The sequence below is a fragment of the Gopherus evgoodei genome, chromosome 13 (assembly GCF_007399415.2).
Source record: "Gopherus evgoodei ecotype Sinaloan lineage chromosome 13, rGopEvg1_v1.p, whole genome shotgun sequence".
Lineage (NCBI taxonomy): Eukaryota > Metazoa > Chordata > Testudines > Testudinidae > Gopherus > Gopherus evgoodei.
In genome coordinates this window covers 30,878,865-31,006,174 of record NC_044334.1, presented here as the reverse complement: position 1 = coordinate 31,006,174, position 127,310 = coordinate 30,878,865, and the positions used below count along the sequence as shown (strand labels likewise).

The window sequence follows — 127,310 nt, the reverse complement described above, 5'->3', positions numbered from 1 at the left end:
CTTCAGCTCCTTTGACTCCAGAGCCATTTCCCTCATTTGCTGTGAGCCGCTGGCAATGGCAGGTGGAATGGGTGTACGTGTTAGCCCACAGCTGCAGGAGTGAGGCTGGGTAAGAGCAAGTGGCATGTCTGCAGCTAGTTCGGGGTTTGCTCTGAAACCTGGCAGCAAATCTGCTGTCTCACAAGGGGGGCTCCTGGTATTCGCTGCCCCTTGCTTGGCTCTGTCGATTCTCCCCCTCTTGAAATGCCGCTGATTCCCCCAGCCTGTCTCGACTGCTGCTCTGTTTGTTTCGCTCTGTTCTTCCTGGCTCCCTCTCCCCACCCTGTGCTGAATAAGAGTGAGACAGAGGATAAAAATAGCCCATTACGAGAACCTGAACCACAGCCTGGACGCTTGCCCTCCTGTGCTGGCAGCGCGCCAGCTGACGAGCCAGAAAAAGCACTTTTCGCAGACGGGGAAATGGCTTTGGGGAAGAGAGGGTGGACATGCTCCTGCCTGCCCCTGATGGCACTGCCGTTTAATCACCTGCAAAGCTCGCACCGGAGCTCTGCACAGGTGGGCTAATCCCACTCTAGGTTCAGCTCTGCTCTCCTCCGAAGCAGCCCATGGAGTCCCGTGCTGCTTACTGTGATGAGAGCCTCTGCCATGTTCCCACTCAGCTCCTGTCTGCACTGCACAGATGTTCAAGATCCCCTGGTGCTGCCTATTTCCCTTCTGTCCTTGGCCAGATGTACATCCTCTCCTCAGCCTCCTGACTCTGTCTTGGGGCTGACCCCTTGCATCCTACAGGAGGCAGCAGTCCAGTGCCAAAGCAATCCCTGTGAGTTTACAGTTTGTGAAGAGGGGTTGGGAGCTCGGGTAACCAAGTCTCAGGCTTTAGGATTCCATGAAGAGCTATTCAGCTGGCTCAGCCTGTTAGCCAGAGCAGGGGAGTCTCATTAGCTCCATCTCTGAAGTCTTTAGAGGACTTTCCCTCTGTACTGGCTGCCTTCCCACTTCATGTGTGCAGAAATCTGCCCTTCTACACCTCTCCGAGCTTTCCTCTATCCCAGGGTAGAGGTGGGCAAACTACGGCCTGGAGGCCGCATCCGGCCTTTCAAACGTTTTAATCCAGCCCTCGAGTTCCCAGAGGAGAGCAGGTCTGGGGCTTGCCCTGCTCCAGTGATGCAGCTGGGCAGTGGGGTCAGGGGCTTGCCCTACTTTGCATGGCTCCCGGAAGCAGTGATGTAGGGACAGCCAGGGGACTGCATGCTGCCCCTGCCCCAAGAGCATGGCCAATGGGAGCTGCAGGGGTGGTGCCTGCAGACAGGGCAGCAGTCTGGAGGCGCCTCCACATAGGAGCCAGAGAGGTGACATGCTGCTGCTTCCAGGAGCTGCTTGAGGTAAGCACTGCTCAGAGCCTGCACCCCTGACCCCCTCCTGCACCCCAACCCCCTCCCCCAGCCCTGATCTCCCTCCCATCCTCTGAACCCCTCGGTCCCAGCACAGAGCACCTGCCCACAACTTGAACTCATTTCTGGCCACACCCCAGAGCCTGCACCCCTAGCTGGAGCCCTCACCTTCTCCTGCATCCCATCCTCTAATTTTATGAGCAATCAGCCAGCCATACAATTTCCATACCCAGATGTGGCCTTTGGGCCAATAAGTATGCCCACCTCTGCAATAGGATATAGTGGACAAACCACTGGACTGGAAGGCAGGAGACCTGCATTCTGTTGCTGACTGCCACTGGCTTGCTTAATCTGTTTCCCCAATCTGTCAAATGGAGATGATGCTACTTTACCCACCAGTGCAAAGTGCTTTGAGAGTTGTGGAGGGAAAGTGCCCTAGAGGTGGTTAGTGTTAATCACTCGTTAGCTCTCCTCTGCCCCCTTTTCCCAAGTGGCATGGGGAGGGGTCCTGATCACCCAGCAGCTGGCCCTGTTCCTCCAGCCACCCCCCATTCTTCACTGCTTCCTCCTCTACCCGGTGTGTTTTCTGAGTGCCAATCAGAGCAAGTACCCACCCCAGAGGCTGAGGCCCAGCACGCCAGTCTCAGCCCCATCCAGGAAGAGGGAGGTTGCTGAGCCTCGGCCCCAGAATGAAGGCTGCTGTTGTCACTGGAGGGAAGGTTGAGGACAGTGTCTGAAGCAGGGAAGGCTGGATTGAAGCTTCTGGCACAGTGAGGCAAGGGTAATCGTAATTTGCCTTCAGCTCTGGTGCAGGTGTCAGGGCTGTTCTCACCAGCTGTCTGCAAGGGGACAACATGTGCTGAGACAGGCCATGGTCACACACTTCATCCACACAAATCTCTGAGACACTCGGCTCAGTTGGGGGTTTTGCTACCATAACACATTGTTCTGGCCGCTCAACAGAAATTTTTCCCTAGATGCCAGAACAGAGGTTATTGCTTCTGCTGCTGTCAGGGAATGTAGCCACAAACCGCAAGCCCTGCGCCACAGCGTGGAACCTGCCTTGGTCCTGGGCTTGCTCTGCACACGTTTTGTCCCAGCAGAATTCTGTTGGTTTGGGGCTCAGTTTGATACTGCTATTACCAGTACTGCCCCTAGTATGGCTGCAGTTGTACCAGTGCAAACGTGCTGGCTCAGGGTGACTAAACCTTGTTAGGGAAGAGGGGCCTGAGCCAGAGAGCCAACGCCAGGAGGCTGCAAAGGGCTGAGTGGCTGGATTGTGTTTTGAGTTGTAGCTGCGGTTGGGGTGGGGGGTCAATGGGCTGTACTGGGGGCGTCCAAGGACCAGTTTGCACTGGGCTAGACAATAAGCTGCCCCAGGTAAGGGTAATGGTGGATGTGGCATTTTTAGGGAATCTAAGCGTATGCCTACACTAATAGGTCGATTTTATAGAAGTCGATTTTTAGAAATTGATTTTATACAGTTGATTGCGTCTGTCCACAGTAAGCGCATTAAATTGGCGGAGTGAGTCCTCGCTATTGTGGCTAACATCGACTCCTGGAGCGGTGCCCTGTGGGAAGCTATCCCACAGTTCCCACAGTCTCCGCCGCCCACTGGAATTCTGGGGTTAAGCTTCCAGTGCCTGATGGGGCAAAAACATTGTTGCGAGTGGTTCTGGATACATGTCATCAGTCACCCCTCCCTCTGTGAAAGCAATGGCAGACAATTATTTAGTGCCTTTGTTCCTGGGTTACTTGTGCAGACGCCATAGCATGGCAAGCGTGGAGTCTGCTCAGCTCGCTGTCACCACTGCTGTTGTGGGCAAGTCTATTGTGGGGGCTGCTGTGAGCCAAGTAGCCAATGCAATCATTGACGTTCTGTTATCAAGGGTAGTGATTCTGGGAGATTTAGTTGCATCATATTCTTGTCCTTTGTTGCTGGTGAAGAAGTCTTGGCAGCCGTACATTCCAGTCTGGTCGGCGCTGTGTCACCCCATAGCATTTCTGTGGTTGACACATGCAACAGCTCCAGGGCTCTTACTCTTCTCCTTGGTTGAGGTACCTTACCCTACCCGGCCCTCCAAGCATTTGACACAGAAGCACCTGCAGCAGCTGGCATTGCTACACAGCAGCAGCTCCTTGCCTTCACAGCAGATGGTGCAATAGGACTGTCGTCATCCACTGCTTCTGCTGGAACTCTGCTCTCCTGGTCCCCAGCAACAAGCTTGGGGGATCCGTTCTGATCCTCCTGGGTGCTGCTGGCAGCAGACAGTGCAGTAGGACCGGTAACCGTCCTCATCGGACATGTAGCTTGGCCAGGGATTCTGGGAACGTCTTCCCTGCCCGGCTCCTAGCAACCTTCAGGGCATGGTGTACGGCTCCATCACTTCCCCTGCAACTCTGCTCTCCTGCTCCCCAGCGACGAGCTCAGGGGATCCGTTCATGAAGCCTAGTAAGGAGCAGTTCAACTATAGGCTGAGCAAGTGCAGAATGGTGGTAGAATGTGCATTTGGACGTTTAAAAGCTCGGTGGCGCTGTTGGTCAGACCTCAGCACAACCAACATTCCTATTGTTATTGCTGCTTGCTGTGTGCTCCATAATATCTGTGAGTAAGGGGGAGATGTTTATGGCGGGGTGGGAGGTTGAGGCAAATTGGCTGGCAGCCAATTTTGAGCAGCCAGACACTAGGGCGATTAGAAGAGCACAGCAGGGTGCGCTACACATAAGAGAGGCTTTGAAAACCAGTTTCATGACTGGCCAGGGTTTGGTGTGACAGTTGTGTGTGTTTCTCCTTGATGCAAACCTGCCTCCTTTGTTTATTTTAATTCCCTGTAAGCCAACCAGCCTCCCCCCTTTGAAATAAAGTAACAATTATTTTGAAACCATGCTTTTTTTCTTAATTAAAAAATTAGATAACGGACAAGGTAGGGGGGGGTGGGGAAGGAGGGAAGGACAAGGCCACATTGCTTATTGTAGCCACACTAAAAATCAAACTGTTTGAACGACAGCCGCCTGTTGCTTGGGCCATCCTCTGGAGTGGAGTGGCTGGGAGCCCGGAGCCTCCTTCCCACCACCCCCATTCTTGGGCATCTGGGTGAAGAGGCTATGGAACATGGGGAGGAGGGTAGGCAGCTATACAGTGGATGCAGTGGGGGGTTTGTGCTCTTGTTGGCTTTCCTGCAGCTCCAGCAGACACGTCATCGTGTCTGTTTGCTCCCCCATTAGCCTCAGCATTGCATCCTGCCTCCGCTCTTCGTGCTCACTTAATTCTTTCCTGGCCTCTGCCACTGAATGCCTCCATGCATTACGCTGTGCCCCGTCAGTGCGGGAGGACTGCATGAGCTCGGAAAACATGTCCTCGCGAGCATGTTTCTTCCACCTTCTAATCTGCGATAACCTCAGGGATGGAGACGATTGTAGCCTGATTTAGGGTGTACTGATATTAATTTGGATAATATGGGAATTAAATGTATTTAATTAATTTCAATTTGATTTTGATTTAATTTAAGTAACAATATTAATAGTAATTAATTATTAATATGAATAGTATGGGTTTTAGGCTCACCAATATGTTTGATCAGAAGATCAAGGTTCTTGTCCCAAATCAGGCTCCACAGAATTTACAAAGGACCCTCGGGGATATGACAGGAACCTCACACTGAGCCCACGTCCAGACTAACCCGCGGCATCGGCGGGTTAAAATCGATTGCTCGGGGATCGATATATCGCGTCTAGTCTGGACGCGATGTATCGATCCCCGAGCGCGCTTACATCGATTCCGGAACTCCATCAACCCGAACGGAGTTCCGGAATCGACACGGAGAGCCACGGACATCGATGCCGCGCCGTCTAGACTGGTGAGTACCTCAATTTTAGAAATTCGACTTCAGCTACGTTATTCACGTAGCTGAAGTTGCGTATCTAAAATTGATTTTAATACCCTAGTCTGGACGTGGCCTGAGACAGATATAGCCATAAAGACTTTTTGTTAAAATCAATAATAGTAAGTAAATGGTAAAATAACCAGAGTTACAAAGTTATAGTTGCATTACTGCTATTCAAAGATGCATATGATAATATAGTATTATAGCAACAAAGCTTTGGTTAATGTACTCGCACCCTTCCTGGATAACCTGGTGGTAAGGGACACAGGAACAGCCTTGTGATTCAGGTTTCTCAATTCTTGAGTGAGGGATCCAGTGCTTAGAAGAAACTAAAGCTACGAGCTATTAAAGTGAACTTAGGGTTTACTTGACTAACTTAAACTTAAAATCAAAACCTAATAAACAAAGAATAAAACTTAGGGAAACCGAGCTTGGCCTAGTTCCTTGGAAACTTAAAGTTTAAGAAGAACAAGTCTCGCCTACTGAGAGCAGCAGTCACTGTAGATAGATAGAATAGAGCGAGGATAAGTAAGAATAGAAATGGAGTAAGTAAGAATGGAGTAAAGTGAGAAATGGAGTCTCTTTTATAGGGCAAATGCTGGAAATCCTTCCTCTTATGCCCAAATTTCCTCGCCCAGAGAAACGTTAGGGTGCACTTACCCAGTAGGCTAGTGTGTATGTGCGTATCAATGACAGGTATGTATGCACATCAGTCTCTTGTGGTGTGCCTGTTAAATCTGTGGGTACAACACTGAAAACCCCCCTGTGTCATTGTCTAGTGGACGTAGGTGTAGATACTTTATTTGGGTATAGGAAAAACAAGATAAAAGTCAACTTTGCTTTTCTGGGTACAAAGGGCACAGGACATAGCTATGCTAACTTTGCTTTAGCTTAACATACAGGATATGGCCTGTAGGTCTCTTGCATTACAGTCAAACTTACTTTAATATAAATCTATAAACCTATTACAATAAACCAAATACATAAACTATAAGAACACACACACAAGCAAGCAGGTTAGTCCTATAGGCTACATGATAGGGGGAGCGTAGAAATATTCTGCGTTCTACGATTCTGGGGGGACTGCATGGTCACCTGTGCTGCTGAGTTTGCCACACTGACCAAACAGGAAATGAAATTCAAAAGTTCCTGGGGCTTTTCCTGTGTACCTGGCTAGTGCACTGGAGTTCAAAGTGCTGTCCAGAATGGTCACAATGGAGAGCTCTGGGATAGCTCCCGGAGGCCAATACCATCGAGTTGCATCTCCACTACCCCAAATTTGACCCAGCAAAGTGGATCTTAGCACTACTCTCCTTGTTGGGGAGGAGTACAGAAGTCAATTTTAAGAGCCCTTTACGTTGCCGGAACGGGGTTGGTTGTGTGGACACATTCCTTTTTAAATCGACCTAATGCGGCTAAATTCAACCCAATCCCATAGTGAAGACCAGGCCTGAGAGGGGAAATGGAGGGGTAACCCTGGCATTGTTGCCCCCTGGCTGCAAGAGGGGATTTGGGATGAGGTGGAATTGTGACAGGCACCTCAACCTAGTACGGTGCATTCCCCTTCCTGTCTGGGAATAGCTGTAATAGTGTGGTCCCCTGGAGAACTGTGCCCAGCCTAGGGCCCTCGTCCTTCTTCTTCCCAGCGTAGTTAAAGGTCTGATGTGTGTAGATGAGCCCTGCTGGTGCGTGTGGTGGTGCTGCAGCCCCAGCGAGAGAATCCCAGAGATAGTTTGAGTCTCCAGAAATCTCAAAATTAAAAAATTGGGATAATTTGTCATTCAGCTCAGGGCTCAGCCAGTGCCAATGGAGAGACTGGCTGCCTTAGGGCATATCTACACTGGCAGAGTTACAGCGCCGGCACTTCCAGCACCACTCAGAGAGCGCTGAAGGGAAACGGCTGTTGTGTGTTCACACTGACAGGTGCCTGAGCAATAGCGTGTTCACACTTGCGGCACTTGCAGTGGTATTCAGAGCGGTGCACTCTGGGCAGCTTTCCCACAGAGCACCTCTTCCTCTTCTGCCACTAAGAGTTGTGGGAAGACAGAAGGGGGTCATGGAGCATCCTGGGTCCTGTCCCAATGCCCCATGATGCATCACTTCACATCCCAGCAATCTCTGTGCTTCTGTCTGCATTTGGCACTATCTTTCAATGGTTTGTGTACTGTGTGTCCTGCCTCTTCAGGCTGCAGGAATGGATCCCGAACGGCTGACCAGTATGCTGGTCGCTCTGACCAACACATCACGACGGCAGTGGAGTTATTCCTTAAACTACAAAGGCAAGAGGAGGTCAATATTGATCTCGCCACGTGTAATAGCTACGACAGGAGATTGCTTGTGGCATTCACGGAGGTGCTGACCACAATGGAACACGGCTTTTGGGCTTGGGAAACAAGCACTGGGTGGTGGGATCACATCGTGATGCACATCTGGGATGACGAACAGTGGCTGCAGAACTTTCACATGAGGAAAGCCACATTCATGGGACTGTGTGATGAGCTTGCACCACTCCTATGGCGCAAGGACACGAGAATGAGCGCTGCCGTGCTGTTGGAGAAGCATGTAGTGCTTGCACTGTGGGAGCTGGCTACTCCAGACGGCTATCAATCGGTTGTTAACCAGTTTGGAGTGGGAAAGTTGACTATTGGATTTATGTTGACAGACATTTGCAGGGCCATTAATCGCATCCTGCTCCGAAAGACCATGACTCTGGGCAACATACATGATATTGTGGATGGCTTTGCACAAATGGGCTTCCCTAACTTTGGAAGGGTGATAGAGAGCAAGACCATTCCAATTCTGGCACCAGACCACCTAGCCACTGAGTACATTAATTGGAAGGGGTATATCTCTATGGTTCTCCAGGCGCTTGTGGATCACCGTGGGTGTTTCACAGACATTAACACAGGCTGGTCCAGAAAGGTGCATGATGCACGCATCTTTCAGAACACTGGCCTGTTCAGAAAACTGCAAGCAGGGACTTTCTTCCCGAACCAGAAGATCATGGTAGGGGAAATCAAAATGCCCACTGTGATCCTGGGAGACCTGCTGTTATAACCTTATTCCCAGATTCTGGACCTTAGCGTCCAAAATATGGGGGTTAGCATGAAAACCTCCAAGCTTAGTTACCAGCTTGGACCTGGTACTTGCTGCCACCACCCAAAAAATTAGTGTTTTGGGGCACTCTGGTCCCCCTGGAAAACCTTCCCTGGGGACCCCAAGACCCAAATCCCTTGAGTCTCACAACAAAGGGAAATAATCCTTTTTCCCTTCCCCCCTCCAGGTGCTCCTGGAGAGATACACAGACACAAACTCTGTGAATCCAAACAGAGGGACTTGCCCTCTCCGTTTCCAATCCTGGAAACAAAAGCACTTTCCTCTTCACCCAGAGGAAATGCAAAATCAAGCTAGCCAATTCAACACACACAGATCTCCCTTGATTTCTTCCTCCCACCAATTCCCTGGTGAGTACAGACTCAATTTTCCTGAAGTAAAGAAAAACTCCAACAGGTCTTAAAAGAAAGCTTTATATAAAAAGAAAGAAAAAATACAAATAGTCTCTCTGTATACAGATGACACAATACAGGGCAATTTCTTAAAAGAATATTGAATAAACAGCCTTATTCAACAAGAATACAAATCAAAGCACTCCAGCACTTATATTCATGCAAATACCAAAGAAAAGAAACCATATAACTTACTATCTGATCTCTTTGTCCTTACACTTAGAAACAAAAGATTAGAAAACAGAACTACTTCTCCAAAGCTCAGAGAAAGCAGGCAGACAGAAACAAAAGACCTCTTACACAAACTTCCCTCCACCCAAAGTTGAAAAAATCCGGTTTCCTGATTGGTTCTCTGGTCAGGTGTTTCAGGTGAAAGAGACATTAACCCTTAGCTATCTGTTTATGACACGCCCCCCAAATTGCAGACAGTGGGGAAGCTCACTGGCGGCAATTTCCTTCTAGAACTTGAAAATAAACAGATTAATACAACACATGCACCTTTACATATACTACTAAGTATATAACTAACAGACTTCTACATTTTAAGAACACTTTTTAACTACTGAATTCTGGGAAACTCTCACGGGAGAGTGCATCAGCAACTTTGTTCGAAGCTCCTGTGATGTGTTGAATTTCAAAATCAAAATCTTGGAGAGCTAAACTCCAACGAAGAAGTTTCTTGTTGTTCCCCTTGGCAGTATGAAGCCACTTTAGTGCAGCATGGTCAGTTTGTAGTTGGAACCGCCGTCTCCAAACATATGGGCGTAGCTTTTCCAGGGCGTATACAATGGCAAAGCATTCCTTTTCACTGACTGACCAGTGACTTTCCCTCTCAGACAGTTTCTTGCTGAGAAACACGACAGGATGGAAGTTGTGATCTGTTGCTTCCTGCATGAGCACTGCTCCTATACCACGCTCAGATGCATCTGTGGTTACTAGGAATGGCTTGTCAAAATCCGGGGCCCTGAGTACAGGGTCAGACATGAGTATTGCCTTAAGCTGGGTAAAGGCTTTTTGATACTCATTAGTCCACTTAACGGCATTTGGCTGGGTCTTTTTGGTTAGGTCGGTTAATGGGGCAGCGATTTGGCTGTAGTGTGGTACAAATCGCCTGTAGTATCCGGCCAAGCCTAAGAAGGATTGGACCTGTTTCTTTGACCTTGGGACAGGCCACTTTTGGATAGCATCCACCTTGGCCTGTAGGGGGTTTATGGTTCCTCGACCCACCTGGTGCCCCAGGTAAGTCACTCTGTTTTGGCCTATTTGACACTTTTTGGCCTTAACAGTTAGTCCTGCCTGCCTGATGCGCTCAAAGACCTTTTCCAGGTGGAGTAGGTGTTCGGGCCAGGAGTCTGAAAAAATGGCCACATCATCGAGGTAGGCAACTGCAAATTCTCCCAGTCCAGCTAGTAGACATCTACCAGCCTCTGGAAGGTGGCGGGTGCATTTCGAAGGCCGAAAGGAAGGACATTGAATTCATACACCCCCGCATGGGTGACGAATGCTGATCTCTCCTTGGCAGGTTCATCTAGCGGTACTTGCCAGTACCCCTTGGTTAAGTCTATTGTAGAGATGAACTGGGCACGTCCCAACTTTTCCAATAGCTCATCAGTGCGTGGCATTGGATAGTTGTCCGGACGAATTACAGCATTTAGCTTACAGTAGTCCACGCAAAAGCGTATTTCCCCATCTGGTTTGGGTACCAGAACCACTGGAGATGCCCATGCACTGGTAGATGAGCGGATTATACCCATCTGTAGCATGTTCTGGATCTCCCGTTCTATAGCAGCTTGGGCATGAGGAGACACCCGGTAGGGTGGGGTTCTGATTGGGTGAGCATTACCTGTATCAATGGAGTGGTATGCCCGTTCAGTCTGTCCTGGGGTGGCTGAGAACAATGGGGCGAAGCTAGTGCACAGCTCCTTAATTTGTTGCCGCTGCAGATGTTCCAGGGTGGTTGAGAGGTTCACCTCTTCCACGCCACCGTCTTTTTTCCCGTCGTAGTAGACACCATCAGGCCACTCAGCATCATCTCCCTGGACTGTAAACTGACAAACCTGTAAATCTCTGGAATAGAAAGGCTTGAGAGAATTAACATGGTACACTTTAGGCTTTAGTGAGGAATTGGGAAATGCTATTAGGTAGTTTACAGCTCCCAGGCGCTCTTGGACCGTGAATGGCCCTTCCCATGATGCTTCCATCTTATGGGCCTGTTGCGCCTTCAAGACCATAACCTGGTCTCCTACCTTGAAGGACCGATCTCTGGCATGTCTGTCATACCAGGCCTTTTGCTCTTCCTGAGCATCCTTTAGATTCTCTCTAGCAAGGGCTAAAGAGTGTCGGAGGGTGCTTTGTAGGTTGCTTACAAAGTCCAGAATGTTAGTTCCTGGAGAAGGCGTAAACCCCTCCCATTGCTGCTTCACCAACTGTAATGGCCCCTTAACCTCGTGACCATACACAAGTTCAAATGGTGAAAACCCTAAACTGGGATGTGGTACAGCCCTGTAGGCAAACAGCAACTGCTGCAACACTAGGTCCCAATTATTGGAGAATTCGTTGATGAATTTTCGTATCATGGCCCCCAAAGTTCCATTGAACCTTTCCACCAGGCCATTGGTTTGATGGTGGTACGGGGTGGCAACCAAGTGATTCACCCCATGAGTTTCCCACAGTTTTTCCATGGTCCCTGCCAGGAAATTAGACCCTGAATCTGTAAGGATGTCAGAGGGCCAACCTACCCTGGCAAAGATGTCTGTTAGGGCCAGGCACACAGTGTTAGCCCTGGTGTTGCCTAGAGCGACTGCTTCTGGCCATCGGGTAGCAAAGTCCACTAAAGTCAGTACGTACTGCTTTCCTCTGGGCGTCTTTTTTGGGAAAGGGCCCAGAATATCCACAGCTACTCGCTGAAATGGGACCTCAATTATGGGGAGTGGCTGGAGAGGGGCCTTGACCTGGTCTTGAGGCTTTCCCACTCTTTGGCATACCTCACAAGACCGGACATACTTGGCAACGTCGTTGCCCATCCCCTCCCAGTGGAAGGACTTCCCCAACCGGTCCTTGGTTCTGTTCACCCCAGCATGGCCACTGGGATGATCATGGGCTAAGCTTAAGAGCTTCCCCCGGTACTTAGTTGGAACCACCAACTGTTTTTGCGGCTGCCATTCTTCCCGGTGTCCACCAGAAAGAATTTCCTTGTATAAAAGTCCTTGGTGTATAACAAACCGGGATCGATTAGAAGAGCTGAGAGGCGGTGGGGCGCTCCGTGCCGCTGCCCACGCTTTCTGAAGGCTGTCATCTGCTTCCTGCTCAGTCTGGAACTGTTGCCTTGAGGCTGGGGTCACCAGTTCTTCCTCAGACTGTGGACTTGGGCTTGGTCCCTCTGGAAGCGATGTAGGTGATGGGGTTGTTTCCAGTGCTGGTGAACCGCTCTCCGCTGGTGCACCTGAGGGTATTTCAGGCTCTGGCTGAGCCTTTTGGGTATGGCTGTCTTGTGCTTCTGCCAGTTCTGGCTCGCTGGCGCCCTCTGGCGTTGAGGTTGAAGATGTGGTTGCACTTGCTGGTGCTGGTTGCTGTTCCAGTTCCGGGCCTGGGACTGGAGATGCTGTGGCTGTTTCAGTGGTAGGCATGGAATCCGGGTCCACTACCTCTGTCTGGGTCTCTGGTAACAAAGACGGGGCCTCTGTGGACGGTTCAGGAACAGGAATGGGTCTGGAAGCTTGCCTGGTTTGGCTACGGGTAACCATTCCCACTCTCTTGGCCCGCCTCACCTGGTTGGCCAAGTCTTCCCCCAGTAGCATGGGGATAGGATAATTGTCATAGACTGCAAAAGTCCACATTCCTGACCAGCCTTTGTACTGGACAGGCAGTTGAGCTGTAGGCAAGTCTACAGCTTGTGACATGAAGGGGTAAATTGTAACTTTGGCCTTTGGGTTGATGAATTTGGGGTCAACGAAGGATTGGTGGATAGCTGACACTTGTGCCCCCGTGTCTCTCCACGCAGTAACCATCTTTCCGCCCACTCTCAAATTTTCCCTTCGCTCCAAGGGTATTTGAGAGGCATCTGGGCCTGGGGATCTTTGGGGTGATGGTGGTGTAATGAATTGCACTCGCATGGTGTTCTTGGGACAGTTGGCCTTGATATGTCCCAGTTCATTACACTTAAAGCATCTTCCATCTGATGGGTCACTGGGCCGAGGTGAGTTACTGGAGACTGGTGAGGTGGAAGGGTAGGGTGTCTGTGGCTTTACTTGGGTGGTATGTGGGGTCTTTGGCTGTCCTCGGTTGTAGGGTTTATGGTCTGTGTGCCCCCTGGGGTAATCGTTCCCCTTGACAGTAGCTTTCTTGCTTTCTGCCAGTTCCATCCATTTGGCTCCAATCTCCCCCGCCTCAGCGATATCTTTGGGATTTCTATCTTGTATGTACCGTGTGATGTCTTCAGGAACACCATCCAAGAACTGCTCCATTTGTATGAGGAGGTTCAGTTCTTCCAGGGTTTGAATGTTGTTTCCTGTTAGCCAGGCCTCATAGTTTTTTGCAATGTAGTAGGCGTGTTTGGGAAATGACACCTCTGGTTTCCACTTTTGGGTTCTGAAGCGCCGACGGGCATGATCTGGGGTTATCCCCATTCTGTATCTGGCCTTGGTTTGAAAAAGTTTATAGTCATTCATTTGCCGCTTAGGCATTTCAGCTGCCACCTCTGCTAAAGGTCCACTGAGGTGTGGCCTTAATTCTACCATGTACTGGTCTTCGGGGATGCTGTACCCAAGACAGGCTCTTTCAAAATTTTCCAAGAAGGCCTCGGTGTCATCACCTGCCTTGTAGGTGGGAAATTTTCTGTGCTGTGGAGCAATAATTGGCGCCGGGTTGTTAGGGGTGGCTGGCACATGCAGCCCAGCTTTTGCCAAGTCCAGTTCATGTTTTCTCTGTTTTTCCTTCTCTTCATTCTCTTTTTGTTGTTTTTCCATTTCTTTTTGTTGTTTTTCCATTTCTCGGCGGTGGTCCGCCTCTTTGGCTGCCTGTTCTCTTTGGTAGGCTACCTCTTCTTCTTCTAGTTTTCTTTTGTAGGCTGCCTCTCTTTCTCTTTCTCTTATTTCCATCTCTGCTTGTTTTATTTCCAGTTGTCGCCTGTGTTCAGCTTCTCTGAATTGGTCTTCAGCCTCCATTTTTGCCTTAGAAGTCATGATTCCTGTTTTCTTGTGTTGGGGTGCCCTCCGGTGTTTATCCTCTGAACTGCAGGTTCTCTGTTGCCTCCTGAAGTCAGCCTAGCAACAGTGCTTTTTTCCTTTTCTCTCTCTAGCTAATGTTCAATGAAGGGAAACCAGAAAAACCACTTTATTTGCATGCATATAAGTGCTGGTACTTGCCTCCTAATGAGAGGGCTATTGCATGACAAAAGACCCTTAACATGCAAGCCACAAACTGCCAGAGAGAGCAGAAAAAAAAATTCTCTCTGGTTCCCTTTTAAAACCAAACTGTTTCTCTCTGCTAAAAAGCCCTTAGCAGAGAAAAGAAAAATATAATATTCCTACTGGCTTCTGGATTCTGTCTATCTCCCACCAGCTGCCACTCATGTTATAACCTTATTCCCAGATTCTGGACCTTAGCGTCCAAAATATGGGGGTTAGCATGAAAACCTCCAAGCTTAGTTACCAGCTTGGACCTGGTACTTGCTGCCACCACCCAAAAAATTAGAGTGTTTTGGGGCACTCTGGTCCCCCTGGAAAACCTTCCCTGGGGACCCCAAGACCCAAATCCCTTGAGTCTCACAACAAAGGGAAATAATCCTTTTTCCCTTCCCCCCTCCAGGTGCTCCTGGAGAGATACACAGACACAAGCTCTGTGAATCCAAACAGAGGGACTTGCCCTCTCCGTTTCCAATCCTGGAAACAAAAGCACTTTCCTCTTCACCCAGAGGAAATGCAAAATCAAGCTAGCCAATTCAACATACACAGATCTCCCTTGATTTCTTCCTCCCACCAATTCCCTGGTGAGTACAGACTCAATTTTCCTGAAGTAAAGAAAAACTCCAACAGGTCTTAAAAGAAAGCTTTATATAAAAAGAAAGAAAAAATACAAATAGTCTCTCTGTATACAGATGACACAATACAGGGCAATTTCTTAAAAGAATATTGAATAAACAGCCTTATTCAACAAGAATACAAATCAAAGCACTCCAGCACTTATATTCATGCAAATACCAAAGAAAAGAAACCATATAACTTACTATCTGATCTCTTTGTCCTTACACTTAGAAACAAAAGATTAGAAAACAGAACTACTTCTCCAAAGCTCAGAGAAAGCAGGCAGAAAGAAACAAAAGACCTCTTACACAAACTTCCCACCACCCAAAGTTGAAAAAATCCGGTTTCCTGATTGGTTCTCTGGTCAGGTGTTTCAGGTGAAAGAGACATTAACCCTTAGCTATCTGTTTATGACACCTGCCTACCCCTTAATGCCGTGGCTTATGAAGCCATACATGAGGCACCTTGACAGCAGTAAGGAGTGGTTCAATAACAGGCTGAGCAAGAGCAGAATGACTGCTGAATGTGCTTTTGGTCATTTAAAGGCCCGCTGGTGCTGCCTATATGGCAGACTGGACCTGGCCGATGACAATATTCCTATGCTTATAGCCACATGCTGTACACTCCATAATATTTGTGAAGGGAAGGGTGAAAGCTTCACTTAGGGGTAGACTGCTGAGGCTCAGCACCTGGAGGCTGAATATGACCAGCCAGAGACCAGGGTTATTAGAGGGGTTCAGTGTGGGGCCATAAGGATCAGGGATGCCTTGAGGCAGCAATTTGAAGCTGAAAGTCATTAATATTTGTTGCTATGCTTGTGCAGTGCTTGTAATGCTAGGAGGTGATTGTGATTGGTGCAGACAATGCACTATGAAGGTTTAAGAAAATGGTCTGTTGCTTTGCAGGGCTCTGTTTGCTTTCAATTAATAGAATAAGCATTGTTTTCAAACCCACACAATTCTTTTATTAAAAAACAACAACCGGAGGAGAGAGAGAAACAAAAAAACCCATCAGCACTGAGAGGGAAAGGAAGGTCCCAAGAGGAGGTGGGGTCCCGGGACAGTAAAGGAGTTGTGTATGTCCAGGGATCATATCTAACCTTCTAAACTGCAGAGGGATGGGTGTTGAGTGCAGTGGGACTGGGAGTCTGCAGGCCTGGACTGTGATGGAGCAGGAGTGGAATGCAGTGGGTAGAGAGTAGAGCCAGGAGGTCGATAACAGTGTGTTGCAGTGTCTGGGGGCGGGGGCATGTTTTGTAACAGTGGCTGAGGGGAGAGCGGGCACAGACCTGCTTGGTTTGAAGAGCTAGTATCTCCTGGAGCATATCCGCTTGGTGCTCCATAACATTTAAGAGCCGCTCTGTGGCTCCATTCTAGCATGCCATGTTCTCCTTTCAGTCCCTCTTCTTGCTGTCCACTCCTTCAATTCCTGTTTCTCGGCAGCGGAGAGCATCATAACCTCACGCAGAAAGTCCTCCTTAGTTTTTCTTGGCTGCTTTCTAATTCTGCGCAGCCGTTCAGCTGCCGATAACAAAGTGGGAGGCTGGGCTCCCAAGGGCATCTCTGTGAAGTTTATACGCAGCATTTTACAGAAGCAGGATTGTTTGCAACACAGACAACACTGTTTCAGTGCTTTAAAACACAGCCAGTGCTCACACACCTGTCACTAACTGGCTGGCCCCAGGCAAGCACACATGAGCCACAAGCCCCCCAAAATGGTGAGTAGCCGCAGGGGCTGTACACTGGGCACATTGCTCTTGGGGAGAGCCAGCACTGTAGTGGGGGGCCTGATAATCATTCCTGTCCCCACACTTTCCACAGGCCGTGTTCATTATGGAAGATCTCGCTGCTGAGAGTGAACAGGGAACCAAAACTGCGACTTCTGCCCTGGCCCCTGTGCAGCTCACCTGTGTGCATCAATGGTCCCCACCCCACCCCCTGTGATGGCACAGTGGCACCAGAAAGTTACCTTTAATGGGGCAAGAAACAAAGCAGCTCTGCCAAAGAATCTGCGGCGGCGGATTGCCCAGTATCTCCAGGAGCATTTCCTGGAGATCTCTGAGGTAGATTCCCGTGAAGTGAGAGAGTCAATCAACACCTTGTTCCGCCGCTCAGACTAGGCATGTGGTGGTACACACATCATACAGACAAAAGCCTGCTTTCTGCTACCCTCCTCTCCTGTTTGCACTTCGCCAAGATCTGACAGCTGTAATTTGTTAGCCTCCTCCAGGGTAGAGAATTGCTCCTGGCTGCATGCATCTCTGGCCTCCAAGTTGTCTTCTGCCTCTGGGTCCCCCTCCACATCCTCGTCCAAGATTTCCTCCTCCTGGCTTGGTCCATTCTTGACTAGCATGCGAACTACCAAGGTATCCACTGTGGCCTTCGCAGTGGTGGTGGAGTTGCCACCAAGTATCACATCCAGCTCTTTGTAGAACTCGCAGCTCGTGGACACAGCACCGGGGTGGCAGTTTGCCTCCCGCGCATTGTGGTAGGCCTTCCGCAGCTCCTTCACTTTGACCCTGCACTGCAGCGTGTTCCGGTCATGGCCCCTTTCTGTCATGCATCATGAAATCTGTCCATAGGTATCATAATTCCTATGGCTGGGGCGCAGCTGGGACTGGACAGGCTCCTCTCCCCAAATGCTGATGAGGTCCAGCAGCTCAGCATTGCTCCAAGCGGGGAATCGGCTGGTGCATGGAGCAGGCATGGCCACCTGGGAAGATGCGCTGAGACCACTGCACGCATCACCGAGCAAACAGGAAGGGGACTTTCAAAATTCCAAAGGAATTTACAGGGTGGGGCTGACGGTTGGTCATTGTGAGCAGGGCAGTAGAGTTCAAACCAATGACCAGGGAGGCAAGAACAGGCATTGTGGGACACCTCCTGGAGGCCAATCGCAATGTTGTAATTGACCAGTGTGGCCCCAGTGCAGGAAGCTGCACGCCTCTCATTGGGGTGTTTTTTTCACAGCCCTACAACTGTGCAGTTTCTGCGCGCTAAGTGGCTTGGCAGTGTGTAACCTCGGCGTTACAGCGCAGAAAGCTGCTTTACTGCGCAGAAACTGCCAGTGTCGCCAAGGCCTTAGGCAAGGCTGCTGTAGGGCTAGTCCATGCTCCATAGGCAATCTCGTGGCATCCCTGCAGCAATTGCTAATGAGGGCAGACAGCAGGGCAGAGTGTGGCTTTGGAGCTGTCTGTCGCACTAGGTGTGTTGCCTTGGGAACTTTGGCTGGCTCCTTTTAGTCTCCAGCACGCTGAGTTTTGCCCCATCTACTCTCCCGCTGCATATGCTCTGATTGCCTCATCGTCTTCTGCCCCGGCGCTCGTTGCCCAGGCACATTCATTTTCAATGGGACATGCACTTCTAAATCACTTAGGTGCTATTGAAAATCCTTCCCATAGTCCTCTTCTCCGCTGGACATGCCTCATTTCCCTTCTGCTCTGGGTATTCCACTCCTCCTGCTCGGGACAGCAAAGGCAGCTAGGTTCCCTCTTGTTGTCCACCTGGGATCAGGTTCTGCTTTGCAACCAGGAGCCTGCAGCTTGAAAGGAGGAGGGGAGCTGGTTCCCTCTGTATCACAAGCATGTGGTCCATGGACCGCCTCGAGGAGCACCACTAAGATCTGTAAGTACCTTCAGAGAGAAAGCAGCTACTGCAAGTGTCGTGTGCCAAATGGTGCAGCGCCCTGCACCACAGAGTGATACTGCTGCAGTGAACGCTCAGATCCCCACCTGCCCTCTCAGCTTGTATTTCCAGAGAACCGTGACTGCCCCATGGTCCCAACATGCTTTACAAACTGAGCCATGCTGCCCTCTTACATGCAAGAGGCAGACTAACCCCCACCACAGGCAATGGGACCGCTCGATCTATTCCTCTGTGGCTAGGGTCCAACCCCAGGGTGATGCAGCCACTCCTAGACCTACCCCATTCGTAGAATGTTGCATGACTAGGGGAGTAAGGATGGGGGTGGTAACATATTTGGGAAGGAAACTGGGTAATCGTCGAGCCTTAGGGAAGAAAGCAGCATGGGAGTTGTAGTGTCAAAGCTCTGTTTGAACATAAGTTTATTAGGCTAGGGGTTAGGAGCCAGCTGAGATCTGGTTGTGTACATTCATGTAGTAAGAGACAATCTCTGCCCCCAAAGAGCTTGTAATCTAAATAGGCAAGACAGACAACGGAAGTGCCATTATCCCTATTTTTACATTTGGGGAAACTGAGGCTCGGAGTTTAAGTGACTTGACCAAGATCACACAGGAAATCTAGGGCAGACTCAGGAATTGAGCCCACTACCCCTGAGTCCCCATCTGCACTACCAGCCTTCTCGCCTCCTTCCTTGTCTGAAGGAGTCCCACACAGTTCAGCTGCCTGCAACTTAATTTGTCTACCAGTGTGGAGAGAATTAGCCAGCTCACCAATTAATAGTTAACCAATCATGTACCTTTAATTTGTCCTGGCTCTCCATCATGAAATTGCTGCTTTGTTTCCTCTTTGATGTGAGGCGGGTGATTCCCCTGAATGACCCTTTCCCCAGAGAACAGCCGAGCCTGTGGTATGTAGGATTGACACATTTCCCTGCTCTAAAGCAACTGATGTTTTTTTGAAGCAAATTTAGGAGCTCCGCAATGTGACTGTGCGATCCATGGGCACAGCTCGGTGCCAGGCTAGGCCAGCATGCAGCAGATGGCTGGGATGTCTAAAGGGGGCTGGAGGTTATGAAGAAATGTTAAAAATAATGAGTACATCTTCCCTCCAGTCTGACAATCAAAGCTTTGCTTCCTGGAATTCTTCCCACTTCATCTGAGAGATTAGGAAAGTGACTTTATTATAGAATGATTCATTAAAAACTCATTAAGATCCCAGATCAGTAACAGAAAATGGGCCTCAACTTCAATTTCAGCTGACCCAAGGGGCTGATTTAGTCCCATAAACATCAGGTTCCAAGTGTCTAGACTTCCTGGAACTGCTGATTCACAGCGCTCGGCATCACTGAGTCAGCCCTTCACAGCAGATGAATTGAATTGCAAGGGATGAATACTCAAAATCAGGTTCCCTTTGCTCTGTGTGACTGTGAGAACCCGGGGCACCTAGGAGAACACCAGCCTTCATGGTGTGGCATCGGTAGCTGTGGAAATTGAAATGTTTTTGCTTTTCTGTGCACTGCTGTTTAAATTGCTGAGAGCCCTGCTTGTCTGCAGAGACAGCTGTCTTTAGTTCTGAGTCGCTGCAGCCTGGTACAGGGGCATCACGCACCCTTTGCTCTCCTGCAAAGACTTTTGTTCTTTCTTGCTCTTTTTACTTAGTATGAAAAGTCAGTGTAGCCTGAAAGAGCCTGGTTGCTCATGGGGTTGAAGAGGAAGGAGGCTGTGGGATGAATGCACCGGCCTGGGATTCAGGAAAGCTGGACTCAGAGATTCCAAGGCCAGGAGGGACCCTTGTGATTGTCTAGTCTGCCCTCCTGGATCACACAGGCCAGAGACCAGTCCCACAATAACTCCCAGAGCAGAGCGTTTAGAAAAATACCCAATCCTGATTTACAAATTGCCAGTGAGGGAGAATCCACCATGACCCTTGGTAAATTGTTCCAGTTGTTAATAACCCACATTGTTAAAAATTGCCAAAATTTGGGTTCAATTCCAAATGTTGCCACAGACCCCCCATGTGACCTTGGCCAACGGCTATCACGGGGTGGGGCAGCAAGTAGACTAGCTGAGCTAGCCCTAGTCTAGCTAACATGGGTACCAGATCAGCAGTGTGGGCCAGATCTTGAGGAATCATCCAGCTTTGCAGTGCCGGGACCTGCCTAGCTAAATTATGTCCATGTGAGCTGCAGTCACACCTCTGATTGCGGTGTACTCTTCATCCCTCTGTGCCTCAATTCCCCCTCTGTAACATGGGGGTGTGGATAATATTTATTTTTGTCTGTCTGGTCTCTTTAGCCTGTCAGCTCTTAGACTGTCTCTCCGCAGTGCCCAGCACAATGGGGCCTCTAGCTGCTACTGGACTATAAATATAAACAGTAGCAAGGGACTGGGCCACAGAAGATCTAGCGTTAGTTCCCTGCTGTGCTACAGACTGTGAGACCTTGACACCTCTGTGCCTCAGTTTCCCATCAGTGAGGATAACAGACCTGACTTACCTCAGAGGTGGGTGGCGAGGATCAATGCATTCATGTGCGAGTGGCACTCAGGGATAGATGGTGTAGGGAAATCCAACATGCAGTTAGAAGCTTTTCTGGTGGCCGCGGTGAAACTGTCTTCTCTGTGATTTGGAACCCAAGGTTCACTGGGCTGATCCCCAGGTGACGTCTCTCAGGGAGCTCAGGAAGTGTCTAGTACTAGATGCTGGAGGGATGGAGAAAAGGCAGATCTTGTGCTTCTCTCCTTGATGGTGCAGCCCTGCCCAGGGCCGTGTGTCCTGAAGCTGGTGTTCTTGGACAGGCAGATCCAAACTGGCATCGCAGTGTGGGAGAGGAAAGAGCTCTGAGCCTGATTTTCAGAGCTGTTGAGCAGCCGGTCTGCAGATAAAGTCAATGCAAGATGTCAGTGCTCAGCTTGGTCACCAACCAGCCAACCCAGGGCCCTGGCCAGGAGGTTGGGCTGATTTGACAGGGAAGCGTTGCTCTTCTGCAAACATAGGACAGCCAGGATCTGATCTGCTGGGGCTACCCAGGATGCTGGGTGCTAATAGCACCTCTGGTAGCGATGCTGTGGTCACAGGAGGACATCAGCCTGTTGGCATGGTGATGTGACGACGCCAGTCCCAGACCTCTCCCTGATCACACATCACAAGGGCTGTTCTTAACAGTGAGTGCAAGGGGGCAAAAAAGTGTTTCTTTGGCCTTTCCTGCCACTGTCTATGAGCTAAAGGTGGGAGAATGGCCATGGGGACTGGGCAGAAGAAAATATAGTGTGTCTGTCAGCATGTTCCTTCACCCCTTAGGGCTCAGCTGCAAAGGGACTGGAAATGAACAAACTACACACGGGAGGAGGAAACAAAAGGCTTGGCCTCAGCCCAGTTCTGTGAGTTTGGGCGTAGTACCTGACCTCACCACCCCCTGCTGCTCGCTGCTCCTTCTGCCAGCAGCCACGCATTGTGCTTCCCTCCAGCCCGCGGTGGCTAGTCACTGCAGCACTGGGAATGCTCTGTGGGGTCGGTCTGACTCTATGGGATCCATGGGCTTGGGGGAGCTGGCCCGATGCTCACAGCCTTCCCAGCCACAGCCCTCCCTGCTGCGAGGACCCCATGGAGAGTTCCTCCCTCCAAGTGCTGTCCCCTGGGTGTGCCTGCAGGAGGGGGCACTCCGGCCCCAAGTGAGGCTGAGAGAGGCGGTCTGTCCCCTGGGACCAGGAGGAGCAAGGCCTGGGAGACCATGGGGTTGTACAATGGAAAGAGGGGTCCTTCCAAGAGAATGGGGGCAGCAGGAGCCTGGTGGGCAGGGACAGGGTAGCTTGCACCTTGGGTCAGGCATGTAGTCTCTGTCTTTCCCAAGAGATGCGATTGTCTCCTGTAGCGCGAACTCCACAGCAGCCCCAGCTCGCTCTGCCAGGCTCCGACCTATCAGCCAATGCTCTCAGAAGCAAAGGGGCGACAGCTTCTCTCACCTCGGCCTTCCTGCTGATGATCCGGCCTGCAGCGGAAACACCAGTTGGCTGCTACCCCGCTGTCTCTGGGCTTCTGAGCTACAGCACGGTATGGCTGCAGCTCAGAGCCTGGATGGCTGGAGCTTAGCGGGTGAGGTCACCCCTTCAGCAGTGCTTAACTGGTGCCTGGGCTTGCCAGGGCAGAGCCCCAGCACCCACAGGCTTGGTGCATGAATGTAAAAAATTGCTTGAGCCCTGTCACCTCTTTCATTAGAAATTGAGCACGGCCCATCTGACCTGTGCCTGGGGTAGGGTAGGGAGCAAGTCCTCTGCAAGCCCAGCCCCAGCCTTGGGAATGGGTTCCGGAACGTGGCTGATTTTCCAGATCGATGGCCTGAACCCATCAAGAGCTGCCAAGGCTTGGCACCACCTCAATCCACTTAAAATTAGGTGAGGCGTTTAACCTCGTCAGGGACAAGCTGTCGCCTGGCAAACTCTCACCACCTGGCCACAGTGCTGCCCTGGGAAGAAAAGTTGGGCTATAGGGAACAGATCACCTCAGAAATTGATCATTGCCATCTATCACCAGCACCTCCAGGTTTTCATCACCTGTCCTGTGTGGGTGGAGCTGTCACTCCAGGCTGACTCGCCACCTTGTAATCTGAGGTCATGACTCCAGGATTCTGCCTATTCTGGTTATGCCAGCTTGCTCTCAGTTCTGTCCTGCGCCCTTTCATTTAATAACAAAGTGCTTGTGTTACTGCCACCATACGGGGTTTGGGGGTTCACTGCTGGTTTATGAGACGTGCAAGGACTCCTATTGTGAGATGCACCGGTGGCAGCAGATTGGGGTCTGGGGTCAGATTATAGAACTGAGAGTCAGGAGTCCTGGGTTTTGTTCCTCACACTGCCAAGTGAGACATGGGGCAAGTGGGGGGAGGGCTAGCTCATTGGTCTGCTAAACCCACAGTTGTGAGTTCAATCTTTGAGGGGGCCATTTGGGGAACTGGGGTAAAAATCTGGGGATTGGTCCTGCTTTGAGCAGGGGGTTGGACTAGAGGGCCTCCTGAGATCCCTTCCAACCTAATATTCTGTGATTCCAAGTGATTTTATTGTTCTGTGCCTTGGTTTCCCCATACATAAAATGCACAGAGGAAGAGGGTTTAATGGTGCTGACCAACCTTTGGAAAGTGCTTTGAGATCTTTAGTGGGGCACGGTGCTAACGTCCAGTGCTGCTCTGTGCAGTGGGCCCCATCAGACCTTGGGGAGGGAGGGGGAGAATGGCCCTCCCTGTGGGTTGCCTGTAAGGAGGGTCTTATTAATCCCTCAGGGACTAACTCCCCTCTCACTGAGGCAGCTGATGACCTGCAGAGGGGCAATGAGTTCCCAGGGTCTCTGTGAGGCCTAGCCCCTCCATTTCACCCCATCATGCCTAGCATTCCAGGTTCCCAGTTCTCTGGTGCCTCCTCTGCAAAAACAGCAGCACCAGCTTCTCTCTGATCCACTCCAAGCTGGCCTGTGCAGCAGATGGCACAGGATTCCCACCCCTGCACACATAGGCAGCATTTCCTGAGTTCATCCCATATCCTCTTGCTCCTGGCCTTTGCTGGTCCCTCTCTCTGTTCTGCACTCCCACATCTCCTCTGGGCAGGTAAGAACAGGGGCCAGGCAGCCAGCTCTGCATTGCAGTGTGGGACTGTGTTGATGCTGTAATAAACCAGTCTCTGGAGACCCCTGGGATTCACACTATTAAAAACCCCTCTCTCTCCTTGCTGCTGGAACACATCCTTGTTGCCACAGCAGCCCCTGCCCATGCTGCAGTTATGCATGCACAAGCCATATCTCTGAGTCCTGCACACAGTCCCACAGCAGCAGTTCTGGCTTGTCCTTTTGTTATCTGAACCTCTTCAGTTAGTTTCCTCTCTCCTGGTGGTAGCTTTGAACCCATGGTTTGTGGAGCCGTATAGGCTCCTGCAGGCACTCCCCTCACACAGCTGGCTGCCTTGCCGGGGCACCTTCTCCAGTGCCAGCAGCCTGGGGCACAGACTGAATCCATTACCTCTCCCCCTCTCCACAGTCTATGCAAGTTGGGCTCCCCAAACTCTAAAGGAGGGCTTGCCAGAGCCGCAGACCCCAAAACCATTGCTAATACTACTGGTGAATACTTAAGAGCGCTGGACCGCACTGTGGAAGGGAACAGATCTATCCCATCTGTTTTTCATGGCCAGCCTTTAATGCAACAGCAGAACCTCCTTCTTTAGAGACCAAGGCCTAGAGTCTCACAGGTACCTAATTCCCATTGATTCCAACCTAAGTTTGGAGCCTAAATTCCTTTGAGCATCTGGGTCCAAGTCCTGTCATAAGGACCAATGTCTAAGGGTGACTGAATGGGAACCACAGCTGTTTGCACCAAATCCTTTCTACAGTGGTGAACTGTGGTCCTGTTCTCCTAGGGAAGGAACTGGCAGAGAGGAGACAGAGTAGTTAGTCTGTAAGCATTTTATTTCTTATTGCACAGAAGCAATTGAAAGTGGACTTGAGTTTGTATAGTGCACTTATTTCTTTGTGTGTTTCTGCAACTAGTATCAGAGGGGTAGCCGTGTTAGTCTGGATCTGTAAAAGCAGCAAAGAATCCTGTGGCACCTTATAGACTAACAGACGGTTTGGAGCATGAGCTTTCGTGGGTGAATACCCACTTCGTCGGATGCATGCAGCTAGTGTCTATCCTGCTTTTCTTTAAGTCAACCACAGATAGTGCCGTCTACAAAAGGAGGATTTCAATAATATCCATTTGTAAAATGAAAAGGCATTGACAACTCTGAGTTTCCTACCTTATTGTACTTCTCCGCAGTGTAACAGAGCTCTAACTGTTACATTCTTTATTGCATTTGTCCATCTATTGCACATATAGTAAATAAATGCACTTATTTGGAAAAGGGGCAGGGGTTTTTTTATAATTCAAGTGTTTAAATGTGGCATTCTGCGTGTATCACATTCTGCTATTGAAGCTATCATAACATAACATCATTGGTGGAGGCTCGGGTACTGGGTTTTGATTTCTTGCACATAAACCTATTGCTAACGTGAGCTCCAGCTCAGAGGCAGGAGGGCACCCACCATCTAAGCAAAATCTCCCCTTGTGAAAACAAAAATATAACTGACCACCTGGCAGGAAGAGCCTCCGAGTTCTCTTTGGTGGCCCATCTCCTCGCACGTCCCAGCTCCGCTCTTCACTTCTCGTTCTTTTCGCCTTTGTCGTCGGCAGCAGCAGCTTTCCCTGTGGGTTTGCCCTCTTTTGGGTCTGTGCTGGAGGACTTCTCCACTTTCTCTGCCTTGGGCTTGGTAGCCTTTGGCGCGTCTTTGGGTGCTTCTGCCTTGGGGGTCTCCTTGGTGTCTTTGCTGGGTTCTGTCTTGGCAGCCTCTGACTCTTCTTTGGGTTTAGCTTCAGCTTTGGGTTTCTCCTCTTGGTCCGTTTTGGGCTCAGCCTTCTCCTTTTTAGGTTCTTCCTTTTTTTCTTCAGCCTTTGGTTTCTCAGGCTCCTTCTCTGCTGGTTTGCTGGGCTCCTTGGCCTTGGCTTCCTTTTCCTGAGGTTTAGGCTCAGGCTTCTGCTTTGCAGCTTTCTCCTCCATCTTCTCTTCTTTGGGTTTTGGTGCTGGTTTGGCAGGCTCCTTCTCTTTCTCTTCAGCCTTTACAGCTTCCTTTTTCTTCTCCTCGGGGGCAGGGGGCTCAGGCTCGGCAGCTTTTTTCTTGTCATCTTCTTTGGGCTTCTCCTCCTCTTTCTTCTCTTCTACCTTAGGCTCAGGTTTGTGAATCTCCTTGGCTGGGATTTCCTTTTTTGGCCCCTCCTCTTTCTTGCTGTCTTCCTTCTCCTCTACTTTAGGTTTGGCTGGGGCTTTCTCCTCTTTCTCTTTCGGCGTCTCTTCTTTTACAGGCACCTTGGTTTCTTTCTGGGGTGATTTGACCAATTCTTTTTGGGGGGTTGCTTCTTTCTCTGGAGGCTTGGCCTCACCCTTCACAGGAAGCTTGACCTTCTCTGGTGACTTGGCTTCTGGGGACTTGGCTTCCTCCTTGGTGGGGGATGCAGGCTTCTCTGGAGACTTGGCTTCTGGGGACTTGGCTTCCTCCTTGGTGGGGGATGCAGGCTTCTCTGGAGATTTGGCTTCTGGGGATTTGGCTTCCTCCTTCATTGGGGACCTGGCCTTCTTTGGAGACTTTGCCTCCTCCTTTTCTGGGGACTTGGGCTTTTCTTCTTCACCTTCCACTTCTTCCTTGGGTTCTTCCTTCTCTTCCTCCTTTGCCTCAGCTTCTTCCCCACCCTCCTCTCCAGCTTCTTCTTTCTTCTCGGCCTCCTCTTCCTCCGTTACCTCTTCAGTCACCTGGATTTCCTCTGTCTGCTTCTCCACAATCACAGTTTCCTTATCAGGCTTCTCCACCACTTTGACTTTCTCCTCACGTTTCACCTTTATGTGGGTGGAAATGCTGGGGAGTTTAGGGGGTGTCTCAGGGAAGGGGAAAGGTCCGAGTCCAAACCCGATGCGACATTCCTCTCCTTCCAACAGCTTTCTGTTGTGAGTGAGAGAGACAGAGAACGGAAGTCAGAGTCCACTTGGCAGCTCTGAAAATGTTACTGGTAAATCTTAACTTTGCTTTTGTGAACCCCTGGGTCTGACCCAAGCCCACTGAACTCAATGGAAGTCTTTCAGTCAAGCACAATGGGTTTTGCATCAGGCCCTAAGGACTCCCTTGGGGTTCTGGTTTGACATTCACCCTCCAGCTCCTTGGAGAGGGGGTGTATTTTCCCCAGTGGCGCTGGGGAAACGAGCCTGCAGTAAGATTTCAACCCCTTGCCTCCATGTGTACACTGTAGCTGGGGATGCACAACCTGGGGGCCTGAGCAGCTTGATATTTAAGATATTGGTTCCCCTCCTGCCTTAGGGTAGGGCCATCTGTGTACCCAAGTCTATGTCTACACTGCAGCTGGGAGGTGTAATTCTGAGTTCGGGTAGACACAGGGGCGGCTCCAGGCACCAGCACGCCAAGCGTATGTCTGGAGCGGCAAGCCACGAGAGGCACTCTGCTGGTCGCTGTGAGGGTGGCAGGCAGGTTGCCTTCGGCGGCATGCCTGCGGAGGGTCCGCTGGTCCCGCGGCTTCGGTGGACCTCCCACAGGCATGTCGCCAAATCTGTGGGACCAGGGACCTCCCGCAGGCAAGCCGCCAAAGGCAGCCTGCCTGCCGTGCTTGGGGCGGTAAAATACCTAGAGTTGCCCCTGGGTAGATATCATATATACTAACTGTGCTCATGCTAGCAAGCTAAAACAGCAGAATGGCTGCAGTGGCACAGGCAGGGGCTTGAGCCAGTCGTCCAAATACAACCCCAGTCGGAGATCCCGGCAGCAAGCCTGTCCTGCTACCTGCGTCACCAGAGCCTCCCTGCTCTTTTTCGAGCACTAGTTGAAGCAAAGCTCGCACATGTCTGTCTTCTTGAGCTGGGAGTTCCAGCTCCAGTGGAGACAGAGTCTCAGTGAGATGAAGATGGTAGCTTGGCAGAACTGCCCAGGAGAGGCTGGTCTTAGGGTGGCCTGTGACTTAGGGTGGCCTGTGAAAGGAAGTTGGGGTGATGATACTGATTAGTGAAAAGCCCCCAGTGCTGGTGTCTATTGTGTACGCTTAGCTTTGGGTAGTTCTAAGGAACTTGCTGAGACCTGCCTCCATGAGCTCACCTCTACCCCTGCTTGTGGCTCTGTACCTGTAAGCAGCAATTTCTATATCCAGGGCCATCTTGACATTCAGCAGGTCCTGGTACTCGCGGAGCTGAGCTGCCATCTCCCACTTGGTATTCCTCAGCTCGTTGTCCAGCTGCTGGATGGTTTCCTGGGCAGAAAGACAATTGGGGCTGTGTTCAAGGCTGACTGCCCCAGTTCCCAATTTCCACTCTTCACAAGCAAAGTGGTGACTGAGCTGCCACTGTGCACCTTGGGACACCATGGCGTCCAGTGTTCATCTCTCACTGCCTTCAGATACTGCAGTGCTAGCTAGATGTGGCTGAGCAATTCACTGGGCTCATTCTCGCCTGGGTAACCCCTGCACTCAGATAGGTCACAGTTATCTTCAGATTAGCCAGGGACTGTTCTCTCTAATTTTTTACATCCACGTGCAGAATGAATTGTGTTATGTGCACCAGTAAGGGGATGATGTGTGGCAGGGTGGGGCCAAAAGGTTCAAAGTGTTGGAAGGGGCTCAGGGCTGGGGCAGAGGGTTGGAGTGCAGAGGAGTGAGGGCTGAGGGTGCGGGCTCTGGGATGGGGCCAGGGATGAGGGGTTCAGAGGGCAAGGGGGGCTCAGGGTAGGGCAGGGGATTGGAGCCCGGGGGGGATGAGGGTTCCAGCGGCGGATGAAGGCTCTGGGATGGAGCTGTAATGAAGGGTTCAGGATGCGGGAGGGGGCTCACGCCTAGGTAGAGGATTGGTGTGCCGTGGGTGAGGGCTCCGGCTGGGGGTGCAGTCTGTGGGATGGGGCCAGGGATGAAGGGTTTGGGGTTCAGGCTGCCTCAGGCTGTGGCAGGGAGAAAGGACTCCCCCCCAGCCCTCTCTCCCTGTGGGCAGCAGCTCTGGGGGAGAGGTGCCACTCCCTGCAGCAGCCCTGCATGCCCCAAATTGCTCCCCTCCCACCCCCTACCTCTCTCCTCTCCAGGCCTCTGTGAATGCATGGCCCTTCACAGCCTGTTTAGAGAGAACTATCCACCCCATCTCCCCCACATGGTGATAGTCTAATGAAAACATCAGGAGTCATATCCCATCTCACCAGCGAGTGGTGACTGAGTCTCCCCACCTCCCACAGAGAAGCAGTTCCCCTTTGGTGATAACTTGAGGTGCAACTATCCCCAGTAGATCACAGCATGGTCCTAAATTCCCCAAGCCAGGACAGCCTGTTCTCATTCTTAGTGAGTGCAATGGCAGGGCATATTCTAGGACACAGCTGGTGATTCAGGGCTCCTCCCTTGAGCCATTCCACCATCAGGTGCTTAAATCCTGTTTAGGGATGCAGAGGGATTGTTTGATCAGTCGCTCTGGGGGTAGATCAGACTGGTCAAAACCTAAGAGGGTCTGGAGTGTCTCTCTGAGGCAGGAGGAGGCAGAGACTGCGACAGAGGCTGTTCTGCAGGGGAAATCCTAGAAAAGCCAAGCCTGGGGAGAAAGCTTAGGCTGAAGTTTACACTTTGGTGGTGTTTGAAGTACCAGCAAAGCCAAGTCCCAGGAAAGGGGTGGGGTTGGAGTCTACCCAGTGCACGTGACTCTGCTCAAAGCCTGGAAGCTACAGCTAGGCTGCCATCAGGGCCGGCTCCAGGCACCAGCTGAGCAAGCTCGTGCTTGGGGTGGCAGATTCTACGGGGCAGCTTCCGCTCAAACCTAGGGCGGTAGGGCTGCGCTTTTGTTTTGTTTTGTTTGCTGCTCCAGCCGCCTTGTAGGGGGCGGCAGTGCAGAGGAGGGGAGCGCCCTGCAGCAAACTCGGCAGACCAGCCCGCATCCTTCCCTCCCCGCTGACCGGAGCAGAGCGGAGCCCTCCCACCAGGCGGCCCGGCGGTCGGGGCCGAGTGGTGAGTGCCCCGCTAAAGCGCCGGCCGCCCCCCTTCTCTCTCCCCCCACTCCCTCCCCTTCCCCTCACTAGACCGGGCGCACATTCTGCAGCACAGGGAGTTCCCTGGCTCCAGCCGCCCTGTGGGGTTTTTTTGTTTTGTTTTTCCCCTGCTTTGCCGGCCGCACCGTTATTTCTCCCTCTGCCTCCCCACTTTGCAGCTCCAGCCGCACCGTTTTTGTGTTGTTCCCCCCCTCCCGCTTTGCCACTCCAGCTGCGCCGTGTTCCCCCACCCCCCGCTTTGCCGCTCCAGCCGCACCGTGTTCCCCCACCCCCCACTTTGCCGCTCCAGCCGCTCCGTGTTCCCCCACCCCCCGCTTTGCCGCTCCAGCCACTCCGTGTTCCCCCACCCCCCGCTTTGCCGCTCCAGCCGTGCTGTTTTTTTCCCCCTGCTTTGCTGCTCCAGTGGCCCCGCCCCCTTTCTTTTTTGCTTGGGGCGGCAAAAAAGCCAGAGCCAGCCCTGGCTGCCATCCTTTAGCTGTGCCACTTCCCGCCCCCTGCACTTCTGGGGACAGGGTTATACAGGCCTTGGCTGCCATGAGACACGGCAGCTGGGTGCTGTCTTACTCCTTTGACAGAACAAGGAGTTGCAGTGGGGGAGGTTTAGGTTGGATATTAGGAAACACGTTTTCACTAGGAGGCTGGTGAAGCACTGGAATGGGTTACCTAGGGAGGTGGTGGAATCTCCTTCCTTAGAGGTTTTAAGGTCAGGCTTGACAAAGCCCTGGCTGGGATGATTTAGTTGGGGTTGGTCCTGCTTTGAGCAGGGGGTTGGACTAGATACCTCCTGAGGTCCCTTCCAGCCCTTAGATTCTATGTCCTCTGCCGCATGTTACCTGATAGGACAAGACATTAGCATGATGACGGTCTTCTATGTCCGCTCTCTGCCTTTCTAAGGATTCCTTGGTCCCCTTGAGGGCTTCAAATTCGGTGACCTTGGACTGGAGCTGCCGGCGGTATTCCGAAATCTCCTCCTGAGCAGAGCGGATTGCATCCGTGTTCACCTTGGCAGCTTCTGACAACTTGTCCAGCCTCACTACAGTGGTAGATGGAAAGAGAGAGCTGGAGAGAGGAAAGAAGAGAGAGAATCTCCTCCTTGGTTAGATAAATCATACGTTCTTCTATGGCACCCTTCACTGTAGTGTCAGAGTGTCAGCCATTCGGTCCCACCTCCCTCCCCGCTGAGGTTCTCAGAGGGAGGAGGTATCCTGCAGAAACCTCCTGCAGCCCTGAATTTGCTCACGTACCCAGCACTAATTTATTTTGTGCAATGCTTCTTTTCATTGCAAAGAGCTGTGTCCTCATCCCTGAAAGACTAAGAGAAGCTAAGGCTGTCAGAAGAGGGCAATCTGCTGAGGTAGTTACCCATGATGCAAAGAAATTCTCCAATGCATAGGATGACCATACATCCCATTTAGGCCAGGACAGTCCCTTTTTATGCCCTGTCCCCACTGTCCCAACTTTTTTTGACAAAACTGGGCATTTGTCCAGTTTGCTTTTGCCAACTGATCATCAGCTTTGTCAAAAAGTAGGGTGGCACCACTAGCGGGGCATGGAGGAGCATGCAGGGGGGCAAGCGGCAATGCCAGACCAGTGCTGTAGGGAGGGCTAGGAAGAGTAGCTCATGCCAGCCAGCCTGCCCCACATGCAGGGGAAAGAGGGGGGCCTCAGGTGGCCCCATGCACAGGCAGTGGTGGTGGGGGTTCATAGGGCCAGCCCCCTGTGCAGAGGGGAGGGGGGTCTGGGTAGGCAGCAGGGGGCTCGGGTCAGCTTCAGGCACCATTGAGGAGGGGGACCTCAGGCTGGCCAGCACAGGCTGGAGGCAGGGAGGGCTTGGGCAGCCCCACATGCAGGGGTGCAGCGGGGGCGGGGGGAATCTCCAGGGTGAGAGGGACCTCAGCCTGGCCCCATGCCAGTGGGAGGCAGAGAGGGCTTGGGCCAGCCCTGCACAGAGGGAGGACCCTCAGGCCAGCCTGGGGGTGTCACCCTACCAATGCAAACCTAACATTCAATCCATTCCTTTCTCTTGCAACATTGTCACAAAACTGACTGCTTTAGAAAGCTGCAAGAGCTCCATTGTCACAGAAGATGGAAGAGACCAGTTTGATCAGAAAATCCATCTCCCCGAAAGCACAAGTTACAGTCCTTCTCCTTCACGTGTTAAGTGACTATTGTACTTGAAATTAACCAAAAGGCCATGGAGAACCTTCCTGAGAGGAATCATGGGGCTGAAGATCTCAGAACTGGATTAGCCCTATTAACATTCTTCTTGGAAACTTTTCCATCTTACCCTGCACCACAATTTTGCAAAACAGGTGAGGAAAGCCAGCATGAATCATAGAATCAGAGAATATCAGGGTTGGAAGGGACCTCAGGAGATATCTAGTCCAACCCCCCCTGCTCAAAGCAGGACCAATCCCCAACAAAATCATCCCAGCCAGGACTTTGTCAAGCCGGGCCTTAAAACCTCTAAGGATGGAGATTCCACAACCTCTCTAGGTAACCCATTCCGATGCTTTACCACTCTACTAGTGAAAAAGTTTTTCCTAATATCCAACCTAGACCTCCCCCACTGCAACTTGAGACCATTACTCCTTGTTCTGTCATCTGCCACCACTGAGAACAGCTGAGCTCAATCCTCTTTGAACCCTGCTCTTTGGGTAGTTGAAGGCTGCTATTAAATCCCCCCTCACCCTTCTCTTCTGCAGAAGAATCACCCTCAGCTGACGTGCAATCCCAGGCTGTCACAGAAGAAAAATGCTGCAATGACACAGCATGTTTTCAGGGGCAGTTTTCTGCTGTTCTAGGTAGCTGGTGGGTCCTCTTCACTACAAGGACCTTCCAAGAAGGATGTTGATGCAGAGGGGCAGCAAATTCCCCAGAGGCAACTCCTCCCTAATAGCATCAGAAAGTAAAAGGTGTGCACTCTGGCTGGCAGATCCGCCCTGGCAGGTTAAACTCCACCAGTGTGAGCTAGCAGGCCGAACAGTGGGGAAAGGGGCAGCCATGACAGGGCAGCTGATTCTGACTCCAGTGGTGCTGCTGCCTGGCAAAGGCCAGGAGGGCTGCACAAGGCTCCCCCTAGTCTGGATAAGAGGGTTGGGAGAGGTCAGGTCAGTCTGTTGCAATCTCCTGGCACTCAGGAGTGGCAGGGGTCTGAAGGAAGCTGCACCCAGCCCACGTCTGGTGGGAAGAGATGATGATCGTGACACAGGGGCTCCAGAGTGGGGTAGTGGAATGAAATCCCTTCCTCGCGCGCCCCATGTACAGGGCCATGCCCGGAGCTAGGAAGGGACATGCCCTGGCCGCTGGCTGGAGTCAGGCTAACAGGGCTCTGCCACCAGGAGAGCAGCACTGCTCTGCCCGGGTACCACCCCTCGTGTGGCTCTGTCGGCTCAGACTGCGGCCCCGTGGCTGTACCGCGCTGCGCACCAGGCTGTACGTGTCCAAGCCCTGCCGGTACCTAGCCGGGCTCTGCAAGAGTATCCGCGGCGGGGAGCCTGGCGGGCCCATCCCCTCCGGAGACAGCGAGCCTGTGCTAGGGCTGCAGGAGCCCGGGCAGACGGGCTAGGAGAGCCTGGGCGATGGTCCAGCCCAGGCAGAGCTCGGACCAGCTTGCGGCTAGTTCCTGGGCACCGACTGCGGGGCCGGACAGCAGGGGGCGGGGCCCGGGCCTGCAGCTGCTCCTCTCCCGGGGCGGGCAGCGCTGCGTTACAGCCCGGGGGTAGGGGCAGGGCTAACCCGTCCCGTCTCCGCCGGAGCTGTCTGGACAGCTGCGCAGAAGCAACAGCCCCGGGGCCGAGGCTCCCCAAGCTGTCTGGTCTCCCGGCAGCCCGGGCCGGGGCTCCCCGCCGGCCGAGACGCTGTCCAGGGTGCTGATCCGCGCCGTGCCCGCCCAGCGGCGCTTTCCATCGACTCCAATAGCGACAGGAGCGCAGCTCGGCTCCGCAGCCGCCAGAGCCCCGCCCGCCCCAGCCCGGGGTGATCTGACCAGCGGGGCGGGAGCTACCCACCTCGCAAACCAGGGCCTGGCTTTGGGAGCCCAAGGGCACAACGCCACCCGCCCGCCCCGTTCTCCACGCGCCGGTTCCTGCATCCAGCCCCGGATCAGCGCTCCGTCCAGGGAGCGGCGCGGGCGCGCTAACCCCCCTCCTCGGTGCAGAGCTGACCGGGGCGTTGGGAGCCAGGCAGGTCGGCAGCTCCAGCGTCCCAGGTCCGCATGGCCAGTGCTGGGCGACTGATTGCGCAGCTCCAGCCCAGCCCTTCCCGAGGCGCTGGGTGGGTCTTAGCCTTGCTGGGTTGTTGACTCACCTTGTAGGAATTCGGGTTGTTGTGGCCTGATCCTCGGGAACCTCGACCCCCTGCAGCGCCACCGGGGAGTGCTTGGTGTGTGGGGGGGACTAGAGGGTGTGAAATGGGGGTCTGCAGACTGCAGAGCTGGTATTTGGGGAGCTGGGCCTGGGGAACAGCCATTGGCCTCAGGCCAGTGACGACTCAGGAAGGCTCCGCTGCAAAAGGCGGCGGTGTTTGTGTGTGTGTGTGTGTGTGTGTGTGTGTGTGTGTGTGTGGACGGGACCAGATGGTCCGTGCAGGGTCGGCGCGTGCCGTCCTTACTCCCGGCATTGGACCCCTCCTGGGAGCTGGGGCCGGGCTGGCGGCCCAGCGGCTCCAGGAGCCAACCGGGGTGCGGTGCCATGGCTGACTCCTCGCCACATGTCGCAGTCCAAGCAGCCGGCTTCGCTGTTTGCAGCATCCCTGGGGCGGGGCTGTGGGAGGAGAGCGAAGCCCCCGCGGGACAAGCCGGGCAGACCATGGAGTTCCGGGCGGCTCTGAAAGACCAGACTATAGACTGCGACGTCGGCTGCTCCCACCTCCTGCACGGCCCTCCCGGCCAAGGGAGAGCCCCCCTGGCCCCCCATACACACACAGGGCCTCTCCGCGCTCTGCTGCAGGGAATGGAGCGCCCAGCCTCCTGCAAACTATCGGGGCGAGGTTCCGCAACACCCCATCCCTGCAGAGCACTCCCCACTAGCTGCCTGCCCCCCCCCGCCCCAAGTCCCCCTCCAGGCAGTACGAAGGGGGTGCCTGGGCCCCACATTCCTCCTTCCTGGACAGCTACGGGGGTTGGAGGTACCGTAACACCTCCCCGCAGCGCAAAGGGTCTGCCCAGCCCCCTCCTCCCTGCCGGCTATGGGGGTGGGGGGTACCGTAACCCCCTCCGCTGTCCACAGCGCAATAGGGTCTGCCCAGCCCCCTCTTCCCTGCCGGCTACGGAGGTGGGGGGTACCGTAACCCCCTCCCCTCCCCGCAGCCCCCTGCACTGGGGCGAACCCCTCACCTCGGAACCACTCCTCGGACTGCAGCGCGTTCTGCACCGCGTGCCCCTCCAGCTGGGCTCGGATCTCCCTGAGGGCCGAGGTGACGTCGGGCTTGGCGCTGTCGCGGAACTCGAGCGAGGCCTGGCTGCCCTGGATCTGCAGCAGCAGCTCGCTCACCTCCTCCTCGTGCGTGCGGCGGAGGAAGAGCGCCTCGTCCTGCAGCGCCTGCGCCTTCTTCTCCAGCTCGCCCTTGGCCAGGCTCGACTCCTCCGTGTAGCGGCCCAGGGCCCGGGCGGCCGCCTCGGTCTCCTCCCGCTGCCGGGCCTCGTCGTCCAGCCGCTGTCGGAGGTGCTGGATGTCCTCCTCCAGCCGCTCCAGCTCCAGCTGCAGCTGCCCCTTCTCGCTGCCCAGCCGCACCACGGCGCCCCGCATCTCACCGATCTCCCGCTCGTAGAGCTCGCCCAGCGCCGAGCGCCCGGCCTGCTGCTGCCGCAGCGCCGCCGCCTCGCCCTCCAGCTGCCGGTTGCGCCCCTCCAGCTGCCGCACCTTGTCGATGTAGCCGGCGAAGCGCTCGTTGAGCGCCTGCAGCACCTCCTTCTCGGAGCGGGCGCGCAGCTCGCCGTTCAGCGACTCCAGGCTCTCGGCCGACGAGCCCAGCTGGCTGTAGCCGCCCGCACCGCGCCGGAGCGGGGAGGCGGCGGTGGAGCCGCGGGACCAGGACTGCGAGTGGAAGCCGCTGGAGGCCAGCGAGCGGGAGCCGCTCCGGGCGCTCTCCTTGCGGAGCGGGCTGGCCCCGAAGAGCGCGTCTACGCTGTAGCTCAGCATGGTGCGGGCGAGGCAGGCCGGGACTGCGGCAGGCGCGGGGAGCCGCCGCTTATATAGGGCTCCGGCACACGCCCCCTTCTTCCAGACAGCGAGCCGGCGGGGGGGGGGGTGTCTCCTCCTCCCTCGCCCCCTCCTACCTCGCCCCTTCGCCGCCCGTTCCTGGGGGGGAGCCGCAAAGGCAAGAGCCAAGTGCCAGGTGTAGCGGGGAGGCGAGAGCCCCCGAGGGATCCGGAGTTAGGAGACCCCCTGACCCCTTCCCACCAGCGGGCTTCCCCACCGCGCCCCCAAAGGAGCAGGCGAGGCCCAGGAGAAGAGAAGATCGGGAGTTAGAAAGACCCCCCGCCCCCTCCCTTTCCTCGCTGGGGAGATGGGGCGGGCAGCCCCCCAAGAGCAAGGCCCCTCTCCTCTTGACCCCTCCGCCAACTAGAGTCCCTTTGCGCTGCGTCTGGAGACGCCCAGGTGACGGGAGGGCGGCAGGTCCCCGGCGCTCGGCCGCTCCGCTCCATCCCCCGCGCTCTGCAGGGGTCACCCCGCCGGGCTTTGCCGCTGTGGGCTAGAGGACAGGCTGGTCACTGGCCCGTCCCCAGCAGGGGCCGGGGCAGGGAGCTGTGCTAGGAGCTCTTCCCAGGCCTGCGCTCCTCTCCGTGGCGGGCTCGCTGGCCTGCTCTGGCCTCCAGCTCACTGGCAAACGCTTAGAAAGAAACCCGGGAGCCTCACTTTAACTCCACAAGGCTAGAGCCTCCGGAGGGAGGGTGGGGACAGGCGAGACACTTCCCCGGCGGCGATCGCTGCTGCACGGGGCCCTGTTCCTGGAGGCAAGGGAACAGCACAGGCTGATGACTTGCAAACTCGAATCACCCATGAGCCACCTGGCGCTGCCGCAGCCCGGCCCCGCTGCGGGAAGCAGGGGCTGCTGCAGAACCAGCGGAGAGGCGCTCAGAGGACGCACCAGGTCCCGAGAATGACACCGGCCTGGCCTGAACCAGGGGTTCTTGCTCTCCCATTTCACTGGTGCTGCCGGCCGGTCCGATCTGTGCGGGGAGGAGGGAGGTGTGTGCTTGCCGGCGTGCCCTGTCCTGGGGGAGAGGCCGCCTCCTCAGGAGAATTTGGGAGGGTGAAGCCCCCGGTGGCACCCCGAAGCGATCTCTTTCTCTGCGTGTCTAACCCATCCACCCGCCCAGCACCAGGCTACACGTGCAGACAACATCCCTCTTTCAGAGGAGGAGCCCCGAGGAAAGCAACTGCAGGTGAGCTAGGGTGGCTCTGGGCTGGGGGGGTCCTTTCCCTTGTGCTGCATGGGGAGGGAGTTTCTTTAAATAAGGGGGGAGCTGGGAGTGGGATTTTACTTGTAAGAATGTCACTGCTGAGCTGTTTGACCTGGCGGGGAGGGGGAGACCTCCGTCTATGGAACAGGTGTAACCCTGCTAGCCACAAGTGTGCCTCAACCCTGGCCCATCTGGGAAAAGAGTGGCTCTCAGCTGGCAGAACCAGGCCTCACTGCTGAGATGCCAACAACAGGGGACATTGTCTACAGCTCATTTCCCTCGGATGGTGGCATCTTTCCAACTCCACCCACTTGGACAAGGGCCTACAAGTGCCAGTCTTCCTTTACCACCTCTCTGAGCCATTCAGACCCTGCATTGCTCAGCTGTTTGCTTTTCAGTGACCTAGCAAACACCCTTCCACTGTCTGGATGTAGCTGAGCTGAACTTGCTTTACTGTTCAGTATTAGCCTCATTTCACAGATGCAGGAACTGAGACACAGAAAGGTTGAAGCCACCATTTTCAAACCTGGGTTGCTAAAGGTAGATGCTACAACCTAATTTAGGTGGCTAAAGAAGTGGCCTGATTTTCAGAGGCAAGGAGCAAATAGATTTGATTCCAATGGTGCTGCAGGAGAATTTGGTCCTAGGAATTTTACATTTTCCTAGCAACTCCAGTACAATTCCTGGTATGATGTTGCCAGCTTGACATTTCCTAGTGAAAAGGAGTTTGCCCATCACTTCTAAAGGCACTCTGCCCCCTGTGACACAGACCTGCAGCTCCTTGGCCAGTAAAACGGCAATTTAACAACGCATTCAACATACACAGCAAAAGTATGTCGTGCCTGATCAAAGCCACAAGAGGGAGGCAGAATGAAATTACTTGGCCAAGATGCTGAACTTAGCACCCAGACTCTTGCAGATTATTTGCAGATCAGAAATGGGCAGGCACTTGGTTTTCTCTCTCACCTGCCTGGGACACAGGTTTACTGATACAGAGAGAAGAGCACCAAATCCCAGAGTACAACTTCCCTCACAGCCAGGGGTCCAGGAGGTCTCCTCTGAAACTACTCGCCTGACTAGAACCTGCTTCATGGCTCAGAGCTGAGGAAATCGCAGCATGAAGGGGTCTGGCTGCTCTAGTGGGCAGCCTGGCTCTGTAGCTCATTTTCGTCCTCTTCTCCCTAAGAGTCAAGCATCTCTTCCTCCAGCAACCAGTTGCTCAGAGCAGGCGTGACCCAACTTACATCACCATCTGATGCTGAACTGCTGCAGCAGCCCAAGCAGACCTGCCAGCAGCAGGACTGTTTCCAAGTGGCAGTCTAGGCAGTAACTTCATTGGAGGTTGGTTGTCCCTTTTCCAGGGGCGGCTGCAGGCCCTAGCACACCAAGCGTGTGCTTGGGACGGCATGCCACAGGGAGCGCTCTGCCAGTCGCCAGGAGGGCGGTAGGCAGGTTGCCTTCGGCAGCATGCCTGCGGAGGGTCCGCTGGTCCCGCGGCTTTGGTGGACCTCCCGCATAAGGTCCACCGGAGCCGCGGGACCAGCGAGTGGCAGAGCGCCCCCGCGGCATGACCCCGTACTTGGGGCGGCAAAATGTCTAGAGCCGCCCCTGCCCTTTTCTAGTCACAACTGGCCTGCCCTTTTCTAGTCACAACAGAGCAAGGAGGCCACATAATGGCCTGGGAGTCAGGGGACCTGGATTCTATTCCTGCTTCTGCCTTTAACTCACACTTTGATCTTATGTGTGTCACTCCCTCTTCCTGTGCCTCAGTTTTCTCATTTGTGAAATAAGAATTATCAAGTGCTTTGCGAGCAACCAGTGACAAGGGTTCTCTAGGTTAACTATGTGCAATGAACCAGCAGGGCTCACTGCCTCCTTACAGAGCTTGCACCACAGCAAAGCCAAAGTACCTTTGAAAGTCAGAAGTGAAACAGATGGACAAGTCCCTGCTAGCCAGAGGCCTGGTTAGGCCACCTCAGCATCCAGGCCTGCTGCTGTTGACATTGATGAACATTGCTCATATGCATTCAGAGTGTCATGAGGCCCCAGGGTTTCGATGCACTGTGCAGGCAGGACCTAGCAGCCATCCCCTTCCCTAACCCCCACCCCCTGCACCCACACATCTCTGCAAGTGCTCTGCAGTGAAACAAACCAAGCAGCCCCTCGGTCTCCTGGTGTCTTTTTGCCAGATGTTGTTGGAGGCCATGTTCTGGTAGCCCCTGCCTGATTGCCCCTCTCCTTATCAAAGCAGTGCACCCCCCCCCCCGCCCCCGTCATGGGTGAAGCTTCCTCTGCAGTCTGTCCATGTCTCTCTGAGCATTCTCTCAAAAAGTGGTTGCTTGAGAATAAGGTGGCATTTTCCCAGCCCCCTGGGCCTTGTGGAGTCGAGGCTGAAGCTCAGATCCCTTATGGCAGAAGATGGTGACACTGGTCTGCCCTAGGAATCGTCCTATGTGACAGATCCAGATCTCATGAGGAGACTGTGGCGGATCCCACGCCCTTTACAATAAGCTGAGCCAACTTCCCCAGCCGCTCTCCTCCCCCACCTTACATCATTGGTCAATTTAGGCTTGAAAAGACATGAATGCCCACCAGACCTCCTGGTCACTGCACGAGTATCAGGTTCGCTGGTAGCACTGAAGTGGGAAGTACTGGCCCTTTAACTGTAATACACTGAAAGCATCTTCTGCACTCCCCAGAGCCCCGGGATGCTCCTGTTTTACCACAGACCAGCTGAACATGAGCTAGCATTTTTCTTAAAGCCACAGAAACAGCCTGGTTAGACCTGGCTCAGAGGCCTTCCCAGCTGGGTCTGCAGCATAAGTGTGCGAACGGAGTGTGCCGGGTGTGCCCAGGCACACTCTAATGTCTCAAAAAAAGTGGCTTTGCATTTTAATTTTATGGCATGATACGCTCTTTTAGTTTTAAAGTATGGATTGTTGTATCATGCAATAAACACCGAATTGCATAATATAGATGTAGAAATAATGTCCTTTATGATTGAGTATTCAATAAATGTTGACCTTTAAAAAATTCCCTGGGTGCACACCCTAATGAAATGTGCTGCGCATGCCTATGGTCTGCAGAAGTGCTGAGTACCACAACTCCAACAGAAGCCAATGAGAGCTGCACTTGCTCAGCACGTCTGAGAGTCAGGCCTTCGAGAGAAGCTGCTGAGGAGTGTCCTGACCCCTGCCACAACCACTGGGGAGCTGCTGGAGGATGCTGCTGGCTGTCATAAAGCAAAGTACCTTGGCAGGTACCACCAGGCTGGAACCATCAGGAGACCTGAACTTAGGGCTCAGTGTGACATCAGGGGGAGGGAGTGAGGGTGTAGCTGGAAGGTTCCTTCACCCGCAACAGTTTGGAATTAAACTGAAACCCAGTTTTACAGAGGAAATACACTGGGGAGCCAATGCCAGCCAGGGCTTAGAGCAATAGCTTGGGGGTCAGGACTCCTGGGTTCTATTTCTGGCTTTGGGTGATTGGAGCAGTCAGAACTGATGGGTTTTAATTCACATTCTGACTCACTGTTTGACTGTTTCCCCATCTGTCAAATGCTTGGAGGTCCTTGTGTGAAAGGCATTTCCCAAGTACAAAACAGTCTTCAGCTGAGGGTTAGCCCCAGGACATGTTTGGCCAGGGGTCTCATCAGCCTTTGCAATAATCTCTGAATGCTTTGCTGCAGGGCCTGAGATTTTTCTGGAAACATGGAGGGCAAAGGGGGCCCCCTTGGTAACCGTGGAGGAGTGGAAGGAGAAAGGAGGGTTTGTCTTGTCTGATCCAGTCCCACTTGGGCAGTGGGAGTGAGTGAACTCAGAGGGAAGGTGGCCCTGCCCGGCTCTGCCTCTGGAGCATGGGGTGCTCTTTCTGGAACTGCACTTGTCTTTGGCCAGGCTGAGAATGGGAAATAGCCCAGCAGATGATCTTATTTGCCAGGCATTAGGAGGGAACAATTTGATTTCCTCTCCAAATGGAATTAGCTCGGTTAGAATGAGAGGTGAGCTCTAAGCAGCATCTGGAGGAGGTTCTCTCTCTGAGTGTGTGTGGCTGAGGCTCAGTTGCCGAGGGCTAGATCCCAAGTTCAACACTGAGGTCCTGTCTTGATCTGCAGGTACCCACGTTTCTGTTCCGTTTGAGCAGCTCGGCCCCCCAGCTCATACCTGAGCCCAGGTGCATTCCCAAACCAGGCGTTCCCCTGCCTAGCTCGCCTGCGGGGCCTGACTGAGCGGAGACATGTACACTGAGCAGGACTATCACACACGACAGGGTGGGTGGCCAGAGGAGGATTTTTTTATTATCTCCCCATACACCCCAGGAGATTGACTCTCTAGCCCAGTGGTTAGGGCACTCAGCTGGGCTGTGGCTGTGGGAGACCCAAGTTCCAGTCCCTGCTCAAATGAGTATTTAATGATTTCTACAAAGTGGAGCTGCTTCAGCAGGAGAGATTAAGAGAGAGCCCCTGCCCACTGACCTCAATGGGCATTTTGCATGAATAAGCAGTGCAGGATCAGGCCCACAGACATGACAGTTGGAAAATACCTTTTGGATTCTCTCTAGTTCATCTTCCCACCACCTTCCCCCCCGCCCCATTCCCACAGCAAGGGAGGATGCAATGGCAGTTACTGGCGTCCTGTGGGAGGAGAAGCAGGCTCCTGGACAGCTCCTTACAGCATATCCTCCAGTGCTTCTCTGCTCCAGTTTGCAAGTGATGGGGCTGAAACAGACAGCATGTTAAGAGCCTGCATTCCCTGCCATTTGGCTGCTTCAGCCAGTGTGGGGCTAGGGAGCTGGGCTAGTGTGTCCTGCCTAGTGAATGGTGTGACCTTGACAGAGGGAGAGCCTGAGATAGGGACCCAAAGAGAGAGATGCAGAGCTGCTATCAGATCCATTGACCAGACCTCCACCTAGGTCTTGGGAGGAAGCACTGCCAGGTCTCAGGAACAGGCTGGGGGGGCAGGGGGTCATCTCGGGATGGCCTCCCATGGAGCCCTGGTGGGGTGGGCGGGGAGAGGAAAGCCTGTGATCGCAGCTGTAATTTATGTGAGGCAGCCCTGGGATTTCTGCTATCCCAGCTCTAGTTACTGAGAGGGGATGAGCTGTGACGGGGGATGGTGGTGGGATCGGATCCAGAAACATTATTACCAGGTGTAAGCAGATTTCCAGTAGCTGGAGACTCCATCAGTCTCATCAGGGCGAGCCCCAGAGGGAATATGCATTGGGCAGCCCTGGCTCGTCTTACTCCAGAGAAAAGGGACCCAGTCCAGCGCAGGAAATAGAGCCAGAGGTTGGTCTGGACTGGGTTGGGGGATCTGTGTAGTGTGATCCAGGGGAAGCCATGGAAGAGGTGAGGTCTGCACAGACTCTGTCCCATGCACCCGCACATGGGAGGGGCTTGGTACCACATAATATTCACCCTTGCTTTCCCTATGCATATAGTGGCTCAGTGCCACAGGGATAGGCAATAGGCCTCTGATGGGGTGTGCAACCCCACTCCTGTCCGGAAAGGGTTAACCAGTGGCTTGAGGCTCATGCATCATGCCCTGCTACACCTGGGTTGTCTGGGAAGCTTGAGAAGGGAGTTTAAAAGGGAGAAGCCCAACAATTGGAGACTGTCCTGGCTGTGCCATGAGCTGCTTTAGGGTGGCAAGGAGCCTGGCTCAGTATGGGTACTGACCAGGCACTTCAGACTGCGTGAGATCTTGAGTGGTGAGATGGATGCCCATGGATGGGGCTGGCATTAGGATATTTTATAGCAACTGGGGTGGACCTGCAAGGCAGGGGTCACTACCTGAGCCTGGCTGGGCTGAAGACTTGGTTGTGTTGCTATTTTATATCAGACATTAAATGGACTCTGAGGCCTCAGAAAGGTAGGACTCTGAAAGGAGGCTGGGCTAGAAGGTCAAGACACTCTGACCAGAGTATGTCAGAGAAGAGCCAGGGGAAATAGGGCAGAGGTGCTGCAATAACACTTCTGGCCATGAGGGGGTGTGCTGGGCAGAACCTTTGCAACAGGGCCCCAAACTTGTCCTGGGGGGAATCCCCTCTTGGACCAATCTCTGTTCAGTCCTTGGCCAGCCTGTAGAGACTTGTGATGGTGTTGTTTTTGGCATGGACTGACTGGGGACTAGACTCATGGCACAGAGACAGAAAACATTTGTCAGATGGTAGCAATATTTAGTCACAACCTCGTCTCGGGATACAACTTGGGAACTTGAAATATTTTGTGTGATCAGTACGCTCATGCTTGAGTTCTCTTACCTTCCCTATGAAAACAAGGATTTAATACTTGAGAACATAAGAATGGCTGTCCTGGGTCAGACCAAAGGTCCATCCAGCCCAGTATCCTGTCTACTGACAGTGGCCAATGCCAGGTGCCCCAGAGGGAGTGAACCTAACAGGTAATGATCAAGTGATCTCTCTCCTGCCATTCATCTCCACCTTCTGACAAACAGAGGCTAGGGACACCATTCCTTACCCATCCTGGCTAATAGCCATTAATGGACTTAACCTCCATGGATTTATCCAGTTCTCTTTTAAACCTTGTTAGAGTCCTAGCCTTCACAACCTCCTCAGGCCAGGAGTTCCAAAAGTTGACTGTGCACTGCGTGAAGAAGAACTTCCTTTTACTTGTTTTAAACCTGCTGCCTGTTAATTTCATTTGGTGACCCCTAGTTCTTATATTATGGGAACAAGTAAATAACTTTTCCTTATTCACTTTCTCCACATCACTCCTGATTTTATATACCTCTATCATATCCCCCCTTAGTCTCCTCTTTTCCAAGCTGAAAAGTCCTGGCATCTTTAATCTCTCCTCATATGGGACCCATTCCAATTCCCTAATCATTTTAGTTGCCCTTCTATAAACCTTTTCTAGTGCCAGTATATCTTTTTTGAGATGAGGAGACCACATCTGTACACAGTATTCGAGATGTGGGCGTACCATGGATTTATATAAGGGCAATAAAATATTCTCTGACTTATTCTCTCTTTTTTAATGATTCCTAACATCCTGTTTGCTTTTTTGACCGCCTCTGCACACGGCGTGGACGTCTTCAGAGAACTGTCCATGATGACTCCAAGATCTCTTTCCTGATTAGTTGTAGCTAAATTATCCCCCATCATATTATATGTAGAGTTGGGGTTATTTTTTCCAATGTGCATTACTTTACATTTATCCACATTAAATTTCATTTGCCATTTTGTTGCCCAATCACTTAGTTTTGTGAGATCTTTTTGAAGTTCTTCACAGTCTGCTTTGGTCTTAACTATCTTGAACAGTTTAGAATCATCTGCAAACTGTGCCACCTCACTTTTTACCCCTTTCTCCAGACCATTTATGAATACATTTAATAGGATTGGTCCTAGAACTGACCCTTGAGGAACACTACTAGTTATCCCTCTCCATTCTGAAAATTTACCATTAATTCCTACCCTTTGTTCCCTGTCTTTTAACCAGTTCTCAATCCATGAAAGGATCTTCCCTCTTATCCCATGACAACTTAATTTATGTAAGAGCCTTTGGTGAGGGACCTTGTCAAAGGCTTTCTGCAAATCTAAGTACACTAAGTCCACTGGATCCTTCCTTGTCCACATGTTGACCCCTTCAAAGAACCCTAATAAATTAGTAAGACATTATTTCCCTTTACAGAAACCATGTTGACTTTTGCCCACCAATTTATGTTCTACATGTCTGACAATTTTATTCTTTACAATTGTTTCGACTAATTTGCCCGGTACTGACATTAGACTCACCGGTCTGTAATTGCTGGGATCACCTCTAGAGCCCTTTTTAAATATTGGCATTACATTAGCTAACTTCCAGTCATTGAACACAGAAGCTGATTTAAAGGACAGGTTACAAACCATAGTTAATAGTTACGCAATTTCACATTTGAGTTTTTTCAGAACTTTTGGGTGAATGCCATCAATTACAGTCCTGGTGACTTGTTACTGTTCAGTTTATCAATTAATTCCAAAACCTCCTCTAATGACACTTCAATCTGTCACAATTCCTCAGATTTGTCACCTACAAAGGACGCCTCAGGTTTGGGAATCTCCCTAACATCCTCAGCTGTGAAGACTGAAGCAAAGAATTAATGTAGTTTCTCCGCAATGACTTTATCATCTTTGAGTGCTCCTTTTGTCTCTCGATCGTCCAGGGGCCCCACTGGTTGTTTAGCAGGCTTCCTGCTTCTGATCTACTTAAAAAACATTTTGTTATTACCTTTTGAGGTTTTGACTAGCTGTTCTTCAAACTCCTTTTTGGCTTTTCCTATTACATTTTTACACTTAATTTGGCAGTTTATGCTCCCTTCTATTTACCTCACTAGGAATTGACTTCCACTTTTTAAAATATGCCTTTTTATCTCTCATTGTTTCTCACATGGTTGATAAGCCATGGTGGCTCTTCTTTAGTTCTTTTACTGTGTTTTTTAATTTTGGGTATACACTGAAGTTGGGCCTCTATTATGGTGTCTTTGAAAAGTGTCCATGCAGCTTGCAGGGATTCACTCTCGTCACTGTACCTTTTAATTTCTGTTTAACTAATCTCCTCATTTTTGCATAGTCCCCACTCAGCCAGAGTGTTGGGCTGTTGAGGTGTTCTTCCCACCACAGAAATGTTAAATGTTATTATATTATAGTCACTATTTCCCAGCGGTCCTGTTATAGTTACCTTTTGGACCAGATCCTGCGCTCCACTCAGGACTAAATCAAGAATTGCCTCTCCCCTTGGGGGTTCCTGTACCAGCTGCTCCAAGAAGCAGTCATTTAAAATATCAAATATCAGAGGGGTAGCTGTGTTCATCTGGATCTGTAAAAGCAGCAAAGAGTCCTGTGGCACCTTATAGACTAACAAACGTTTTGGAGCATGAGCTTTTGTGGGTGAATACCCACTTCGTTGGATGTGTGCTCATGCTCCAATACGTCTGTTAGTCTATAAGGTGCCACAGGACTCTTTGTTGCCTTTTAAAGTATCAAGAAGTTTTGTCTCTGCATTTCGTCCTGAGGTGACAAGTACCCAGTCAATATGGGGATAATTGAAATCTCCCACTATTATTGAGTTCTTTATTTTGATAGCCTCTCTAATCTCCGTTAGCATTTCATCGTCACTATCACTGTCCTGGTCAGGTGGTCGATAATAGATCCCTAATGTTATATTCTCATTAGAGCATGGAATTCCTATCCATACAGATTCTATGGAACATGTGGATTCATTTAAGACTTTTACTTCATTTGATACTGGAAACTCCTCCTGAGTTTGATTCAGGGGCTTAATCTGATTAAATGTCAATTGGCTGTTGATAAACCCTCACCGTTGAGTTGTAAGGCTCGAAGTACAGGCCCAATGGCATGGAAACAGCAGGATTGCACATTCTTAGGGTTACCAGAAGCCAGGGGCGGCTCTAGGTATTTTGCCGCCCCAAGCATGGCAGGCAGGCTGCCTTCGGCGGCTTGCCTGCAGGAAGTCCCCGGTCCGCGGATTCGGCGGCACGCCTGCGGGAGGTCCGCCGAAGCTGCGGGACCAGCGGACCCTCTGCAGGCAAGCCACTGAAGTCAATCTGCCTACTGCCCTCTCAGCGACCGTTAGAGAGCCCCCCTGTGCCTTGCCGCCCCAAGCACGCGCTTGGCATGCTGGTGCCTGGAGCTGCCCCTGCCAGAAGCTGTGATATTGAGATTCTTCAAGTAGGAGCTTGTGGAATTTTTTTGAAGGAGGATCATTAGCTTCCCTGGACTGTGCAGGGTAGTGATAAATGATGCGATGAGAGTCCTGAGCCATGATACTGGTTGTGGAGAAGTGTCTACTAACCAAAGTCAGCAGTGGCCTCCGAGAGTTCCCCTTGGCCATTAAGAACCCTATTAATTGGCTCAGCAAATATGAAAATGATAAATAAATAAACTCAGGGACTTGGGCATTTTAGAAAAAGAACAGGAGTGTTGCAAATTTCTGTGTCTGGCTCTGCCACTGTCTTGCTGGGTGACCTTGGGCAAATCATAGAATATCAGGGTTGGAAGGGACCTCAGGCGGTATCTAGTCCAGCCCCCTGCTCAAAGAGGGACCAATTCCCAACTAAATCATCCCAGCCAGGGCTTTGTCAAGCCTGGCCTTAAAATCCTCTAAGGAAGGAGATTCCACCACCTTCCTAGGTAACCCATTCGGGTGCTTCACCACCCTCCTAGTGAAATAGTGTTTCCTAATATCCAACCTAGACCTCCCCCACTGCAACTTGAGACCATTACTCCTTGTTCTGAGAACAGTCTAGCTCCATCCTCTTTGGAGCCCCCTTTCAGGTAGCTGAAAGCAGCTATCAAATCCCCCCTTATTCTTCTCTTCTGCAGACTAAACAATCCCAGTTCCCTCAGCCTCTCCTCATAAATCATGTGCTCCAGCCCCCTAATAATTTTTGTTGCCCTCCACTGGACTCTTTCCAATTTTTCCACATCCTTGTAGTGTGGGGCCCAAAACTGGACGCAGTACTCCAGATGAGACCTCACCAATGTCGAATAGAGGGGAATGATCACGTCCTTCGATCTGCTGCCAATGCCTCTACTTATACAGCCCAAAATGCCGTTAGCCTTCTTGGCAACAAGGACACTGTTGACTCATATCCAGCTTCTCGTCTACTGTAACCCCTAGGTCCTTTTCTGCAGAACTGCTTCCTAGCCACTCGGTCCCTAGTCTGTAACAGTGAATGGGATACTTCCGTCCTAAGTGCAGGACTTTGCACTTGTCCTTGTTGAATCTCATCAGATTTCTTTTGGCCCGGTCCTCTAATTTGTCTAGGTCTCTCTGTATCCTATCCCTGCTCTCCACCGTATGTACCACACCTCCCAGTTTAGTGTCATCTGCAAACTTGCTGAGGGTGCGGTCCATGCCATCCTCCAGATCATTAATGATCACTCACCCTGTCTGTGCCTTGGTTTTCCGAGCAGTGAAACGGGATAATAATCTGGGCCCACCTCAGAGGTGATGAGTCATTAGTGTTTGTCAAGTGTTTGGAGATTCTCAGTCTGAAGGGATTAGTGAAAGACAAAGTGTCATTATTACAGCTGAGATCCAGCAGGGTTGGGCTCCAGGAGGCCCTGGAGACCTAGAGGAGTGTCCTTGAATTTGAATAGCAAAGACAATTTTTGTAGCATTTCTCCCTCCCCACCCCTGCTCCAGTAATCCGAAAGCTGCTACACTGTTTTGGCTGTCGGGGACCTGCCTCCCTCAGTCATGCCTGAGAGCCCCCCCAGACCCACCCCCACAGTGACTCAAGGTCATGGAGGGAGATGCAAGGTCCCTATGGGTCTGTCTCTGCTATGCCAAGAGTTTATATTTGGTTTCATCTGTTTTAAAAATTATTTTATTTCACTTTTTAACATTACGGTTTAAAACAAACTGCCCTGGTTTCGCCCGAGTGTCCCCCCATCCTATAATTATCAGGGACCTCCGTTTTTTAGATTCAAATTGACTTTCATGCCCTTGTAAGTCTTGTGTTATTTGGCTGCTTGGCTATCACCTACCATCCTCAGAAATGCTGACTCAGGAAACTGAAGTTAGAGCGAAAGAACCAGGAAAAACGATCCCTCCCCCACCTCTTATGTCCCTCACTGTACATTGTTTTGTCATGCACATTTTAAAGCCCAGGATGCCACATCTGGGCAGCACCAGGAAAGCTCTGCTTGCTCCTACTGAAGTGTGTGATGCAGAGATACGTCCCAGCCCTCCTCCTGTATAGAAATTAATTGAGAGAAAGTAGCTCCCAATTAATCCCTCAGCTCTGGTTTTGGGCTCAGCCAAAGTCATAGTTTAACCCGTCCCTGTTGGGTTAATTCAGGTTTACATGGGGATTTTAAATCTTCATGCATTGACGTGCTCAGAGCTGGGCGGTTGGATCATCCCATCAGAAAGCTATGGAACTGGGAATGGTTTGGTTTCAGACCTGTGACAGAGTGCTGCGAGCGAGCAGGTGAGCCAGGACTCTGATCACTTAGGCATCAGTCAACTCACCTGGAGAAGGCTGACTGGGGATGTGCAACCTAATTGGCTTATCAGGCTGGATGAGCCAGTTAATCCATTGGCAGCAAAGTATAAGGACAGAGGATGCAGTTATTAAGGGGGAGAATCTAGGCCCAGTGATGCCTATGTGGTGACATCTGTCAACATGCTGGCCCTGTGGGAATAAAGGTAGAGAAGCATAGTATAGCATATTGCTGCTTGGGATAGTCCTGGTGTTGGTGATGGGAATGTGAATAAATCACACAAAGCTGCCATTTGACAGACAGAAATTCTGAGGTTAGTGGAGCATGTGAGGATAGTGCCTCTTTACAGGGCCCCTTGGATCCTGTGTGAATATCTGCTTCTAAAACTTGGTGTAAGAAATAGCCCAACATAAGCTAAACTCAGCAAAGTCCTGAGAAGCTCTGAGGTGAGAGAAGCATTAAGATATGAAACCTCAGAAGCCCGTCTGTAGTTTAACTGAGGTGATACAAAGCAGTGTGTGGGATGCAGCGTCAGATAGCTTCCAGCAGCACTGTGGAAGGGTGGATAATGGGGCAGGTGTGCCTGGGAAAAGTGTGGTGATGGATGGGTAAAGGGTTAGTTCAGTGTTTGGGCCAGAGCCCTGATGTGGGTCAGGGTATGATGGAAAGCTCTTTTTGACTGTAAGCTTTGGTGCAAGGCCTGTCTTTTTTTTTTTTTTTTTTTTTGCCATTTCTTATGTAGGTTGACAGACCTAGCATGACAGGTCTGCCCAGGTCTGTCAATCTATATAATAAGATTCCAGCTTTGTCACACTGAAGCCTAGAATGCCTGTGAAGGCAGCATGAACTGATGGAAACAGCTACAAGCGTGGCTGAGAGCTCCTCTTGTTTAGAATATCGCCAGGTGGAATCATCATGAGGATTGGTGGTTTGTTACCATCCAGTTTTTAAGTTCTCAGACATTTTTGGCTTTTTTACATATGGCATTTCAGCTATTAGGGTAACAAATAGTGTAGCAGATTACTAGGAAACAGTGAGTATTAAAAGGTTTGGATGCTTTGAAGAACCTCTTCAGCCTGGAAATTGGACTGGAAATTCTGTCTCTCTTGCAAACACTTCCTGGTTTGGGGCAAACAAGAAATAGTGATCAGCCTTCACCACCTGAGATCTGAGTGCACCCAACTTCCATCTGCCTCCGGAGGAGCTCACCTCACTTTGAGGAATCGGACCCTGTTTTAGTGCTTTGTGCTGCAGAAACTTACAAAACTAGACAAAAAGCAAATGGAACTTTCTCTTTAAAAGGCCCAGGTCTGGTCTGCCTCAAAACTTGAATGGAGGAGGAGGAGGATTGAAGTCAATCCATATTTTATCCAAAGCAACTGACTTGGGCAAACTTCCTAATTTTGAACAAGTCCCCAAACCAGCATGAATCTGTTTAACCCTCAGTGGCAGCAATGACCACTATATAAATCTGCCAGCCAAACCCAGCCCAGAGGTGTAACTGGATGACCCTTGGCAACAGTGAAGGCTGTAGGTGGACAACACACTGGGTGACTAAATATTTTGTTTGTGCTAAATGTACTGGTTATTAATTTCTGAGTCCAATAATGTCTGATTTGGGAATAGGTACAGCAGAGGGTTATGAATGACATTCCAGGCAGAATGAAATGTATCCAGCTGGCTCTCTCGTACATTAAGAAAAACTTTCAAACTGTAAGTGTAGTTAAAGGAAGAGGCTTCCCAGGGAGGTTGTGGAATCCCTGCCATTGGTGGTTTAAAAACAGGCTGGACAAACACCTGTCAGGGATGGTCTAAGTTGATTTGGTCCTGCCTCAGTGAAGGGGCTGCACTTGATGACTTCTCAAGATCCCTTCCAGCCTGACAGTTCTCTGATTCTAAGGACTCAATGAAAACAAGAAAAGGATATCCAGCTTTCTAATGGTATGAATATGCATGAAGTTAAGAAAATCCATGTGTGGCCTAGAAGCTAAAACATTGGACTAGGACTGGGGAAACCTGGGTTTAAATCCAGTCTCTACCACTGGTCTGCTCATAGCCTCGGGCAGGTCACTCCTTCCCCTGTGCCTCAGTTTCCCCATCTGTAAAACAAGGCTAATGCTACTGACCTCCTTTGTAAAGTGCTTGGAGATGTGCTGATACAAAGTGCTATATAAGAGCTAGGCATTATTATTAGGGGTTTATGTGGGGATATATTTTAATAGCATTGAATATACCTGTTACTTACAATGGGTCAAACAACTCCATTATACTGACAATGCAATGAAATGGGCTGCTGTTTCCATGGATGTGCCTGTGATGTGGAACCTGAAGTTAGCTCTGTTTGCTTCCCAAGGAAGGGCTACCAAGAAGACAATGATATTTTAGTGCCTGAGAGGCACAGTGTGTCAAAATACAGCTCACCCTGTACAACAACGCCACAGTATTCTACAGCAACAGTCCCAACCACTGCCTGAGGGCTTGTGGAATGGGCAGTGGTTTGGGATCAGTAATGCAGACAGTGGTAGCCTTTTATTACAATAAGGGATGGAGCCTTTGGGCTCTCAGCTGCCTGCAGCTGTCACTGAGAGAGAGATCACAGTTCCCAGAGTCCAGTGTGCTCTGGCCACGCGGATCCAGCTGGAACACTTGGCTGCTGGTCTTGCAGCATGCACAGGGGCGGCGCCAGGCCCCAGCACGCCAAGCGCGTGCTTGGGGCGGCATGCCGTGGGGTGCTCTGCCGGTTGCCGGGAGGGCAGCAGGCGGCTCCGGCGGACCTCCCACAGGCGTGCCTGCAGAGGGTCCACTGGTCCTGCGGCTCCGGTGGAGCATCCCCAGGCACGCTTGCGGGAGTCCACTGGAGACCGCAGAACCAGCCGACCCTCCGCAGGCACGTCTGCGGGAGGTCCACCAGAGCCACGGGACTGGCGACTGGCAGAGCTTTGGGCAGCAAAATGGCTAGAACCGCCCCTGAGTATGCAGGCCACATCTCCAGACTGAAGATGGAGCTGGCTGCCCTAGCCTCTGTTATGGTGCTCAGGCTGCCCACAGAGCCCTGAGCGGGGCAGCCCTGGTGTAAATTTACTCCTGGGGGAAATACTCTCTCCCACCGCATGGGTTGGGATTTGGGAACGGTATTCTGTAGCCACCTGGGTTTGATGCTCCCATTGAGTCCTGAGGCTTCCCCACAGGAAAAGAGCAGGAGTACATGGGAGAGACAGGAGGAGCAGGGGGAGTTCTGCACAGCCCTGACCCCCCTCCTAGCCTCTGCTCCTTTTTTCTCTTCTGTGCACTTACCTTGGGCTGAGATTTTCAAAGGAAAAGGAGTTGAGTGCTCAACTACTTTGAAAATCCCCCCTTCATTTCCACCCCCTACAGCAGCCGGAATCAGTCTGGGCAGTCCCCAGACAGATCACTAAGAGCTGGCAAACGCTGGTCACAGACAGTAGGGAGGGGATGAGATGAGGAAGGAGGAAATACTCTAGAACACAGTCAAGCATTTACTCCGTTTTGCATGTGCAGCACTTGACAGTACAATTCAGTCGGTGATGACCCTGTTATGCTGAGAGGGATTGGTGACTTCAGAGCCCGAACACCCTTCATTTAATAAAAGGGGTCTGTGAACCCACCCAGGAGTTTTGGTCTAGCTCAGAGGTGGGCAAACTACAGCCTGTAGGCCACATCCATCCTGCGGGACCGTCCTGCCTGGCTCTTGAGCTCTTGGCCAGGGAGGCTGGCCCCCGGCTCCTCCCCTGCTGTTCTCCCTCCCCTGCAGCCTTAGCTCACTGTTCTGCCAGCGCTCTGGGCAGTGGGGCTGCTAGCTCCTGCCAGGCAGTGTGGCTGTGAGAGCCGCCGGCCTGTCCCAGTGCTCTAGGCTATGCAGGGGCATGGCTGGCTCTGGCCGGGCGGTGCAGCACGGCTGCCAGTCCTGGTGCTCTGAGTGGCATGGTAAGGGGGCGGAGGTCCCAGGGGGCAGACCAGGAACAGGGGGCGGTTGGATAGGGCGTGGAAGTCCCAGGGGGCTTGTCAGGGTGTGGGGGTGTGGATAGGGGGCAGGTCAGGCAGGGGACAGGGAGCAGGGGGGTTAGATGTGTCAGGGGTTCTGAGGGAGGCAGTCAGGGGGTGGGAAGTGGGAGAGGGTGGATAAGGGGTGGGGGCCAGGCTGTTTAGGGAGGCACAGTCTTCCTTACCTGACTCCCTCCACAGTTTTGGAACCCCAGTGTGGCCCTCAGGCCAAAAAGTTTGCCCACCCCTGGTCTAGCTGGAAAGAGGGGCAATGGGGGTTGAGAACTAGAGCGTGACACAGCCAGTCTGGAGGAGCAGCTGAAAGCATAGCGAATGCCTCTGGAAGAAGCCTGAAGAGCTGGTTTTGGGTCAGGAGTGCATGCAGAACAGAGTGGTTTTGGTGCTGTTTCCTGCTAGTCAGTTCATTCTACGTTCAGGGACAGAGGACTGTGTGCATTCTTTGTAAGTGTGCAAAGCTGCATTCAAGAAATACCTGACTATCGCCGATGGTTCTGGTTAGGAGGAGAAATCTACTAGCCTTTGAATTTTTAGCTAGCCGTTGGGTTCAAAAAGGGTAACAACAACAAAAAAAACATGAATACATGCCCCACCTCTAAAACCTGGGCAAATGCAGCACCATTTTGTAAACAGTGTTTTGCTTTCTCAGCTACGAGGCTGATCTACACAAGATTTTCCCTTTATGAAATTCCTGTTAAGAACTAGGTTTGATGGCTGAAGGGCTTTTATTGCATGGTTTATTTTTTTTAACCTGAAATCCTGTTTATTTTCATTCAGTCGAGGAGCCACCCTGGGGACTCTACACACCTATACATTCTCAAAGCTGCTCATGAGAGACAGCAGAGCCCAGCAGCTGCATCATTTAAATGTTTCTATTCTCCTGCAAGAGCATGACTTAGCATTTTTATTAACATTTTAAACCCCCTATCCCCCAACCACTGATCAGGTTTTTTTAAGTTTTATTTAAATTTTAACACAAAGAAAAAGAAAACAACGACTCAGACCTGCATTATCTCATCAGTCAAGGCAAAGGGGACAGTTGGGTATGAATTCTTACTGCCTTTTTACCATGCCAAAAAAAGGGGGTGGGGGGATGATCTCTGAGCATAATCAACTGTCTTTGAATAAAAGCGTTTCTGGGGGACTTCAGATACAAAACACCCTGCAGCCCAATAACGATTACAGCGGCTTTGCTCTTGGCATGCTACATGCCTGGGGTGAAACTGGAGAGCAGCTGTTTTAAAGCAGCCAGTATTTTTTCCAGGCGATGGAAGACAGCTGAGTGCAGGGCAGAAGGAATGGAACAGGGCAGGAGAAGGGATGGGGGGTAGGAGCTGGGGAGGAAGCATTTATTAGAAAAGCAAAGCTAAGGAACAAAATACAGCTCAGCCCCAACAAGAGCTGAAATGAGTTGGGTGGGTCTCAGTCCAGGCTGTGGTTTGCAGATAGGTAACCTCAGACAGGCCAGAGTTTGGATGGGCCAAGGGGAGGGAACTCCTCTCTCACTCTAGTCAAGTCCTTGGGCCAAGCTGAGGCTCACTGGCCAGGAAGCTTTCCCACCTCACCGCTCAAGCCACATGTGCTCTCCACAGCCCACTGGAGTAGAGTACCCCCAGCCACCACGCTCTGCAGCCGAACGGATGGGGCTGTGGACTGGCAGCTGAGGCCTGTGGCTGGGTGTGGGACACTGAGACTGGAGTTTTGGGGTTGAGTAGGGAGGGCTGGGGCTAGGTAGGGGGGCTGGGAGTGTGGGGTTCTAGGATTTTGGGATTGGGTCTGGTGTAACTCGCACAATTTAGGGCACCTCGGTAGGGTATAGGCGAGGTGCCCTAAATTGTGCAGAAAATACTGGTGAAGAATGCAGCAACCTAGGTCATTTGGACTGAACTGATTAAGCCTGATACAGAAGGGCACAAATATTTTGTTCAACTGCTGTATAAGGCTTAATCAGTTCGGTCCAAACAACCAAAGTTGCCACCTGCCATCTTCTTCACCAGTGTTATCGGCACAATTTATAGGTATGTCTGTCATGGAGGTGATGGATTCTGTGACCCCCATGACTTCTACAGCGGCCAGTGCTGCTGGCTCCAGGGCTGCCCGAGCAGATCAGGGCAGCCCCTGGGCCAGCAGCACCAGCTGCTGCTGGGGAAGTTTGGGTGTGGGAGGGGGCTCAGGAGGAGGTTGGGGTGTGGGGCAGCAAAGCAGCTGGCATGTCCCTGCAGCTTCTAGGTGGAGGGGCCAGGGAGCTCCATGCGGCACCCCTGCAGCTCATGGTGGGGGCAATGTGGGGACTCCAGGGAGGCCCCTGGCCTTCCCTCCCTGTAGGACTTGGAGCTGCAGAGAGACACAGAGAGCTGGGTAGGGAGCCTGGCAGCCCCACCAACCCTTCTCTCCCCCCCCAGCACCAGTGGGGGTCCAGGCTGCGTGCCACTGCCTGCCCCCCACCCCTGCACCCGCAGCGTCTCTGGATCGCCCCCACCAGAATATCCATGGCCCCTGTTTTAGTTAGGGGTATATAGTACAAGTCATGGACAGGTCACAGGCTGTGAATTTTTGTTTACTGCCTGTGACCTGTCCAGAACTTTTACCAAAAATATCTGGCCATGACTAAGACGTAGCCTTAATTATAGGAAATAGTGGGGGAGCTGTGGCTTTGGGAGGCTGGGTCTCTGGCTGAGTTGGGGGGTTCGGGAGTGGGGGCCTGTGGCTCTGGTTGAGTGTGGGGGTGGGGAAGCGCAGTGGTAACTTCTGCCTGGGTCTTTACAAACTTTAGAAACCGACAAATCTCTTCACCCGGGGCCTGACCCTGCCGGGCGGCCCCAACCCCTCATGGACAGGCCTCGACCAGCTTGGGCCGCCCCAGGCCCCCAACACGTCCCATGAGCAAGTCCCAGCTGTAGCAGCCGGACTGCCCCGAGTGGAGCCGGAACTGCCCGAACGCTCCAGAGCCCTGCCACGGCTCCGAGTATTACCGAAGCTCCCCGAGCGGAGAGAGGCGGAAAGGCCCGAGTGTTGTCGAAGCTCCCCGAGCGGAGAGAGGCGGAAAGGCCCGAGTGTTGCCGAAGTTGCCCGAGCGTGCTCGGATGCCGGTACCGTCCGGTCCTGGGCGGTGGTTTCCGTGAGTAGCCGCCCGGCGCAGCGGCCGGCCCGGACATGGCCTCCTTCATCGTGAGTACGGGGGCTCGGGACTGAGGAGACAGGACCTGGGAGAGGCGGCCTCACGACCCCTTCGCCCATTGCATGATGGGAAACCAGACGCAGTGCATGCCGGGACATCAGGCCCCCTGCAGCCCTGCCCCACTGCATGATGGGGCACCGTTCCCGTCCTTGCCGCCCTCTTCCACGCAGTGCATGCCGGGACATCGCACCCCTCCGCCTCCGGCCTCGTGCGGGCGGGGACTGGCTGCCAGCCGTGCCCGCTGGGCCTCGGCGGCCTTGGGAGGGGGCCTGCTGCCTAGGCCCTGCCTCTGCTGGGCAGGTTGGGACCCTTGTGTCACAGCACCGTGCGCCGAGCCAGCCTCGAGTCTCCCCGAGCATCCCTGCCAGGGGTTGGCCAGCCTGGCCTCAGAGCTCCAGTGATGGGGACTCCACACCCCCAGGAGCCTGCTCCCAGGTGAACTGCCCTTCCAGTGAGACTGGTTTTCCGAATATCTAACCTCAGTCTCCCTTGCTGCAGGTTAAGTGCATTGCTTCATGTCCTGCTTTCAGTATCCTTTGTCCCCACTCCTCTAATGCACACTGGGGCACAGCAGCTGTGGACGTGACTCCCTGCGCCTGCTTCCCGGAGCATATCTGTGGCCGTCTCTAGAGTCACTATGCATCATGGGGTTTTAAGGAGAAGAGATTAGTATGGGCAATCCCAACAAAACATCTAGGTGGTGGGGCATGGATCTCCATCCATATCTTGTGTTTCTGTAACCAGTTGAGCTCTTGCTGTCCTACTCTACTTAGAACCACTGGGGCTCCTGCAAAGCCTTCCTTTGTTGGACTCATGCTCACTGTCCTATGGAGGCAAGAAATACCGTACTTGCAGTTCAGTGTTTTGTAACCTCTCTGTATTGTGAGGCACTGGCAGTCCACAAGGCAGAATGGAGCTCATATCTCCCTGCACAGTTCTAGAGCCCAGCCCCTCGTGAACAAACCCGAGTCCTGTTTCCACCCCTAACAACTATCCAGTAATGCCTGGACTGAAAGAGCCATTGAGACCCCACAAACTCCATCATGGTCAGTCCTCTGATTTCTCTCTCTCACACACACATACGATCTCATACATGGAGTAACCTTAGAATCACTCTTTAGGTTCACGTGCTTTGCTTAGGAAGGATAAAAGTTGCAAAGGCCTAAGGACTTAATGAGAAACTGGGAAATGGAACCTGCCTATCTAGTAGTTGAGCAGCCCTCCTCACTGCAGTATCTGAGTGCCTAATGCAAATTCGAGAGGGTACGTTCAAAGTACATAAAATGTGGGCTTCGTGGGAGTGTTATTTAATGAGGGAGTTATTCAAAATGCCACTGATGGCAAAAAGAAAACCAAGCAATGGATGAACTGCAGCATACAGAAAATAGCATGCATGCAAACCAAATACTGCTTAGTCACAATCTGAGGATCTGGCGAATCAATTTCCGCTGTAATCAGGCCAAAGGGACTCAACAGCAGCAACAGAGCTTCTTAGAAATGTTTGTAGTATTAATTAAAACCTGAAGCTTATTTCCTTGCATTTATTCAATAGTGGTTCTCATTTTGTGTGTGTCTTTTAGTCACCTTGCTGGAGATGCACACACAAAGGGGTGTATGTGCATGCCCTTCAGTTGAAAAAGCTGTGCCCACAATTTTCCAAGAGCCACCACAAACGTGCATGAACTGAAACAAATTGCAGTTGCTTGTCATCTCTAATATGGAGGTGTGATGGATGGAGACTACTGATTTCAGTATGCAATGCTCTTATTTTGACCTGAGGAGGCTGTCCGGATTGAGAGGGAGCATCGGTCTATCTCAGGTTTTTGTATAGTGGCCGTCTCCTGATGAAAGACCACTTGTAGCAACATGTGCTGGGAGCTGCAGTCTCTTGTGGCCACAGCTCATAGTAAAGGGGGTTTCTAAAGGAAAAAAATATTGGGTTCCCCATTTTTTCTTTTAAAGAAGGCATGAAAGATTTTTTTTACCTCAGAAAAAAAAGTTTATTTTTCCCCTGACTTGTTTTTACCTTAGAAATTCAGGCCTTGTCAGGGAACTTTATGGATAAGTGGAGGACTGGCAGATTTATGACAGCATAGATACCAAAGATATGAAAGGAAGTGGAAGAGGAAGGGATTTTTATTCAGACTGAGATATTCTGAGTCATCCATGGAGTCCTTTAGCAAAATCAATGAAGATGAAACTTGATATTCCTGATATTTTTAAGGTATAAGATACTTAAGATATTTGTATTTTCTAAAAGATAAGCAGAACAAGACACGTGTACAGAAACTCCTTTCAAGCTTTCTTTAAACATTTTTAGAAGCAAAAAATGAGGTACATACCCCATTTTCCCTCTTTTGTTGGTCACCTTTATAAAAATAGGGTTTGAAAATGACAGATATCTGTGCTGCTCTCCACCTGCTCAACCCTTTCAATTGAAAGGAATAGAACGATTGTGCATTGTGTTTAATCATAGCATATTTTCAAGGGCCTACGATTCCACAGCTGCAGAATTTGGAATGGGTCACCTAGGGAGGTAGTGGACTCTCCATCCTTAGTGGTTTTTAAGGTCAGGCTTGACCTGGCTGGGATGATTTAGTTGGGGATTGGTCCTGCTTTCAGCAGGGAGTTGGACTGGATGACCTGAGGTCTCTTCCAAACCTAATCTTCTATCATTCTATGATTCTAAGAGCTTTGACAGATGTGAGCGACCACCATTCATCTCACTGTGGTATTGATTCTGAAATATAACAATAGTAACATAAATGGCAAACTTGTTAACTATTTCACTGCTAATATTTTTGCGGAAACATCAGCTAATGTGCTTATCCCACCGTGCCAAACTGCCTCCCACTCCTCCGCAGGTATTAGAATTCCGAATAGCCTCATAAAAGTACTCCAGCCTCACTTCTGCCAGTTCTATGATTGTGACGTTCCCCTCTCTTGTTATGTGGACCGCTGATCTGCTAGGTCACTCCAATCCTTGACTCCAGGAACCAGCCTTCCCCTGCTCTGCTGTAAGAACCCCACTCCTGGGCTTTTTATGCACAGCCTCTGGCATGTAAGCTGCTTCTTAAATTATGCAACCAAATGACACTAGCCAATATCTCAGGTACCAGACACAACCCTAGGAACCTCTGTCTTGGGGTGTCCAGTTATGCCCACTGGACGCTGCAAACTTATATGAATTGATCAATTTAACAAAGAAATTGATATGCACCAAGCTTGTTATCTGAAGGGGACTCTCTGACATGCTTCAAACCAAATGCACTGCTTCAGGTAGAATAAACAAACAGACTTATTAACTATAAAGATAGATTTTAAGTGATTATATGTCAAAGCATAGTAAGTCAGATTTGGTCAAATGAAATAAAAGCAAAACGCATTCTACGCTCATCTTAACACTTTCAGTGTCCTTACGAACTTAGATGTGTCTCACCACAGGCTGGCTGGTTGCTCTTCAGCCAGGCTCTCCCCTTTGGTCAGCGCTTCAGTTGCTTGGTGTGGTGTCTGTAGATGTAGATGGAAGAGAGAGGAAGATCATGGTAAACATCTCTCCCTTTTATCATGTTCTTTCCTCTGGACTTTGCCCCCCCTCCCTTCAGAGTCACTTGAGCATTACCTCATTGCAGTCCTAAACTGGCCAAATGAAGAGGGCTGACTCACTGGAGAGTCCAACAGATCCTTTTGTTGCTGCCAGCGTCCTTGTTTCTGTGAGGCTGGGCTAGGTTTGTCCCATACATACCTTGATGAGGTGTGAACTCTGCCCTTGGAGAGCTTTTTCCTGGGCTTATTTTAAGCCATGAAGACAAATTTTCAGCCTCATAACTATATACATGAAATTATAACCTATAACATCATTATAGCAACAATGCTAAGTGCATCATGAGCCTTCCGAAGACACCCAACATGACAAACTGCATTGGATACCACACAATTGTTTTACAAGGATGAACAAGGGTGCTGGTGTTCCCCCGAGGTTCAGAGCATCACAGTTATGTAGTCATGGGTTGTCAGTACAAATTTCTGCAGTTCATCAGAAATTGCAAATGTGTGGACTGGTGCATTGATTGGATTATTCATTGTCATAAATGTATTTAAAACCTCAAGTTTTAAATTCAGATGAAGCTGCTACGAATACAGGATCCTGCCTGCAAAATTTAGGCCCAGCTTATTGCAAAGCACACAGTGCCTTGCATATTGTCAATACCTTTCTAGTTAACGCAGAGTAGCCCTTCCTCATTCAAGCCATTTAGCATCCTTACAGCAGTTAATTTGAGGAAAAAGACAGACACTCAAGAGAGGAAAAGGAAACAAAATCCAGGAAGGAAGCATGAATAGGCAAGTCTCATGTTCCTTTATCTTCAGTCCTTCTCTTCTTCCCCTTGGGCATCTATCTATCTAAGCAGTGGCTCTCATCAGTGTTGACAGGACTGGCAAATCAAATTAGCCTGTTGCTTTCCGTTCTTTTTCAGCAACAATACCAGGCAGATATAAATGATTCTAAAGTTCTTTACTTGCAGAAAGCTCCTGAAGACTATTAGCTGAAGTCCGGGCTCCCAGTTTAAGTCACCTCATACTGCAGCATGTGTTTGTTGTCCATAGGTTCAAGAGAATAATGCAAAATCTCCCGGTCACATGCCTGGTTTCTTTCATTCAGAAAAACACAGATCAGATTTGCTTAGTTCACATGTACAAAAATATCAGGCCAGATTCTGTTCTTACACCAATGTAAATAAGGAATGACTGGACTGAAGCCAATTTGAGAGAAGAATCAGGCCTCTTATTTTTAAATGTCAGCTCTGCAAACTCCTGTTGATTGAGAAGTCACTTTTCCTGGCAGAACCACATTTTAAGGCTCATTCCAGACTGCTTTGCTGTAGCACCAGGGTGATCAGTGCCCTGTAAAAATGACTGTAACAGTTATTTCAGCCCTGTACTTTTACAATGGGGACTCAGTGATTTGAGCATTGGCCTGCTAAACCCAAGGTTGTGAGTTCAATCCTTGAGGGGGCCACTTAGGGATCTGGGGCAAAATCAGTACTTGGTTCTGCTAATGAAGGGAGGGGGCTTGACTGGATGACCTTTCAGGATCCCTTCCAGTTCTAGGAGATAGGGATATCTCCATATATGTTTATGTTTAGCTCGTCTTGCTCCAGACCCATATCTTCCTGCTTAGCATAGCTTTACTGTGGCATCGTGACTGACATGTTTTCTTTCATTACAACAGCTGCACTTTGAGCACCCTTGCCATGATGTCTCGCTGTGGTGAGGGTTGGAATACACCATTATTAGTATATTTTTTCCTCCTTCCTTATGTTCAGGGGCAGTTTGATAAGGGGAGGTATTTGGTTTGGTTACTCCTATCCTTTCTTTGGAGTCTGTAGATTTAAGACCAGTGGGTTATTTCCGAGTCTTTTCCTCTTCCCCTTCCCCTGCAGTGAAAAAAGTAGCTTCTTAAAATCTTGGAAGGAATTATTCCCAGACATAAAGACACAGTTAAGGTGGTAAAGATGTCTCAATTACTTCTGCTGAAAACCTTATTAGAATGCTATTGCTCTCAAAAGGAACAAGCACTCGAAAGACAACAAATTGTAAATCAAGATTACATTTGTGGGGAAGAAAAGAGCACCAAGCTGTTTAGAAGCCTAGAAATTTAGATTATGCTTTCACAAACCACCTTAACTCCTCCTCATTCCTTACTAGATCTTGCAGCCCTCTGGCATAGATGTCAACTGTGCTAGGTATTTCAGGTACCTTTGAAATTCTCATGAGCTCCTCTTTGTGTGGAACTGGCAAGGTCCAGAACCTGTTTTGGAGAATAAGGTACAGTGCTCTGTTGTCTGCAGCTAGCATTAGATATTAGATAAAGTACAAGTGTTCAACGCTGAGAGTAGTTAACCACTGGAACAACTTACATAGGGATGTTGTGGATTCTCCATCACTTGAAGTCTTTCGGTCAAATCTGGATGACTTTTTAAAAGCTATGTTATCGCTCAAACAGGAGTTATGGGCTTTACACAGAAATCATTGGGCGAGGTTTTCTGGTTGGTGTTATTCAGGAGGTCAGACTATGAAAGGTGTGAATCTGTGGAAATTGATTGGTACCCTGTGGAGATGTTAGGTAAAGATGTGTACAGTCGAGGCCATAGTGGCTGTATGAGGGTAGTTGTTTCTCAGCCCCCCAACGGAAGGAGAATCGGATGAGTATAGCACTGTTTGCACTCTCCTTAGAGAGGATGGTGGAATGGTACAAAGTGGTAGGTGTTTGGGGGTTGTGGGTAGATGGTAAAATGTGAAAATATTGCAGTCTTTTGACTCTAGTGGGAAGGTGAGGTGAGAGGGAAGGTCTTTGAGCTGTACTTGGGGGCTAGGACTTGAGACACTGCCTGCTCATTCTGGGACAGTGCATTCGAGGAGCATCTTGGGCTGGGTGGATGGGCCCTTTATAGGGAATGTCATTTGTATACTTAGGGGATATGTGTTTCACAATGGGAATGTATGGAAAGGTACAATGTGGTGGTAGAAAACCCGGATCTAGAAAGGCATTTAGCTGCCTGACTCCCACTGGAGTTAGGCACCAAAATATGTTAGAGAATCTGGCCTAAGTGTCTTTGGGAGTCAGAGTAGGGTGTTCTGGGGCATGGGGAAGGGGCAGAACTTAGAGGGTTTGCGGAACCTTAACTCTGAATTTCCAGATTTTTTGAAGATTTTGTCCATACACTTAGCCTTGTCTTAGCAGGCCAGATTCTGGGCTAGCGTAAATCCAGTGACAGTGCCAGCGGAGAATGTGTGCAGAATTTCCTGCTTTCAAGACATGGTAGGTTTATAACTGTACTATTCTAATAAGGTTTATAGAAGAAGTAACTGCGATGCCTTTGCAACTTAACGATATCTAAGTGGAGCTTTAAGTCAATTATTTTTGCTTTCAAAGCAAGTATTGAAAAACCTAGATGTGAAAACTTATTGTAGATTGTTACTGTGTCTTCAGATAGTGAGGCTATTCTTTTGCCGTCATTACAGATTAGCTGTAAACAATACAGGTACTTTGATTAAACACTGGCCAGTATAGACTTAGAGCTTGATTCTCCTGTCATTCAAGCTGGGGTGAATCAAGAGTGACTCCATTTCACTGAGATCAGAAGCAGGCACTTTGAATTACTGTAGTAAAGCGAAGGCAGAGTTGCCTAGTGGTTAGGGGTTGGGTCAGGGACTCAGAAGACGAGTTCTATTCCTGGCGGTATCAGTGGTCTTGGACAAGTCACTTCACCTCTTTGTCAAGTGTTTTGAGATCTACTGATGGAAAGCACAGTGCATGGGCATCTCCCGTGGTTCTAGTTCCCGAACCAGATGGGGAAATACGCTTTTGCGTGGACTACCATAAGATAAATGCTGTAAGTCGTCTCGACAACTATCCAATGCCACGCACCGATGAGCTATTGGAGAAATTGGGACGTGTCCAGTTCATCTCTACATTAGACTTAACCAAGGGGTACTGGCAAGTACTGCTAGATGAACCCGCCAAGGAAAGGTCAGCCTTCATCACCCATGCAGGGGTGTATGAATTTAATGTGCTTCCCTTCGGCTGCTATTATTATTATTATTATTATTATTATTATTATTATTATTATTATTATTTTATTATTTTATTATTTTATTTTATAATGCTTTTAACCTGTTTGAACTTGTTCAGCCCATAGATTTATAAACTCTTCTTGATCGGATGTGTGCCAGGGTTCTTCATAAGATCCAGGAAACACTTGGCCTTTCTTTTGCTCTGTGAGAAACTGCAACATTGATCAGCTCTGCAGAAATCAGAATAACTGGCTTCTATTCCCAGCTTTGCTGCTCTGTGCCTCAGTTTCCTTATCTGAAAAATGGGGTTCTTACTTACCAATCTTATAGTCGTGCGGTAAGGATTAATTCATGTTTGTACAATGCTTTGAGGTCATCTTTTGGACTATGCTATTATTACTAAGCCCAGGCTGTGCAGCTGGGATAATTACAGCATCTTTCTGACTGAGCCCGTAGAAGGCAGGGAGAGGGTCAGTGCCTCTGCATCCCACACTGGAATTTTTAACCATTCTGCAGAAGACGATAAACTGGCCCATGCCGCGATGAGGCTTTGTGAGTGAGTACTACTGACATCCAGGCTGCATTCCTGAACCCAGGACTTCCTGTTGCATAGTCTCCTCCTCTCTGGACTGGCCTTACTGACTACACTTTCCAAATATCTTGAGGGTGCCAGTGGCAATTGATAATTGGCAAGATTTCTTGGTAGGTTCCTTGCCAGCCCTGTTGTGCTTCTGGCTACCACAGATTCCTCAGAGGATGAGAGCAGTGTCCATTTTCAAAGCTACCTGGAGTTTGGGACTAAGCACATTCAGCATCTGCTGTTCTTTGTGTTAAAGAGACAGAGGCAGAGTTTGAGTCCAGAAGGGACCATCAGATCATCTCATTTCTCCTCCTGCACATCACAGGATACCAACACTCCCCAGCACCTGCACATGAAACTCAACAACCAGAATTAGACCAAAGTATCACAGCTGTGAGGAGACTAAACTGTTGTGTGCCACAAGCAGAAAACAGGAGGGATGAAGGCTTACCAATGCACAATGCCTTTGCAGTGGCAGGGAACTGATTAAAGAAGATATGCCCCATGAACCTAGCATGATCTTTGCAAATACACTTGTCAAGGTTCCTTCCCCACTCTGAATTTTAGGGTACAGATTTGGGGACCTGCATTGACACTTCTAAGCTTAATTACTAGCTTAGATCTAGTATCACTTCCACCATCCAGAATTTTCAGTGTCTGGATCACTCAATGTCCCCCCAAAACTTATCCCTCCCTGGGTAGCCTTGAGGGACTTCACCAATTCCCTGGTGAGCACTGATCCAAAACCTTTGGATCTTAAAACAAGGAGAAATTAATCATCCCCCCTCGCTTCTCCCCACCAATCCCTGGTGAGTCCAGATCCAATCCCCTTGGATCTAAAAACAAGGAAAAATCAATCAGGTATGAAGGAAAAAAGGCTTTTAATTAAAGAAAAGAAATGTAAAAATCATCTCTGTAAAATCAGGATGGAAAATACTTTACAGGGTAATCAGATTCATATAGCCCAGAGCAACCCCCTCTAGCCTTAGGTTGAAAGTTACAGCAAATAGAGGTAAAATCCTCTCAGCAAAAAGGAACGTTTACAAGTTGAGAAAACAAAAATAAGACTAACATGCCTTGCCTGGCTGTTACTTACAAGTTTGAAACATGAGAGACTGGTTCAGAAAGATTTGGAGAGCTTGGGTGTACGTCTGGTCCCTCTTAGTCCCAAGAGCGAACAACCCCCAAAACAAAGAGCACAAACAAAAGACTTCCCCACACCAAGATTTGAAAGTATCTTGTCACCTTATTGGTCCTCTGGTCAGGTGTCAGCCAGGATTACTGAGCTTCTTAACTGTTTACAGGTAAAAGAGGCATTAACCCTTAACTATCTGTTTATGACAACACTGCTGGGTGTTTCCCATCCCATTGGAAGGGTTCCTACTTGGTAGAGTGCACACCTCTCAGGCCGTTGATTGCTAAGCAGCCGCCCTGAAGCAGCTGTGACTCTTTTGCTAGACCGTGCCCCTGCAAAGCACACTCTGCTCCCATTAGTGTCAATGGGAGTTTGTCGTCTACCTCAGTGGGATCAGGATCAGGTCCTGTGGCTACAACTGAGTTCAGCTGAGGTGATCTTGAGGACTGGAAGCAGGGCGTTTGGGTGGAGGTCTCTGTTGGGTAATTCCCTCCTCCTTGTTCTCCTTTGGTGCTCAAGAGAGTTTGCCTTTCAGAGCACGGTGCGAGGGGATCTTCTGCTCAGGCATTTCTCTCTAATCTGTTGGTTTAGGGGTTCTTAGATGGCTCCCATCACTGTAGTAACTGAGCATCTAGGAGGGTGCTGGGGAGGTGAGTGATTTATCTTTGCTGTCCATTGTGGGCAGGCTGTATTAATAAGCTATTTTTAAGTGTGTACTAAGCACTATGATGCTAGCTGCCTCAGAAACCATTAAATACACTAATAGTAGATCCTGCTCTGGCTAGTAATGTAAAGAATCTTTAATACAAACTGTATCCTAAAGCTCTTTATATGTCTAACTACAGTTACCGGTATAAATAATACACAGCAGAGTGGGGGAGAAAATGGAGAGGTTCAGGTAAGAGAGAAAGGATGGTTTCAGGAGAGAACTTAAGAAAGATGTCAATGAGTGCAGCTAGGAAACAGCAGGAGGCTGCGGAGAAGAAGGCGCCTGTCCGAACAGTGGCTCAGTTGGGTGACCTACTAACATGGAAGGGGGATGTTTGATGGATGTACCATATACGTTGGGACAGGACAGGAAGCTCAGATAAACTGGATGTGCTTCACTAGTGTAGCAGGCAGCTAACTGGGATCTGAAAGGGGAGCTTTGTCATGGCAATGTGAGGCCTGTATGCAGGAAGCTACCGATATGTGCACATGAGAGAGACAAAGAAATAGGTCTTGGTTCAGATCTCATCTTGGCATAGGTGCTGAATTTCCTGTGTCAGCCAGTGTTCCCTGCCTAGTGTGGCATGCACCAAGGGGAGAGAGCAGACATTGGTTGTGTAGTTCTATGGTTCTTCATCAGCCTATTTGGTCTTGGCTGACTCCGTTTGTCACAAGCCCCATATACAGGCTGATGTCAAAACCTCCATCCCAATGCCCATGTGACGGGTACAGCTTGCCCTAAATGTGCAGGACAACCTGAGTGGTTTGTAGTGGTACTTCCATAATGCTGCAGGAGACTGTCTGTATCATAATCATACAGCCGGCACACCAGCATGGCATTACCTGCTTTTTAAACTCACTGTGGCATTCTGTTTGCCCATCGTGTCCCCTAAGCCCTGTCTGACCCACTCTGACATTCCATGCACATGAACAGATGCTCCCTACGACACCAGTCCCGGGGCCCTACTGAACAGCTGGGGCTGCGATACTGAGCACCCACTATTTTTTTCTGTGGGTGCTTCATCCCTGGAGCACCCACGGAGTCGGCAACTATGCATAATAGGATACGGAGCCTTCCTTCTGCAGATCACCTTTTCAAATCCAGCTTGGGTAGGTTGGGACCAAGGTTGTTACCATCAGTTTGGCTTTTCTGTGGGTTGGGTGAACTGAGTTTGGTGGATCTCAATCCAGCTCCCTCTAGAGGGATGTCCATGTCATAAAAAATCCCTATTGGCAGTCCCTTGTGTTAGCTGTTGTATATATGATTAAGGGCTTCAGTCTCAGGTTTGTCAGTCCAAAGCACCTTTCAAAAGCACTGGACAGAAATGGAGCAAACTGCTTCCCAGGTACATATTTAGCTCCTCAGCAGACGGGGTTAACAGTGCCATTGAACATTTTTTGATTAGAGGTTTGAGGGGACCCCCTTGGCTCTCATTCTGAGGTCACCGCAGCTGCCTTCTCATTGATTCTCCCCTGTCCCAATCTGTAGGCAGAGCTGTTGTCGCTGCTTCTCAGTGCAGTCAGTAATCATGCATCTCACTGGGTGGTGGTGGTGGGAGGTGTCATTGTTGCTGATGCAGGAGAAGTTTTCTGCAAGTCTGTGCTAGTTTGCCGCTGCCAGGAAGGGAGCAGGCCATGCCTACTGATCTGCAGCAGGGAGAGATGTGCTGGGAATCAGCACTTAAGCAGTGGTCCAGGATGAGATTTTATCATTTTACAGTAGGCTTTCAGGACAGATATGCTGCACATACTTTATACTGGCACTAGAAAAGGTTCAGAGAAGGGCAACTAAAATGATTAGGGGTTTGGAACGGGTCCCATATGAGGAGAGATTAAAGAGGCTAGGACTTTTCAGCTTGGAAAAGAGGAGACTAAGGGGGGATATGATAGAGGTATATAAAATCATGAGTGACGTGGAGAAAGTAGATAAGGAAAAGTTATTTACTTATTCCCATAATACAAGAACTAGGAGTTACCAAATGAAATGAATGGGCAGCAGGTTTAAAACAAATAAAAATAAGTTCTTCTTCACACAGTGCACAGTCAACTTGTGGAACTCCTTACCTGAGGAGGTTGTGAAGGCTAGGACTATAACAAGGCTTTAAAAAGAACTGGATAAATTCATGGAGGTTAAGTCCATTAATGCTGTTAGCCAGAATGGGTAAGGAATAGTGTCCCTAGCTTCTGTTCGTCAGAGGATGGAGATGGATGGCAGGAGAGAGATCACTTGATCATTACCTGTTAGGTTCACTCCCTCTGGGGCACTTGGCATTGGCCACTGTCGGTAGACAGGATTCTGGGCTGGATGGACCTTTGGTCTGACCCAGTACGGCCGTTCTTATGTTCTTACAGCCTGCTTCTATGCCGTTTTTTCACAGCCTTTCATAGACTCTAGGACTGGAAGGGACCTCAAGAGGTCATCGAGTCCAGTTCCCTGCCCTCATGGCAGGACCAAATACTGTCTAGACCATCCCTGATAGACATTTATCTAACCTACTCTTAAATGTCTCCAGAGATGGAGATTCCACAACCTCCCTAGGCAATTTATTCCAGTGTTTAACCACCCTGATAGTTAGGAACCTTTTCCTAATGTCCAACCTAAATCTCCCTTGCTGCAGTTTAAGCCCATTGCTTCTTGTTCTATCCTTAGAGGCTAAGGTGAACAAGTTTTCTCCCTCCTCCTGATGACACCCTTTTAGATACCTGAAAACTGCTATCATGTCCCCTCTCAGTCTTCTCTTTTCCAAACTAAACAAACCCAATTCCTTCAGCCTTCCTTCATAGGTCATGTTCTCAAGACCTTTAATCATTCTTATTGCTCTTCTCTGGACCCTCTCCAGTTTCTCCACATCTTTCTTGAAATGCGGTGCCCAGAACTGGACACAATACTCCAGTTGAGGCCTAACCAGCGCAGAGTAGAGCGGAAGAATGACTTCTCGTGTCTTGCTCACATTTCATTCTGAGAGAATGTATTTTTCATGCAGCAGGACACATTCTTTGTGATGCAACATGACGGCCTAGTCAAAACACTGATTGAGAAGATACAACAGCACAACTGTGATCAGGGAATGCCAGAGACCCAGTTCAGACTCACAGCTGTCACAGATCCCTATTCTGCTGGTTCACAACCAATTTGTCAGGGCTGGCACTGGGGCCATTAGTAAATGTGCTGGTTTCCCACTGCATTCAGTTCACTTTCCCCCTACAGATGCTTCTTGTTTCTCTGCTCCTTAACAGCCACAGGAGATTATAGGGAGTCAAGTATCAGAGGGGTAGCCTTGTTAGTCTGGATCTGTAAAAGCAGCAAAGAATCCTGTGGCACCTTATAGACTAACAGACGTTTTGGAGCATGAGCTTTCGTGGGTGAATACCCACTTCGTCAGATGCATATAGTGGAAATTTCCAGGGGCAGGTATATATATGCAGGCAAGCTAGAGATAATGAGGTAGTTCAATCAGGGAGGATGAGGCCCTGTTCTAGCAGTTGAGGTGTGAAAACCAAGGGAGGAGAAACTGGTTCTGTAATTGGCAAGTCTTTGTTTAATCCTGAGCTGATGGTGTCAAATTTGCAGAATAACTGAAGCTCAGCAGTTTCTCTTTGAAGTTTGGTCCTGAAGCTTTTTTGGTGCAGGATGGCCACCTTAAGGTCTGCTATAGTGTGGCCAGGGAGGTTGAAGTGTTCTCCTACAGGTTTTTGTATATTGCCATTCCTAATATCTGATTTGTGTCCGTTTATCCTTTTTCGTAGTGACTGTCCAGTTTGGCCGATGTACATAGCAGAGGGGCATTGCTGGCATATGATGGCGTATATTACATTGGTGGACGTGCAGGTGAATGAACCGGTGATGGTGTGGCTGATCTGGTTAGGTCCTGTGATGGTGTCGCTGGTGTAGATATGTGGGCAGAGTTGGCATCGAGTTTTGTTGCATGGATTGGTTCCTGAGCTAGAGTTATTATGGCGTGGTGTGCAGTTACTGGTGAGAATATGTTTCAGGTTGGCATGTTGCCTGTGGGCGAGGACTGGCCTGCCACCCAAGGCCTGTGAAAGTGTGGGATCATTGTCCAGGATGGGTTGTAGGTCCCTGATGATGCGTTGGAGGGGTTTTAGCTGGGGACTGTACATGATGGCAGTGGAGTCCTGTTGGTTTCTTTCTTGGGTTTGTCTTGCAGTAGGAGGCTTCTGGGTACACGTCTGGCTCTGTTGATCTGTTTCCTTATTTCCTCGTGCGGGTATTGTAGTTTAGAGAATGCTTGGTGGAGATTTTGTAGGTATTGGTCTCTGTCTGAGGGGTTAGAGCAGATGCAGTTGTACCTCAGTGCTTGGTGTAGACAATGGATCGTGTGATGTCACGATGTCACTATAGGGAGTCAGAGTCCCAGGGCACCAAAATCAAACCACATTTCAGGCCTGATTGTCCTCTCCCTTATACTGGTTTTACACTAGTTTACATTCACTGGGTTCAAATGGAGTTATTCCTGATATACTCCCAGGCAAGAGGAGAATCTGAACTTTTATGTTTTATTAGTAAATGTTCGGGAGACATGAGCAATATTAGTCCTTTGCACATGGACTGGAAAAAAATCCAATAAAGAAAAACACAGAGAAAGAGCCTTCTCATTGAAAGTTTTGGTGTGAAACTGATCCTGCAAAGTTCTTTAACTAGGGAGTCTCACGCTGTCTGGCACATACATTTCTCTCTGTCACGTTTTTCAGGGCAGGAAGGTTTCCTTCTGCAAAGGATAAATTCTCAGATGTGTTGGATCTACCTCTTGCAATAAAATACCCAAGAAGTCATGGTGTGAAACAACACATGAACTGCTACCAGTAATGGTGTTAAATAGAATAACACTCAGACACACCCCTCTGTGCCGTGACATACTGATGCTGGATTTTGCTGGGGATGAGCGGACGTGTTGTAGTTGTTGCATTATGTTGCTTTGCATTGTCTGATCAGTTCTTATTGCATAGGCCAATTGACATAAATAAAATGCTGATGCCACTGTGTAATGATTTCTGACCCCGCATCTTATCGGGATAATCTAAGAGAGACACACACATCCTGCAAGAGGCTAAATTCAGTGAGTCTTATAGCACTTTGCAGGCTCAGTTTCACATCAAAACTTTTTACAAGGAGGCTTTTTCACCATGTTTTTCTTTATTGGATTTTTTTTCAGTCCATATGCAAGGGGCTAATATTGCTCATGTCTCCTAAACACTTAATAATAAAACATAAAGGTTCTGATTCTGCTCTTGCCTGGGTATATATCAGGAATAACTTCATTTGAACCCACTGGATGTGAACTAGTGTAAAGCCAGTGTAAGGGAGGGAAGAATCAGACCTAAAATATGGTTGATTTGGTTTAATCAGAGTACGGAACTGTGGAACTTATTTGGGCCCATCATGTTTACACAGTGTGTGCTACATTTGTACAGCATCGTAGATCTGGGCTATAAAAACCACCGTAGCACAGAATGACACTTCTCCATCAGGGACTAGCAAACCATGATAGGGCAATGTATGGCCTGTAGAGAAAAGATGCATCCTGATCCGGATCTTCAGAGGAAGGAGAGTCACCTTGGTGAGAAGCAGTAACAGGGAAGCTTACAATGCCTGACCTGTATTTATTCTGTGGATATGCCTTGATCCTGAGAGGTACTGAGCAGCCACATTGACTTCAGCATGCCTCTGGATCAGGCTCCACCCAGGGCCAGCTCCAGGTATTTTGCTGTCCCAAGCAAAAAAAACCAAAAAACCCCCAGAGTGCTGCCGAAACGGAAAAAAATCAAAAACAAAACAAAAGGACTGCCGCCCCTTGAAAAGAGCCGCCCCCCAAGGGCCGGAAGGCCGCCCCTTGAGAGGTGCTGCCCAAAGCACATGCTTGGAATGCTGGAGCCTAGAGCCGGCCCTGCTCCACCCTCTCCTGCTAGCCAATCAAACCCTGTCACTGGTACCACAGCCACACTCAGTAGCTCCGGTCCCAGCTTACTAGGTTGCAGTATTTCCCCGCTGAGTGTCTTAGTTCCAGGCTCAATCAATATATTTTCCGGACATGATCCTTTACCAAGGACATGATGGTGAGGGGAAAGGGAAAGCCTGGTACAGCTGGTATTCCTTGGAGGTGTCCATCAGTTGGAGAGCAGACCATTGTTCTAAGCCGCTGGGAAGCTGCTCCTGCTCAGCATATTTGCAGCTGCGGATTGATGTTAGTAGGGACTGGAATATCACTGCATATTTATGATTTTTTGTAACTCCTCCTTGGTGTAACAGGCTGGGAGATGGTGATGGAGATGGTGTAACAGGCTGGGAGACAGGAGACCTGGATTCTGTACCCTGTTCTGCTCTTGACTCAATGTGGCCTTCAGGAAGTCATTTTGCCCCTCTGTGCCTCAGTTTCTCCAGATGTAACAGTGTCATGATAGTTACCTCTTTTGTAAAGTGCTCTGAGCTCTGTGGCTCTCCCCCATCTGTCAGTCTCTACCCATCAGTTGTCTCTTGTCTTGTACTTAGATTGTAAGCTCTGTGAGGCAGGGACTGTCTTTTTGTTCTGGCACAACTGCTGAAAATTAATGGCTGAAAAATGCTCTCTAAGCAATATGATGATGCTTTAATAATACGAGTGCAGTTATTGTAGTGCAGGATACTCAACCTCTGTGATAGCGGGAACCTCTTTGGCAATGTACCAGGGCTGCAGCTAATTTACATAGCCCTAAATGTTTCACTGAGGAGTGAATGCACACTGCCATACTGCTTGCCCGTACTTGGGTCTTCCCTCAAGAGCAGGGCAGAAATTGCTGCTTGTTTGAGTCCACAGGCAATACAGATCTGCTGTGATCCTATCTGAGCTTGATTGATATTTCCATAAACAGAGCATTTTGGGCTGCACCGAGCAAACCATTTCGCTACCACTAATGGCATGGCATTTTCTAACCCCAGGACTTGAACCGGGGGGCGGGGGGGGAATGTACTCCCTCCAAAGAATGATTGTTGCACTCCAACTCTCTCATTACTCTCTTTCCTTAGTAGCAGTGAGCGGGGGTGTGACATAACTGCCTGTAATACTTTCCTAAATTTGAGTGTTGCCTGAAACAAATCTTAACTATGAAGAGCCTCACATATATGGTGAATTTTACATCCCATAGCAAAGAATTCAGGGTTGAAGGGGTTAATACTGCATGCATCCACATTTGGAACCTGGTGGATTCTGAATTGCCAGTGTGATGGGACTGAGGTGGAATCAAGAGGTGGAATTTTCTCCTGGTCTTATCTCCATTGAACCCACTTGCAGCGAAGAATTTGGCCACAGATCTGCTTGTGACATTCCCCAGGTTACAGTCTGGACTGATGGACAGCTGTGTCTCCTCAATTGCCCAGCCTGGGATGCCTTTTACACTGCTTTACTGTGAGAGCCACCACTTTGGTCTGTTCACACACAGCCTCCAGAATGTAAATCATTCCAGCTATACTGTAGGAGTGCTATAGCCAGCAAACTCCCAGTCCCAGACATTTCCCCAGAAATGTGTGTCTTGTACTGCTCAGGCCCTCCTGGACAATACAAGCTCATATAAAGTCCGCCATTTCATTAATAGAAAATAATATGCACAAATCTTGTTATCTCAAATAAAGTTTCCCAAAAACTTTAATCCAAACACACTGGTTTAGATAAAACAATAAGACAAGTTTATTAACTACAGAAAGAGAGATTTTAAGTGATTACGGGTAATGAGGCATAAAAGTCAGAATTGGTTACAAGAAAATATAAGATAAAACACAATTAATGTCTAAGTTAACAGGCTAAATGAATTCAAAGCAAAGGTTTCTCTCACCACATGCTCTAGCAGTCTTACTGGCTGGAATCCGTTTGGCCAGGACCCATCCCCCAGTTCAGTGTTAATTTTCTTGTCCTTCAGGTGTTGTTGATGCTGTGAGCAAAGGGAAAGTGAAGAGTATTTGGGGGCATCTGTTCCCCTTTCTTATAGCTCTCTTTCTCTTTGAAAATCATCTCTAGCTGAGGTTCAGGAGACAGCAGGTCTTTGGGAGTGGTAATCTCAGCAGTTTCTTTGCCAAATGATTTTTTGCTCTCACCCTTTTTCCTGCCAAAGAATGACTGCTTAACTAGGTGATAATCCATTTGATTTTGTTGTCGCCTGGCTGGGGCATCAGTTTGCCTTTTGTCTTTGAGGAACTGGTTTGTGCCTGCTTTTCTGATTCAGGGGGCCTGGAGCAAAGTGGGGGAACTGTGGCACTTGTACTCACCTGTTGGCAGTCTGGGTCTTCAGTGGCATTTTGGTGGCGGGGGTCCCTTCAATCACTCCGCATCTTTTGCAGCACTGAAGGCCCCCCACCGCTGAAGACCTGGACCACCACCAGGCCAGGGATCATGGGGCCTGCTCCCTCCCCCCACGGCCCCCTGGGGCAGCCCTGTTCTAACTTGGAACATGTCTCAGTAATATTATATAGTGGAATCTTATAACTTTACATAGAATGTTGCACACACATTTTACCAAGATAATAATGATCAGCAAATTATGAGTGTACTTTGTACAGAATCCATTATAATTTTGTAAAAATGGTGAACATAGGAATACAGACTGTTGCACTGCTGTTAAAGATGGTATAGATTGGAGAGGATTATTGTCCATTGGCTAGAGCAATGGGCTGGAGGTCAGGACTCCTGGCTTCTGTTCCCGGCTCTGCCACTGACTTGCCATGTGACCTTAAGCAAGTCGCTTCACCTCTCTCTGCTTGGTTTCCCCATCTGGCAGTAACAACATGGGGTGCTGTGAAGCACGATTCATTGATGTTTCTAAAGCACTTTGGGACTCTTGGATGAAAGGTACTATAGAAGGCCAAAGTCTTGTTACAACACTGTATAGGTTTCTTCATACAAACGCACTGATACATTTCACATGGAACTATACAACTTGAGCAGTTCCAGTCCAGCTTTAAAGGGGAAAGGACTCCCTCCCCACCAGCATTTTGTTGCTAAACTCTGGAACCTGTCTCTTGCGGACCGGACTGGTGGCATGCTGTGGAGTCATCTGTTGATGCAATGTGTCCCCATATCCTCTAGCGGTTGCCAAAACGGTGACAAGGAATTGTCTTCAGTTCTCTCTGGCAGGAGAGAGGGTTGCCATGCTGCAGGAACCTTTTGAGATTGGGAGAAGTAAAGGTGCAGGATCCTCAGGGATTCCTCACGCCAAGGATATCCTGGACCAATAAGGTGCAGCTTTGAGATGCAGAGGAGGGATGTACTAGCTTGAAATTCTCTAAGTTGCTTATTTGACCCACTGTAAGCCTGCTGTGACTGAGTGTTCCTTTAGGGCTGATTGCGCTGGGGCAGGGGGCATCTGGCCTGTGTGGGGCTGCCTAGGAGTAAAACCCTGGATTTGTGGGACACACAGCTCTGAGCAGCCTCTCTGAGTATCCAGAGGAGGGGACAGGCATCACAGCACTGCAGTAATGCTCTAACTCTGCCTCATGCCTTCCCTGGAAGATGCTGGCTGGAGGGTTTTTTTCACTGCAATCCTAGACTTGGGAAAAAACTGATTTGCAGGAAGAGAATTTTCTGCCACGGTGTGTGTGTGTGTGTGTGTGTGTGTGTGTGTGTGTGTGTGTGTGTGTGTGTGTGTGTGTGTTTGTTGGAGCAGGGGTGGGGAAGTGGTGGAGGTCATAAAATGAAACAAAGAGCCTCATGCAGCATTTTCCTCGGCTGCAGTCTCCAATATCTTGCAGTCTAATGATTCTAGGGCCCTCTTCCGTCTCCTGCCTCTCATTAGGGATGCAACACTGTATCTCTTTTAATAGCGTTAACGTCTGGAGAGCTCCCGACAGGAGGTGACCTCAAAAATTTATTAACCTCTTAATAACCCATGCCAGGCTTGCCACTTTGGTGTCTGGATTGCTCCGGTTGCAAAGGGGAGGTTCTCCCACGCTGCAGTCTACCTCTCCTGCACAGACAAGACTGCTGAACTCATTGTGTCTGTTTAATAGTAGACCTAGGACAAGGCTAGGACTGGTTTAGCTGGGAGCTCCCACAACACCTCCTGCTGGGAGAAGCTGGAACTGTTCTCCCACATTCAATGCTCCTACAGCATCCCTTCAGCACCTCCTGCTGGCAGAGACTGGGCCTGGGATGCTGTGAGTCCTTGTGCTGCCAATGCTCCTATGTGACTCTGCTAGGAGAATCTGAAGGAGAAGTAGCTGTGAAGTTTCTTGCTCCATGCCCCCCTAGGATGGTTCTTGATCCCACTCTGCCGGCGCAGTGTTATTGTAATGATGCCATGTCTTCTTGTCTCTCCAGGCTCATCCTTCCGTACGCATCAAAGGAACAGAACACAGCTACAGCCCAGTCCTGTGCCAAGATGACCAGTGTGCTGCCAGTATCAAAGGGAGGCATGCCCACTGTCCATTCTGCAGCATTTCAGAGGCTTATCAGGACCTGTTCATTCTCCAGGCTCACTACCGGGTCAAACACATGGACAAGGGGCTTGACTTTGCAGGTAAGATGCCATTTTGAAATGGTTGGACAGCTCGCCCGGTTGGATTGGGGCTTCCGCAGATGCTCCTGTACTCTCTACAGAAGTTGCAGCCCACGATGATCTTTGACTCATAACAGATATCCCTAGACCTCTTGTAGCATTGTGTGTGGTGGGGAATAGGCTGATTCTCCAGCAGTGGATGCATACACTCAGGTGGTGGCTAATGATAGTGGGATATAAAGCCTAGGTTGCCAGTTTGTATGCAGCCCAGGTTCGGGGCAGGGGAGACCGAAAGGTTGATACCATCTGATGTCTGTTCATAGGAATATAAGAACGGCCAAAGGTCCATCTAACCCAGTATCCTATCTACCGACAGAGGCCAATGGCAGGTGCCCCAGAGGGAGTGAACCTAACAGGCAATGATCAAGTGATCTCTCTCCTGCCATCCATCTCCATCCTCTGACAAACAGAGGCTAGGGACACCATTCCTTACCCCATCCTGGCTAACAGCATTAATGGACTTAACCTCCATGAATTTATCCAGTTCTCTTTTAAACCCTGTTATAATCCTAGCCTTCACAACCTCCTCAGGCAAGGAGTTCCACAAGTTGACTGTGCGCTGTGTGGAGAAGAACTTTCTTTTATTTGTTTTAAACCTGCTGCCCATTCATTTCATTTGGTGACCCCAATTCTTGTATTATGGGAATAAGTAAGTAACTTTTCCTTATCTACTTTCTCCATGTCACTCATGATTTTATATACCTCTATCATATCCCCCCTTAGTCTCCTCTTTTCCAAGCTGAAAAGTCCTCGCCTCTTTAATCTCTCCTCATATGGGACTCATTCCAAACCCCTAATCATTTTAGTTGCCTTTCTCTGAACCTTTTCTAGTGCCAATAGATCTCTTCTGAGAAGAAGAGCCCATTCAGTGGCCTATGAGAAATTAGCTAGTGGGTCAGTGGACAGGTGCCTATGTCACAAAAACCACTGCCACAGCTGGTACTCATTTGTCAAACTGCACAGTATGCAACAGCTTGGGAGAGGAAGTGAAGGAGAAGAAACGCTGACTTCTATGCCAAGTTTGCGCCAGGCATGGGGGAGAAGGGCTGCACCAGGGACATGCAGCAGTGCCGCATGAAAATAAAGGTTCTTCGGCAAGTGTACCAGAAGACAAGGGGGGCGAACAGTTGTTCTGGTTATGCGCCACAGACATGCCGCTTTTATGAAGAGCTGCATGCGATTCTCGGGAGCAACCTCACCACTACCCCAAAACACTCTGTAGATAGCTCCCAGGAGCCCCGGGCCATCTTGAGCAATCACAGGGAGGACATTGTTGAGGAGAAGGAGGAGGAGGAGAATGTGAGATTGGCAAGCGGAGGATCAATTCTGCCCAACAGCCAAGAACTATTTTTAACCCTGGAGCCCATCCCTTCACAGGACCGATTGGCAGCGGAGCGTGATGCCGGGGAAGGCACCTCTGGTGAGTACACATTTTTCAATCAAACTGTAGGGGCAACATGCTCTCATTTTTATGTTTAATCTGAACAAAAAAGTAGGTGTAGTGGGTATTGGTGGCCGCTCCAGCTATGCAGAGGGTGCTTGCCAAAAAAGACTGTTTATATGCAAAGGAATGGCCCGGGAATCCTCCAGGGAGATCTTTAGGATGCTTTAATGCAGGTTTTCTGCAATCCACAGTAGGACACTTTCCTGCACCACTCCAGTATTATCTCTGCTGGCATCATTGTGAGCACACAGCATTGAAGCATAAGGACCAGGTCTGTACCCAGATTCCTGCAGCATCTGTACCCTTGCTGCCTCTGTTATTGTCAGGAGAGTAATATCGCATAGGGTCACCAAGGGGAAATGGAAGTTTTCAATGCTAGCCCTTAACCTGCAAACAATTCAACAAGTAGTCTGCCCCCTGTTTGGTGAAATCTGGGTCACACAGCCACGCTTTCCGAAATGTGCCGTTGTGGTTGGAAGGGATCACTGTGTATTGCAAACAGCATTGAAAAAAGGGGGGGCGGCGACTTCCTGTTTGTCTTCCTTCCCCACCAACCCGGTGCTGCTTTTGCAAAAAACAAACTGTTTGGGGGGCTTTACACTGGTGCTTGTCCTCCCGCACCATCTAGGTTGCTGGGGGACAGAGGGCTATTCTCAAGTTCCAACCTGGGATCCCAAGGATGTCTTCACAAAAGCAGCAGCACAAGACCTCTTGCCCATGCCTTGTGGCCTTGCTCACCATGGCTGGACCAGCATACCAACTCTTGCAATATCCAGCAGTTGTGATTACTTTGTGGCTTGCAGTGGTGTATTGAGGGGTGTTTTTTTTAATTAAAAAAAATTAACCGTGCACCAGAAACAATGTATGCACTGTCAATGCTCCCCTTGTGCTTTGCATTCCTTGCAGCTGAAAACTTTCCCAGATTAGAAAGTGGAAAAAGACGACTTGGGAGGACATGTTCAATGAGTTAATGTGTACCTCCAAGAGTGACAAGATGGAGCTCAGAGCATGGAGGATTGCACTGTCTGAGAACCTGGCCCGGCACAGGGAGGACAGGAGAGTGTGCCATGCAAGAAGAGATGGTGCGGATTATGAAGGAGAAATCAGACATGTTGAGGTGTCTGGCTGAGGTTCAAGAAAAGCAACTGGATGCTAGAGTCCCGCTGCAGCCTATGCTGAACCTGCTGCCATCATCACCCAGTTCCACATCCTCCTCCCCCAAATGTCCTGTGAAGCGGGGGGTACTTGGTATCCTTTGCACACAATACCAGGGGAGAGTAGAAGGACCAGAAGGCGCCCATTCCCACACCTTTGGTGGTTGTTGCAGTGCATCTGTAAGCAAGCTGTCCTTGTTTCTCCCCCCTCCCCAGTGTTATCAGCCCTTTTGCCCCAGATTGTCTTACTTTTCTTTGCCGTGTCTATGTGTCTGTGAGCATAATAAAAATTAATGGATTGAGGAGAAAAGGCTCTTTATTCATTCAACACAGGGTGGTTGGTGGAGGTGGAGTTTACAGGGGAGAAAATGCACTGGAGGGGACAGTTTGGTAAGGAACAACACAGACAAGCATTGAGACCGTTTTTCAAAGCCTCACGGAGACACAGAGCTCCTCAGTGGGCTCTTCTTATTGCCCTGGTGTCTGGTTGCTCAAAATTGGCTGCCAGGCGATCTGCGTCAGCCCCTCACTGCGGTGGAAACTTTTCTCCCTTTGTTTCGCAGATATTATGGAGCACACAGCAAGCAGCAATAACAATGGGGATATTGCTTTTACTGAGGTCTGACCTAGTAAGCAAACAATGCCAGCAACCTTTTAAATGTCCAAAGGCACATTCCACCACCATTCTGCACTTGCTCAGCCTGTGGTTGAACCAGTCCTTACCGCTGTCCAGGCTGCCTGAGTACGGTTTCATGAGCCATGGGAGCAAGGGGTAGGCTGGGTCTCCCAGGATCACGATTGGCATTTCAACATCAACAATGATTATTTTGCAGTTGGGAAAGAACGGCCCTGCTTGCAGCTTTCTGAACAGATCTGTGTTTCTGAAGATGCACACGTCATGCATCTGTCCCGACCATCCCACACTGATGTCGATGAAATGGCCCCTGTGATCCACCAGTGCTTGCAACACCATTGAGAAGTTCCCCTTTCAGTTTATGTACTCTTTGGCAAGGTGGTCATTGCCAAGATAGGGATATGTGTTCTGTCTGTCGTCCATCATGGAAAAACCACCCACCATGTCCTGCATGTTGCAGGGGCCATAGGGAAGAGCCAGAGCAGGGGCTGGAGCAGGGCCACCCAGAGGATTCAGGGGGCCTGGGGTCTTCGGCGACGGGTGTCCTTCCGCTCCGGGTCTTCGGGGCACTTCGGCGGCAGGTCCCAGCGCAAGCGAAGGACCAACTGCTGAACTGCCGCTGAAGACCCGGAGCAGAAGGAGCCCCACCACTATATTGCCGCCGAAGACCCGGAGCGGAAGAAACTCTGGGTCTTCGGCAGCTGGTCCTTCACTCAATCCAGGTGTGTTCGGTGGCACTGAAGGACCTGCCGCTGAAGACTCACCGAAAACTCTCATGGGGGCCCCTATGGGGCCCAGGGCAAATTGCCCCACTTCTCCCCCCCCCCGGGCGTCCCTGGGCTGGAGCAGCAGGCAGCTGCGTAGGGCACCAGGAAATTTGGTGCCCCAAATTTCCTGGTGCCCTACGCAGCTGCGTACTTTGCGTATGGGTAAGGATGGCCCTGCCTGCTACACCCCAAACTCCTCATTCCCAGCCCCACTCCAGAGCCCACACCTCCAGCTTCAGCCCACTCCCCTGCCCCAGCCCAAAGCCCCCTCCCACACCCTAAAGTCCTCATTTCTGGCCCCACCCTAGAGCCCACATCTCCAACCGCAGCCCTCACCTCTTCCTGCACTCCAACCCCAATTTTGTGAGCATTCATGGTCCGCCGTACAATTTCTATCCCCAGTGGTGGCCCTAGGGCCAAAAAGTTTGCCAACTCCTGTGCTATAGCATCTGCGCAGGTAATCCAGGCTTACGAACAAGGCTTGGTTTGTTTGCCATTGATTTCAGGGAGGGAGGGAGGTAAGTGCATCATGGGAGGCTAACAGCATGTTCCCATAAGCACCCGCACCATTGCAAGCCCAACACAACATTCCACTCAGTTCCATGCACTATGGGATAGCTTCCACTGGATCGAAGTTTAGTTTTCAGAATTATTGTATTTTTGATTGGGGAAAAAAATAGACGGGACCCACTATTTTGTAAGGAAAGATTTTGTCAACATGGCTCTGTGGCCACTCCCAAATCCCATTACAAACTAGTCTCTAGCCAGTCATGTGACCCTTTGATTAGCTTTTATAAATAGATCTGATATTTAAAAAGCAGCTGGTTTAAGCAAGCAAGGCAATCCCCTCCCCCTGCACTCATCCAGGCATACTGCCCACATCAGGAAGGACACAGCACAGAAGAAATCTGTGGGGTTGTGCCACCTAATATAGGTTAACCTGGCCAACTTTCCATGTGGGTCATTACATTCTGCCCACCCAGAATCCACACTGCAGGTTCAGGTGGATATGCCTGCAGAACATTGCGTTACCAAAAATGATTTGAAGCATCTGGTGCTGCCCATTATTGGAAGTTGGATATTGGACTAAATGGACTTTGGGTCTGATCCAATCTGGCAGTTCCTGTGGCTTTTATTATTCCTACTGCTGGCCCTCTTGTAGAGTCTTTCCTTTCTCTAGTATCCTCTTCAGTTGCTTATCGATCACAAGGTGATCTATTAATGCTTTTGGGGTTTATTGAATGTGCCTATTTGGCTGTACTGCACCCTGAAAGCTGCTTTAGAAACACTGTCATCGTTTCACCTCAGGAGAAATTCATCTCTGTGCAGAGGGGCCATACAGCCTCCATGCACCACGGAAGTCCTACGTGAGCCCACATACGTGAGTCGTAAGTGCAAAACCTTGGCACAGGGGTGAATTTCACCCTTCTAGACCAGCGGTTCTCAAACTCCCTTTGAATGGGGTCACCAGGGCTGGCTTAGAATTGCTGTGGCCCGGAGCTGAAGACCAAGCTCCACTACCCAGGGCCAAAACCAAAGCCCGAGGGCTTCAGGCCTGGGCAGCAGGACTCAGGTTGCCGGCCCCCTGCTTGGGGCTCAAGCCCTTGAGCTGCAGCTTTGGCTCCCCTGCTCCGAGTGGTGGGGCTCGGACTTTGGCTGCCCCACTCAGGGTAGTGGGGCTTGGGCGGGCTCAGGATTCGGCCCCCCTCCTGGAGTCGTGAAGTATTTTTTGTTGTCAGAAGGGGGTTGCGGCGCAATGACGTTTGAGAACCCCTGATCTAGAGCATCACCTGCTTAAACAGCTGCTGCATTTCAATGCTGGGATTCTAAGTACATATGTTTTAACACACGAGGACCGTCACATAGGGAATAGATGATGGTAAAGTGGAGTAGGAAGGTATCATCAGCATGAATTTGAGATGGCTGATCCACTCCTGGGGAGTGAATCCAAGAGTAAGTAACCCAGGCCATCCCGAGTGAGTACCAATATAACCCTCATCTCTGTACCAATCCTGCACTGCCCTGTATGCAGTAACTGCTAATTGCTATGTTACAGAACAGCCAGCTGAGGATGCTTTAGAGAGTATACATTTTGCTATTTAATTGGGACTTTTTTGTGCCATTCTCCCTGGAAAGCCAAGAGCTTAGGTCTCCAGAAGCCCAATTCATCCCTGCCATAGAGCTGAGGGCTTCCTGCTACCTTTGCTTCTTCCCTATCCTTCGCTGGCTCCCAGCACAGACTAAAGCAGCCTGAAGGCTGTCCTAGCTTGTGCCCAAGAGCAGAGACTCAGAGGGGTTCCTGCAGCAGAGAGAGTAGCTGGATGGCAGTGTTGGAGTCCTTTGAAAGGATCTATGTCACAGCCCTGTGGCCCTGTGAATGCTGCAATTTCCCTCGAAGAGTAGCACGCTGGCCATTGTACTCTGGGTTTAGCTGTGTAACAGGCGGAGAGCCTGGGCTGTTAATGAGATACACACTGGGCCTGACATGGCTTCGCAGGCATCCATTACAGAGAAACCAACCCCTCGGAAAGTGTCCTTCATAGGTGATGCTCTTGTGATTGATCAGCTGCTGATCTGGGAGCCTTGGGAAAGCAGATCGCTGTTTATTTTTAGCATATTTGTCCTTCTGTCTCGACACACAGACAAAAAGAGAGAGAGGGAGATGATTTAATTAAATCTTTATTGGAGTGAGTGTGTGTCATAAACAGATAGCTAAGGGTTAACGTCTCTTTCACCTGGAAAGAAGTAATCTGAACCACCTAACCAGAGGACCAATCAGGAAACAAGACTTTTTCAAATCTGGGTGGAGGGTTTGTTGTGTGTGTGTCCTTTGTTCTTGGTTCTTCTGTCTGCCTGAATCTCTCTCAGCTAGAGAAGGATTTTTCTATTTCCTGCTTTCTAATCTTCTGTTTCCAAGTTGTAAGTACAAAGTGGGTTTTTTCTTTTGTATTTACATGTCTATAGTGGCTACAGACAAAAAGAGAGAGAGGGAGATGATTTAATTAAATCTTTATTGGAGTGAGTGTGACACCAGGAGTCCTGGATAAACAGTTCTTTCGGCCAAGGTCCTCTGCAATCACTTAATTGCCATAAAGTATCAATGTACAGAACACATGGTCCAAAGTAACTGCTGACTGAGGACCATTTTAACCATATGGAGGAGGACAGTACTGTGAAGCCTCTCAGTCTGCTGTGCCAACACAGCCCACATTCTCTCCGAACTTGCCCCTTCCTGGGCTTGGCTTTATAAACAAAGAAATCACCAAACTATTATCATAATGATGAGCTCAAACCTTCCTTGCAGGATTGGCTGCTCCTGGGGTTCGTCCCTCAGGGCTGCTCAGCTCACACTAAGGGTATATCTACACTACGGGATTATTCCGATTTTACATAAACCAGGTTTTGTAAAACAGATGGTATAAAGTCGAGTGTACGCGGCCACACTAAGCACATTAATTCGGTTGTGTGCGTCCATGTACCAAGGCTAGCGTCGATTTCTGGAGTGTTGCACTGTGGGTAGCTATCCCATAGTTCCTGCAGTCTCCCCCGCCCATTGGAATTCTGGGTTGAGATCCCAATGCAAAAACAGTGTCGCCGGTGATTCTGGGTAAATGTCTTCACCCAATCCTTCCTCCGTGAAAGGAACGGCAGACAATCATTTCGCGCCCTTTTTCCCTGGATTGCCCTGGCAGACGCCATAGCATGGCAACCATGGAGCCCGTTTTGCCTTGTCACTGTCACCATTTGTCTACTGGATGCCACTGACAGACGTGGTACTGCAGTGCTATACAGCAGCATTCAATTGCCTTTGCAAGGTACCAGAGACATTTACCATCCCTATTGCACGTCTGCCATTGTAAATTAGCGATGAGATGACCATTATCAGTCGTTCTGTACCGTCTGCTGCTGTCATGGGTGCTCCTGGCTGGCCTCGCTGAGGTCGGCCGAGGCGCATGGACAAAAATGGGAATGACTCCCCGGGTCATTCCCTTCATGTTTTGTCTAAAAATAGAGTCAGTCCTGCCTAGAATATGTGGCAAGTGTACTAGAGAACCAGAGAGCACAGCCACCCCGTGTCAGAGCCCCAAAGATCCCGCAGAAATGATGAGCTGCATGCCATTCTAGGGGGTGTCCCTGCAACAACCCCACCCATTGCTTCCCTCCTCCCCCAACCCTCCTGGGCTACCGTGGCAGTGTCCCCCCATTTGTGTGATGAAGTAATAAAGAATGCAGGAATAAGAAATACTGACTTTTTAGTGAGATAAAATGACGGGGAGGCAGCCTCCCGCTGCTATGATAGTCCAGGCAGTACAGAATCTTTTCTTTAGACATGAAAGGGCAGGGGACTGATGGAGCTCAGCCCCCAGTTGCTATGATGAAGACGGTTACCAGCCGCTCTGTACCATCTGCCGGGAATGACCGGGAGTCATTCCCATTTTTACCCAGGCACCCCTGGCCGACCTCACCGAGGCCAGCCAGGAGTACTCATGGGCTGATGATGACGATGGATAGCAGTCATATTGTACCGTCTGCCACCAGGAAAGGGATGCTGCTGTTCAGCGCTGCAGCACCCTGTCTACCAGCAGCATGCAGTAGACATAGGGTGACATTGAAAAAAGGCGAGAAACATTTTTTTCCCTTTTCTTTCGGGGTGGGGGGGAAAGGTGTAAATTGATGACATATACCCTGAAACACCCAGGAAAATGTTTTTGACCCTTCAGGCATTGGGAGCTCAGCCAAGAATGCAAATGCATTTTGGAGACTGCGGGGACTGTGGGATAGCTGGAGTCCTCAGTACCCCCTCCCTCCCTCCCTCCCTCCGTGAGTGTCCATTTGATTCTTTGGCTTTCCGTTACGCTTGTCACACAGCACTGTGCTGTGGACTCTGTATCATAGCATGGAGATTTTTTCAAATGCTTCGGCATTTCATCTTCTGTAATGGAGCTCTGATAGAACAGATTTGTCTCCCCATACAGTGATCAGATCCAGTATCTCCCGCACGGTCCATGCTGGAGCTCTTTTTGGATTTGGGACTGCATCGCCACCCGTGCGGATCAGAGCTCCACGCTAGGCAAACAGGAAATGCAATTCAAAAGTTTGCGGGGCTTTTCCTGTCTACCTGGCCAGTACATCCAAGTTCAGATTGCTTTCCAGAGCAGTCACAATGGTGCACTGTGGGATACCGCCCGGAGGCCAATACCGTCGATTTGCGGCCACACTAACCCTAATCCAACATGGCAATTCCGATTTCAGCGCTACTTCCCTTGTCGGGGAGGAGTACAGAAATTGGTTTAAAGAGCCCTTTATATCAATATAAAGGGCTTCGTTGTGTGGACGGGTGCAGGGTTAAATCGGTTTAACGCTGCTAAATTCAGTTTAAACGCGTAGTGTAGACCAGGCCTTAATCTTCCCTCCCACCTCTCTTCTGTCCAGGTAAGGCTCATGAGTCAGGAGAACCCACTTAGCAGCTTCTGATCTTGCTGTGTATGTGTTAACAGGGTTGGGTGCTTCAGGCAAACCCCGCCAGCCTGTTACAGCATCTTCCATCCAAGGACCTCAGAGCACTATGTGAACTCTAACACTCCCAGCACTCCACTGATTGTTATGTACTGAGTGCTGGTCAGACCATGCTGGGCATTGTAGAGTACGTAGAGGAAGACAAAGGAGCTGTGCTGGCCCAGATGGTGCAATAGACTGATAACAGGTGCAGCCGCAGCCCAGGACAGTTTGCTCCTTGCTCATTTTATAGTTGGACTGTTGTTAAAAGCACCTGTCAAGGGACCTGCATGAAAGAAAGTGTGGCTGGGAGGCAGCATGGAAGAAGATGAGAGCAGGAGACGGATATAAAGGGACAGGTTGAGAGGGAGGCTTGTGTGGAATGAAGTAGGATCCAGGAGGAATGGAGCAGAGATGTAGGCAGGAGTTAGCGGTATAGATCGCTGACAGGGAAACAGGTGCAGGGAGGTGAATTACGTTGGCCACAATAATGCTGCCCACCAGTGGCAGAGCTAGGAATACAACCCAGGAGTCCTGGCTCCCTTGGGTGACCAGATGTACTGCTATTTGGGCCTTTTTTTAATATGGGTGCCTATTACCCCACCCCCATCCTGATTTTTCACATTTGCTGTCTGGTCACCCTATGGCTCCCAGTCCTCTGCTCTAGCCGCTAGATCACACACATCTGTTTCTATGTTCAGATCACCGTGATGACCTCTGAATAGAAGCTGGAGGACAATGGGAGCTGTAGAAGCTGCCTTTAAGTGGCATGATTCCCACTAGCTTCTCAGGAACTGCCACAGCAGATAATTGCCTCAGCTGTTGTTGGACATTGGCTGTAGGAGGGTCCCTCATTACACCCTCATCAGATGGTGTCGAGGATCCTCTGGGGTCTGTTGTTTTCCCCTCCCAAAGAGGTCTCCCATTTCTGGCCCAGCCTATGTTCTAAGCTTACAGGGCACAAGCTGACCCCTGCAAGGGCCAGAGAGGAGTTCTCTTACTCTGATCCACTACAGCAGCAGCTGTGTGCCTGGCCCAGTGCATCTTGCTCAGAATTCAGGGCTGTAATGCACTGTTCAGGGGGTGTGTGAATCAGAAATAGCTCCATTAAAGTCAAGGGAGTGATGCAATTCTAAAACCAGTGAGAAAGTGGAGACCTCAGCCCCAGCTGGCAGGGACTAGGAACCCTGCGGAGACCACAGCCAATGGCCAGATTACCCAGAGAACTCTGTTCCCATTTTAGCACCTAAAGGAAGGGCCAGATTTTCAGCTGAACCCCCCCAGAGTCCCTTCTCCTGGCCCATGATGAACAGTGGCAAAACCTTGCCCCATTCCCACAGAACAACGGAGAATTACCTCCCCCATGTGGAATAGTGGCAAATTCCCTCCCCTCTCCCACTGAGGGCAAATGGGAGCGGAGACCTTCTGAAAATCTGGCTCTGATATCCTGGATTGCATGGCTGCTCCTCATCCCGGTAACCTCTATCCTGCCCAGCTAGGTCTTGGGGGGCAGTGCTGGGATCCAGAGAGAGGGCTGCTGCTTCATGGATCAACTGGCAGGAGATCTTCCTCCATGCTCCCTCTGCCCATGGCCCCGGGAAGCCTTGCCTGGTGCAAAGAGACTGAGTGGAGAGCTGCCCCAGCTGGAAATTACCTTGAGTAGAAGCTGAACTCCTAGCTGGGAGTTGAAGAGGGAAGGCCATGGAAATGGGGTCGGGGTGGAAGAGCCTGTGAAACATTGAGCTGGCTCCTTTTCAAAGCTCCACTCTTTCTGTGGAGGCAGCCTGGACTTGGCATGGGGCCGGTGTTGCATTGGGAGTGCGCACTTTCTCCTACAGCGAAATTCAGGCCATACATCTGGCAGCTTGGCTGGCTTTGATGGCTCTGAAAAGCAGTCCTCATACGAGGGGCTGGTGCCCCAGGTTCCCAGGAATCCTATTGGCTGCTGGTTTGGTTTAAAGCCACCTCAGGTTTCCTTACCTTATGGGGTCTGGTCACACTTGGGCTTCTGCTCCAAAGGCCAAGGAGTTTGCTGCTTCACCATGTCACCCCCAAAGAAACTCCTGCCTGGTTAGAGGTAACTAGTGCCCTGCTGCAGTCCCAGAACCACTGCAGCACTGGTGGCTCTGCCAGCAGCCGTCAGCAGCTTTCCATCACCTGCTGTCAGCCAGTGAGCTCATTCAGATCAATATGACAATTACTTAGCCCACCTTGTATGTGAGCAAGCCGGTGGCTGGCAGCTCATAGCTGCATTGGGGCAAGAAGGGGCAGGGATAGAGAGAGCTTTTAATAGAAAATACTGGTGTTATTTTTAATGTTGCTGGAATGTCTGCGATGTTTGGAGTCCCTTCCTGGAGTGCCCTCAGTCTGTCTACCAGGGGGTTCACATGCGCAGCTTCCTTTCCCAGGCTTTGGGGTGCCTGGGCCTGCTCACCCAGAAATCGCCCTCACCCCAGCCACCATCAGGGATTGAGGTTGTCAGACGAAAACATTGTGTAGACAGGGCACAGAGTAATTCTAAACAATCGCAGGTAGAAGGCTCTGTTCTCCACAGAGCAGAAACTAAACATCATCAAATCCCAATGCCGGCAAGAGGGATAGTACTGGTCAGGCTTAGCCCTGCAAATGTCAAGCATGTCAGAGCCTGGACATTTGCTCATTCTCTAGATTCTCAGGCGCTTGCGTTCTTATGACAAATAGATCCGAGGAAGTGTTGGGGGTGGTTTTGCTATAAAGAGGGGCCCACCTGGCACATGATAGTGGCAGAGCCTTGTTCTGGTTTTGCCATGGCAGGGATCCCTTGGAAGGCCTCCATTCAGCCTGGCCCTGGCTGTGCTAAGCACATGGTCTCAACGTTTCTCACCCTTGCTCATGGAGCTGAGCAGCACCCATGGTGTAAGCACCATTAGGAGTCCTAGTGTAGATTAGGTGACCAGCTAGCAAGTGCAGAAACCCCCAAATACTTTTGTTTAGGGGCACAGGAAGGAGGGCGGGGGGTAAGTGGGGAGATTATAGTTGTGTATATAAGAGAAAGCACCTAATATCGGGACGTCTGGTCACCCCAGTGTAGACATATCATAACCTTAGTCCCAGATTTGGACCTTAGCGTCCAAAATATGGGGGTTAGCATGAAAACCTCCAAGCTTAGCTACCAGCTTGGACCTGGTACTTGCTGCCACCACCCAAAAAATTTGAGTGTTTTGGGGCACTCTGGTCCCCCTGAAAAACCTTCCCTGGGGACCCCAAGACCCAAATCCCTTGAGTCTCACAACAAAGGGAAATAATCCTTTTTCCCTTCCCCCCTCCAGGTGCTCCTGGAGAGATACACAGACACAAGCTCTGGGAAACTACACAGAGTGACTCCCCCTCTCTGTTCCCAGTCCTGGAAACAAAAAGTACTTTCCTCTTCACCCAGAGGGAATGCAAAATCAGGCTAGCAAATTCAACACACACAGATATCCCCTGATTTCTTCCTCCCACCAATTCCCTGGTGAGTACAGACTCAATTTCCCTGAAGTAAAGAAAAACTCCAACAGGTCTTAAAATAAAGCTTTATATAAAAAGAAAGAAAATACATACAAATGGTCTCTCTGTATTAAGGTGACAAAATACAGGGTCGATTGCTTAAAAGAATATTGAATAAACAGCCTTATTCAAAAAGAATACAAATCAAAGCACTCCAGCACTTATATTCATGCAAATACCAAAGAAAAGAAACCATATAACTTACTATCTGATCTCTTTGTCCTTACTTTAGAAACAGAAGACTAGAAAGTAGAAACTACTTCTCCAAAGCTCAGAGAAAGCAGGCAGACAGACAACAAAGACTCAGACACAAAATTCCCTCCACCCAAAGTTGAAAAAAATCCGGTTTCCTGATTGGTCCTCTGGTCAGGTGCTTCAGGTGAAAGAGACATTAACCCTTAGCTATCTGTTTATGACACGCCCCCCAAATTGCAGACAGTGGGGAAGCTCACTGGCGGCGATTTCCTTCTAGAACTTGAAAATAAACAGATTAATACAACACATGCACCTTTACATATACCCCTAAGTATATAACTAACAGACTTCTACATTTTAAGAACACTTTTTAACTACTGAATTCTGGGAAACTCTCACGGGAGAGTGCATCAGCTACTTTGTTAGAAGCTCCTGTGATGTGCTGAATTTCAAAATCAAAATCTTGGAGAGCTAAACTCCAACGAAGAAGTTTCTTGTTGTTCCCCTTGGCAGTATGAAGCCACTTTAGTGCAGCATGGTCAGTTTGTAGTTGGAACCGCCGTCCCCAAACATATGGGCGTAGCTTTTCCAAGGCGTACACAATGGCATAGCATTCCTTTTCACTGACTGACCAGTGACTTTCCCTCTCAGACAGTTTCTTGCTGAGAAACACGACAGGATGGAAGTTGTGATCTGTTGCTTCCTGCATGAGCACTGCTCCTATACCACGCTCAGATGCATCTGTGGTTACTAGGAATGGCTTGTCAAAGTCCGGGGCCCTGAGCACAGGGTCAGACATGAGCATCGCCTTAAGCTGGGTAAAGGCCTTTTGACACTCATCAGTCCACTTAACTGCATTTGGCTGGGTCTTTTTGGTCAGGTCGGTCAGTGAGGCAGCAATTTGGCTGTAGTGTGGTACAAATCGCCTGTAGTATCCGGCCAAGCCTAAGAAGGATTGGACTTGCTTCTTGGACCGTGGGACAGGCCACTTTTGGATAGCATCCACCTTGGCCTGTAGGGGGTTTATGGTTCCTCGACCCACCTGGTGCCCCAGGTAAGTCACTCTGTTTTGGCCTATTTGACACTTTTTGGCCTTAACAGTTAGTCCTGCCTGCCTGATGCGCTCAAAGACCTTTTCCAGGTGTAGTAGGTGTTCGGGCCAGGAGTCTGAAAAAATGGCCACATCATCGAGGTAGGCAACTGCAAATTCTCCCAGTCCAGCTAGTAGACCATCTACCAGCCTCTGGAAGGTGGCGGGTGCATTTCGAAGGCCGAAAGGAAGGACATTGAATTCATACACCCCCGCATGGGTGACGAATGCTGACCTCTCCTTGGCAGGTTCATCTAGCGGTACTTGCCAGTACCCCTTGGTTAAGTCTATTGTAGAGATGAACTGGGCACGTCCCAACTTCTCCAATAGCTCATCGGTGCGTGGCATTGGATAGTTGTCCGGACGAGTTACCGCATTTAGCTTACGGTAGTCCACACAAAAGCGTATTTCCCCATCTGGTTTGGGTACCAGAACCACTGGAGATGCCCATGCACTGGTAGATGAGCGGATTATACCCATCTGTAGCATGTTCTGGATCTCCCGTTCTATAGCAGCTTGGGCATGAGGAGACACCCGGTAGGGTGGGGTTCTGATTGGGTGAGCATTACCTGTATCAATGGAGTGGTATGCCCATTCAGTCCGTCCTGGGGTGGCTGAGAACAATGGGGCGAAGCTAGTGCACAGCTCCTTGATTTGTCGCCGCTGCAGACGTTCCAGGGTGGTTGAGAGGTTCACCTCTTCCACGCCACCGTCTTTTTTCCCGTCGTAGTAGACACCGTCAGGCCACTCAGCATCATCTCCCTGGACTGTAAACTGACAAACCTGTAAGTCTCTGAAATAGAAAGGCTTGAGAGAATTAACATGGTACACTTTAGGCTTTAGTGAGGAATTGGGAAATGCTATGAGGTAGTTTACAGTTCCCAGGCACTCTTGGACCGTGAATGGCCCTTCCCATGATGCTTCCATCTTATGGGCCTGTTGCGCCTTCAAGACCATAACCTGGTCTCCTACCTTGAAAGAACGTTCTCTGGCATGTCTGTCATACCAGGCCTTTTGCTCTTCCTGAGCATCCTTTAGGTTCTCTCTAGCAAGGGCTAAAGAGTGTTGGAGGGTGCTTTGTTGGTTGCTTACAAAGTCCAGAATGTTAGTTCCTGGAGAAGGCGTAAACCCCTCCCATTGCTGCTTCACCAACTGTAATGGCCCCTTAACCTCGTGACCATACACAAGTTCAAATGGTGAAAACCCTAAACTGGGATGTGGTACAGCCCTGTAGGCAAACAGCACCTGCTGAAACACTAGGTCCCAATTATTGGAGAATTCGTTGATGAATTTTCGTATCATGGCCCCCAAAGTTCCATTGAACCTTTCCACCAGGCCATTGGTTTGATGGTGGTATGGGGTGGCAACCAAGTGATTCACCCCATGAGTTTCCCACAGTTTTTCCATGGTCCCTGCCAGGAAATTAGACCCTGAATCTGTAAGGATGTCGGAGGGCCAACCTACCCTGGCAAAGATGTCTGTTAAGGCCAGGCACACAGTGTTAGCCCTGGTGTTGCCTAGAGCTACTGCTTCCGGCCATCGGGTAGCAAAGTCCACTAAAGTCAGTACGTACTGCTTTCCTCTGGGCGTCTTTTTTGGGAAAGGGCCCAGAATATCCACAGCTACTCGCTGAAATGGGACCTCAATTATGGGGAGTGGCTGGAGAGGGGCCTTGACCTGGTCTTGAGGCTTTCCCACTCTTTGGCATACCTCACAAGACCGGACATACTTGGCAACGTCCTTGCCCATCCCCTCCCAGTGGAAGGACTTCCCCAACCGGTCCTTGGTTCTGTTCACCCCAGCATGGCCACTGGGATGATCATGGGCTAAGCTTAAGAGCTTCCCCCGGTACTTAGTTGGAACCACCAACTGTTTTTGCGGCTGCCATTCTTCCCGGTGTCCACCAGAAAGAATTTCCTTGTATAAAAGTCCTTGGTCTATAACAAACCGGGATCGATTTGAAGAGCTGAGAGGCGGTGGGGTGCTCCGTGCCGCCGCCCACGCTTTCTGAAGGCTGTCATCCGCTTCCTGCTCAGCCTGGAACTGTTCCCTTGAGGCTGGGGTCACCAGTTCTTCCTCAGACTGTGGACTTGGGCTTGGTCCCTCTGGAAGCGATGTAGGTGATGGGGTTGTTTCCGTTGCTGGTGAACCGCTCTCCGCTGGTGCACCTGAGGGTATTTCAGGCTCTGGCTGAGCCTTTTGGGTATGGCTGTCTTTTGCTTCTGCCAGTTCTGGCTCGCTGGCGCCCTCTGGCGTTGAGTTTGAAGATGTGGTTGCACTTGCTGGTGCTGGTTGCTGTTCCAGTTCCGGGCCTGGGACTGGAGTTGTTGTGGCTGTTTCAGTGGTTGGCATGGAATCCGGGTCCACTACCTCTGTCTGGGTCTCTGGTAACACAGACGGGGCCTCTGTGGACGGCTCAGGAACAGGAATGGGTCTGGAAGCTTGCCTGGTTTGGCTACGTGTAACCATTCCCACTCTCTTGGCCCGCCTCATCTGGTTGGCCAAGTCTTCCCCCAGTAGCATGGGGATAGGATAATTGTCATAGACTGCAAAAGTCCACATTCCTGACCAGCCTTTGTACTGGACAGGCAGTTGAGCTGTAGGCAAGTCTACAGCTTGTGACATGAAGGGGTAAATTGTAACTTTGGCCTTTGGGTTGATGAATTTGGGGTCAACGAAGGATTGGTGGATAGCTGACACTTGTGCCCCCGTGTCTCTCCACGCAGTAACCTTCTTTCCACCCACTCTCAAATTTTCCCTTCGCTCCAAGGGTATTTGAGAGGCATCTGGGCCTGGGGATCTTTGGTGTGATGGTGGTGTAATGAATTGCACTCGCATGGTGTTCTTTGGACAGTTGGCCTTGATATGTCCCAATTCATTACACTTAAAGCATCTTCCATCTGATGGGTCACTGGGCCGAGGTGAGTTACTGGAGACTGGTGAGGTGGAAGGGTAGGGTGTCTGTGGCTTTACTTGGGTGGTATGTGGGGTCTTTGGCTGTCCTCGGTTGTAGGGTTTATGGTCTGTGTGCCCCCTGGGGTAATCGTTCCCCTTGACAGTAGCTTTCTTGCTTTCTGCCAGTTCCATCCATTTGGCTCCAATCTCCCCCGCCTCAGTGAGATCTTTGGGATTTCCATCTTGTATGTACCGTGTGATGTCTTCAGGAACACCATCAAAGAACTGCTCCATTTGTATGAGGAGGTGCAGTTCTTCCAAGGTTTGAACATTGTTTCCTGTTATCCAGGCCTCATAGTTTTTTGCAATGTAGTAGGCGTGTTTGGGAAATGACACCTCTGGTTTCCACTTTTGGGTTCTGAAGCGCCGACGGGCATGATCTGGGGTTATCCCCATCCTGTATCTGGCCTTGGTTTGAAAAAGTTTATAGTCATTCATTTGCTGCTTAGGCATTTCAGCTGCCACCTCTGCTAAAGGTCCACTGAGCTGTGACCTTAATTCTACCATGTACTGGTCTTCGGGGATGCTGTACCCAAGACAGGCTCTTTCAAAATTTTCCAAGAAGGCCTCGGTGTCATCACCTGCCTTGTAGGTGGGAAATTTCCTGTGCTGTGGAGCAATAATTGGCGCCGGGTTGTTAGGGTTGGCTGGCACATGCAGCCCAGCTTTTGCCAAGTCCAGTTCATGTTTTCTCTGTTTTTCCTTCTCTTCATTCTCTTTTTGTTGTTTTTCCATTTCTTTTTGTTGTTTTTCCATTTCTCGGCGGTGGGCCGCCTCTTCTTCTTCTTGCTTCCTTCTGTGGGCCAACTCTTCTTCTGCTTGGTTCCTTCGGTAGGCTACCTCTTCTTCTTCTAGTTTTCTTTTGTGTGCTGCCTCCTTGGCTGCCTGTTCTCTTTGGTAGGCTGCCTGTTCTCTTTGGTAGGCTGCCTCTCTGATCTGTTCTTCTCTTTCTTTCATCTCCATCTCTTTTTGTTTTATTTCCAGTTGTCGCCTGTGTTCAGCTTCTTTGATTTGTTCTTCGACCTCAATTTTTGCCTTAGAAGTCATGGTTCCTGTTTTCTTGGGTTGGGGTGCCCTCCGGTGTTTATCTTCAGAACTGCAGGTTCTCTGTTGCCTCCTGAAGTCTGCCTAGCAACAGTGCCTTTAGCTAATCTTCAATGTTAAGTAAACCTGAAAAACCACTTTATTTGCATGTATATAGTGCTGGTATGACTCTCAATGGGAGTGCTATTGTGTGACAAAAGACTCTTAATAGCACCTTAATGGTTTCTTGCTTAAGATGCAAGCCACAAACTGCCAGAGAGAGCAGAAAAAAAAATTCTCTCTGGTTCCCTTTTAAAACCAAACTGTTTCTCTCTGCTAAAAAGCCCTTAGCAGAGAAAAGAAAAATATAACATTCCTACTGGCTTCTGGATTCTGTCTATCTCCCACCCGCTGCCACTCATATCATAACCTTAGTCCCAGATTTGGACCTTAGCGTCCAAAATATGGGGGTTAGCATGAAAACCTCCAAGCTTAGCTACCAGCTTGGACCTGGTACTTGCTGCCACCACCCAAAAAATTAGAGTGTTTTGGGGCACTCTGGTCCTCCTGAAAAACCTTCCCTGGGGACCCCAAGACCCAAATCCCTTGAGTCTCACAACAAAGGGAAATAATCCTTTTTCCCTTCCCCCCTCCAGGTGCTCCTGGAGAGATACACAGACACAAGCTCTGGGAAACTACACAGAGTGACTCGCCCTCTCTGTTCCCAGTCCTGGAAACAAAAAGGACTTTCCTATTCCCCAGAGGGAATGCAAAATCAGGCTAGCAAATTCAACACACACAGATATCCCCTGATTTCTTCCTCCCACCAATTCCCTGGTGAGTACAGACTCAATTTCCCTGAAGTAAAGAAAAACTCCAACAGGTCTTAAAAGAAAGCTTTATATAAAAAGAAAGAAAATACATACAAATGGTCTCTCTGTATTAAGGTGACAAAATACAGGGTCGATTGCTTAAAAGAATATTGAATAAACAGCCTTATTCAAAAAGCATACAAATCAAAGCACTCCAGCACTTATATTCATGCAAATACCAAAGAAAAGAAACCATATAACTTACTATCTGATCTCTTTGTCCTTACTTTAGAAACAGAAGACTAGAAAGTAGAAACTACTTCTCCAAAGCTCAGAGAAAACAGGCAAACAGACAACAAAGACTCAGACACAAAATTCCCTCCACCCAAAGTTGAAAAAAATCCGGTTTCCTGATTGGTCCTCTGGTCAGGTGCTTCAGGTGAAAGAGACATTAACCCTTAGCTATCTGTTTATGACAAGACAGGCCTCCAAAACACCACATTGATTAGATCTGCTGCAAGAAGGATTATGTGACAGTGTTAAAATACAGGGGGGTTACCACCACCCCATGGAGAGCAGGGCTCCCTGTGCTGCCACCACCCCATTGAGAGCAGGGCTCCCCTGCCTCCACCTCATTGAGAGCAGGGCTCCCCATGCTGCTACCACCCCATTGAGAGCAGGGCTCCCCGTGCTGCCACTACCCCACTGGGAGCAGGGTTTCCCTGCCACCACCCCATTGAGAGCAGGGCTCCCCTGCCTCCACCTCTTGAGAGCAGGGCTCGCTGTGCTGCCACCCCATTGAGAGCAGGGCTCCCCGTGCTGCCACTACCCCATTGGGAGCAGGGCTTCCCTGCCACCACCCCATTGAGAGCAGGGCTCCCTGTGCCATCACCCCATTGAGAGCAGGGCTCCCTGTGCTGCCTCCACCCCATTGAGAGCAGGGCTGCCTTGCCACCACCCCACTGAGAGCAGGGCTCCCCGTGCTGCCTCCACCCCATTGGGAGGAGGGCTCCCCTGCCTGCACCCCATTGAGAGCAGGGCTCCCCGTGCTGCCACCACCCCATTGAGAGCAGGGCTCCCCCTGTCCCCATTGAGAGCAGGGCTCCCCGTGCTGCCACCACCCCATTGAGAGCAGGGCTCCCCCTGTTGAGCTGGTGTTAGCTGCAATGGAAAAGGTGTAGATGCTTTTCCCAGTGTGGGATGTCTCCGTCCTCACTCTGGGAAGTGACCACTTCAGCCCTGCTGAGGCAGGGGGCAGTGATAACCTCCCTGACATGCAGCATGTAAGGCTTAAAGTCAAGAGGAGCCTTTCCACCATCTCCAGGCCCTGAGCACTGGCCTGGTGGGACGTGCTTGTAGCAGAGCCAGTTGAAAACCCTTCGCTCCTCACTGGGGCTTTCCCGTTGCCAGGACTGAAGATCCTGCGCTGCTGCAATCACTGTGAGATCGTGGGCACGATCAAAGGGGAGAAGAAGTTCAAAGGGGCGCACTGGCACTGCTACCGCTGCCGCAATGGCTTCAACCGGCGGGACGAGGCAGTGAAGCACTACAAAACCCACTTCCGGAACCCCCACACCACCTTCCAGATCCAGATCACACAGGTAAGCACTGGGGTGTGAGACAGCACAAGGGATCTAGATCCAGGGAGACCTCTGGGCAGGCACGGAGGGGTGAGGGTCTGCAGGGGGATAGTTCAGGGCACTAGACTGGGCTCTATTCCCAGCTCTGCCACTGACTCCCCGGCTGGTCTGTGTAAGTCCCTTCCCCTTGCTGTGTCTGTTTCCTCCTCAGGGAAAGGGGCTGGTGCCCGCACAGCACTGACACGAAACCCCTGCCAGAAGCACTGCGTATTCTCCGAGCGATCTGTGTGGGTAGAATGCAATGATTGCTGTGCAGGCCACCAGCCTCAGTGAGAATCCAACTCCCCCACTAGCAAACCTCCCTGGAAAACAAGCCCTGTCTACACTGTAACATTACGAGCGGTTAACAGTGGGAGCTATCAAAGATGGTTAAACTGCAGCTCTCAGGTTCAAGACCCCCGGGTGGTCATCACAGCCTCACAGCCACTGGACTAGATGAACTAATAAGCCTGACTTCACCGGGTCTTGTGTGATTTTTAACTTTCCTACTGTTGAGCTTGTGCAGCTGTGACAGCCACCCTAGCTCTCCCCGTCTCCCCCACGACATGTGGCTGCAGGAGGCATAGGCAGCTGTCACCTCTATGAATGTTTGTCACAGCCTCTGCCTCCATGCAGGATGTCAACAGCCGCCAGTATTACCAGCACAGCGCCGAAGCCCACCCTAAGGCCTATGGCGGCCTCCATGTCTCCACCGGAGCCAGCGTCGATGTGATGGCCATAGGCTCGGTGCTGGCCCAGACCGTCCTGGCATCAGGATCGCCTGTCTTCACCACCGACAAAGGGACAGAAAACCTCTTGGACAGCCCTGCCAAGGTACATTTTATTACACAGTGGGGATTCTCTCAGACCGAACGGTCACAGGCCAGGCATGGGGCAAGAGCAGACTATGCACAAGGCACTGAGACTTGATCACGCCTGGGAACTCAGTCCTGCTACACCAGAGGTGGGCAAGCTACGTCCCGCGGGCCACATCTGGCTCACGGGACCGTCCTGCCTGGCCCCTGAGCTCCCAGCCAGGAAGGCTACCCCTTCCTCCCCCGCTGCTCCTCTCCCCCACAGCTACACCTTGCGCCCGCCCACCTCCCAGGCTTTCCAGTAAGCCTGTCCTGCTGCTCTGAGCGGCCTGGTAAGGGGGCGGAGGAGGCAGGAGGTCCTGGAGAGCAGTCAGGGGACAGGGGGTGGTTGGATGGGACAGAGGTTCAAGTAGGGGGGCGCTCAGGAGACAGAGAGGTGGGGGGAGTTGGATAGCAGATGGGGTCCCAGGGGGTCAGAGGGTCCCAAGAGGCAGGAGACAGGGAGTAGGGGGGATTGAATAGGGGGTGGGGGGTCAGAGGGTCCCGGGAGGCGGGAGAGAGGGAGCAGGGGGGGTTGGATATGGGGTGGGGTCCTAGGGCCGCGGTTAGGGGTGGAGAGTCCGGGAGGGTCAGGGGACAAGGATCAGATGGGTTGGGGGTTCTGAGGAGGGCAGTCAGGGGGCAGGAAGAGGGAGGGAGTGGATAGGGGGTGGGAGCCAGGCTGTCTGTGGAGGCACAGCCTTCCCTACCCAGCCCTCTGTATAGTTTTGCACCCCAACGTGGTCCTTGAGCCAATAAGTTTGCCCACCCCTGTGCTACATGTTCTGGTGAAAACAAGGCTGGGGTGGGGGCTGGTAGATGCTTTCATGCTGATCTCCTTGTGTGATGTGTTCCGTGCTGTTTCTCCTCCCCACTCCCCTGCTGGACACAGAACTTCCTACATCCTGGGGCAGAGGCAAACAGTGTCCAGTACATGTGTGTCTCACCAAACCTTCTGGCTCTGGTCACCATGGGATCAAGGCACCAAATACAAGCAGTTCTGCTTCAGTGTTGCCCTGGCGGGACAGCTGGCTCTGCTCCGCTTTCGGTAGGGCTGCTCCATTGAGGGACAAGGCTCCCCAGCCTGGATGCAGCTGCCTCTACTGAGGAAAGGCAACGTGCACACACAAGTCTGTTGCAGGAGGGCTGTGAACTGAGCCTGATTCTCTGTGGCAGGGAAATCCTCTTCACAGGGATGGTTGTGCCTCCATTTCCAGCGAGCCCTAGTCTGCATTGATTGTGCTGATTGCAATTCCTTGAGGTTGTGTCGGGGGAGAGGTGGTCCCTTGGCAGATGAGGACCAGGCCCTGGAACTGGATCTGAAGCTCAATGGGGAGCCAGTGTAATCTGTAATTCTGGTACTGCCTGACAGCTGGCCACTATGTGGCTCCTACACCTGGTTTATAACCTCTCTGCCCTGCTGCAGGGAGCTTAGGTCCCGAGTTCCCTTGACAGACAGTATCAGAGGGGTAGCCGTGTTAGTCTGGATCTGTAAAAGCAGCAAAGAATCCTGTGGCACCTTATAGACTAACAGACGTTTTGGAGCATGAGCTTTCGTGGGTGAATACCCACTTCTTCAGATGCATGTGGTGGAAATTTCCAGGGGCAGGTATATATATGCTAGCAAGCAAGCTAGAGATAACGAGGTCAGTTCAATCAGGGAGGATGAGGCCCTGTTCTAGCAGTTGAGGTGTGAAAACCAAGAGAGGAGAAACTGGTTCTGTAGTTGGCAAGCCATTCACAGTCTTTGTTCAATCCTGAGCTGATGGTGTCAAATTTGCAGATGAACTGAAGCTCAGCAGTTTCTCTTTGAAGTCTGGTCCTGAAGTTTTTTTGCTGCAGGATGGCCACCTTAAGGTCTGCTATAGTGTGGCCAGGGAGGTTGAAGTGCTCTCCTACAGGTTTTTGTATATTGCCATTCCTAATGTCTGATTTGTGTCCATTTATCCTTGACAGACAGGGCATTGTGATGTCAGCCTGTCCTTTCTCAGTTAGTGTGGCCATGAATTATACCAGGGGTCTCAAACACGTGGCCCGCAAGGTCCTTGCAGCCCCCCCGCCCTCCTCCAGCATTTACCTAGAGCAGCTCCGGCCCAACGTGCACCGGGGGCAGGGCAGGCTCCCTCCCTGCCTACCCGCCCTGCCCCAGCGCCGCTCCGGGAAGCGGACAGAACCTGCGGGAGGAGGGGTACGGGGTGTGTGTTGCTGTTACTTCAGGCACCGCCTCCAGCAGCTCCCATTGGCCACGGTTCCCTGTGCCCGACCAATGGGAGATGCTGGGGGCGGTTCCTGAAGCACCAGCAACACACACGCCCCATGCCCCTGTTCCCGCGCGTTCCAACCACTTTCTGAAGTGGCGCAGGGGCAGGGAGGGAGCCAGACCCAGAGCCCGAGCCCGCCCCCCGAACTCCTCCTGCAGTTGAAACCCCTGCCACACCCCTCCTACACCCCAACCCACTGCCCTGAGCCCCCTGCCGCACCCCTCCTGCACCCTGATCCCCTGCCCTGAACCCCTGCTGCACCCTTCCTGCACCCCAACTCCCTGCATCACCCCTCATCCCTCCTGCACCCCACACCCCAACTCCCTGCCCTGAGCCCCTGCCACACCCCACAACCCTTTTGCACCCCCTGGGGGCAGGGAGGGGACAGAGCTGGGGTGAGGATTTTGGGGAAGGGGTTGGAATGGGGGCAGGGAAGGGGTGGGAAGAGGTGAGGTGGGGCTTCATGGAAGGGGTGGAGTGGGGGCAGGGCCAAGCACGGTGCAGGGGAGGTGTCAGTAATGCGGCCCTCAGGCCTATGTACTAGTGCTCATGTGGTCCTTGTGGTCATTTGAGTTTGAGACCCCTGAATTACACCATGAGCAGCTGCAGTCCCACAGAGTAGGAGCTGCCAGTACTTTACTTCCTGTGAGGGTGATGCATTGCCAAGGCTGTGCGCAGAAGCTGAGGATTTGAGACTGGCTTCACTTACGTCAGAAGGGGGTGGCTTCTGCAGCTCTAGACTGCGGGACTCTTGGTGCAGAGTGCAAGAGCACAGATACTGAATGCCCCAGAGGCGCCCCGAGGAGCCTTTGTATATGGGAGACTGATTACAGTGTGGCCTCAGAAGTCAAGTGCCTGTTAATGTGGATGAATTTGGGGAGCTTTAGTACTCAAGAAAGTGAGAGGACTAAAGGCTCTGGCTAAAACCAGGTATAATGCAGATAATAGGTATGCAAGACTACCCCTCAGAGTTCTGCCAGTGCACCTTGATCCTCACCTGCAGTACCCTGGCTATTCCAGTCCTGGGTCACACCTGAACAATAGGCAATCCTGCCAAAAGAGGTGACAGTTTTGCAACATAGACAATTGTCCAGCTGGGACTAGTACAAGATAGCAGAGTAAGAAAGTCCTAGAAACACTGCTGGAAACTGAGCCCCCAACTCTGGCCCTTCTTGGATATTAGGATCCCTGCAAAGGAAATTGTCAACATGTCCCTTGAGGAGGGAAATCTACCATGCACCTCAAAGTGGCCCATAAGTCAGCAACAGTTGAGAAACCAGCTTCTCCAACGATAGCCTGGTACCCAGCTCCCCTTCCATTCCTGAGCAAGCTAACTGAGAAGCAACCACGGGTCATCGCCATCTGCATCTAGACACTGCCAATATCCTGAACCACTCAGACTTCAGAGTAGTAACATCTCTTGACCAGGGACGGGGCAGTACACCCATATGCCATTGCTGGGCCTCTCTCAAGTGTTTGATACAGCTGACAATGGAGTCCTTCTGTCTGTCCTCAGAGACATGGCAAGGAGTTGTGGGTTAATGCTGCGGTGGCTTCAATCATTCTCAAGCTGCACCCGGAGAGTCTTAATGGACCTCTGCTCCTCCAGCTCCAGAGCCGTGGCCTGCAACATCCCAGAGGAAATCCAACCTTTTCCCCAGCCTGGTCCATATCTGTGTGGAGCCACTGGAAGAGATTGTGAAACAGTGTCGGTCTGAAAGGGGGTCAATTTTGCAAATTTGCTGAGGTGCCAGTTAGATTTTAAAGCTGAAATTTAACAACCTAGATTTACCAACTGCATAAGTGTTATACTTAATGTTAAATGAAATTTAATAGGATAGCCTCTTTTCACTGACTTTAAGGAACGTTAGCTTGCTAATTTAATGCTAGGTTCTTTTCAGGCCAGCTTTTAACTTAAACAGTATTTCTCAAATCAGGACATTTGGTTACTTTTAACTAATATTTCACCCAGAACCACAATATACAATCAACTGTTTACCAATCAAGTGTACACACAGCTGATGTTGTAGGCACGTACTGCACAGGCACCAATACAATCTTGCCAGCAGTTGTCAAAAAATAGAGTTGAGGCTCAGCAGTTACACCAAGGAACATGCAAATCACCAAGATTTCTTACTACAGTTACTTATGAACATATTTTTTTAGTACCTAACACATTGATCACCCTTCTAACATTTCTCCAAAGAATAATGATATACTTGTCTGTAAGACACTTTTAAGAATACAGTCCATGATATGGGAGTGCATTGGTCCAAAAGGAACAAATGTAGACAATCAAAAGCAATTGCTTGAAGTTATGGTTCAATTCTCTCTTAGGCCAGTTTTGTTTGGCCCTATACATGAAGGAACGAAGATAAAATAAAACTTCCGGTTCCCTAGTGTCTGCTAGAGAGTGTAGACTTAATCAAGACAACCTGCAGTTATTTATGTTACAGAACAGAAGGGGAAATACAGTCTTGGAAATGAAATCTCACCACTTCTTATCCTCTTAACCCTAGAATGGGGGAGAGTCCTTTCCATGCAGCTAGTCCAGGTGTTCATCGCATTGGGGATCCTGCAGCTTCTTTGGGGGTTCAGACAACTTGGGGGTCCCACGTGGTGACCTCAGTTTTCTTTATCCTGATTTCAGGGCTTGGTGGAATGAGCAGCCCTCTGATTTCTGTTGGCCATTTGCCAGATTGCTCTCAGCTTTCAGCTTTGAGTTTCTCTGCTGCTTCCGTTGATATCCAGTAGAGAGCGAGAGTGTGTAAGAAATTTCTTTGATGGTTCCTTTAGTCTGAGGTTTGCTCATTTCATGGATTGTATTTCATAATTTGCCCTGAGTATTGATTTGGTATCCCCCACCTTTTAAGCAATTTCTTTTAATATTCCAAAGTTTTACCCTGGTTAAGTGAATATGTCTTTCAATAATTCTTATCACTGCTAGGGTACAACAATCATTTACCAGGGAAACAAAATATCTTAGAGTCTTCTAAATCTTATGGACGTGATCCGTACGTTCTCTGCTTTTATCTAATACTCTTCACTTCATGCCTTTCAAAGCTTGTCATATACTTTAGGAACAAGAGAGTTTATTTACATATGTAAATGGGGGGATTGATCCCACTATTGTGGGGAACTTTCTTGGCTTATACACTACCCTGGTGGAATGGGCTAGTGAAAGGATCCGAGTCCACACTCCCAACTCTCTTTACTGAGAGGCCTCCCTGACCTCGAGAGCTCCCCTTCCACTCTCCTGTCTGGCAGAGTCCTTGTAACCCCAACAAGGCTGGGCCCAGGATTCCTGGGGGGCTCGACCCTCAATCTTGTCATGGTCACTTAGGACAGGGGCTCGGGTGTCCCCACTCCAGGGTGCTCCTTCCGCTCTGGATGCTTCCCTGACCCACTGATCATTGCATATAGTTCAAGTAAATACAATTTATGAAACAGCAACCAATTAAAAATAAGGAAAAAATGGGAAAGGCTAAAGGAAATCATGTAACCCTGCTCTGTCGCACGAGGACATCACAACCAGCGTCTCTGGAATGCAAGGGAAGTTCAGTTTGTTCCTCACAAGTCCCAGGCCTCTGCCCAGGCCTTGGCTGTGCTGCAGGGTTCCTGCGTTTTGGACACTTGCTCTGGCGATGGCCACTCGCCTTCAGGCTCTAGGTGGCAGGACCCTCTTCCCAGCATTGGCCCCTCCGTTGAGGTTATGATCCTCCCCAGGTCTGGCCTACAAGGCCTCTTGGCTGGGGGCATCTCTTTGTGCTGGGTCTTCTGCCTAGGTTCCCCCTCGCTTTCCACAGCTGCTCACTGCACCTGGCGCCAGCCCCAGCACGGCTGCTGCTCTGCCTCCAGCCCCCTGGGCTGCTTCTCTAGCCCCTCTGGCTCCTGCAACTCTCCTCCCAGCACGGATTTGCTCTCTGGGCTGCTTCTGTGGATGTTGCTGTTACAGCTCTGTTCCCAGCACTGACCTGCTCCCTGGGCTGTTTCTCTGGTTCTCTCTGGCTGGCGCGGCTCTACTCCCCAGCTCAGCTCGGGCCCCTGCTCCCTTAGCCCGGCCCCACTCCAGCCCGTCAGCATAGGTACCGACTTTTCAATGTGCCGGGGGGTGCTCAACCCCCTCAGCTCTACTCCTGGCTCAGCTCCCACTCCAGCCCTTCCTCCAAGGCTCCACCCTGCCCCGCCTCTTCTCACCCAGTTCCACCCCCTCCCGGCACCGGCCTGCCTGCCCCAGCCACCCCGAGTCCCAGGCCCCCGGCCAGCCCTCCCCAGCTGTTCCAGCCAGCCTGAGCCTGCCCACCTCTGCCCTGGCCAGCCTGAGCCCCAGCCCACCGCCCTAGCCACCCCAAGTCCCTAGCTTCCGCTGGCTTGGAGGGAGAGGCTGAGTGAGGACAGCATGGGTGGGGCCACGGCCTGGCTGTTTGGGGAGGCCTACCTTCTCTTGGTCTACTCTATCTGCTGCCCATGTCCCCAGACAAGACATCTCCCCTGTTGGGATAGGCCTATTGCCTGTCATTGCCTTTAGCCCTAAAAAGAGACAGAGTGATTGCCACCTGCTGGTGAAGAGGGCAGCCAAAAAATTGTCAACAGCATATTTTCAAGGCATATTTTAACATCTGTGCATCTTACAACGGCACGAACTAAGGTGCCAGCCCCACCTAGCCACACCCAGCTTCTGCCTGACCTTCACATCAGACACAAAGCCAAAACCTAGCCTAAGTGTCTCAGACTGAATCCTGCAAAGATCAAGATGCTGCTGGTGGGGAGAGGAAGGATTTCAGAGAACGTGCCATGTTTGTATCACCACCCTCCTTCCCTGCTTGTCTAGACAGTCAGTGTCCACCTGGATACCCCAACAGACACAAATAATTAAAGTTCTCTTCCAGCCATGAGTGGCAAGATGATCATTCCTCTCTCCTGTCAGGTTCAGTCATAGCAACGGTGATGCTCCCAATCCCCAGTTATTGGAATGGCGGGGTCAATTTTTAAGAAGCTGTAGTTGTTCCAGAACACAGCAGCACAGGCCTCAGAGAGCCCAGCAGGATGCTAGTCCCTGCTCTGCACTGGCTCCAGATTACATTCAAGATCTTGGTCGACCCCTTCAAAGCCTGGGATTGGCCCGAGTTACATGCGAAATCACCTCACCTTGTGAGATCATGGCCTCCCACAACAGCTGCTGGAACAGCAGGGACTGTCAGTCTCAAGAGCAGGACTAGTTAATGCAGGAGGCTGGGCCATGAATCTGGAACTTGCTGCCAGACGGGACCAGAATGGGCGTGATTCTCGGAGCCTTCAGAACACAAGACAAAAGCAGCTTTAGAGCTATCTTTGTGCATATGAGCAATGTCGAGATCCTGCTGGCTGCAAGGATGAGAGGGAGCAATTTCTCTATCTCCAGGCGCACTCTTTGTAGTGAGGGGCTCAGATGCTACGCTGATGAGTGCCATGAAAAAACCTAGACAGAGAGACAATCACTTGTTCCCTGAGTCAGGCTGAGACCCGGGAGTGCCTTATTTCTTTATAGATTCCAAGCTAGAAGGGACCATTGTGATCATCTAGTCTGACCTTCTGTATCACACAGGCCACAGAACCTCCCAAATATAATTCCTTGAGCAGATCGTTTAGAAAAACATCTAATCTTGATTTAAAAATTGTCCGTGATGGAGAATCCACCGCAATCATTGGTAAATTGTTCCAGTGGTTAATTCCTCTCACCGTTAAACAATGACACCTTATTTCCAATCTGAATTTGTCTAGCTTCAACTTCCAGCCACTGGATCATGTTAGACCTTTCTCAGTAAGAGCCAATTATTAAATAATTGTTCCCCATGTAGGTACTTATAGACTGTGATCAAGTCACCCCTTAACTTTCTCCTTATTAAACTAAATAGATGGAGGTCTTTGCATCTATCTCTGCACAACAGGTTTTCTAATCCTTTAATCATTCTCGTAGCTCTTCTTGGAACCCTCTCCAGTTTATCAGTCTCCTTCTTGAACATTTTCCTTAAGCCAGTACACCTTGTGCCGAGTCCCGAGTGCACATTCTGTCCCTAGCACACCCCCAGAGTAGCATCAAAGAATCCTGTGGCACCTTATAGACTAACAGACGTTTTGGAGCATGAGCTTTCGTGGGTGAATACCCACTTCCTCAGATGCATGTAATGGAAATGAGAGTAGCATCTCACTCTGTCTTCTCTTTTCAAAGGACAGCCGTTTGAACAGCAGGATCATGCTGGGAGTAGAAGAGATGGCGGGGCTCAGCACCTCCTCCTCATCCCTTCCCACCCATCAAACCCTGGTGCTGATGGACCCTGATGGAGACAGTGGCAACATCATCTTTGAAGAGGGAGCCAATTCTCTGGCAGGGCAGGTAAGAAGGGAGCTGGAATTGTAGCAGGACAGTCAGAGGAAGGATGACCCAGCGGTTAGGGTACTAGGCTGGGCGTTGGAGACCTGGATTCAAGTCTCTGCTCCACCACAGACACGATGTGTGACTTAGGGCAAGTCACTTAGTCTCTCTGCCTCAATTCCCCATCTGTAAAAAGGGGACCTGAGCAGGTTTGTGAGGTAAGGATTGTTTGGGGCTGAGATTCCAAGTCACAGTGCTATATAAGTACTATCGCTCCGCAGTCAGAGCCTGCCTGGATACCAGGGGCGGCTCCAGGCACCAGCGCAGCAAGCGCGTGCCAGGGGCGGCCTGCTGGTCGCTGTGAGGGCCAGTCCCGTGGCTTCGGCGGCAATTTGATGGCAGATACGCTGAAGGCACGGAACCGGCAGATCACCCGCAGAAATGCCACAGAATCCGCATGACCAGCAGACCGCCCGCAAGTGTGCCACCGAAGGCCTCCTGACTGCCATGCTTGGGGCGGAAAAATCACAGAGCCGCCCCTGCTGGATACACATTTCATGCCTTGTATATGGAGAGGTTGGAAATACAGGGCAGTAGTTTTAGTCAAAGGGTGAGGCAAGAATGCATATGACTGTGTTTATTGCTGTGACTGTGTAATGCATTGGCGGGCGGCGTCCCTCCCCCTCAGGCTCAGCAGGAGGCCACTCTGTCTCACTGCATCACAGCGGTGGAAGTTAACTAGCAGGGGAACTAGCAAAGCACCAGTCTGTAGCCCTGTCCCCTTGGGCAGGGCCTGGCAATAATCAGGCGTCTCAGAGCTCAAGCCTTCTGGGCAGGGCAGGGCTGTCACCAGCCTAGGGGCTCTGGCCCTTGTGGGGGGAGAGGACGACAGGGCAATCACTAGCCTAGGGGCTCTGGCGCTCGGGGTGGGGAAGGGCAATCACCCCTGCTGTTCTCTCCACCAGCTCTGGAAGCGTTCCATCCTTGGCTCTCAGAGCGTACGCCCAGGTGGCCACAGCCCCTCCATGTTATCTGTCCCGACTGCCCCCTCCAGCTCCATCCCCAGTGACCAGGGTCCCTTCCCCACCCTGACCAGGAAGCACAGTGTCCGTTGCCTCCTGGCACCTGCCTTGTCCTACATGAAGACCTACATGTGGGTGTTGGCGCACGTGGTGGAGCCCACGGCTGTGGTGTATGGGAAGGTTGTCTTCTTCCTGACACTGGAGGCTGCTGCCCAGGAGGCAGTGGAGAAGGGCCTGGCGGGGGCAGGGGCGGGGGGCATATATGTTCTCAATGAGCCCCTTGAGGACCTGGGCGTAGGGGTGTTTTTCACCTCCATCCCGCGCTTCCTTCCCAACACTGCCCTATGCCCTTCCTTTCCACCGTAGGGAAGCCCATCTCTGTCACCAGCCCTCTCCCATTGGGCTGTAAGGACCCTGCCCTCTGTCATACTCTCTCCTTGTGCTGGCAGGTGCAGATTCAGTTACCGTCGGCGGCATGTGACGGGGTGGCGCTGGAGGGGTCCTTTTTGGTGCCCTTCCAGGGGGCCCACTACCAGATGCACTATTCCTCGGGAGAGGCCCAGTGTTACCACTGCCGGGCGACGGGGGACTGCTCCTCGTCCAGCATGGAGGGACACCTGGGACCCCCGAGACCTGGGAGGGCACTGGCCCTGCCATCGCCGGTGATCCTGGTGGTGTGGCCCCTGTAGTCACCATTCCTCCTGCTATCGTTCCTGCTCGGGCCCCAGCAGCAGCCCCCCTGTCACACCCAGATGAGCAGGTGGGCCCTGCCTCTAGCCGGAGTAATCTGGCTGGGTACTCGTTCAGGGGAAGTGTGGCATGAGGAAGGCGCAGGTTCAGCACCCCTCAATGCAGAAGGGAAGGAGGCAGGGCTGGCTCCAGGGGCGGCAACTCGGGGATGGGGCGGCACTTCCAGGGATTCAGCGGCAATTCGGCGGAGGGTCCCTCACTCCCGCTGGGAACGAAGGACCTCTCGCTGAATTGCCACAGATTGCGATCGTGACTTTTTTGGGGTTTTTTTTGGCTGCTTGGGGCAGCAAAACCCCTGGAGCCGGCCATGGAAGGAGGCCCCCCACAAGACCATGAGGAGGGCCACTGCTGCCGAGCCTTCCACTGTGGCCCCTGATAGCGCCCAGCAAGTGGAGCCGGCTGAGGTTACCATGGCAGCAGAGGGGGGCAGTACTGACCCCCTCTTGGAGTCTGTCCCTGAGAAGGCCTCAGATGGAGTTGCCCCAGCCCCCATGTCATCTGTGCCCTCCATCGATGATGGGGCAATTGTTGCCTTGGTTGCTGGCTGGGAGGACTTTAGGGCAGTGGAGGGAGACTGACCCCAATCACCCAGGGCCATTGCTAGCAGACCTAGTTCTGGATGACAGCTTAGTCACGTCGCCCCCTTTTCCTCAATCCCCTTGCCCCTGGCTGCCTCTGCTGCTCTCGACTCTGGGGCTCCCCTGGGTTCCTCTATCTGCCCGCCCGCAGATGGCACCTTGTTCATGGCCGCCGAGCCCCTGGTCGTGACGACTGGTGCTGAATGATCAGGGCCTGAGCCCTTGGGTGCCCCCCACTCTGAGGCGGAGCAGCTGCCTCCCTTCCCCATTGGGGACCCTACCGCTGATGCCACCCTGCCCAACGCCGTGGTTGTGGGTGCTGAGCTCGTTGCAGTGTCTGGGCCTGGCATTGTTCAGGTTCCCCCTCCCGTCCCCTCAGCCCCTGACTCCGGTCGAGAGGTGCCATACCCTCATAGCTTAGCTGCTGAGGATCCATAGCCCACTTCCGCCCCTGCTCCTGATCCCACTTCTGGCCTCAGCCCCACTCCTGCCCCTGATGTGTTACCTGCCTTCTTCCCCTCTGCCTCCCGTACAGCTGCCACCTCCGGAGTTGTCTCATTTCCCCAATATTCGGATGACCCTCGGGGGCGGTTTTTGCTTCTCCCTTCCCTGACCCTTTAGGGGCTGCTCTGTTCCCTCCGCCACTCCCTCCCTTGCTGAGGATGGGGAGGGGGAAGGTGTCAAGGCTGATTCTCCGCACTGGCACTTGGAGTGCAGAAGGTGGGGCCCGCAAGGATTGTATCAAACTCCCAAGGTTACAGCTTTTATCTGACCTTGGCTTGGTAAACGCTGCCACCACCCAAGGGAAAAACTCTCTCTTGTAAATCCTGCAAACACTCACTTGGGAAGTTCTCCCTGAGGCTCTTCGGCTTTTCCACCCCTCCCTCGGGGAAGCCGAGAAAGAAAACAAACAAAAGGGAAACCCAGCCATTGCCACCAGCTTTTTGAGGAACGTATGCACAGACCGTTTAGGACACAAAACCAATCAGGTTCTTAAAAAAGGTAAATTTTATTTTAAAAAAAGAAGAAAGGAAACACATCTGGAACATCAGGCTATTGCTAGATTTTAGAGAGCAACTGAATGGGTTAAACACCAGGAATGGCTCCCTGGGATCCAGTTTAACATTACAAAAGAAAACAAAAATACCTGAGCTTAGCACACAGGAAATCCACAAGCCAGAATAAAGAAATGAACCTGATCACATCTATCTAAACATTCCCTGTCCCAGTGAATCCTTCTAGTTATGGAAGATGTTTTTTCATACCTGGTCCAAACTTTACACAGCATTCCGGCTGCCCCATCTCTTCAGCCAAGAGAGAACAGCAGAGAGACAAAGGAAAAGCTTTTTTCCCATTTTAAAAAGCTCTAGCCTTCCCATTGGCTCTACTGGTCTGGGGCCCACTCCTTTTCCTTTACCTGGGGGATTTTTTAACCCTTTACAGGTAAAGCAAGCAGAGAACAGACACCAAGAGGGAGTTCATAGCTAACTGGCTGGCTGGGTGTCCATAAAAGGAAGCTACCTCCCCGCTCCTTAATTTATCACAGACGGGTTGCGTGGTGCCACCGCTACAGACACCGTGTGTCTGCCCCATTTGCCTGTCTCTGTGGACCGCGGGGTCATCACAGGGACCCAACCGGAGGACGACTGCGGGTCTGTGACTCCATCCCCCGCTGCATTGCGGAATGAGCTGCGCCCCTTTCTGGTAGAAACCCGTGGTTTCAAGGATAAGGTGCAGCTCGCTCTCCAGCTCTGGGGGGACTTCCACTTCATCCTCTGGGCCATCAAGGCTGTTTTGGAGGAGCGGAGGGGGACCCGAGAGGCAGGACATTGCGGCCTACCAGTGCGCCCCCAACTTCTGTGACTCCCTGCTGGCTTTTGGAGTTGGGCATGGATTGTTGTGAGGCCCGCTGGGGGCCGCCGACACCCCTGCCCGCGAGAATCCTCCCCAGCCCTCACTATGAAACCAATCATCTTTGCCACCTTAAACACCCGGGGCTGTAGAGTGGGTCTCCGCAGGTGCCAGGTGCTCTCCTTCCTTCAGGAGGGAGGTACTCTGTGATTTTCCTGTAGGAGACCCACACAGCTCCAGCCACCAAGGCTAGTTGGAGGCTGGAGTAGGGGGATGGGGTATACTTTAGCCCCTCAGCACTCATTTGGCTGAGGTGGCCACTCAGTTCTCCCCCGGCCTACAGCCCGAGGTGCTGAAGGTCACTGAGGTCATGCTGGGTTGTCTGCTGCACCTCTGGGCCTGGTCAACATCTGCGCCCCAAACTCAGGCCCGGAGTAGGTGAGTTTCTATCAGCAGGCATCCGCCTTCCTCGGCACCTTGGATCCTCATGAGTGCCTGGTCTTGGTCGAGGATTTTAATACCACCCTTAAGGACCAGGACTGCTCTGGGCTCGGGAGCAGCCAGGCCACCGCAGGCATGCTCAAGGAGATCATCAACCATCACTGCCTGGTGGATGTCTGGCATGACCACCACCCGAATGACAATACCACCTTTACCTATGTGCAGGTGGAGGTCGATGGGTCGCACCACTCCCAGCCGGACCGCATTTATCTATCATGTTTTCATCTAGCACAGGCTCACTCCTCCAGTGTTTGGCTGACCGTGTTCTCGGACCACCATTTGGTGGCTATGATGGCCTCTCGTACCCCAGAGCGGCCGGGGCCAGCCTATTGGCATTTGAACAATAGCTTGCTGGAGAATGTGGACTGCGTGGCTTCCTTCTGGGAGTTCTGGCTGGCCTGGCGGGGGCAGCAGCATGCCTTTCCCTCGGCCCAGTGGTGGTGGTATGTGGGGAATGTGCGCGCCCAGCTCTTCTGCCACAACTACACCTGGGGTGCCAGCCAGCCAAGAGACGCGGTGATAGAGCAGTTGGAGCGGAAGGTCTTGGCGCTGGAGAGGCATCTGGCCACTAGCCCTGGGGTTACATCCCTCTGTGAAGTGTGCTGGAAGAAGCGGGAAGAGCTCCAGGTCCTGGAGGACCATCGGGCCCAGGGCACGTTCATTCGATCCCACATCCATCTCCTTCAGGAGATGGATTGCGGTTCCCGCTTCTATGCCCTGGGAAAAAAGAGGAAGATTAAAAAGCACATCACCTGCCTTTTGGCAGAGGATAGCACCCCCTTCCCCACGGATCTGAGGAGATGCATGGAAGGGCCAGGGCCTTCTGCGCTAACCTCTTCTCCCCAGATCTGACCAACAAGTCAGTGCTTGTAGGGTGCTCTGGAACAAACTCCCGATGGTCAGCATGGGCGACTGGGACTGGCTGGAGCTCTCACTCTGGCCAAGTTCTCTGAATCCTTCCGTCTCATGTCCACCAATAAATCTCCGGGCATGGACAGGCTGACCGTGAAGTTCTACCATGTGTTCTGGGACGTCCTCAGCCTGGACCTTGTCACCGTCTGGGCCAAGTCTTTGGAGTGCAGCGTCCTCCGTCTGTTGTGCAGGCAAGCTGTGCTCACTTTGCTACCCAAGAAGGCAATCTCTGCGACTTTTGGAAATGGCATCCCATCTCGCTTCTCAGCACGGACTAAAAAGTCATAGTGAAGGCCATCTTGCTGTGGCTGGGGTCTGTGCCGGCAGACGTGGTCCATCCCAACCAGACCTACACCGTCCCGGGCCACACCATCTTCAATAATTTGTATTTGGTCTGGGACCTCTTGGAGCTCGGGCTTAGGGATGGTCTGTCATTCACCCTCCTGTCCCTGGACCAGGAGGAGGCATTCGACAGAATGGACCACGGGTATCTCCTGGGCACTCTGCAGGCATTTGGCTTCGGGCCCCAGTTCATGGGTTTTCTCCAGGTGCTGTATGCCTCCAGAGTGCTTGGTCAGGTTCAATTGCACCCTGACCGAACTGGTCAGCTTCAGGCAAGGGGTACGTCATGGGTGTCCATTGTTAGGCCAGCTGTATGTTCTAGCAATCAAGTCCTTCTTCTTTCTCCTCCTCTGGAAGTTGACAGGATTGGTACATTGAGAGCCAGAGTTGCTGCTGGTCCTGTTGGTGTTTGCCAGTGACATGCTTTCCATGGTCCAGGACCCAGGTGACCTGGTGCAGGTGGAGGCCTGCCAGGTGATCTACTCAGCAGCCTCCTCCGCCTGGGTCAACTGGATCAAGAGCTCTGGCCTGATGGTCGGGGCAGGGTGGCAGATGAGCTCCTTCCCACCCGAACTTCAAGCCATTCGATGGAGCACGGGTCCACTGTGCTATCTCGGCGTCTACATTTCCACCACACATCCTTCTCTGCCAGAGAACTGACAGGATATGGAGGCCAGGGTGGGTGAGCAGCTGTGGAGATGGATGGGACTCCTCCTGTGCCTCTCCCTGGGAGGGAGGGCACTGGTACTGAACCAGCTATTCCTGTGCATGCTCTGGCACCGACTCAGGACCCTGAGCCCGACCCCAGGGATCCTGGCCTGGCTCCAGAGGGTAGCTGTGGAGTTCTTTTGGCCAGGGCTGCACTGGGTCCCTGCAAGGGTTCTGAGTCTTCCCCGGAAAGGAGGAGGACAGGGCTTGGTCTGGCTCTGCAGCCAGGTCCATGTCTTCCACCTCCAGGCCCTGCAGAGACTCCTTTATGGTGCAGGTAGTCCGCCGTAGAGCACGTTGGTGCACTCCTTTCTCCGCTGCCTCCAAGGGCTCCGATACGACTGGCAGCTCTTTATTCTCCACCTGAGGGGTCTTCCGCGAGACCTCTCTGAGCTGCCGGTCTTCTACCAGGACCTCCTCCAGACCTGGAGACTGTTCTCGGTGACCAGATCTGTTGTGGCCACCGAGGGGGCGGACCTCCTCACAGAGCCACTGCTACACAACCCCCACCTTCATGTGCAGGTGGAGGCTGGTCCTGGAATTGGAGACCTCCTGGACTATGACGAGGGGGACTGGATCCCTGACTGCTTGGTCAGCGCATGGGGGTCTCCACCCTTCAGATCCCCCTGCGCATATACGAGGAGGTGGGAGCAGCCTTGTCTCCCCGCCCGCCCCTCACCCCCGGCCCTCTGGATCTTTTCATCGGGCCTGTGTTCCATGAGCCCCCTTCAGTCCCCTCCCTTCCATAACCTGAGCTGGATGTGTGCCCTGCAGCCGGTTCACTTCCAAACTGCGCCACGGGACCAACTTTACATGCTTCTGCTCCACATGTTTCACTTCCTCACCCTTGTGTCCCGCCCTGATACCAAGTGGTGGGACTATCTACCACCTGTAGAGGATGAGAACCCCAGTGGGCCAGCCTCTATTCCATCCTAGTCCTATGGCCTGCTGGGGATGTTGGTTGGAGTCATGAGGGTGGGTGTGTACCTGGTGCAGTTCACCCCTGTCAAGGCTGATTCCCCACTCTAGCACTTCGAATGCGGGGGGGGGGGGCGGGGCGGGGGCGGGGAGCGCAAGGATTCTAAACATTATTCTGGCCACTCCAGGCTGGTATTAAACTCCCAAGGTTACAGCTTCTGTCTGACCTTGGCTGGGTAGATGCTGCCACCACCCAAGTGCAAAGTGCCCCAACCCTTTGAGAACCCAGGAAGGCGCACTTGGGAATTCCTCCCTGTGGAGAACCCTCAAGCCCTTTCACCCCCCACTCCGGGGAAGAGCTGAGAAAGAAAAACAAAGCCACCAGCTAATTAAACAATATGTGCACAAATCTCTTAGGACCCAAAAATCTGTTCTTAAAAAAAGTAAATTTTATTAAAAACAAAAAGAAAGAAAATACACCTGGAAACTCAGGCTATTGCTAGATTTAAAAAAAAACACAAGGATTAAGCATCAAGAATAACATTCTTGGGGCCCAGCTTAAACGTTCCAAGTAAAACAAGAGCACCTGGGGTTAGCACAGAGGAGTCAACAAGCCATAAAGAAATAAAAGGACATAAACCTGATTGCGTCTTCCTAGGCATTTTCTGATCTACTTACATATCTGGGGTTTCAAATGGCCCAAGCTTCTTACACCATAGTTCCAGCCCTGTCTGCCTCTCTCCGAGAACAACAGCCAGACAAAAGGGGAGTCTTGTTTCAATTTTAAAAAGTTCTAACCTTTGGCCAGGTGCCCACTCACTTCCTTTTACCTGTGCATCGCAGTGACTGTTAACCCTTTACAGGTGAAGCAAGTAGAGAACAGCTACTAAGGGATTATATAGCTGCTGGCTGGCTGGCTCCATAAAAGGGAGCTACCCCCTCCCCTTCATTTATCACACCCCCATCCCCGAAGCCTGCACTTTTTGCAGCATGAGGGATAACCTGGCGCACGCCTATCTGGAACGTGCCAGGTTGCAACCCCTATTCCGACTCCTCCAGAACCTCACTTTTCCCCACACCTCTTCATATATTCACACCCTATCCGTGACCCCCCAAAGTCACGAGACCTCTTTGTCAGCCTCCTCCTGGTCCTGGCCAAAGTAGCCATCTACAACCCCAGCAGGAGGAGGATGGACGGGGAGGTGCTTTGCGACTGTGGGGCCTATTTCTGCTTCTTCCTGGTCTCTCACACCCGGGCAGAGTTTCTCTGGGGGGCATCCTCTGGCCGGCATCCTCTGGCTCCCTAGACAGCTTCGAGGATCAGTGGGCACTCTCGTTGGTTCTCTGCTCGGTGTCCCCCTTTGGATCCCTAGTTCTGAACCTGTGACCTTCACTCCAGACCCTGTTATTCTTTAGTTGTCTCCCGACTTCAAGGCTAGGGGAGGAGCCTGTAGAAGCGAGCTGCCATTACACCTGGGATTGGATTCTCTGTTGCATGTGTTGGCTCTGCTACCTGTACCTCTGCAAGGCAAATTCAGCTAAGCAGCCTTACAGGGCTACTCAGGTCCTAAGGCAGAGTGGCAGAGAGATGCCTTGGTAATAAGCTCCTGTTCAGAAAAAATTACACTGGGCTGGAATGTCTCCCCCTTCTTCTTGTATGTGTGTAGGGACAGGAAGAGGGGGTTGGGTGGCTGCTGTTAGTTTAGTAACAACCAGTTCAGCCCTTTTTTGGAGGTTGCACCTGACCCCATTAGAACTCTTGAAATGCACTGTTAGCGTTAGTGATCAGTGGGGCCTTTTTGGCCTATAGTAAGTGGTTTTTCCTTTCCCCATCTTTCTCCTCTGTCAGTCAAGGCCATTGGTGTGCTTTGGGGACTGTGGCCAGAAGAAATGTTGAGGAAGGATTTAAAACCTGTAATATCCATCAGTACCAAATTTCTGCGGGAGATTTTCTTCGGAGGGTCAGAAGAAGTGTCTGAGCAGCCAGGAATTCATGCTGATTGCTTCTCAGTGCTTAGATAATTCCACTCAAATGGCTTTGTTTGAAACCTTCATTTTTGGCCTGGACATAAATCCCTGAGTGTGGGGGGTGAGTTTTGCCAAGACTTGCTAAGAATAAAAGGGGGCAAAATGTGGAGATTAAAGGGCTTTGACTTGACTAGAGCTTGCCTCTTTCTGTTTCCCTGCAACCCCCCCATGTCTGCTGCTGAAGGCCAGGTGGGGAGAAGGTACCTTATACAATTGTCTGTATGTATTACACATGATGCTTGCAAGCCTTAGACCTGGCTTGGGGGCACTGCACATTGGTCTGGTGGTGCAACGGGGGTTTTGAGACTACACAATAGCAGAGTTTTGCCTCCCCTTCATGACCCTTTGTCACCCTCTGATTTTCTCCTTCCTCATCCTTTAACAGTAGCAGCACTTGGCCAATTCACATTTCTGCTGAAGCTTAGCATGGGCACAGTAGCCGAGTCCCACCTTTCTGTTCTTCCCAGACCCAGTCAAGCTGCCTGCTGTCTTGGCACCTGCCACAGACAGGACCCAAAGCAGTCCGTTTGGGTCCTGAGTGTTACTTCAGGAGCAGGGAGTCAGACTTGAGGATCTGGTGCTAGAGCAGGATTCTACACTGCATCTTCCCTTGCCCTCTCCTTTCACTGCTACTCTTAAGGCACCTCTTTCCTTCTCCCCACAGCCCAGTGAGGGGCTGGATCAGAACCTGCTGGAGAAACAACTGATTGAGCTGCACCAGCAGAACCAACAGCTGCTGGAGGAGAAGAAGGAGATGGAACAGAAGCTTCGGGCAGAGATCCTGCAGCTAAAGGAACATGTAGGTACAGAGCGGGAGTGTCACCTCACGGAGCATGCACCGGGGACTGCAGCACAGCTGGATGGGCCTCCTGAGAGATCATACAGGGCACAGGGTCTCCATGACAGGCATCCTGAAGGGCTCTGGCAGCTGTTCTTCAGGTGTGAAATCTCTTTGGGGAAGCAACAACTGGACTTGGGAGAGAGGCAGGTCAGTGGGCCTTTCTTGGAGGAGATCTGACTGCAGGACTATCTTTTCAGGTCTCTCTGCTTGGGTGAGCTAGGGGGCAACCTCTGGGTGATCCATGCAGCCTGTTCTGTGGAATAGCAATGAACAAGGCCATCTATCTGCTCCCACTGCACCACCCTGGCTGCCTCTGACATCCCATCAGGTTTGAAAATCTGCAGCCCAGGAAGGCTGGGAGAACAGTAACTGGGGGCTCCTTGTTCTTCAGCCCAAATGGTTTTGAATTCCTGCCATGGGGTGGGAAGAGGAGAGGGGAACTCAGCTTTGGAAACCTTGTAGAGGAAGGGGGCAGAGAGCAAGGCTGCTGGAGAATACATCCAGTTAATTTAACATCCAGTCTGCCTTGCTGAGTCCTGCAGTCACAGTGCATGAGTTCTCCAGACTGCTCTAGAAAAGGGCACCTGGAAGCAATCTGGCTCATCCTTCACCCTCCTCCATATCTCAGGCTTCTGACTTTTGGGTTTAAATGCTAAAGACCAACAAAATACTCCCAATACCAGCAAACTGAAATTGGCATTTATCCAATAAACCACCAGAAAAATACTGGAAACGGTTGCTTGTATCTAAGGGCTTGTCTCCATGGAGCAGTAACATGCTCTGTGAGGCTGTGATTTCTGAAGGGCACTAATGTGTTATGTGTTAATTGGTCCGCGTAGACCTTGCTCTTGTGCACTAAAGGTTCCTGAGTGTGCTTTAAGGTATGCTTTTGAAACACTACTACCATAAAGTCTACTCGGGAACATTACAAAGAGATTACTCATTGCAGTATATACATTACTCATGACAGTGTATGCAAAGAGACAGTCTAAACCCTCCTGATTTTTAGAGATCTACCTAGAACGCAAAAATCGAAAACTGAAATTAATAACCCGATGAACAGAACCGTTGCCCATATCACTCATTTCAATACATGCTTTCGTTCTTGCCCAGTAACATTTCAGACCCAAATGTGAAAGGATCTCACCTGAATGTGAAAGAAGATGGAAGATCTAAAGGAGAAAAACTCAGTTCTCACTTTTTGTTTGGGTGCAGCAGAGTCAGATACTTTATTCTGTTTAGCAGCTACAGCAGGGAGAGTGCACTAGGACATAGGGTCTCCCCTTCCTAGACAGGTCTCTCAACAGGTAAACAATTACAGCAGCATTTATACTTTTGCTGCAGACAATAATAAGCAACAGCTGCATTTTGTTTATAAATAGTTCATCCTGATATCTTGTTTTTCTCACTCAAGAGACTCCAGTCTACATTTTGTATTATCTACACATTATCTACACAAGGTCAAAACAACTTCTCACATAGTTCTTTTCCACTCACCTCACACAATCCTCGCTTCTACAAATCTCATGTTATTAGGGTTACAATTAGCCTAACTCTTGCTAACAGAGACTGTCATGCATTAAGATCCCCTACAAATCCCTGTCAGTTCTTTCTCTGCTTCCACAGATCTAAAGGAGTTACGTGTGTATAACCCTTTTCCTTCTTGTATCATCCTGGTCACTTCCTACCTCCCTCTATCTTCCCAAAAGCCTCCCTGCTTAGCCCATGGTAGATGGGACGTGCAGCAGAGGGAGAGAGGAGACTGCATCAGGCCTAGCATGCAGGGTTACAGATATGTCCTGTTTCTCCCACAATCTCAGGTCACCCACAGACTACTGTCCCCACAGCAGTGAAGCTTTGGGGGCAGACACCTGGGAGTTCCAGACACTATCAGAATCCAAATGGCATTGGGAGTCAGAGTCAACTCCCACCTGGCAAAAGCACTCAGAGCATTTGGGGATAATCAATCCCAGCCAGCTACTGTCGACATGAAGAGAGACTCCCTTAGCCCCAGTGCTCAGCTGCCTCTGGCTTAGAGGCTTTGGAACCTACTGGATGAACTCCTGACCCTGCTGCTGTCAGCAGGAGTTGTGTCACACTGGGATTTCACCCATTCTTTTTGCTGGGTGCATATATAATCCTTATGGAGATGATGGGTTGTTAGCAGTGGCTACAGCCCAGGCAGAGAGAGGGTAGAGTGTATTCCGGCTTTTTTCCTTTCTCTGCCATTGTCCCTCAGTCCTGACTAGCAGCCCTCCCTGCTGTTGTAGTTCTGGGCTCCTCCTGAACATGGACTGGCAAACATCATCAAATGATGTGGCGTTTTGGGATGTGGGGACAAAGTGGTGATCTGCAAATGCATTTACCAGAGTCAAAACTGCACCCAGGTCCCCAGAGGTGACCAGTGAGGTTAACTGTAGCCACCTGATCTATGCTCTGCTGATGTCTAGGTAACCCCTAGAGCTTAGCGCACAATGCAGAGCAGGATGGTGATGCAATGGGGAAGTGGGGGAGAGCAGCAGTTGTTACAGTGCCTTGTGCTATGGGGAACCAAAGATTTCTGTATCCAGCAAGCTGTCTGCTGCATTGGGTGTGACCTGCTTTGCTTGTGTTTTGGCATGAAGGAATTGGCCACTGCCAAATATGACCCTAGCTCCTATTTATGATCAAGGGTGCCTCTTTCATGCTACCTCCATGTGAGTGCTTTCTTTGTTTCAGATTGCCAGCATTGTCCAAGCTAACATCCGCATGGCAGAGGAGCTGAAACGGTACCGAACCTCAGATGACCTGGAGAAGAAAGTCAGCAAGATGGTAGGTCTCCCTCCTTCTCCTTCGCTGCTTGAATGATCACCTTATGCTGTAACCATTTGACTCCAGCTTCATGGTTAAACCCTGGGGCATGCTGAGATAGGAGTTTTGAGCTCAACATTCTAGCTGTGGCTGTGAATGCTTCACAAAACAACAAGAACAGACAGAATTTCATGCATTGTTTGTTTGTTTAACATAAACACAGTGCCAGATTTTCGACTAATGCAGCACCATTGTAGTCCGAAAACTCAGCATCATGGGGCCAGGGCATGGGAACCAGGAAGTGAAACTGCCCAGCCTGGTTTTGCTATCCCACGAAGGAAACAAGCAGCATTAGTGATTAAAAGCTATTTAGTATAAAACTCAGAGCACCTGTGTTAGTAATTTAGGTGCTGAGCACCTCCTGGAGTGTACTTAACTCCCACTGAACCTGTGAGCACATCATCCTCCTCTTCCCCAGGATGTGCTGCCAGTCCACCTCATCCCCTGGACTCTTGGACAGGCCTCTCTTTTGCAGCTCCAGGCTCTGAAACTATTTCCTTTTCCACCCATCTGTAGCACCAGTGGTGACAAGAGGCAGCAAGCTAGCTCCTCTTCCTCATTTCCAGCTGCTTTTAGAGCACTCCAGGTTCTGCCTGGCAGTGTAGAGCCTGGACATGCATTAGCAGCAGCTGGAGAGGAGAAGGAACCATGACCATGTGACCACCCTGGTGTGCCAGCGTGTGACTTTTTGCATGGCAACTCTGGTGCCATGATATATATTTTCCAAGGGGTGGGTTGGGATTCTCCTCTTCCTCCCTATACTCACAGTTTGGAAAACTCTTTCTGCCATTTATTCCTAAAGCTTTAGACCTTTACAAGGTCTCAGGGTCTATGTCCACTTGGCAAAGCCAAACTGTCTGCGAACGTTGCCTGCTGCATCTTTGCTTTGCAGCTCCTGATGTCTGGGACCGCAGGTCTGGAATCCTGGTCCACAGGGCTCTTCTGATATGTCTACACTGCAGTTAGACACCTGTGGCTGGCCCTGGTCATGACTCCAGCTCGCACTAAGGGGCTGTTTAACTGTGGTGTAGACGTTGGGGCTCTGATCCTGCGAGCGAGGAGGATCCTAGACTCTAGCTGAAGCCCCATGAGCCTGAGTCGGCTTACCTGGGTCAGCCAGGGCCAGTCTAATTGCCATAGAGACATACCCCTAGGGGCTAGGCTGTCCTGACCTGCCACCCAGTAACCTGCAAACAGCTGTAGGAGTAGCAGCTGAACTCTGACAGAGAACTCCAGCCCTGGAATCTGATTGGTGGAACACGGGCAGTTCTGATTGGTCTCCAGCCTCTATTTTAACCCAAGCACAGGAACAGGAAGTTGTCCACACAACTGGGTTCTCCCTGCTCAGGACTGCTTCCTCTGATCCCTGACCCTGTCTGCTTCCTGACATGTGAGTGACGGTTGGTTTTACCCTCTGGCTTGCCTCAGACTCTGACCTGACCTGACCTGGCCTGGCCCCCTACTCCTGCTCTAACCACTAGGTCAGCCGGCCTGTGCCCCAGTCCAGACACCTGTAGCCATGACTGTAATGTCAGGTGCCGAGCTAAGGCAGGAGGGGTCAGTAGTTGGAAGAGTTTAAGGCAAATGTAGATGCTCTAGGAAGGGAGGTCAGTGACTCAGCAGGAGGTGCTCTTCTCTTTGAGTCATTCCTAACCCCGGCGCCCCAGCACGGTGCTGCTGAAGGTCGCATGACACTTTTCACATAGTAGAAATGTTAACCCAGGTCCAGCTCCTCAAAGGTATTTTGGTGCCTAACTCCCAGTGATTTCAGTAGGAGCTAGATGCCTAAAGCAGAACCTTGCTCCAATTCCAGCTCGGGAGATTACAATCTAAGGTACCTCCCTTCCCTGCATTCTCCTTTCTAGTTCAGCTGGATGGGCTTTTCCATTTCGTTTCTGCCCTAAGCTTTTGTGCAGCATTGTTATGGCTTTTAAACAGCTGTCCTATTCCACACCAGAGGGGGCTGCATATCTGTGATGGATGAATTGATTCCTATAACCCAGTGGCACCCAAACTTTTACTCTTATCCCCCCTTGCTAATAATGGAATGCGGCCACGCCTCCCTCTCCCCCCAGCTGGGAGTGGAGTTGCAGCTGAGCCAGGGCTGGGAGCAAAGGCCGGTGGCTGAGCCATGGTCGGGAGCTGGTGGCCAGGGAGTGTAGCTGGGACCGCAGCTGTGGCCAGGACTGGAGCAGAGATGAGGACAGAGCGGGGCTGGGTGGTTCCTTCCCCATCCCCCCATGGGGGCTGGCTCTGGCCATGCTGTTCCCCCCGGATGTTCCTCCACACCCCCTAAAGGGGCACACCCCACAGTTTGGGGACCACTCCTATAAATAGTTTGTAAAGCTCTTTGGCCTCCATCAGGATGAAAGGCACCACACTGCTGTAAGATCCTTCTCGTGATGTAATCTGCCAGTGATGGCTCCTGCCAGCTCCAGCAGGGACCGCAGTATCCTATGGGATGATGGGCTTGGCCTCCTAATTTCAATGTGTTTGCTTTGCACGCAGGTTGAGCAGATGGAGTGGCAGCACCGAGAATTGCTGCAGATGCAGGTGGCAGCCCTGCGGAAGGAGTTTGCCCAGAAAGAGAGTCAGCTGACAAACGGCAAATCCACACCTCCAGCAGACGCTTCCCTGGAAACCAGGGAGCCGGCTGTGACCTCCTCCATGCACACTTTTCTGGCCAACCCTGCCCTGGCCTCCACAAACAGCACCCAATTCACCCTGCCCAACAGTCCCCAGGACACTGTGACGCCCAGGCCGTTAGACATTAGCACTGGGGATGTTGTTTCCTTCGTTGATCTGCCAGAAAGCTTACCTGGCACTGGGGGCAACAGTCTGGAAAAGCTGGGGATCGTGGATCTGCACCTGGACACGAAACCGACCATAGTGAACCAGGAAGCTGGCTCCCCACCAGCTCATGCCCAGCTCCTACCCATTGGCGAAATGAACGAATCCATGGGACTGCTCCCTTCACCGAGCAGAGAGAAGCGGCTGGCACAGCCCATGTTGGCAAGAGAAACCAAAGCCAAACAGCAGCGGACAGTCTGATCCCACACGGGGAACTTACACCACACAAGCCTCTCTCTTCCTAAGCCAGTAGCCAAACAAACTTGCCAGTTCCCTGTTTTGTAGCCAGTGCTTTAAACTGATAGTTATACATGGTGCTGTCAGTTATTAAACTGCCCTTAAGTTATAAACGTATCCATATATTTAAGTATGAAATTCTTTCCTCGGTGTATGTCTGGGGCGTACTGGGCAGAAAAGAGTTACGCACACCACAGGGCCCAGCTGCCTTTTCTCCAACAGAATAGATTTAACCCCTGAAATGCCTGTTAATTAAACAAAATAAACTGATTGTGTCATTCCATGAAATGGGCAACAGGGGAGGCTCACCTGATGATTACCTGTTCTCTTCATTGCCTCTGAAGCACCTGGCACTGGCCACTGTGAGATACAGGATCCTGGGCTAAATGGACCTTTGGTCTGATCCAGTCTGGCCGTTCTTATTTTCCAAAAGTTCTGCACCATTCCAGTATTTGGGCCAGAAAATGGAAGGTGTGTTCAGAGGCAATAGAGAAATCTGTCTCCCTCCGTTCACGTTTATAGCAACACTGTTAACACACGAGGCAAGTTCCCTGCCCGTTCACTGCTCCAGCACCCCGAGGAGCAAGATTCTGCCAAAGGAGTCCCCATCCCAATGTCCCTGTTTCAAATGCTGAGCTAGACCTGAGGAGACAGGAGCAGGGGAGTTACAAGAAATGGTGCTGAGGAGCTGTGAACCTGCCATCCACTCCCTGTCCAGGGGAGCTGTGGTGGTGGTTGCTTAGACAGGTGGAAATATCTCATTGGAGCAGTTGCACCTAGGACCTGGCTTTTCCCACCTTCGCACCCTGAACAGGCCAGCAGAGCAACTGACACCTCACTATCTGCTAGCAGAGGAGGTGTGTGAAAGACAGTTCAACACAGACGTCACGGTCCTGTGGTGGGGAGCAGAGTGGACTGACAAATCTTTCTTAGCATCTCCGTTTATCTGTGAGCTTCCAGCACCAATAGGACTGGAACTGAGCCCTTGTTCTTTTGTAAGATAAAGGAGGTGATTAGCAGTGTTCAAAGAACCAAGTCCAGATTAGAAAGCAGCTTCAGAAGTGACTTGGCCAGCAAATGATTGAAACGGGCACTGATGTACAATATGTCCATAGTTTGTGACTTGCATCCACAGTCACACTGTGTGTCATCTCTCATCTTCTAAAGATGTAAGAGGTAACAGCATCTGCCATGCAGTTTTCTGAAATAATTCAATGTGGATCATTGTTTCTGGGGTAGGTTGAAGCCTGAAAGTTTTTTTGTGGGGTCGGCCATCAGGTGTGTATTTGTGCATCAGCATTCTCTGAAAACACTCCCCAGCGGCCCTAGGATTGAATGGGGATGCTGAAGGCATTTACCCTGATCCCCAAAAGGCTTTCAGAGTTCAGCTGTGTCATCGGAAGGTTCGGAAGCTCCTCATGTATTGGTAAGTTCAAATTAGCCATGGTTTGATTGTATTCACAATTGTACTCTGGATTTTGGGTGCGGGTGTATGTGCTAGAGTGGGCGACCATTGATTTTAATGTTCCCGTTATAATTTTTATTGCAGCATTAAGCTGCACGTCCAAAAACTTGGTATGTAGCTGTCCATGCACACTATTCTGCAGTTGAGAGTACCCAGTGCCAGAGCGCGTGTGCATCAACACTGCATGTTGGGCCTGCAGATTTTTGGATGAGGCTAGTCCTTGCTATTACCTTTTCACATATCTTCCATGCAAGCTTTAGGAACCAAGCTTCTGGTCAAGGTTGCACACAAGTACTTTGGACAGGGCTCACTTCTGACCCGTTGGCCTCAAAACGTGACACAGAGTTGTTCCTTTGTGGTTCTGCTGTTTACTTGAAAGGCTATTACTGAGATTTTGGAGGGGTTGAGGTGGAGCTGCCAGTATTAAAAGTATTATGTTGAGGTCGATGGCCAAGGTGTCACCACTTGTGGTAAGATCTTTGTCCTGTACTGCAAGATTGATGTTATCAGCATAAATGAATTTATACAAAACTGTGTCAGGTAAATTACTAATGTAGATGTTAACTAGTAGAGGAGCCGGCACAGATCCTTGAGATACACCATCACTGGGGGTGCCTGCTTTGCTGATCTGCCCAGTCAGAATCACACTGTATCTTTGATAGCTCAGCATTGATGTAAGGGGTCATGTAATGCTACAGCATTTGATGGGTCTTGATACCCAGAGCAAGGGCCCATATCTCCATAACTGATCCCTGCAGGAGTGATGGAGGTGGCAATCAGGGTACAGGTGAACATCTGGCAGTTTCCTCTGTCAATTCTGCCCCCCAGGTTTGCTGTTTTGCTATATATTTCAGGAAGTGCATAGGCTACCTGGGAATGCAGTGGGAATGATGCACATCGGACTGAGTTCCTCCCTGGAGTAAAGCTCATTGGAGTCAATAGATTTACACCAGGCATAAACTTGGCCCTAGAAAGAGCTATGCGGTTAAGCCAAGGTGAAGTGTGATTCTCGATGGCAAATGCTGTTAAATATTCTTTTGATTTCCTGTGCACTTCCTGCTGATGAAGGGCTGGAGAGACAATTCTGGAAATTTAAGTCCTCCTGTTTTTCCATAGGTCGGATACTTTACTGTCAGCAGGAGGGAAGCTTCCCAGACACTGCCCTGCCGATGAGTCTCAGCCCTGAGCTTGAGATCAACCTCTAACAGCGAAAGGCCACACTGGCCTTGAGCTCTCCGCCGGGACTGCCCACAAGGGCTTATCTTCACATGTGACATACCGCACCCCTGTAGCATTCAGGTGAAGACACTACTATGCCGATGGGAGAGCTTTGCCTGGCAGCGTAGTTAATCCACCTCCCCGAGAGGCAGGAGCTGTGGATGGGAGAAGCTCTCCCATTGACATAGCACTGTCTAAACGATGAGGGTGGGGTGGGGTGTTAGGTCAATGTAACTGTGTCACTCAGGGGTGTTTTCTACACCCTTGAGCAATGTAGTCGTACCAATGTAGGGCTGTAGTGTAGACCTGGTCTCAGTCACATTATTCTGGTGACTATAATGCTTTAGTTTCCCACTTACATTGCAACGTGATTTTAGTCTTTGCTATATGCTTGAACACCACTAGAGTTAGAGATTCATGCTCCACACTAGATGACAGCTGGAATTCCAAGGGAAGCAGCTTGGAGGCGCTACAGCCTCTCAACAACACATATGTAAGAATTGTTTTTAACATGGGCCCAACCTCCTTCTCAGAAATGGCTGAACTGGTTTAGCTGAAATGTTAAATAAAAAAGAGAAAAAAAATTAGCCTGAGGTAGACACCCAGCATGGAAACGTCAGCCTGAATGGTTGAAGTTTGGTCAAGTTAAAAGTGACTGAAAACAAGATCTTATAACGGAAAGTGTTGGGAAACCTTACGCATAGGTAGCACTACCAGCCTGGTCTCTAATAAAGTCCTGGGGCGCCCTCAGGGTAGAAGTGTAATATATTTAGAGGGAAACCTGGATCAAGACACAGCTGATTTTTAAGGGCACAGGAAGGTGTTGGCATTGGAATCCAACAGCAGCTCTTCTCTAACTGACCTGCTCTGAACATCTCTCAGTTCTGAGGTGGTTGAACTCTACCCCTGGATGTGAATTTTGCAGCTTGGGC

The 127,310-nt window shown here is 50.8% G+C and overlaps 2 protein-coding genes across 9 annotated transcripts; one reads left to right on the top strand and one right to left on the bottom strand.

Moving 5' to 3' along the window:
* Window positions 1–24,874: 24,874 nt before the first annotated feature.
* On the bottom strand, window positions 24,875–36,170 carry NEFH (neurofilament heavy). The gene is made up of 4 exons (XM_030583346.1): window positions 35,352–36,170; window positions 30,850–31,049; window positions 28,129–28,253; window positions 24,875–26,944 (listed from the first exon to the last, which is right to left on the bottom strand). The coding sequence occupies exons 1-4, from the start codon at window positions 36,154–36,156 to the stop codon at window positions 25,612–25,614; spliced, it is 2,463 nt and encodes an 820-aa protein (XP_030439206.1). The 5' UTR covers window positions 36,157–36,170; the 3' UTR covers window positions 24,875–25,611.
* Window positions 36,171–56,468: 20,298 nt separating this feature from the next.
* Window positions 56,469–124,011, top strand: LOC115660918. 8 transcript variants are annotated; one of them, XM_030582823.1, is made up of 10 exons: window positions 56,469–56,579; window positions 57,088–57,118; window positions 63,288–63,409; window positions 76,889–77,087; window positions 97,632–97,822; window positions 98,477–98,674; window positions 107,164–107,328; window positions 117,582–117,905; window positions 120,477–120,569; window positions 123,117–124,011. In XM_030582823.1, the coding sequence occupies exons 3-10, from the start codon at window positions 63,407–63,409 to the stop codon at window positions 123,657–123,659; spliced, it is 1,716 nt and encodes a 571-aa protein (XP_030438683.1). In that variant the 5' UTR covers window positions 56,469–56,579; window positions 57,088–57,118; window positions 63,288–63,406; the 3' UTR covers window positions 123,660–124,011. The 8 variants fall into 8 exon arrangements, 5 of the variants coding, with proteins under 5 accessions (XP_030438683.1, XP_030438682.1, XP_030438680.1 ...); XM_030582822.1 differs by lacking the exons at window positions 57,088–57,118; window positions 63,288–63,409; XR_004002976.1 differs by lacking the exons at window positions 56,469–56,579; window positions 57,088–57,118; window positions 63,288–63,409 and adding an exon at window positions 56,600–57,024 and having other exon boundaries at window positions 120,477–121,998; window positions 123,117–123,203.
* The last annotated feature ends 3,299 nt before the right edge of the window (window positions 124,012–127,310 follow it).

Coding starts and splice junctions, on each gene's coding strand:
- NEFH (XM_030583346.1), bottom strand. CDS start 36,156: ATGCTGAGCTACAGCGTAGACGCGCTCTTCGGGGCCAGCCCGCTCCGC. Junction 31,050..35,351: donor GTCCGAGGAGTGGTTCCGAG/GTGAGGGGTTCG, acceptor CTACCACTGTAG/TGAGGCTGGACAAGTTGTCA. Junction 26,945..28,128: donor ATAGAAATTGCTGCTTACAG/GTACAGAGCCAC, acceptor CACTCACAACAG/AAAGCTGTTGGAAGGAGAGG.
- LOC115660918 (XM_030582820.1), top strand. CDS start 56,716: ATGATGGGGCACCGTTCCCGTCCTTGCCGCCCTCTTCCACGCAGTGCA. Junction 98,675..107,163: donor TCTTGGACAGCCCTGCCAAG/GTACATTTTATT, acceptor CTCTTTTCAAAG/GACAGCCGTTTGAACAGCAG. Junction 117,906..120,476: donor TGGACTTGGGAGAGAGGCAG/GTCAGTGGGCCT, acceptor TCTTTGTTTCAG/ATTGCCAGCATTGTCCAAGC.